Genomic DNA, 135,354 nt, shown 5'->3' on the forward strand with positions numbered 1-135,354 from the left:
ATATTTTCTCATCACCTTTTCAAGGGTGCTACAACTAATAGTGACTGGAGATATTAAATGAGATAGTGTATCCTGTTGTATTTTTTGTAATCTGCCATCAGCACAAAGCATGCAAATTAGTAAAATTTAGTAAGTGTGTCTTTTATCACACAAAAGTTCTTAATTTAGGTCATAACTCCTAGCATGGAATTTATTTCATATTTTCTGTTTGGTCCTAACACAACACATAATCCAAAGGCAACATAAAAACCTCTGTACCTATTCTCTCAATATACAGTTTTTAATACCAGCATGTAAGTAAAGGCTTCCTGGCATATTTTTAGTAATATGTGGTTGGGTTGTTTTAGTATACTTATAAAGGGAGACCTATATTCCCAGATTATGGCACAAATCTGCATGATATCTCTGCCATCCATTAGAAAGTTTTTATTACAATTTGCAGCCAAGTTGATATGAATAATTAAATGCTTCTACTGTCTACCATACAATGTTATTTCCAAGAGGTTGCTCAAAATCTTCTTCCTCATCTTCCTCCTCCTCCCATTTCAACTGTGAGGGATTTTTCCCCCCTACTCATGAACAAACTTCACAATTCTGGTTTTATTTACCATATTTTTCAGACTATAAGAGGCTCTGGACAATAAGACACACCTATCCCTGCCTCCTGGAACAGGCCAAAAACCAGATGTGCAGAGGTTGAAAATGGGATGCACAGAGGCCAAAAACAGGGCGCATGGAGGCCAAAAAATGGGGCAGCAGTGATGGGCGATGATGGCGGTGATATTGGCAGTGATTCCCGCAGCCTGGAACAGCTGATAGGCGGTATTCTGGGAGGGTGATCCAACCGCAAATCAGCTGCTCCTGCTAAATCGGGCTCTGTTGAAGCTGACCAGGCTGTTTGCTGCAAGGAGGCAAATTGCTGGGAGGCAGGGGCTGAAAGGTGGGGGCCGGTAAGTGCCCGGGGCTTTGGCAACATTCGCTCTATAAGACATACAGACATTTTCACCAACTTTTTGGGGTGTTTGCGTGTCTTATAGTTGGAAAAATATGGTAATCTCTTCCTAAGCTATTTTGAGCTAATCAGTTAACAACCACCTCCTACATGTTCTTCCCCTTTTCTTGATGCCCAGCATAGGTTTACAGAGAATTAATTTACCAACTACAGAAGAATATTTTCTAGAGAGTTAAAAAAAAAGATGAAGAATCCATGGCATGGTTTCACTTGTAGAACACAGAATCCAGTAATGTAATACCTCCATTCCAGAAGTTTCCCTAGCCGGAGGGCAGCCAGTTTGAAGTAGGCCAATGCTCAGTCGTTTCATTCCTAGGAGCTGGATCCAGAAATATTTGGCAGAGCTGCAAGATCTGCTTTCCTTTAGTAGGAAAGCTCTCAGGTTGGATGTAGGAGCTGAGATCTAAATTTTCTACTTTGACATAGATGGCAAAAAAGGGCATGGAATACAGCTAGTGCTCGAATTACAACAGTTTGTTTAATCAAACTTTGTGATCAAACAGCAGTGAAAAATGTTTTTCACAGATTTTCCCACTTACAATCTTTGCAGCAACCCCATGGTCATGTGGTCATAATTCAGATGCTTGTTGGCAACTGTCCGATATTTATGACCGTTGCTATGTCCCAGGGTCATGTGATCACGTTTTGCGACTTTCTGACAAGCAAAGTCAATGGGGAAGCCAGATTCACTTAAGGACTGGATTACTAACTTATCAACTGAGTCACTTAACAATTGTGGCAAGAAAGGTCATAAAATGAGGCAAAGCTCACTTAGCCCAAATGTCTACTTAACAACATAAATGTGGGGTTCAGTTGTGGTCATGTTGAGGACTACCTGTATTACAGTGGCCACAGAATAGGTAACCTGGCGTCTTCCATGTGATTTGAATTGCAACTCTCATAATCCATAATTCATTGGAAATATTAGCTAAGGCCCTATTGCAAAAATACCTGGTTTACTAATCTGGTTTTAAGTATACTAGTACTGTAGTAAACATGATCATGCTAAGTCTGCAGCTAATATAAGTTAGAGGCATGACAAAAGAGCTGAAACAGCTGTGCATTCATTTTCAGTTTTTTTTAAAATGTTATGTTTTATAAAATTATATATAATTGCTGTCCACCAAATTATTTCCTTCACGGTGTAGAATAGAGGAAGGATCCTCTGATATTCTAGTTTCCATCTCTTTTCTACTGCCCTTATGTAGGGTGGAAAAGGTTAAAGATGGAATTAACCTTTGGGACTTTCCATATTAATTATAACATAGGATTGCTTTGGATGGTTCTGAAAAGTTCTCTGCTCTTTTGAATTAGCTATATAGTTAATTTAAAGTCTTGCTTGTTGCTCATGTTTCTCTCTCCCCTTGCCTTTTCTGCTCTATATTATCAGTTAACTGTTTTGTTTTTTCCTGATATTTAATATGTAAATATTATACTTTATTTTTGCTCACTGTATGAGTAGCATATGTGTATGCTCCAATTTAAAAATAAATTTAGAATTTAAATTTAGAAATTATCCAGAACAATTTTCCAATAATCCCACCAGCTGATCACTTGGTGCTGACGGTTGAATCAGAATTCCTATGCTGAGTATGCCTACTCTGTTACATGCTATTACTATAGAGTTACACATTGTGTAATGTTAAAATATTCATGACTTGGAGAGACATGGGAACAAGGTCAGCCAATGAATAGGCATAGCAATGAAGTCAGCCAATAGGAGCGTAAACAGATCTGAATCTGTGCAGAGAATTGAAGCAGAAACTTAAAAAGAAAGCAGTCCGCTGCTCTGAGAAGTAAACAAGCAGTCTATCTGTGCTGGTCTGCTAAAATGAAACTAACTGCTTGTGTTTGCCAGTAACTCTCCTGCCTTATGTTTACTTGGAAGAACCATCTGTTGGTATTGTACATTTATTCATCTATTATTTTGTATATAAAGAAGTTAATGAATCCTACTGCATCAGTTATCTGTGTGTGCTCCTGGATTTGAATTTATTCAACAAACTCTGACATGTAAGACACCACATTAAAAAAAAATGAAATAAACTGTATGGCTTAGTGCAATCTGCCAATTCAGCCCATTGTGGTTTATTCAGCAAATAATACCAGAGAAGGCATAAGTTGGAGTGATGTTTAACATGGATCATATGTTATATAAGTCACTGTTATTCATGAGGTTGAATTAAAGTGTTTTTACATCAACTGTTTATAGTCTGATCGCTGGAATATTACTATTTTCAATTTTTTGTCCCCATTTATATATCGCTATAGTCTTCTCCGTAATTGCTTTCAATTTATTTTGAAAACAACTTGAGAGAATGAACTTTTTTGTGACTTTATGTGACTGAGCACTGAAACTCAGATCCACCCAATTCCATGTTAGCTTTAGAAAAAGAAGCTTCAGCATAAAAAGACAACAAACGTAAAATTTGCATTAGGGAAAAGAAATGACATAATTTAGCCAAACAGACAATTTATTATATTCTGTCTGAGTTTAGATAATGTGGATCAGACCTCAACCTCTCTGAAATAAAGACAAGAAAACATATTGGTGTGTGTGTGTGTGGAGGAAAACATAGTTACCAGATGAGGAATCTGAGGCAGGGCTTGCTATTTTTAGAGTGCTGCACACTTGAAATGAAATTATAGCAATTAAAATCACAATTTCCTATTTCCAACTTGCAGTCATGCATGATGACAGGTATAGCAGGTACATGAGACAGGAAGGGGGGTGCATATGCACATCCCCCCCTCCCCAACTTTTCTCCTTGCCCCATAATTGTGAAACCTCCTCTACGATGATTGGCCTGTTCTAAAAAAGAAGGTTAAAATAAGGAATGACTATTGTAATTAACATTTTTCTTTTCCTTTTTTTTTTTAAAAAAAGGAGATAATTTCTGTTTGTGGAAATAATCAACTTCTTTGCAATATGTATGTATGTATGTATGTATGTATGTATGTATGTATGTATGTATGTATGTATACACATACAACATATTTGGGCATACCGGGGTTTGCCAAGGTGGCGCAGTGGTTAAATGCAGCACTGCAGGCTACTGCTAGATCAGCAGGTCAGTGGTTCAAATCTCACCGGCTCAGGGTTGACTCAGCCTTCCATCCTTCCGAGGTGGGTAAAATGAGGACCCAGATTGTTGGGGGCAATATGCTGACTGTCTGTAAACCGCTTAGAGAGGCCTGAAAGGCCTATGAAGCGGTATATAAGTCTACTGCTATTGCTATTGCTATTGCTATTTGTAAAAATCTAATAGATACCTTTCACCCTGGCCTCGCTGATAACGGATAAGAGCCTGTGGCCTAATGGCTAAGATGTCTGCCTAGTATGTAATATAGCCCAGGTTCAAATCCCAGTAAGGGTATGGCTAGCTGATGAGAGCTAAATAGCTTGAAATAGATCTATACTAGTCCCCCTTTATTTATTTATCAGCACAAATACAACAAAATGTAACAAAAAGGCAACAGTAAAAAATATTGGGTTTCTGCCTGGATGGTCTCTTGTGATGAGCCGAAGGACAGAGAATGGAAGTAGTGATCTTCCTCCCATATTTGGGCATACCAGGGGTTGTACAAATCTCATATGGTCTCTTGTGATGAGCCGAAGGACAGAGAATGGAAGTAGTGATCTTCCTCCCATATTTGGGCATACCAGGGGTTGTACAAATCTCATATATATATATATATATATATATGTGTGTGTGTGTGTGTGTGTGTGTGTGTGTGTGTGTGTGTGTGTGTGTGTGTGTGTGTGTGTGTGTGTGTGTGTGTGTGTAAAATCAGAGGTGGGTTCCTACCAGTTCGCATCTATTCGGTAGAACCGGTTCGTGAAATCTACTGAACCGGTTAGAAGAGGTTCCACCAGTGGACCCGGAAAGCAGGCCACACCTACAGAAGAGGTTCCAAAATTTTTTGAAACCCACCACTGGTCCTTGGATATAATTATTCTACACTATCATGCTCATATTTATAAAACTCAGTGCCTCTGTGAAAGGTAAGGATGACTACTGCGTTTGTGGTGCAATCAGAACATTGCGTGTGTTGAAGTTGCTTTAACGCAAACCAAAGATGAGGAAGAAGAAGGAGGAGGAAGAAGGAGGAGGAGGAGGAGGAAGGAGGAGGAAGAAGGAAGAGGAGGAGGAGGAGGAGCTGCCACTGGCATCTCTATTTTAAAAAGCATCTTTGGGGCCTTGAAAGATGCTACCATTACGTCCAGCAATCTGGGCCCAAGTAAGAACAAGAACAAAGTAATTGAACAGGAACATACACATATACTGTAGCCAATGTTAAAATAGTCTGTTTTACCCACTCCTTCCTTTACTGTTCTTCAAAATCACCTGGTGGCTCTGAAGCTCATACTCTCAAATTGGTTGTGGAGTTTTGAAATCCATATCCATGATGACACAGCAGGTTCATCTGCGATAAACTGGGTGAATTGTGGTAAGGACTTAGCAAAGAAGAGTAGGGGCATTGCAGAGCTTTCTCTCTGCAGACCCTGGGTCAAAAGTGGGCTAGTCAGACACAACTATTTCAATGATTTCTTGTATCAAGAAGAACAGAAAACTTACTTATTAGTGTTCTGTGCCACCAAAATAGTTGGTCCACAATGAGGCAACATTAAGGCTACAGTTAGAGTACTTCAACAAAACTATAGATAAAGGTAAAGGTTCCCCTCGCACATATGTGCTAGTTGTTCCTGACTCTAGGGGAAGGTGCTCATCTTGGTTTCAAAGCCGAAGAGTCAGCGCTGTCTGAAGACAGTCTCTGTGGCCATGTGACCAGCATGACTAAATGCCAAAGGTGCAAGGAACACTGTTATCTTCCAGCAAAGGTCGTCCCTATTTTTTCTACTTGCATTTTTACATGCTTTCAAACTGCTAGGTTGGCAAAACTAGAGATAAGTACAAATGGAATATGGCACCTTATCTTGCATTTCCCTAGTTAATGGCCATGGCCCATCAAAAACGAAAATTTACCTTAAACTTGGACATGGTACAAAAAAATTCCTGCACTTCATCTTTATGAGGCAGCTAAAATAATTCATTAATAATAGCTTCTTTTATATCAACAGTGCCCCTACACCCATCACCATGGAAGTCGAGAACATATTTAAAAAAGCTTCAAGTAATGAACCCAATCCTTTATGTTCTTCATGGGTAACCATCATATCTTCTGATTTCACACAAAGTTTTTCCTCCAGTAACAGTGTAAAGAATGGTTCATTATCCAACTCTCCCCTGCCCCAAAGATATATTCTTTCTTAGATTATTATCACAGATAATAACAACACAATTCCATTGGTGTAACTTTGCTTGGCCTAATTTAAAATTTCCTAGAGGTTAAATGTAATAAATTATACTTACTAGAATGATGGACAAAATCTAGATATTCTCAATTGTACCATTGTATAAGTGGTATTACACAAGCAAGTATTTTAAGGGAGGAAGGTTTAGGGTTAGCTTCAGGGATCACTTTTACGCCATACCACAAACTACAAGTACTTCAGATCAATCTTTGTAAGCTTGAGAATGAAAGAATTACTGTTTCTTAGTTGAACTTCAAAGGCAACAACTCAACTCTACTTATCTAAGAGTAAGCTTTGCTGAGCTTAATAGGGCTTAGTTCTCAATAGATATGTACAGGAGAATGCTGCGTGTTATCGGGTTTTTTCCTCAGAGTCCTGCAAGATCTCTCTCTCTCTCTCTCTCTCTCTCTCTCTCTCTCTCTCTCTCTCTCTCTCTCTCTCTCTCTCTCTCTCTCTCTCTCTCTCTCTCTCTCTCTCTCTCGTTTAACGACAAGAATCAGAAAGCAAGAAACAGACTGCATTTTTCTCAAAGCCCTGTCCCTTTGCTTTTTTATATAATAAGGATTGCATGTAGGTTGCCTGTTGCTCAGGAGAAGGAGGAAGGGGAACAGGTTATTTTTTTAGAGGGTTTCTGCATACTTTTTCTGCATAGAATGCCATAAAATTGTTCTGAATGTCAGGATGTTTATTGATCTGGCATATCGATGGAACTGGCCTTTAATTCTTCTGCAGGCAGGGTTATCTGTAGCATGTGGTAAAGAAACGGCAAAGTGCAGATTACATCATTGTCAATGCCATTTTGACTTTTTTGAACATACCCTGCTAATGCCGTGTTTAAACTGTGCATCTCATGAACATTTCTGAATTTAGTTCCACCATCCTACAATACATTCACTGATGAATGGGGGACCAAGAAGTGATTAAAAGCAAAATTATTTTTACACAATAAACCTGAGGCTCTGAGAGGAGTTCATTTATTAGCTCACTGCCCCACTCTGTTAATGCAGGGAAAGATTCACGTGACTGCAGATAATTTAGTAGGTACGTGCAGAATGGGGCTGTTGGTAACAGGTATAATTGGATTTCATGTTCTGATGTGTTTTAGTAATTTAGTAAGCCACTTTACACCAATTTGTAAAGAAAAATAAGAGCACTATTCTACTCATTCTATTAGATTTGCTGCCAGGTTGCTGATTAGTTAGGCTCTCCAGGTTGTTTTGAATATAGATACCACTAATATTCTCATGATTGTTTATAACTTGGGAGAAATGTTGCATCATTGGTCAACAATTTTTCAATCAACATACTTCAATCAATCATACTTCAGTTTAAAACCTGGGACCCATCACTTCCATAAGATTGAAATTGGTTAAAATTGTTGCCAACATACTGTTGCTGCACTGCGGAAATAAACCGCAGAGGGGTTGGCCACTTGGCAACATTTAAGATTTATGGACTTCAACTCCAGAATTCCTCAACCAGCCATGTTGACTGAGGAATTCTGGGAACTAAAGTACTCAACTGTGGAGACATCTGACACGCTATCTTCATATTATAGCCCAGACAATGATGAAAAAAGTGGCAAAACATGTATTTATCTATGGAGATTCTCAGTCATTCAGGTCATGATTGACTCTTATTTTAATGTTAGTGCTTGCAATATGTACTGTATGTTCGGAATCATGGAAGAATGCACTAAATCATTCAAACCATGCACTGTAGCCAATAAAAGAGCAAATGAAGATGGTGGAAATGTTTTTAGTAACTGTAAGATGATGGTGATGATCAGTGGTGGGTTTCAAAAATTTTTAGAACCTCTTCTGTAGGTACAGCCTGCTTTGTGGGATGGCTTGCTGGCCATGTGACTGGATGGGAGTGGCTTGCCACCCATGTGACTGGGTGGGCATGGACAGCTTCTAAAATGTGGTGAAACTTACTTGACAACGCTCTTGCTTAGCAACCAAAATGTTGGCTCAGAAACTCTTGCATTTCAAGCACGCAAGTCTTAAAGCTGTCAAGTTACAAGACCCTTGCACCCTTTAGGAAAAAAACCCCCAGGGGTGTTCAAACTTGACAGCTTTAAGACTTGTGGACTTCAACTCACAGAATTTCTCCTTCAGTCATGTTAGCTCAGGAACTCTGGCATTGAAGTGTGCAAGTCTTAAAGCTGTCAAGTTACAAGACTTTTGCATCCTTAACCCTTTAGAAAATAAACCCAGGAGTGTTCAAACTTGACAGCTTTAAGACTTGCGGACTTCAACTCCCAGAATTCCTCCTCTCGTTCTTCATCTTGATGATGTGCAGACAGGCTGGGGGAGGGAGCTGGAACTGATTCTAAACGGCACTGTAGATTTGTGGAACCTCTTCTATAGAAGAAGTTAGAACTGGCAGGAACCCATCCCTGGTGATGATGATAGAGATAGATAGATGATAGATAGATAGATAGATAGATAGATAGATAGATAGATAGATAGATAGATAGATAGATAGACAGACAGACAGACAGACAGACAGACAGACAGACAGACAGACAGACATAGATAGATAGAAGATGCATATTCTTACATGTCCATACTTATACATACCAAATGCTAAACAGAAAATGAATCCTATATTTTGAATACTTGACTGTAACATTATTGACTAAGATAGACAAAATAATTTTATAGCCTAATATTAATGAATGTGAATTTGAAATTTATTTTTCCTGTTTTATATTTTGTCTTGTTTTAGTTTATGCACTGAAGTTAATCTTGAGAATTTTTAGCTGTTTGTATGTTATAAAATGTCTACTGTTCACCAAAAAAAGAGAAAAAATTGCAGTGTTGTGATTATTGCTTTATTTAGATTTTCCAAGCAGACTGTTTGATCTGCGATGGCATTTTCACGAATGCAGTGCCACCCACAAGCCTCTCACATCTGTAACAACCTTGCCCATATTTTGTGAGGATGTGGGAAGAAAAGAAAATGTAATTTCAGTGCCCTTGCCTGAATGCTCTTGATTTCTCCCACTCCCCAAAGATATGTAAATTTATTTAGTTATTTAGTTCAACAACATAAGTACTCAAGATTAAAGATGGTATATTTTTTTGAAAAAAGAAACCATTTTTATTTATTTATTCAATTTCTACCACTGCCCATTTCAGACAAGTGACTCTGGGTGACATAAAACAATAATTTTAAAATGAAACCGATCTAATTCACCCTTCCCAGCCGACTATGTGGAACAGAATACAGTTATTCTTCTAGCAGTGCTCTGAATTGTATGTTGCAATTCTCTCTTCCAAAAGTGCACACCAATATATGTTGATTTTGAAAAGGGACATATGGAAATAAATGGAAATATGCTTTTTCCACTTTGAAAATGATACCCTATTTCCCTGAAAATAAGACCTCCTTGGATAATAAGCCTAATCAGGCTTTTGAGCGCATGCGCTAACCCCCCCAAATAACCCCTGCCCCAAAATATTGCAACACAGCAGCAGCCATGAGGTGACCGTGCTCACTGCCTCTGGCACCTCAAAAATAATACCCCCCTCCCAAAAATAAGGCCAAGGGCTTATTTGGGGGAGTCAAAAGAAAATAAGACCCTGTCTTATTTTTGCGGAAATATAGTACAAAATGTGAGACATATAAATACTGATTCATTGATTGTTGATAAATAGGGGTAAATGTTTCTTGAGTGGCATGATATAATAACTGCTATATATAGACTTGCAACTAAAACAATCTAATAATGTTTGTAAAAATAAATAAATAAATAAATAAATAAATAAACAGATGTTAATTAATTAATCACTTTTACTTTTTTAAAATATCCATCCACCTCTCTCTCTCTCTCTCTCTCTCTCTCTCTCTCTCTCTCTCTCACACACACACACACACACACACACACACACACACACTTCATCTAAAATATAACAGTGTGCTTTTCACTTGAAAAACCATGAGGCAATCAAAATGCTGCAGATACGATGGAATGTACCAGCCTACAATATTGTGCTACTCCAAAGTATTTAAGAGTATTTCTGGATCTCACACTTAGCTTTAGGAATAACTGTTTTAACCCCAAACAAAAAATATTTGCTAGGAACAACATTCTGAGAAAAATAACTGAGCACAAGATGGGGCACCCAACCGCACACATTAAGAACTTCCATATTAGCCCTATGTTACATTGTGGGTGAATATGCTAGCTCTATTTGGTACAGATCAAAACATGTAGGGCCAAAATGAAACAGTGAGACTGGTCAAGGAGGTGTCTAAAACCAGCCCAAATACAAAAGGCATATTACCAACTGCTGCCTCCCTCCAAAATTCTGCCACGGAAGGGCTACGTAGAAAGAGTGGGTTAAAACAATGTCTGCAGAAACACACATACAGCTATCAACTTCCAAGACCAAGACTAAGATTGTAGATCAGTTTTTTCAAAACTCCCACCCTTCCTAACAACCAGATGCTGCAGACTGCCCAGGAACAATGGAAGGTGAGTAAGAAGCTACCAGGCAATTGTCGCCTGGTCAAGAATAACCTTGGCTTGAATGAAGGTGACTAAATAGACTGCACTTTGGGTAGGAAAACCAAATGACAATCTAAGAAAATGGAGCTTCCAATGCAAGTTATTTTGGGACTGTGGAGAAGAACAATTCATCTCACATATGTTGCGGTGCATACAATGTCTACATGAATGGAGGAAGACCTCATGCCAAGGAGAGATAATGCAGTAAATGTGCAAATACTGGTCAATTTAATTTTAATCACATTTTTAAAATACTTTTCACATGGGCTGTATTTTTATTTTATATTTATATCTTTCTTATTTGGTCAGTGTTGAATGGTGTGTGTTTACAATTTGAAGGTTCTTCTGACATGAATAAAAAAAGATTATTTACCAAGCCAAAACAGCTCAGTTTGCAGCCCTACCTTAAGAGATTGTCCCTAAGTAAAGTTTATGCTATGAAAGACATGGCATAGGAAAAAAAAAGGGAATAAAGAGAGATAGGAAAAAAGGAAAGTGTAAAGTAATGATAGCTAGATTATTCTAGAAGCAATAAGATAAGACAAATCAGAATTTGCAGCATCCTGGTGAGCGCTCCATTAGCCTTGGAGTAGGCAACAGTATAGGGATGTGGTGGTTCAGTGGCTAAGACGATGAGCTTCTTGATCAGAAAGATTGGCAGTTTGGCGGTTCGAATCCCTAGTGCCACGTAATGGAGTAAGTTCCCGTTACTTACCCCAGCTTCTGTGAACGTAGCAGTTTGAAAGCATGTAAAAATGCAAGTAGAAAAATAGGAACCACCTTTGGTGGGAGGTAACAGCATTCTGTGTACCTTCAGTGTTTAGTCATGCCGGCCACATGACCACAGAGATGATTTCGGACAGTGCTGGCCACATATGTGCTAGGGGAACTTTTACTTTTACCTATAGGCAATACTATACCTGCCACCAGAGCCACTTCCTCCAAGAAGTGGCAATATTTCCTAGTAAAAGGGAAAGCCTTAATGGTGGACAGCAGTTATGCTGCTTGTGTGTAGTGCAAAAGATTAAGTAGACAGTACAATCCTAGGAGAACTGGAATGATCTGGCCTATTGCCATATTTCAGCCTGCAACTTCATAATTGCATTCGAACCAAATGAAGCCTTCATCATGTCTTCAAGGACATTAAACTAATTGTTGCTGGGGGTTAATGATGCATGTTGAATAGTGTGAAGAGAAGAAGACAGGTCACAGCTGGTTTACCCAGTGAAGTTGGCAAAAAAATGTTCCTGACCGTTGGCATCAGTAGAGAACAAAGCATTAAATCCAGATCAGAAGCAACTCTGCATTACATTCTTGATCAGCAGAAATAATGGTCCCTTCTCTTCTACTGCAAGTATTCTCAGTTCTATTGCCAGATTTGCTAATTGTCAGAAGTTCTGAGCAAAACCAAATATGACATTAAAATACAATGGGCGGAATGAAAATGAAATGGAAAGCCTTAATGATGGACAGCAGTTGTGCTGCTTGTGCGTAGTGCAAAAGATTTAAGTAGACATTTGATTTCCCCCCCATTTAAATAACCATTTGAAAAGAGCCTGATCAGAATTGTGTCATGTGCAAAGGGGGTGTTCACAGTTTCTGTTTCTTCCTAGGTCAGATGAAAAATACCCCAAAGCTGCAATTAGCCCCTATAGGACTATGCTAGTATCATGAGTAGTCAGAATATCCAGGAGCAATTTTCATCAGAACCATACTGGGATAGAATCAACCCCCCACCTCTGCATCATTGTCTCAGTCCTTTCTTTATGGTGATTATTTTAAAAAAAGGTATCAGGATTTCTTGTTAACTTCTGGGATCTCACTCTGCATATTAAATCATGCACAGAGGTATTAAAGTTCCTATTCTGAATTGAATGCAAGCTGAATTAGCAAACTGAAGATAAATTGATTGCTTTGATAATATGTGAGAGGCTAAATCAAGTATAAAATGAAAAATGTAAAACTGACAGATTATACTGTAACCTTCCTCAAAGAAGCTCACATGTTTTTGCTGCTTTAAGATGTTATTTATGATGATTAACAATAGTAACTGTGGCCCCATCACTTCCCAAATAGCCTTCAATAATGCAGCAGGCATTCAGGAACAGATAAGAGAACAAATCTGGCAATCAATCAATCTTTCTAACAGTATTTCATTACCCTATGACTTTGGTAAACATAGGGAGTTAATTAACAATGGTAACACTGAATGAATAAGCGCAAATGCACCAGATTCCAAATCACTTTGGATTTTATGACAGTGACATCAGGTAATCATCATGTGACAAGTTTCTGTCACAGAAATGCTGTGTAGATGTACCCTATGGCATGCAGCTGTCTTCTTTTCCTGCCCCATCTAGCCAGCCTGAGGCATCTGGCTAATTCTGCCTAATGATAAGGTTGGTTCTGCTGAAGCGTTGGCTGGGAAAAAAATTTCATCGATTTACAGAAAAAGTTGTCTTTTAAGGAACAGCTTGTCCTTCCTATTTTTAATTTGTGGGTTTGCCAAACTCACAATACAGAGTGTGATTTATCACAGAAAGATTAAAGTGCTTCAGTTTTTATTATTTGTTTCATATTTAATCTGTTTTTTTTAAAAAAAATGGTTTTTGTTGTTGTTGTTGAAGAAACTGTAGTGTGATAGCTTTGAAATCAATCTCAATGTTTTTGTTGCTCAATACAGTTGGGTGGACATCTTGATTTAATGTGGAAAAGAAAAATTCTGGGTTGAAGGGTTGACAGTAATTATTCTGTCACTATTTTCACTCACTTTGCGTGCACACATGCACACAGGGCAAAACTATCCTCTATTCAGAAAGCAAACATTTAGCTGAATAAAGGTTCTTTTAAAAACACATATATAATAGAAAAGGAAATGATGAAAAAAGTATACTGATCAAATTCTAAGATTTTTAGACCAAATTAGACAATTAGATGCTCTGTTGGGTCACTGTTTCGGAAATATTTTCCTACCAAACAGAGACACAGAATGATCAAAGGTAGTGGGAGAGGAAAGGGCCAAATTCCTGCTGGTCATTGAATTTCCTTGTGGAAGCATTGGCAGCGTTGGAAATCCCCTTTCGTTTCCTTCCCTTCCCTTCCCTTCCCTTGCAAGTTAAAGGTCAGGACAATGAAAACGTTAACAGTATATAGATATATAATGCAACCTTTTGAATATGGAGAATTTGGGAGCTGAAGATCAGTCCACATAGCAAGGTTATGATTGTGAAAAACTGAAATAATATCAATTTTTGTAAATAAAAAAATTATGAAAAAGTGAAGAAAAAAACCAGCAAAATGCACTGGATTCTTCAATCACCTTTTCTTCTCCTGTTTTTGATGAGAATGCCCTACACTTTGAAAAAAGTGTACTGTTCTTTCACTCCATAAGATAAAACTGATTTTTCAAAACATCTTTGTCCTACACTCTTAACGTGAGAGGCCTCTCAACTCGCACACTTTGAAAGTGACAGTGCTTTTCAGCTAATCCAAAGTGTAGGAAGGAGGAATGTTTGGGTGGGAAGATCATTAGTTTCAAGCTCAGCTAGAAACAACACATGACAGGTCCTCCCTGAAGAGATGTCGAAAACTGAGAGTCAATTGTGAAAGTAGTCATTTGGCAAGCAAGCAGGTCCACAGATTTGACGTATTTAAGGTTCCAAGAACAGCCACAAACAAAGATGACATATGCGTGCTTAGAAAGTCGCCCACAGTGCAGTAGGCAGCCAAATTAAACATGAAGAAGATATCAAAAGTCTTTTTAACCCCACCCCCCACCTCCATCTGTTGAGCCGACAATGCTATTTCTGCAAATAGATTAAAGTTGGGGAGTGAATATTTTAATGTTTATAGAACACTTGAGTTATTCTGGGCTGATTTCAGTTCTGTCACTTGAAGACTATCATTCTTTCAAGTTGCAATCCTCTAGAAGTCAGTCTTTGAGGACTGAATGGAACCTATTGCAAAGTGGAAATGGAGAGGAATGCTCTAGGATCTCAAAATGCTTTGCAGGCTGGTTGTGTGTTTAACAAGCCAACCAGATAAGTTGCAAATCAATCCATGTTGTCTATAATATAATTTTCTCAAAATTTTGAGAACAGGAGGAGAATGAGGGTGACATTTAGTCTTGGATCAATAAATTACTTACACACCTACATATTATAGACTGTATCATTGCTATTGACTCTTTTCTTTTCATATTATGCTTTCCATTGCTAGCTCCATACAAGTGTGTGAATTATTGTGATGGTGGGAAATTGATCAAAAAGTTTAAAAGAAGAGTGGGAGGAACTAATGTACCAAGTTAGGAACTCTGGCAGAAGATCAATGGTGAATCAACCCAAAGAAAGGTCACATAGAAAAGGTCAGTTGTATAAATATTTCCCAATTTCTAGAAATAGACTGATTCCCAGGTTCTTCAAGAAGAATGACACCGATGCAAGGAAGAGAGAAAAAAAAGAGCACCCGTGTAAGTCAGGGGTACTTTGCTACCAGCATTACTGCCAGTTCGGCGCACAAAAGCTTCTGCACATGCGTGCTTGCTTCAATCGCACACACACCAAATTACATTTCCACAATGAGAATGTTCTGCACATGCACAGAAGAAAAAATATAGAAGGAGCCACCGACAATAGAACTGGTTCGCGTGTGTGGCTGGCCGAGTTACTACCTACTCGGCCAAACCGGGCCAAACCGGTAAGAGCCCATCTCTGATGTAAGTATATTGTACCTGAAAGTGGGATGCTTTTTCAGATTTAGGAAAAGAGGAAGCTCAATACTGCAAAAGTGATGAAACAGAGGGGGGAGATCTGTTTACAACATGCATTCAAGCTAGATTGCCAATTTCTAATCTTCCAGCCTGAGAACCCAAGGATGCTTCCAAGCTTCCTGGGTCACCCTTATCAGATGTCTCAAGAGCAATAGGAATCACAAATAGTGCAATAATACAATATCTTACCATACAATTGCACTTGTTTCACATACCCGCAAGGTGACACTCAAAATCCTACAAGCTAGACTTTAGCAATATGTGAATAAAGAATTACCAGTTTTTGAAGACACAGAGGAACTAAAGATCAAATTGCCAACATTTGCTGGATTATAGAGAAAACAAGGGAGTTCCTGAAAAACATCTGCCTCGTTGACTACACAAAAGCCTATGATTGTGTAGATCCCAACAAACTGTGGCAAGTTCTTTAAGAGGTGGGAGTACCAGATCATCTTACCTGTCTCCTAAAAAAACCTGTATGTAGGCCAAGAACCAGACATGAAACAACTGATTCAGTGGTAGAATGGTGTGGCTTGGTGGGCATGGCAGGGGAAGGATACTGCAAAATCCCCATTCCCTCCCTACCACACCAACCTGCTTTCCAGCTCCATTCTCCTGTGTAGAGCAACAAAAGAAGACCCACCCAATCATCTGGGACTCAGGAGGCAGCAAATAGATGGGGGCAGGGCCACCCAAAGGTGGTATTTGCTGGTTCTCTGAACTACTCAAAATTTCCGCTACTGGTTCTCCGGTACCTGTCAGAACTGGCTGAATACTTCCTCTGAACTGATGGGTTCAAAATAGAGAAAGCAACAGGACAAGGATGTGCATTGTCATCCTGCTTATTTATCTTATATGCAGAATATATCATATAAAATGCCAGGCAGGATGAATCACAAGCTGGAATTAAGATTGCCAGGAGAAATATCAACAATTGGAGATATGGAAACGGTATCACTCCAATGGCTGAAAGTGAAGAGGAACTAAGGATCCTCTTGATAATACTGAAAGAGGAGAGAACAAAAGTTGGTTTGAAAATCAAAATTTTTAAAAAAATCCTAAGATCATGGCATCACTTCCTGGCAAATAAAAGGGGAAGAAATGAAAGCAGATTTTATTTCATTCATTTTCATGACTGCAACTGCAGTCTTTGCTATTAATTTTTTTCTTTTCTTTCTTTTCTGTTATTAGCTGACAGTTAAGAAAATATATAATTTGCCTTATCAAAGCATTTCACATTGTCTTGCAAACTTGATCTGTACACTTAGTTGTCCACAGATGCTTTAGTTTAGTACATGGGCTAGGCTCTTCTGTAATCTCCAAAGTTATTGGAAATATTGGTTGATTGGCAACAGGGAAGGCAACATGATTCAACATGTCTGCTTTGTATCACTTTTAGAAGTAGAGCAGATCATCTAAAACTTTGGTGAAAGAGATAGGCCTTTCAAGAGGTCTGTTTGTGACACTGTGTGCCTCTGTCCCTAAAATGATTCTTATACAGCCAGACAGAAAGCCTGGGTAGAGACAAGGGTTCCTGAAGCAGGGGATTCAGAGTGGGTGTCTACTCTTATTTCCCGCCCCCAATTATCTGGAAGAACGATGTCGCTAATTGAAGCCTAATTACATTCCTCCTGTTCTATGAGCTGTCTCATCCCATTAGATCTGCCATTTTAGACTTAGGGTGATGGGTACATAGCCATCAAAGAACTTGTCCAAAAGGGAAAGACTCTTATGCTACCCACTTCCCCCTAAGAAAAATCTGGATTAAACTCCACGGTTCCTAGAGTCCTTCTGGTTTAACTGAAAGCTGACATGTTAGACTTCTGCAGTTTCTAATATTGCCTTGGAGGCTATATTTCTACACCACATATAGAATGTGGCGAGACAAAGCTATAGGCTGTCAATCCCACAAGATTCTAAACCCAGCCCCCTTTTGACTCAATTCCACCACATCATCTGCTATCTGTGCCTCAACAGGGAGTTGGCTACCCTAAACAAGGCTGCTTGCCTATTGCAGTAAGAGAGATGTAATTGTGTTTCACCATTCTTATCCTTATAGTATACACTTGAACCTGAGCTTGGCTCTCTTTTTGTCAACTTTCTCTGGTGCTCTAGTGTTGCTTCTTTAAGAGTCCTTTGACAGATCAAATTACCACCTGGGAGCAACATACAGAAAGAAGCGACACAGAAGCAGTCTTATACAGGGCCCATGTGTTCTCCTGTTAACAGTAGGCAACCAAACACTCAAATGAACTGCCCATAAGATTATAGATAATCAAACTGATGCCATAAATCTCTTTAGCCAAACTATTGCACTTTGTCCAATTACTCCATATAAGTAGTCATAGTAGCAAAGAGTCAGAACTGGATTTCATTGAAGTTGAGCAGTCAATAAATTCAAACCAAAAAAGCAAACAAACAAATAAGGAACAGAAATTGATTGGACTAAGACAATGCCAGCAATACAATTGCTGCAAGGCAACAAAGAGGTCTAATCTGTTTGACTGCCTATATGAATTGAGTTTGAAATTACTTAAGACATGCCCACAGTTACCACAAAGGCTTTGAATTTCTGAGAATTTTTAACCAGGCTCCCAAGGCATGGAGATTAAAATTATTCATTAAGACCATAAATTGAGGCACCTCAGAACTATCCCAGATTAGATCAGGCAGGTTGGGAGGTATTCTGCCAGGCAATGGGGAAACTGGTACACTAGAAGATTCCAAAGCAGCGGTGGGATTCCAATTTTTTTTACTACTGGTTCTATTTGCGTGGCTTGGTGTGGCTTGATGGGCATGGCTTGGTGGGCATGGCAGGGGAAGGTTACTGCAAAATCCCCATTCCCTCCCCACCCCACTAATCTGCTTTCCAGCTCGGTTCTCCTGTTCAGGGCAACAAAAGAAGATCAGCGGGGAGACTGGGAGGCAGGGGCAGGGGAAGCCTATTTGCTGTTTTTCCAAACTACTTAAAATTTCCACTACCTGTTCTCCAGAACCTGTCAGAACTGGCTAAATATCACCCCTGCTCCAAAGACCATCCATCTGGCCTTAACTACAGACATTCACACCCTTAGAAGTGGAGACCCTGGCCACTAATAGAGAATATTTAAAGATCAGTGCCACCACTCTGCTACTGAAGGCTAAAGACCTAAAATGCAGAACAGCAGTTCTCTGAGAGAGGGAGGTTACCATCTTTGACCAAATGGATCACAGTAACACACTCCAAATTTGTACATTCATTTACCACCAAATTATAAATGGATGAAATATTGTTACTTATAGACATGGTATTGGCCATTAACATCTTGAGGTCCAATGTGCCAGCAATGTGACCATTGAAGCATAAGGTATGAGTAAATTAATCCAGTTAGGGGACATCAGAATGAGATTGCCAGTCTCTCTTGCAGTGAAAGAGTGATTATTATGCCCTCCACTATACTTCCAATTTATCTCCTGATGCAATATTGAAGTTTTCAGCCAGACTTACATTCGCATAATTGCAATCTCACAATCACCACAAAACACAAGCCAGGTGTCAGAGTTTTGGCAATGCTACTCATACCTCAGTCGACACATGAATCCAGAGTGACTAAGACCCAAAACACCATGTAACTTGAAAAAAATCCCACCACTTCTTTTGCCACTTGGGAAGCTTCATCACTTCATGAAAGTCTAACTTCATTGCAGGTTGCAGACTTCTGTATCCAAGAAGTCATAATTATTGTAAGAAAGAGAAAGGTTCTACATTTAGGTAAGAAAAATGAAATGCACAGGTAATACTGCATTCAGTTTTGGTCGCCACGATGTAGAAAAGATGCGGAGACTCTAGAAAGAGTGCAGAGAAGACAACAAAGATGATTAGGGGACTGGAGGCTAAAATATACGAGGAACGGTTGCAGGAACTGGGTATGTCTGGCTTAATGAAAAGAAGGGCTAGGGAAGACATGATAGCAGTGTTCCAATATCTCAGGGGTTGCCACAAAGAAGGGGGAGTCAAACTATTCTCCAAGGCAACTGAGGGTAGAACAAGAAGCAATGGGTGGAAACTAATCAAGGAGAGAAGCAACTTAGAACTGAGGATAAATTTCCTGACAGTTAGAACAATTAATCAGTGGAATAGCTTGCCTCCATAAGTTGTGAATGCCCCAACACTGGAAGTCTTTAAGAAGATGCTGGATAGCCATTTGTCTGGAATGGTATAGGGGTTGGACTAGAAAATCTCCAAGGTCCCTTCCAACTCTGCTATTGTATTGTATTGTATCCAGATGTTGATCCATATTGATAAGAAAACAAAAGGAAGTTATGGGCACTTTAAAAAGAAGTAAATGTTCCACTGTATTGAACAATGAATATATTCTGGTAAATCTAGGGAGGTTTGGATAGATTCTTGGCAGTAGTAAAGGAACAGCATCCATTATCCCCAATGAGGAAGTTTGCTTTATTTTCCAGTCTAGTTTATAGCACAGCTGTTCCCTAATGTATTCCATCCAAGTATTAGCTAGATCTGATCCTGCTTTGAAAACTGCTTAGGTTTCAAACCTAAAAAGGAATCATAGAAGTGGTGCAATTCAGCCGGTTCTATCCGGTTTGGGCAAATCAGTAGCGGTGGCGGCAGGAGGCTCTGCCCATCCACCTGGACATCATCACGTCCCATTTTTTTACATTCTGCGCATGCGCACGATCACATTTGCAAACCAGTAGCAAAGGTAAGTTGATTTCACCCCTGAATGATAAGTGTGTTTAGGTATATTTCCCATATATAATTAATGGGAAGCAGAGACATCTCCACAAGGAAGGGGACACACTAATAGGTTGGTCCAAAGTGCAAGGTGGGACTATTTCAAGAGCTGAACACCCAGTGAGAGACTAAGATTGGTCCTATAAATCAGTTCTACAAATTCTGGAAAGGTCTCTCTTGTGTTGGAGAGTCTATGGAATAGAATTTTTTTTAAAAAAAATCTCGCTATCACATGGAAATTTGCTGAGCTTTTTTTTTTTTTTTAAACTTGATTCTGGGACAAGTCATTTTGTAACATCTTGATGTAACAGGTCAAACTGTTCTAGGTAATTATGCTTGAAACATTCAACCCTCTGAAGGCCATGACACTTGAGAACTGATTATGAAACTTTAATATATTAAAATATAGTAATTCGCCGTTAGATGAAATTTACAGCTGGGTTGCTGCATTTGTATCCTTAAACAACATTCTATGAATTATAATTGCTATGGTAATTATGAGCCAAACTGGATTACCATGGTAACTGGCTTTTAAACATTTGCACCTGAATAATAATAAAAAAAATACATTTTATCCTTTTTATTCCGTCTTCAGCCATTTTGTAACTATTTCTCCTTAGGGCCTAGAATTGTACAGCAGAGACGGGCAGATTTCCATGTGAGATAAAAAGCCTGTGGGAATTGGTGAACAGAATTGAATGACACAACTTTTACACTCCTATAGTAAATATAAAGATGCTTAACAATGTATATTCTAATCCACAGGGTAATGTAATTCACAACACAAACAGTTTCTTCTCATTCCTCTTCAAAATGATAGCTCAACAGCATTATTGAAGTTCCTAAGATTGCTTACTGAAATAATGGCAGAAACCATATATGAAGTAGTATTATGCTGGGTCTCATAGGTTACATTTCTGTAACATTCTCCAAATGAAGCTCCCTTTGGAGACCATCTGGAATCTGCAGTTGGTCCAGAATGCAGCAGCATATGCATTCTGATCACCCCATGGTCTGCCTTAGTTGTACCGCTGTTACATGAATTGCACTGGCTCCTAGTTGTTTTCTGGGTGCTGGTTATTATTGTTAAACCTTGACATGGACAGGACAGGTTATTTGTGGGAACACTTCAGGGGTGGGTTCCGGCCAGTTCTCACCTCTTCTATAGAAGAGGTTCCACAAATCTACAGTGCCATTTAGAACCGGTTCCAGCTCTCTCCCCCTGCCCGTCCACATATCATCAAGATGAAGAGTGAGAGGAGGAATTCTGGGAGTTGAAATCCACAAGTCTTAAAGCTGTCAAGTTTGAACACCCCTGGGTTTTTTTTCTAAAGGGTTAGGGGTGCAAGGGTCTTGTAACTTGACAGCTTTAAGACTTGCATGCTTCAAATGCCAGAGTTTCTAAGCCAACATTTTGGTTGCTAAGCAAGAGCGTGGTTAAGTGAGTTAAGAAATTATAGGACTGCTCATGTAACTGATTTGGTGAATGACCACAATCAGGCATTGCCAATTGGGATTGTTAAGCAGTTGTGCAGGTAGTAAAGCTCCGGGCTGTGGACCTGTCTGGTTTGTGGCCCATTAGAAATTGAGCTGCACAAGCAGTGGGTGAGCGTATGAAGGGTCATTTGTGCTTGAGCAGGAACTTGGTTGCATGCACAAATACATCCCTCTCCCCTCACTGCTGCTACTGATCCATGAAGCCAGAAAGGTTTGGGACCCTCTAGTATAGTGGAGAAAGTTGTAGGTAAGGAGTATAATCCTCCCTGCTGAAATCCAAGTAGGATTTCTAACCTCTGAGGAAGAAATAATCAGGTGTGGTCTGCACTGGGCCTCCCAAGGCCTTCCATACCTGTCTAACTCACCCACACACACACCTTTACTTACCATGTTGCTCTCTGCTTGGATTTTGCCTCCCCTCATCTCCAGAATTGACAGAAAGAGCTGCCTGCTAAAGGAATCCAGCTCCCCTCTGTGTGCAGAAGGAAATGGCTTTGGGGGGGGTGCAGGAATAGGGCTCAGATATTTAGGATTCAGCTTGATTTCTCCTCCTCCCCTCCCATGCATGGAAGAGAACCCCTTTGACAAGGTGTGGGGACATCTCTACAACCCTCCAGTTGCCCTTAGCTGCCCTTGGCAAGCAGCTCCTTCAGCCAGTCCCCAGAGACAACACAGAGAGAGCCTTCTTGGCAAATAACAGCCGTTTGCAACCTTCCCTACTGCCTTCCCCATTGACTTTTTTGGGAGAATCCAGCAGAAAAAAATGCAAACGGCGATCACATATTCCCAAAGCATTTACCAAATGATCATAAATATAAATTTATCACCAAACCCACAGATTATGATCATATTACTTGGGGGGAAAGGGGAACAGAATGTTACCTATGGCCAGAAATGCTTTACAAGCCATAAAGTGCTCTTTACGAGATCATCATAATTCTGAGAGGTTCTTGAACAACTGGTCATAAGCCGAAGTCTACCTGTAGAGAGCTTTCTTCTTTCTGAGGAGAAGGCACAGGAGAGGGCACCTGATTTTCGAATGAAAACAATTCATTATCTATGCTAGTCTTCTTTGCTGCCAACTCTCCTGGTTTAACTCTACAATCTAAACTATTTCTGGCAAGCTTTGATTTCTTTGCCCTGGGTAGATCTTTGCAGTTCTTCTAATTCTACTGCTCTGAATACTTCTTTATAAAATAACATTGAGCTGCTAGCCTCTGTTCTGTTGTTTCTGATTGTGGGTGTTCTTGTTCCCAAAACTGGTATATTTTATTTTCAGAAATTCTCATTTTATTGCATTGGACTTGATTTTTAAGAACAGGATCATTATTTGAAGGGTCCTTGTTGCTCTCTGAGCACTACCATTCCTGGATATCCTGATCAGCAGAGACTACCATGGCAAACTTGAAACACAAATGCACCAAAAAGTCACCCACACCAATCAGGTGCTCTACTACCAAAGCAACAATCCAACCTTCCACATGGAAAGCTGTGTAAGAACGCTATTTAGATGATCACCAACACACTGCAGCAACCCTGAACAACAGAAAAAGGAAACATCATCTGTACAATCAAAGGGATATCCATGCGATTTCATCAAAAAATGTCTGACCGCTCAACCCAATGTTGTATAATCAGCACAATTTGCAAAAAGAATAAGAATGCCGTACATAAAAAAAAACATATCAGAAACACATGGAATCAGTGTAGCCCACAAGCCAACTAAAATATCCAAGACATTCTAAGCAATCCAAAAGACCCAATAGCTCCAGAAGAAACAGCATGACTCATCTGCAACATACAGTATAATGACTGCAACAGTTCCTACATAGGACAAATAGGACAGAAGATTAGCAAAATGCATTTCATGAACACCAAAAATCAATCAGAATATGTGATGGAAACTCTAATTTCACCAGATATGGACAGACAAAACCATAGTTTCAGCAGGGAAATGGTGATCAGCCTAAGCCAGGCTAAGTCCAAAAATGCTAACTGATTTCTAGAACCTAGGCACGCTGACAAATTAGCCATCAGTAAGCACATAGGCATAAACATATCTATATACTAATAAAATAACCAAGTTGGAAGGGACCTTGGCAGTCTTCTAGTCCAACCCCCTGGTCAAGCAGGAAATCCTATATCATTTCAGAAAAAAGTTACCCAATCTCTTCTTAAAACCTCCAGTATGCAAGAGACACAATCAATCAGCCAAAAAGGAAACAAAACACCAAAATCAATATTCAGATGAGCATAGATTATCTCCAAGATTAAGAGATAATCAATCAAAAAGTAAACAATACCCCAATTAAGAAAACAATCTAACAGTAAATGACCAACTGTCATTGAGGCGCCTAGAACAACACTTCCATTAACACTGATAAGGCAAGCCAGAGAATATAAACCAGGGGTGGGTTTCAACTGGTTCGCGGCGGTCCCTGCGAACCGGTTGGTCGGCGAACCCGGAAGTAAGTAACTTCCGGGAACGGCGAAGGGCCCACCCGCCCGCCAGCGCTCCTTACCCAGTTTTGACAAGTTCTGCGCTTCCACGCATGCGCAGGACGCATACAGCACCTGCGCGATCCTCCAGGAGCAGCTGGAGCATCGCACAGACACTAGTACGCATGCGTGCGCCACGCGCGTGCACGAGGACACCGCCGGCCCCATTCCAACCGAACCGGTTGGAACGGGGCGAGAAACCCACCCCTGATATAAACTAAGAGCAAACCCCACTCCTTACCAGTTTATGATGTTACTTAGTTTGGATAATGAAATAACTACATAAGAACAACCAAGTTCAGAATGCTCCAAGAACCCCTCGTTTCAACCTGAGCTGCAAATATTCTCCCCAATAAAGAAATATATTGGTGTCAGTCTTGGTATATTTGCAACTTTTCTTCCAGTAGTCCTACGGCTGATCAGTCCTGTATCTTGGAGCCCATTTTTCACTGTATGTACAGGAAATTCAACACTTAGCATGGTCCTTGTTGACCAAGGCAACGGGTGTCAAACTCACAGCGTCACGTTGCCATCACATGACTTTTTGCCATGTTTTTTTCGTTCATGGAGTGGGGGTGGGCGCGACATGCCCATGACGCATCCGGCCCGTCGGGTGCCAGTTGACATTCCTGATCCAGGCAATGACTGATCCAGTATGGGTTTCCATAAATTAAGTCTCACTACGTTGTTTATGAGAGAGAGACTTTTCATTCCTCTGTTGAGACCTGTCCATTATGACTGAACCTCTGGCAGAGCTCTCATCTTCCTCAAGCCATGCAGGTTGTGATTACTGTTACATCTACCAATTTATCATATGGGTGCTCCCAAAAGTCGACATGGAGGAGTTGCTCCCTGATGATTCATTATAACTCTTCCTAGAAAACAAAACATAAAGCGAAATGTGCATACCCTATTCCACATATTTTGCAAAAACAAGTTCTTCTTGCCTTTTTAGTGTTTTAGCCGGAGAATAAACAGTGTCGGCAAAGATTGTTAAAAAACAAATTCTCTGGATGCAAATAAAACCTTCCCTATAAAAATAGTTCAGTAGCCTGTATAGCTGTGACTACGGCCTTTCTGGTTTTTGCTTTGTTTTGAGTGTAGATATCAATCTTAAAAATCGGTGAATTTGATGAGGTTGAGAGACAATGTGATGGACAGAACCATATGATCAAAGCCTCCCATGGTTATTTCTACCACTTAGTTTTAATTGAGGCCCTTCCTACAAGCCCCATCAGCCTGGATTAGATTTTGGTGTGTGGGTTTCAACACTCTATATGTAGCTTAATAGTTATGACAGCCTGCAAGGCAGAATCATAGAATTATAGGGCTGAAAGGGACTTTGGAGGTCTTTTAGTCCAACTCCATGCTCAAGGCAGGAACCTTATACCATCCCAGCCAAATAATTGTCCAGTCTATTTTTGAAAACCTCCAGTGGTGGAGCATCCATAACAGGAGGCAAACTATTTCATTGATCATTGTTCTCACTATCGGAAATTCCCTCCTTACTTCTAGGTTGGGTTTCTCTTTAATAAGCTCCCACCCATGACTTCTTGTCCTGCCCTCTTTGTGACAGCCTCTCAAGTACTGGAAGACAGTTATCATGTTACCCCTAATCCTTCTCTTTGGTAGGCTAGACATACTTAGCTCCCTCAACTGTTTACCATACAAAGGGCCCTTTATCATCTTTGTTGCTCTTCTCTGCCTTTTCTTTCTCACATTTTTTGTATTGGCTGACAGGAACTGGAGACCAGAACTGGGGTTTCACCAGAATAGTGTAAAGCGGCACTTCTTGTTGTCTTGACACTATCCCTCTGTTGATACAGCCTATGACTGCATTGGGTTTTTTGGCAGTTGCAGAACACTAGGACATCTAAATCTCTCTCACAGTTACTGCTGTTGAGCCAGGTGTCACCTATGCTATGTTTGCTGTCATTTGCAAATTTGACGAGTTCTCCTTCTATCCCCTCATTTAGATCATTTATAAAAAAGTTGAAGAGTCCTAGGCCCAAGACTGAACCTTGAAGTATCCCTTGCATACAGGACTAGTTTCATTGACAACTACACATTGAAGGGTGGGATTCTACCGGTTCGTACTGGTTCGGGTGAAATGGTGGCTCTGACGATCAGCTGGGAGTGAACCGATTCACTCCGATAAGGTGGGCCAGCCTGCCTGCCCGCCTGCCCCTGTACTTCATTGACCTATATCTTCTCAGCTGAATCACACTGCAGAGTGGATTGTCGCGCCTCAGCTGTGTTACTTTCCAGCAGTAACATGAAAGGTAAATTTTCTTAAAACTGAACACACATGTGAAACACGTGATCACCGAACTGGTTGTTAAACTGGCAGGATCCCACCACTGCACACATTATATGTGATTGGGCAGCCAACTGCGAATCCATCTAGTTAACTGATGATTTCTAAAATCACTGATAGGGGAAAGAGGCAGGGGTGGGTTCCAGCTGCTGCTACTGCTGGTTTGTTCAGGGACACGCTTCACATGCACACACACTACACACACTTGTGTAGTACAAAGAAAAAGCTTCTGCGCATGCACAGAAGCAAAAAACAAGATGGCTGTGCCTATGGCGCAGCTGAGAGAACCAGTTCAGGGGGTGGCAGGCCAAGTTACTACCTATTCCGCTGAACCAATCTGAATCGGTAGGAACCCACCTTTGGAAAGAGGTATATGACAACCCAGCAGGGTAGTGTTATGTTGTTATCTAGTTTCCTGGTATGTTGTGTTTTCTGGATAATAGGCGAGGAGGAGTTGAGGTGATTGTAATAGCAATTACAGGAAGAATATATATGCATGACAGTTTGTTAAGGGTGCATATTTGCCTTGGTTTATTTCCAGGATGAAGCTTCTTCCTCTCTTAAAGCCATCCTTGTGCTGAGATAATTTAACATATGACTCTTCCAAAATTAGTATCTTCTTATATATTATTTAAAAACTTTTATTGTGAATACATCTGAGCCTCTCTGTGCAATCTAGAGAGCAGAGCACAGCAAAATGCTGCCAGCTTGACAAGTAGCATTACGTAGCCAAAGGAAGCCAAGAAAAGTATGTATTTATTAAATTTCTCTCACACATTTTCCCCACAAGTTCGCTGTTGCTGGATCTGCCTTTTCATCAACCAATAATTGTTTTTCTAATCAGCATGTTTTTCTTCATCCAACCTCTAATGATATTATTTCAGAAGAAACCCAACAAGATTTCAAGAATTCAATTGTTTCCTTGGATTTCAGCTCTTGAGAATTTTAGCCACACATGGTTTATCTTGGTGAACCTCAAAAAGCTTAATGGGATCAGACCTATAAGGGAGACCACCAGGAAATCCCAAAAACACAGTCAAGACTGGGAAGTTAAAAAAACAAAAAACAGAAGATGGCAAACCATGTCCATAGTGTTGACAAGACAATGAATTGAATAGTTGCTCTTCTTTGCACTTTTTCCAACGTGTCAACATCATTGAACTCAGGGGAATGTTCCTCTTTTTAAAAAAATAAGAAATGTTGAAGTAAACTGCATTCTTCGGAAATACCTAGCAATGTTAAAAAAAATAGTATGTAGAGACCATGTAGAAATGCAACTTTGAAATACAAGTCTGTTTGTTATATAACCCTGTAAAGTATTTATTTATTTGTATCCCATCTTCATTATTATTTACTCAAGGTGAACATATACAACACTCTTTCCTCCTCTTATTTTCCCACAATAACAATATATAAGGTGAGTTGGGCTAAGAGAGAGAGACTGACCCAAAGACGCCCAGCTGGCTTTCATGGCTAAGGTGGGATTTGAACTCATGGGAAGACCTTAACCACCAGACCAAACTGGCTCTTAGTCTGAGTGTATTGTTATTCAAAAATAATTATAAACTTATTATTTGAATTAATTTTAAAATGTTCTAATTGTTTATTACAAATCTAAGCTTAATCTACAGGTGATGTACATCTGTTCAATTTTGCCTATTTAGGAGAATTTGGTGTACAAAAAGTTAAAACAAACCCAGAAAACATTTAATTTTCCGAAAAAGCTAAGAAAAGGTGGGAGGTGGGAAAGAAGGCTTAAAATAATCTTATTGACAAGTGTTGCTTAATCGGTTTCATTTTCTGAATCTGAAATAATGTTAGAGTGCTATCAGTAATTTCAATTACTTCTGTGTCTGTATTTTTTTATCACTTATTATTTTCATGGACTTGAAATCCATGAAAATATAATGAAAATAATATTTTCTGTTCTTTCATGTGTTTCTGGATTTGGTTTTCTTTCATTTCTAATTCCAACTAGTTCTTTCACAGTTTTTATGTATCATTTTAGAATAAAAATTGGAAAATATTTCATTTTCTTTTTAAAAAACAGAATTCCCTCTTCACAAGGCTTTGAAAAAAGGAAACCAACTTGTATTATCTGTGCTAGTCTCACTCACACACATATAAAGAAAGACCCAAAGCACACCTTTTTTTACATGAACAGCTATAGAAGGAAGTTAGATTTGTCTAGATTTTTCTTTTACCCACTGAAAAATAGAATTGGCATACTAATTTCACAAAATATCTGATGACTTCGGAAAACTTGCTGTCAGGTGGCTAAGTCATCAAAATTCTAGAAATAATAAGCCTATTTTCAGGCCTTTCTTAATTAAATAACCAGTCTACATAACTAAGAGTGGGTAGAAAGAGCTATGGTCTTTCACTTTTCATTTTCTTATTTTAGGCCATAGTATACTTTTTGTCACATGCAAATCGTGCAAAGCAAGTTGTGAAATTTGTGAAAGCGGTAGTGTTGCCAGCTCCTTCTTTTTAATCTAGTTGCGCTGGGTGATAAAATACAAATTTAAGGAAACTCTGCATTTTGTGGGTCACTCCTAAGCCATCCTACAGATAATCCAACTTTGCTCCCACATAATATTTAATTTAGGAAGGAGATAGTGTGGAAAATGTGTCTGTTTATTCCAGCAAGCAAACTTCAAGAGGTTAGTGATAGCTTTAAAGAAACCCAGTCTTATACAGCCCACTGAGAACTTGAGACAAAATCCCAGAGGGTCTTATAAAAAATAGGGACTCTCTAGCATTCTCTCAATGCCCGTTTTGGTTTTCACTGCTCTTTCAGCCACATAGGAAAGAGATGAAAATGATCAGTGGTGGATGAGCCTCTCAATCCATATGGTTTGATATTTACCCAAATTGCACCAGTGTGATTTTTTTTAAAAATTTACTTTGGTTTGAAAGAAGAAAGAAAAAGGCAATGTGAAAGAATGTGGCAGCTTCAGTTTTGGGGAAGCTGTGAAAAAAAATCCCTTCAATACAGACCTGGTGGTATGTAACTGCGTAGAGTCAGCACATGATGTTGAGTATGTTGACTGAGAAAAAGGAACGACTGGACTTTTTATAGCTATAAGTCCACATACACCTTTATCGTTTATTTTTTGCAGTTAAAGTAATCACATCTTGATCTCATCTCTTCCCCTTTGCCAGCTGATCGCTCTCTAGGCAGCTTTCTTCAGACTTGTTTACTGAAAATAACTCTTCTCCGAAGGAGCTAATTAATCACTCATTAGCTCTCATCAGGGTTTGCCTATATTCTTGCCTTAATTCTACAAACATGGCACCCAGTGGATTTTTCATGCAATGAGAAAGGGACAGTAAGAACAGGAAGTGGGGGAGGATAGGATTTATCTTTGCAAGACTTTTTCTTTGCAATATAATTCAAAGTAACTGATTTTTACCAATATGAAAATAAACGAAGGTACATGATTGATTGATTGATCATTTCCATCAAGTTGTTGTTGAATTTTAGCAACCAGATACTAGATGAGCTATGCCTAACCCGATTTTTCAAGTCTTCCAATGTATCTCTAGTGCCAGCCATCTTGTTCTGGTCATCCTCTTCTCTTTTCTTTCCCAGCATTAGAGTCTTCTCCAGAGGGGAGAAGATCCTTGCACTATGTGTCCAAAGTATGACAATTTGAGCCTTGTTGTTTGTTCCTCCAAGGAGAACTTTAGTTTGATTCGTTTGATGGTCCATTTATTTGCAGCTATATTAACAATAATTATATATATGTGTGTGTGTGTGTGTGTGTGTGTGTGTGATTGTGTGTGTGTGTGTGTGTGTGTGTGTGTGTGTGTGTATGTATATGTATATAATGGAAGCAGTTAGCTTCCTCCCATAATTGGGGCATACCAGGGGTTGTGACACTAAATATATACCTTCTTCCCTGGCTTCAGCTGATAAGGAGGAGGGCCTGTGGCTTAATGGCTAAGACGTCTGCCTAAGATGTAATACAGCACAGGTTCGAATCCCAGTAAGGGTATGGCTAGCTGATGAGAGCTAAATAGCTTGAAATAGATCTATACTAGTCTCCCTTTATTTATTTATCAGCACAAATAAAACACATATGTGTATGTATGTATGTATGTGTGTGTGTGTGTATGTATGTGTGTGTGTATGTATGTATATATATATAGCAGGATTGCAGTCCAAAAACAAATAGCTACTTTTATTTTATTATATCTGTATTGGCATTCCTACACCAATGCCTGTTTAATGGCAATAGCAATAGCAATAGCAGTAGACTTATATACCGCTTCATAGGGCTTTCAGCCCTCTCTAAGCGGTTTACAGAGAGTCAGCATATTGCCCCCAACAATCTGGGTCCTCATTTTACCCACCTCGGAAGGATGGAAGGCTGAGTCAACCCTGAGCCGGTGAGATTTGAACCGCTGAACTGCTGATCTAGCAGTAGCCTGCAGTGCTGCATTTAACCACTGCGCCACCTCGGCTCTATGAAGCATATGAAGAGAAGAAGCAGGAATGCCTTCTTTTCTTATTGGAAGTACTGCATGGTGGGTTTTTTTTAATGATAAAATATTGTATTGTTTTCTCAAAGGTCATTAATAGTGTGCTTTTAAAATTACTTCCAGGAAAGCTTCCTGCTTCTGCTCATTATCAAAGTCTATTATCCACTATATGCAGTGGTGGGTTGCTGACTGGTTTACTACCGGTTCGCTTGTGCATGTGCGCACACTAGCGCATGCATGCAATGTTTCTGCTCAAAAGCATGTGGGTGGATGGGCGGAGCCTCCCTCCGTTGCCACTACCAGTTCAGCCAAATCGGCCACAACCCACCTCTGTCTATATGATGCCTTCCCTATGGTTTAGAATATAGATTCCATCATCTTAGTTAGCACAGCCAACAGACATAACAGCTCTGAAGAAAAGAGAATTGGAATCCAGGACTTCTAGTGAGCAAACGTTTCTGAGTTTCTACTACTCAAGTGATAACCTAAAATTTCTAATCCTCTTCTCAGGTCTTCAAGAAAAGAAAAGAAACCTTGAATTTCAAAATCAGGGGAAAGAAACAGAAGGTAAGGTAAGACAACTCTATTTTCTGCCTAACCTGGGAGGCCTGACCATTTAATATGCAAATGCAGAGAGTTGTGCATGAAATCATCAGTCCAGCTAGCTGGGGCAGCCTGACTGAAAATGGCTATCCACGGTTTCAGGCAGGAAGATGCAAGGAATTGAACTTAGAGTCTTCTGCATGTGAAGCTGGTACTGTACTACTGACCACAACCATGAGTGTAACAGACTATATTCCCGAGGCACCAGAAAATAATCAGGCTGGCCAGAATATTTTCATACTTGGCATCATTAGCTTCTGCCTTAAAGATCCCCCAAAAATCTGTTCCTTGCTACCAACTTTAAGTTCCTAAGACTGGAAGACTCTAGGGGTGTGTGTGTGTGTGTGTGTGTGTGTGTGTGTGTGTGTGTGTCTGTGTGTGTGTGTGTGTGTCTGTGTGTGTGTGTCAGTCTGTCTGTCTATTGTGTGTATGTATGTATGTATGTATGTATGTATGTATGTATGTATGTATGTATGTATGTATATCCATGACCTCATGGACAACGTTCCTCTAGGCCTTCCTGTCCTGTACCATACTCTGGAGTCCATTTAAGCTCAAGCCTACTGCTTCGGAGACTTCATCCAGCCACCTCATTCTTTGTCATTCATATCTTGGTTTTGTTATGGAATTTGATGTCTTGCCTTATTTAATAAAATAGATTTAGATATATATGCCCATGCTATGGCTTCCTGTGACTGCATTTTCATTGTGCGACAGCTGCAATTTTGCCTGCATCTCTGCTAATGCTGCAATAATGGTGATTTTTCCAACCATTTTGTAGGTGTAAAACAGTTTTGCAACATAGGTTATTCTGATGCCTCTGAAATTCTTTAGTCTTTGTTGATTTGTAACCTGCTTGGCCAAAGCTAACCCTTCATTAAAGAATCTAGGTTCAATTTGTATGCCTGTTTTTGACTGACCCTGAAAATCTCTTTCTCATTGTTTTGAGGGCTCTGTGGGAGATGGGAGCCAATTAGACTGAGAATCTCCATAGACATATACCAATCTATCTTTGCTGATAAATATAAGAGGCTTGTTCCTCTCTTCTATATGTTTCCAATTTTATTTTACGAACTGTCAGGAATTTACCACCAGGTGTCCACAAGTTGCTATTTTGTTTGCATGACTTGCTCATTCTTTTATTTTTTATTTTATTTTTTTGCTTCAGGGAGTTTTTGGTCCTTTCTATTCTATCTCATGGAACAGCAATCAGTTCTGAAAGTATTGCATTTGGTTTGAAGACTCTTGTCTTCTGCACGTCCGCCAGGGCCAAAATAATCATGTAATGAGAGAGATGACAGTTTCCTGGTGCTTTTAGATTTTGTCCAAATGAAAAAAAAATGTTCTAAGGTTTTTTGAAAAGGAAAGCTAGAGTTGAGTGGAATGGAGTGGAGTGGAGTGGGGAGGCGAGGAAAGGCAAGGCAAGCAAGGCAATGCAAGGGAAGGGAAGGGAAGGGAAAGAAAAGAAGAGAAATTCTTTTGTACATGAAGTCATGGACTCCTCTGACTATAAATCCTGCTCAGACACAAAATTTGTTCTTGTTCTTGTTCTTTTTCTGTCTACCTCTCTTTCTTCTCTCTCCTCACTTCACCCTATTGCTATCTGGGGTATGGTAACAGAAGGAAAAGGAAGTTGAGCTATGCTTTTCCCCCCAAGGAGAAGCAAAAGGCAAATCAGTGCTTTGGCAATGCTGCAAGATTATATTCAACAAGGTTGGCAATCCATTTCTTTCTTAAAGCTGGGCATTGGGAAAAAAGAGTTGGCCTCAGAGGAGAGAAGTTGGATAGGCAAAGGTTTCCCATTCAGTCCCATAAAATCATGGGATTTTGCTCTCTATTCTCCATGTAGGATACTTTCTTGGAATATTGAAGGCTGCAGCTTAAAGAGAAAGAACATGCTTCTTACTATAGTGAAGAAAATTGTAGCCAGATAACCTATGTGCTTACACAATCCACTGTTCAGATGGAAACTGTAGATGAAAAATTTTCAGGTCCTGCACTCCCTTCTTAGGGTTGATGATCTTTGAATCAGAAGAGGTAATCTTGATGGGCAGACTTCTTTGAAACTGAGAAATTGCACATTTATACGAAATGATTGTAGTGCTGATAGAACATTATTCAGAAGTTTTGCCCTCCAATGAACCTAACTATCTCACCCAGGAATTCCATCAGTGCTTGTTTCTCTCTGGAAGTCTAAATGCAATGAACAGTGAAGGTGTAGCTTTGATAGGGACGTGGATTGGCTGGTTCCTGGTAACATTTGAGAGGAATACAGTGGACCAATGGTTCGCAACCTGTGGTCTGTGGACCCTTCAGGGGCTGCAATGTCATCATAGGGGGTCTGTGAAGGCTTGAAGAAATTGTACGGTTTAAATCTTGTATTAGGTTTTGGGGGAGTATGTGGCCATGGTCCATTGCCAAAAAAGGTATTTAAAGAGATCAGTGGTAAAAAAAAAAAAGGTTGAGATTGAGAATCATTGCAGTAGACAATTTAATGATTTTAAAAAACCATGTTGCTGGTCAGGAAAAAGTGTTGAAAGGAAACAAAATATTTAGAACTTTTGCTTTGACTGGTATTCCAACTAGAATCAAATGACATGTTCCATGCAGAAGTTGACAATGACCACTCATAGGGAACTGAGGAATCACCATACTATTTTTATAAGATTGTACAGCTACAAAACAATTTAAAAGCAGCTGAAACCATAGCAAAACAAACAGATCTTTGACAGTTAAAGGATACAATCAAATGCGAAGGTTTGTGGGTCAACAACGGAATGAACACAGAAAGTAGTGTTTAGCAAAACAATTCAGCTTTTGTTGTCTACAGCATTATAATTAAAATGTTCAAATGAGCGATGAGAACCTTTAGGGAAACACAAAATACATAAATACAAATATTTTTCACAAATTCTTGAAAACATACATATATCGTCTAGTTATCGCTAGGTATCATCTCTAGGTAACCTCTACACTGATTCTGCCGGCTATAGATGATTTTTTAAAAGCCCCCCCCCACCATTATTTTAAAGAATTTTGTTTGTTTAGTTATTCACCATTTTAAATGTTTGCTAAAGAAAGAATTATGTGGAAAAATAGAAACAAACCACAGATTCTAATTGTGAACTGCTTGTCTGTTTTAACAAGTCCTTCCCAGCATCTCTCTCTTCCTCTTCCACCATCTCCCCCTTCCTCCCCCTCTCCCCCTCTCTGGAGAAACATTGCAAAGTGGGAGAAAATGCAATATAATGTAAAATAAATGATCAGACATGTTGGAGATACATTATTTATATATCCAAATTTAACTTTTCTGAACATGAAATTCAGATTACTACAAACTACTGTAGTATAAACTACTATAAGTGAATGACACTAATGTGAAAAGCCTCATGTGTTTTATGGAATGATTGTCAATTTGGCTACTGTTTTTTCTCTGGTGCCTCTTTCCTTTGTTTTCAAACTATAAATGCAACATGACAAGCCTGAATTTATAATCCCTGCTGTTAACTAGCTAAGAATTACAGATGTCCTCTTGCATTTATTACCCTGTCATCTATTTGCTCCAGTCCAGTTTGATAGTAATATCTTTTTCTGGTTTAATAAAAAGAGACCCTAAGTACAAAAAAAAGCTCCTCTTATTAGTTGAATATTGTCCTTTCTTGTTTTTGAAATTAGCCTCCTGACAATATATTTCTAATCACTTTTTTCTTTGTATAAGATTTACATATAAGATATCTTGCAATATAATATCATAGTTTGCTATGAGTGTAAAAGAAACCCTAGAGTTTCATTAGAAGTAAGCACTTTTTTTTCCATGGCAGAAGAATCTTGGATACATTGGCTTTTTTGGGTTCTCCCTTATTAAAGCCATCTATTCTATCCCAAATATCTGATATTGGAAGCAAAATTAGATATTACATTAAGCTACACTGATTCCATGTGTATTAAAATAGCCACTTATGGGGGAAAGGCAACCTTGTCTAATTCTCAGTCATAGCTTTATTCCTAATATATATTATGGCTTTGAACAGATTTCTCACTGTACCCTCTCTAAGTGGGGCTCTAGACCCCTATTTTGGTAAGGGTTTTGGAGTTATAAAATACCTGGGAGAATATGTTCCCTGGAAAAGTGATCTGAATGAGAACCCAAACTAGAGCCGGCTCTGTGTGATTATGGTGGGTTGTTTTTTTCCCCATACAATGTGATCTCAAAAGCATCTTTTTTCTTTTTTTTTAACAATTGCTTTGCTTGTAGTTCTGATATAGCCAGAACTACATATAGTCTGCAGAGGTGCCACAAAATTGGCTACAATTATGCAATTAAAGCACAATTCATTTTTATGTGTGTAACAACATACACAGACACACACAAAAAGGGAGGGGACTTTAGTTACATGGTTAGGGCTGTCATCTTGGGTTTTTTTTAACCCCTTCCTGTGGATACATCTGGATGGCATTATACCTTCTAATGGCTGAATGTGATCACACAGTTATGAGCACAATACTATAAGAAGCATCAGTTTCTAATATGTGATCTAATATAGATCACAGGAGAAACTTCTGACTTTTAATCAATTAAATAACTTGACTGAGTTCTATGGAAACTTCATTCTCTAACTGGGTAGTTCTTCATAGCCTGGACTGTGCAGAGATTGCCATCAGTTGTAATCATTTAGGCAACAGGATAAAGATGTTATTAAATTCTGGAAACAGTTAAGTGTGGTTTGGTTTTCAACTGGATTGGAAGCTATCAGGAAAATACCTGGCTAAACACTTGTGTAGGAAATGGAAAAATGTCCCTGAAGAAGAAAATGATAAATCTTTCTATATTGTTACCAAGAATGTTACATGGATCTGTTCATAAAATCATTAAGAATCAAGCTTGTCTCAAGGAAGTCATACAAAATATTTCAATTTGTTAACATTCAATTTTGATCCAATATTAATTTCAATTATATCAATTTAGTTTTTCTACTGTCATCAAATTTCTGGCCAATAACACATCACTTGAGACAAGTGCAGATCTCAGTTATCTAAATTGTTGGCCAGCATTTTATCTTATGCTCTTGATTCCTCAGTTTATTCATATGTTAAATGAAGAAGGATGCCACACTAATTCTTTAGGGAAAAGTTTAGATCTAGTACTCCAAAATTCTACCTGAGGAAACTTTGGTTCCTCAGCCCAAAATGAAAATATCTGAGATTAAATTAGTAAAATTGCATGATAGGTTGGAGTGGTGTTCACCTTACACATTTACTCTTTGGGTTCACAAAATAGACAGTAGACCTGGGATCTGAGCAATGCTGATAATGAGCAGGTGTTGTCTGAGGTAAGTCTAGCTCTAAAGAGTAGATGAGAATTGACACAATTTAAATTTAATACAAACTGTTAATATGACTGCTTCTTATGAATAGCTTCTACCTTTGAATAATACTTGCCTTCTGAAATTTTAGTTCAGTATCAACCTTTGATGAAGCTCCTGGGGTAGAATAAATATTTTAGATCTCCTAGAAGTTCAGTTTTTCACCTTGGTTAGAAATTAGAAGTGTAGCATGCAGTTCAGAAGAGCCTTGATAGAGAAAATAGGACTTGGGAATAGTTTAATTAGTGAGCTTGGGATAATGTTAATATTAATATCTCAATAACCAGAGTTCTGGCCACTTACCCTGATGATTTCAAGAATGAATTTAACAATTCTAGTGAGGCCATGAGACTTGTGCAATCATACTTGAGGTGGATAACATGGAAGGAAATTGTATAATCAGAAGATATGGTCAAGTAGGGTGGTGTGTATGTGACACGTTAATAATACTGGGAAATAAAATTATTTTCTTCAAATAAAAGACAATTCAATTCAATTTCATCAAATGGTTATATACCCATTACTTTTCTTCCTAAGAGCAGTACTGAGGTTTCACAGTCAATTTGTCAGATAGTTGAACTGAGATTTGCCTTACAACACAATACTATACATGTCTCCTTAGAGATAAGTCTCATGGACCATAATTTATGTGTTTAGGAATTCAGAGTAAAAGTGAGAAGTTATAAGACTGTTCAATTCATTGTGAATGTATAAAAAATAAAGGGAAATGAAATAAAATCTGTCTTAAAACAATGTTGGGTCAGAAATGTCAGACAATACTGTAAAATAAAATAAATACAAGACAATGTAGGGTCCAGCTGATTGTATACTAAAATGGATTTATATTTTTTTTTCCAAAAATGAGATATAAATATGCAAATTTCTGCTTAAGAAGGGATGTCTAAAGAGATGAGTTTGCTCATCATAGCTGAATGAAGTTTTCAAACTGACTTTTAAGGAGTAAATCTTCACTTTAAGTTCACAAAGTGAGTTTAGTTAAATTGTTTTTCCTTTGTGAATCCTTTACAAGAGTTTTAAGGCTACGGTGAATATGTTCTTTCAAGCTTCTTGGACAAAGGGCAATATGCAAGTACTTTAAAAAATGTAAATGTGATAATTCCTCATTTTAAGGAGTTTTATTGGGAATGACTAGCATATATGTGTGAGGGCAACCTTTACCTTTACCTTAGGAAAAAGAAAATTCCAAAAGTGTAATATATGCATCAATAGGCTCTCTTTCTTCAAATTAGGTGCCATTTTTTTTAATGTAGTGAGATGTAAACATATATCTAATTGTAAGTACATTTTGGGTATATCTCACAATTCTGCAGCACTCTATTTCTGTTTGGCAAAGGCTTAGTTCCTTCACTCCTTTTCCCCCTTCTATCCCCACAATTATGTAACAGAAGAGCCAAAACCTATGATTTTTCCCCATCCAACAACAAGTAGATGGCAATATAAAAAGAGACTAAGATGGCTTAATTTGTTATATTCAGTCATAGCCTAAAACAGTGTTTTAAATCTGCAGAAAATTAAGTTGAGTCTTTCTTTATCTCTTTTCTTTGAGATACTTTTTGCATTTCTGATTATTAGCCTGTTAACTGAGCTATCTGGTGTTTCATTTTAAAAAGCAGAGGAAAACCTTTCTTAAAAGTTCATTAGGGCAATAAATAATAAAATGTTTAAAGAGTGAAATACCAAAAAAAAACCAGCTGCTTTTAAAAACACATATTGTTTTATACTAAATATCCTCACAACCACCTTTGCCTTATTGCAAGGAACTAACATCACATTGTATCTGAAAAAGATCTTGTACCATAATGTTTTTTAAAACACATGCTTTTTAACTATGGATGCTACCAAACATGCAGTTCCTAGCATTATCGATCAAAGGCAATAATGTCCCTTGTAGATTTCTGAGATAAGAAAAATGAAGGTAGAGGTGAATTACATTTAAAAGGAAACAATATTTGAATCCTCCTATGATTTCCATAAATGAGAAATGTATGTTGGTTCAGTAAAAGCTTTCCATGAAAGCACCAACTGAGCAGACAAAACAAAACATCACATTACTTATCACTTTGAGGAACTTAGAGTGTCTTTGTCTTGAATGGTCTTGACTTTAAATTTTGTATTTAGATAAGAATGTCCAGCTCATAAAACAAAAGCTTATGTCCCGTCATTTATGTCCTTATAAGCTGATGTCCAAGGGAAACAATGTAAAAGACTTGGACATCTTCACTTACTTATCTTTATACATAGACTAGTCATGCAAACAATATGACATTTCTACAGGCAGAAATTTAAAATTTGCAGAAAACTCGCTATAAGAATATTTCTTTCTTCTCCTCTCTTACATCTGTAATATACATAGATTTTTTTTACTTTCTCTCCTCCCTTCTCTTTCCCTCCCTCCTTTCCCCCCACCCCCTTTCTTTTTTGTAACTCCATCTAATAACATGCCACCCCAGGTTCCCTTTCCTCTAGCCACAACAATATTCACATCCTATACTTGCAGTGAGAAAGCTATTACTTGAATCACCCACTGAGACATGCTCCACAATCTTTGCTCAGTAGAGTCCCATGATTGCAATGCCAACATCTTTGGATGGCCGGCGGTCTTTGACCAAAAAGTTGATCATGCTCTCTGATTTGATGAGCAGGTTGCAGCCTAAAAAGAACACCCCAAAGATGACAGTCAATGAGAGGACACAAAGAACAGCAATCTGGACCACTCGGGTGATGAAGAGGCTCCTTTCATCTGGGAGCAGGATGGACGCTCCTCCATCGCTGGCCACCACCGTTCCTGTCCCATTGCAGCAGCCAATCAGAATCCCCAGATCTTGGGATCGATTGGAAAACATACCTTCTTCCAACAGTGTTTGGTTAAATAAGCTCCCATTCATTCTGTATTTCAATCCAGTGGAAGTTCCAGAAAAATGAGAACAGTGAGCTTTCTTTTGCTGAGTGACCCTAAATGATATAAGGACTCCTCAGTAGTCAGCAAGGCTGTCTCCTGCTTCTTGATCTTCTTGCACAAAGGCACTGTCAGCACAAGAAGGTAGACAGCTGAAAAAGGACAAGGAAGCAGTTCCACCAACACCATGCCATCCAATCTTTAAGAGAAGCAGGACAATTCCAAACGTCAGATTTCCAAGCAGCTGGGAGCATGTGCTGTCAAACAGGCTGGAATCTCTGGAGATGCATGTTGCATTGTACAGTAAAGTCTCTAAGCAGCATGATAAAAACAACTTGCAGGAAAAAAAAACTCCACCCCGAACTGATCCTAAGCACCACCTTCATCCACCACTACAGGCAGAGAGCTGCCAGTCTGCTAACAGTCCTCCTCTATCCAGAAGAAAACCACTTCACTACAAAGAGTTCATGTGCTGATAGGATGCACTAGCATTACCAAACACATATAAATCTTTTCTCCAAAGAGCTCCTGAGGTGCTGTGTGTAAATCCATTCTTTCGCTGTATCTAATCACTAAGCTTATCAGCTGCATCTCCAGTTGACAACTGTTCTCCCTGAGATTAGCAAAGAATACCTCTCCTCTCCTTACAGTTTTAAAGGGAAAGACCCTGTATGGGCTTCGAACCTAAGAAGTTTCTTTCTCAGACTGTGCGTTGAGAGGGATCAAAGATCACCTGATCAGCCTTTTTCCAGTCTTTAAAAAAAAATCTTTTTCCATAGCCTGGTCTAGTTTCAGAATACATTATTACTATAATCTCTAATGGGTAGTTGCAAGTATTTTTTCTTGCTGTAAAGCTGGAAAGGGTGGGAAGCTAATTTGAGAATTCTTGCATCCAAATTCACCGTAGATTATAAATACATTATGCAAAGAGTTTACCCTCATTTCTTATGCGTCATAAAATGTGTTTTCCCCAAATAGTGCTTCTGATTAGAATGAGGTTCAGGCACTTTTCCTAAACTAGCACTATCTTTTTAGGTGATCATTTTTGTTTTATTTATCTATTATGCTTATAGAATGCTACCTAAGAAAATTATTTCTTGGACTATATTTACCCTAGAGCATACAACAGTTGCACTATAATAGCACAACTGATTAATATGAGTAAATCAGAGTAGTATTCGGGTAGACCAGTGGTTCCCAAAGTAGGCAGTACTGCCCCTTGGGGGAGGTGGGATGACTTAGGGGGGTGCTAAGAGGCAAGGGGACGGCAGGGGGGTGCTAAGAGGCAAGGAAGGTGGCAGAGGAGTGCTGGAGGTGGCCCCCTTGCAGGGCGCAAGACTCTACTTGGAATGACAGGGCCACAGAAGGGGATATAGTGTGTTGTGTGTAAATAACAAGCCCCAGAAAGGCTATCCAGCCTCCAGCAAAAGTCTCATACCAGCGATAGGGAAGGAAACAGAGAAACGCACACCTATGGGTGCATTTAAAAGCAAAGCAGAGAAGCCAACTTGTTTCTTTCCCAAGGCTCCTTCTCCCTGCTTGGGAGCTCCTCTCGAAATCCTTACCCACAAAGCAAGGGCTTTGCCTGGCTATTCCGTTTTGTGCCCCTCTTCCCTGATTTATTTATTTTTTAAAAACCTGGATTGAAAAAAGCGATCCAGGGTTGCCATAGGAGTCAAGCTTCCTTCGGCGAGTTGAGGCACCAAAGCCCGAGTGTATGGGCCTCCTGTCTGCTTTGCAGCCCGGAAGTGGGAGAGCAGAGAGGTGGGTTCCTAAGCCCAGGGTGTGTGTGTGTGTGTGTGTGTGTGTGTGTGTGTGTGTGAGAGAGAGAGAGAGAGAGAGAGAGAGAGAGAGAGGGAGTGAGAGTGAGAGTGAGAGTGAGAGTGAGAGTGAGTGAGAGAGAGAGAGAGAGAGAGAGAGAGAGAGAGAGAGAGAGAGAGAGAGGAGGGTCCTGGAGAGTCTCTTTGCAAGAGGAGGCAGAGGATGGGCTGCCTCTCTTTCTCTGCCGGCCTGTGCCAGTGCTCGGGCTGCTCCCTGGCCCCAGAGAGAAGAGCGCCGTGCCAATCATAAATACAGCAGGGAAGCTGAGGAGGCGGGTGGGAAATACATGGGGGGAAGGAATCCGTCATACCCACAAGGGAGATTTGCATGACAGTAAATGGAATGGTTTCATTGGAAGTTGGGAAGAAATGGGCCATTTCAATATTTAAGGTTTAAATCTAGAAATCAGGGGTTCTAGTTTTGGGTACCACAAGTTCCCCCTGTGGCTTGGATCAGAGTCTTGAGCTCTTCCTCTGCCTGTAACCAGGTTTTTAAAAACGAGGATCCTCCAGGTCCCACATCCTGTAGTTTTGCCTACAGTTTGGGAAATAGCTGATTGCCACTTCCTTTGAAAATACATTTTTTTCTGGTATCACTTCATCAAGCCCATCCATCACATTAAGAATTTACTGAACAGTGAAGTAGTTACTAAATTTTACTGAGTTTACTAAGTTACTAGTTACTTAGGTTCTTGATAAATGACTATCAGACTTTGAAAACCTGGTATCACTGGATCATGTTCAACAATTCTGTTGAATTAACATTAACTAAAAAGGTTTTTAAATTGGATTTTGAATAAATGTGCAATTAATTGTTACAGTTTTGAATTTTACTGTTACTATCTCCCTTCCTTCATGCAAACCACCAAGTCACATGACCCCCCGCCACGCCCACAGAACCAGTAGTAAAAAAAATTGAATTCCACCACTGGATGGGAGGGCACTGAGGATCAGTTTGTAGCACCAAAGGGGCGGTGGACTGAAAAAGTTTGGGAACCACTGCGGTAGATCAATAGTTGCCGAAGAGGAACCAGACTGTGTGCTGTCATATCTACATGTTGCTCTTGAGCTTCCCAGAAACAAAAGTGACCATTATAGAAACAGAATAGATTGTTTGTAATCTGATCCAGGATCCACAGAGTTCTTCTTATAGTCTTACAATATAAAATTCTTAATACCATAAAATTATATGGGACATAAATGGTTTTTTTTTTTGCATAAGTAGTTCTTAGTAAATGGAAACAGTGACCAAGTATGCAGATAATGTTCAGAAGAGTATATATTGATATTTTTAAAACATTAAACTGTTTTAAAATAACATTTTAGTGCCAAAGTGCCTAGCATGAATACTGCAGGAAGGCATCTTCTAGGAAAGGAATACTACAACGATTATGTCACCGCTAACACGACTTTGCCTCTAATAATTGTGTCCCCACCCTTCACATCTGCAACAGCTCCTCTGAAGAGGACCTCATAATTCAATATTGAAAGTGGGAGAAAGTGATCCTTCAGAGCTTCTGGGATTAGTTGAAATGATCCTGAAATCTTTTTTTTTTTTTAAAGCTAAAGATCATCCTTTTCTCACCTGGTGAATCTCCTATGCATTGGACTAAAACTCATTCAAACCTCATTCTGCATGGAAAAATTGTTATACTGGGTAATTATATTGCAAAGTGTACTCCAATGTATCTAATACTGGTGTGGACACATTTAGAATGTATAGTTGAAAATTATGCTAAATAATGGAGAGGCGAGAATCCTGTTGGGCCAGCAGGCAATAGTCTTAGTTTCACTTTTAACAGGATGCTGAGGTAGAAAAGAAGTTCTGAAGAAACAAATGCCCTCAAGGAAGGAGTCATATCCAAAATTTATAGTTCTCCAATAAATCTATTTATTTAGCTTCTCCCTGAGTCCGTAATAGAAATTCTGATGCATGCCTCCATAGCCAGAGTCCATTTAAGGCTCAACTGTAATTAATCCACTGTATTCCAAATGGTCCTGCTCACAAGGAACATTGAAACTCTCAAGTAGCCCTTCCACTCCCAAGGGGACTCCTATTTTGAAGCCCTTAGATCAGAGGTGAGATTCAATTATTTTTACTACCGTTTCTGTGGGCATGGCTTGGTGGGCATGGCAGGGGAAGGATACTGCAAAATCTCTGTGCCCACCCCACTCTGGGGCCAGCCAGAGGTGGTATTTGCCAGTTCTCCGAACTACTCAAAATTTCTGCTACTGGTTCTCCAGAACCTGTCAGAACCTGTTGAGTTTCACCCCTGCCTTAGATGGATCTTGTTGCCAAAGATACAGTATAGAAGAGTATATTAGTAGTGTATAGAGATACTTATAAAAGTGTAAACAGGTTGAATAAAAAAAACTTTTATTGCTTGGAACTTGGTCCACTATAAGCAATCAAGTGATATGATTTTGGAATACCTGCCAACATGTTCAGGTTGGGAATTAGAATTGGAAGTGTTAGAACACCCACATCCAATTCAATTTTCCTCAGTATCAGTTGTGTGTTTAAAAAGAAGCTAGGAAAAGGTCTTTGCCTGACTATGAGGATTTTATTTTTGCACGCAAGAGGGCAGCAAGACAAAAGAGACCAAATGAGATCAAGGCAGGCTACATGTGACTGAGAAACTTATCCGCATGTACATTAAAGAAGCTCAAGAGCTTTCAGTCTGTTTTGAAGTCCTTTACCAAAAGATTCCAGACTTGCCATTTTCCCATCTCATTATTCCTTCTTTTGATAGTGCATTGAGTGTATCTTATTTAATTAAGTAGGTAGCAAGCAATCAGGGATTTTTACTTGCATTCTGTTTTCTAGAGATAAGGCATTCAGATGAACATTTTGTAGGCTAAAAATATTCAGGCGGACATCATCCAGAAAATAATGAAATATTAGTCCCCTCTCACACACCCTTGTCTAAGTTCCAAGTTAAATTTCTTCAGTCTTGGTTAACGTCTAGTCCCTTTGCCTTGACTTGGAAAGTTGTGAGGAATGTCTGCTGAAATATCAGAAGGAGGGGATAAAGTTGTTTCCCATGTTTAACACAACCAGAAGAAGCCAATAAAATTGTATAATTGGTTTATATTTGATTTAGTTTATATGATTATATTGATAATAGAATTCAGTTTTTCTAAATTAGAACTGCAGAATGCAATCTTTAAAGCATGTTGTAATGTTATACATACCACCTTACTTATTCTATGCTTTGTAAAAAAAAGTAAACCTTATTCAATCATCTCAAATCTGAATTTGTATGATACTTCTTGTTCTGTAATTATCTCTAGAGCAATGATTGCTATACAAATTCTTTGATAAATCAAAATTTTGAGAAGGCTATGCAAAACTCTAGGTGGATATACAAAATAACCCATCTAAAATCAGTTTAAGAGAAGAGCATTTAAATAACTATTTCTCAAAGGATTATACACTTCTATGAGATTTTTTGCATTTGTAAATTTGTAGGGGATGATGGGAGATGATGCCGAGGTGGACAAGTCCAAGGTATAACTTGCTTGACTAAGGTATACTCTGCTTTCTCCAGGTAGGTAGCTGGATGGAGGGGTTGGATTGGGAGGAAAATGCCCTAGCCTCTCTCAACTTCTTCCTCGACCCCCCCCCCCCCAAGGACTACAGTTCCCATTTCCGAATCAATTGTGACAATGGTCAAGGAACCGATCCTCAAAAAAAGAAGAAGGAAGTAAAGAAATAGTTTGCGGTTAGGAATTGGCGCCAGTTTGAATGGGACGATTGCTGCTGTTTCTTTAAATTTGTCATTAAACTCAGAGGGTCAAGTAGGTTAAAAGGAGGGGGGTGTTTTTCTCACGTTTGATTCACGTAGTTTTCTTATAGTAGCTCCACTACTGTAAGAGAATTATACGCAGGAGGAATAGAGAGGTTCAGGGTTCATTCCGCCACAAAAAAAAGGGGGGGGGGAGGTGGCCAATGAATTTAGGCACTGGGGGAGGAAATCTTTGCCAGGGATAAAGGGTGTACAGCAGTGGCTGGCAGAGGTCGTCTCCTCCCCTGCCAAGCCCCCCTCCCCCGTCTTTCTGGGAGGGGTGGAGAAAAGGATCCTACGAAGCTGCGACCTCGGCGACCGGCGGGAGCATTCCGTGACTCCCATCTGACAGTTGTTTCCTCTCTGTGGCCGCATCTGCCCGATCTTCGGATCCCTCGGCGATACAGCTTGCTTACAACTTGGCTGATCTTCGGGGCGGACCTTTCGGGAACAGACTGCTCCGCTCCGCTTGGCAGATTTGTTAAGTTGAGACCAGGATGGGCAAGTTTGCCTCCCCTGCACTTCTGGTCTTTAGTCTGCTTCTGGTCGCCGCCGGAGTCTGTGGTAAGTTGGGAAGACCCGCCGCCTCCCCTCCACGATTCCAGCTGCCGAGCGCTTTCCCACCCCTCACCCGGTTGAAAGAAAACGGGGAAGGTCTCTTTCCTACGCGTTTGCTGGCTGCGAAAGGGAAGTTCAAAACTTAATGAAAACCCGCTCAGGCGTTACTCCCCCCCCCCCGGCTTTCCAGGACAGCTTGAGGCGCGGTGCAATTTTATGCTTTCATACACTACAGTACTCAAAAGGAAGCTTGTTTTGAGGTCAGTGGCCTTAACGTTCTGGTCGGTGTGTGCCGACGATTGCTTTCTTATATTGAAGGAGGGGAGGTGAGGTTAGGTTATTTTTAACCTTTGGAAACAAAGCCTGACTTTCAAACATGGATTTGAAAATATAGCAGGACAAGTTTGTTTCCAAGTAAATTCTATACCTGGTTCTTCCTATCCCAAATTTGATAATATACAATAATAACCAACTCAAACCCCGAGGCTTGGAAAAGTCTCTCTTCCCTTGCTCCATCATTCAAACTAGAATGCTGCCCCACCCAAAGATAGGCATAGATGGCAGGGTGGGAAACTCCCATCCTCTAAAGGAGGTTGCTAGCTTTTTTCTACATTATTCTGATCCTAGTTTTTTTAACTATTGGAGCAGCTCTGGATAAGTTTCCATTTTCCAGACTGACTCCCCCTCCCACTTAGCCATGAAGGTTTTTTTTTAAAAAAAATACAGGATTGGCCTGTCCAGACTTGGGCTTGGTGGAGGACAGTAATTAATAGAGTTATTGTGTCTATTCTTGCAGACAGACAGATACAAAAATAGTACATTCTACTCTACAAGTATGGACATAATGTGACTTTTAAGTTCCCTTAGTTTTATTCAAACCATATTAGGGTTTAATCTCCAGAGTAACCACAATTGGTTAGGTTCACACAACAATTAAGTCCAAAACCATGCAATCCACACCATCAAGTTTTTGGGACTGGAAACAGAAATCCCAATGGTTTATGTTGCTTGCAGAAATGCACTTGATGTCATGGCCTTCCAAATTCTTCTTGTATTCAGATTTCAATCCAAAATATCCATTTCATCTACCTATTCACTTCCCTTCTACTTCACTTTCCTAGTTGGTGCTACATCAAGTCATGGAAATGAACAAACGGGAAGGGACATAATGCCTTCAGGAAAATTAAATAAATGTGTGTGTATAAAAAGTCACAGAGAGGAGCCACAGGAAGGAGAGATTTATATTTCTCCCCTAGTCCACAGTCAGAGTCAGTGGTCATATATAATAAAACCAGGAGCATTATAGGAAGAAAAAAGTGACAACATAATAGATTAAATCTCTCTCAAACACACACACACACACACACACACACACGCAAAACAAAAGTCACTATTTCTAAAAGTCACCTTAGGCATGGACTCATACTCAGTCCATGCCTAAACAAAGTTGTTTTTAGCTCTTCTGATTTTCAAGTCATGTTTTACTTCTTATTCTACAGATACATTCTGGCATATTTTACATCATTTGGTATATGGTACTGTTAAAGTTTGGAACCTATCTGCTATACCTTCAGGCATGACCCCCTATGTCTGGTTGCTTAGCACAATTCTCTCTGGCCTCTCATGTGAAGCTGCAGATGTCAGTCCTTTGAGGTAGTCCAGACAAGAAGTACCAGTATTAACACTACCTTCTTTGTAAAGTTACCTTGATGGAATCTTGCAAACCTGAAAGCACACAAACACCCCTCACTTATTTTTACTGTCCAGAAAACTAGGGAGGGTACAATCTGAGATGATGTTTTCATACCCATCCCTCTTTTGGATTCAGATTTCTGTTCTCAGACTGTTCTCTAAACCAGGGCTCTCCAACCTTGGCAACTTTAAGCCTGGAGGACTTCAACTCCCAGAATTCCCCAGCCAGCTCCAGGCTCAGAAATCCTCAAGGCTTAAAATTGCCAGGGTTGGAGACCCCTGCTCTAGGCTGCGGCTCTTCCTCCTGTTTACCCAAGGCTATTTTCACACAGCCCATTACTGTACAGCAAGACAGGCCAACAGTTGGATTCCACATAGGCCTTTGCCCATGTCATGCCTGTTCATTACTTTCCATATCCCTTGTCAGGGTTTATGTTAACCCTTTATAAACAAATCTTTACTGCTTTGGACCGGTTTTTTAAAACACAGGGTTATTGTTGCTTTGAAAGAATGCAAGACTTGTACTACCAGAATATCACTTGAAATTAAGAAAGAAAGTTGGATGGTGCCCATTGTTATGCTACTAGCTCTGTCATCATTGGATTCATTTCAGGTTTTCTGTTGCTTCTGCCAACAAAGGGATTTTTATGGCTGCTCTTTTTAATCCTTGTATTATTGTTAATTATCTCTGAGGAGGCAGTTAGAGTGCTGAAAATTGTTAGGATTGCTGTCTAAGAATCAGCAAAATGCAGATTCTCTCTCTCTCTCCCTCCCTCCCTCTCTCTCCATCTCTCTCCCTAGTGAGGGGGAAGTGGACATCATTCCTAGTCACTTGTTGGCAGCACCGCCCTTCCCTTGGCGATAGATGACTAGCTTTTCATTGATTGTTCCTCCTGCTGCATCCTACGCACTCTGTACACCTGTTATTTGTGGGTCAGGCTATTTAACATTCTTTCAGAAAATTGCTATACCCATCTTCAGAAATAGCCTAATAGGTAAGAGACATGGGAGAAAAGTTGCACCATCTCAAAATACTATTATGATTCCTTTCTGCTTCATCCTCTCTTCTCTGTCCTTGTTAATCAAATGACTAAAGTTATCACTTGATGAATTTTTCCAAATTTGCCCAATCTATGTTAGATATTGGTGTTCCTGCAGATGGAATGTTTGGTGGGAGGAAAAATGAGTCCAGTGGAATCTATTAATCCTTTGCAATAGTTAGAACTGTTTATTGACCTTGTTAATGTTATCTGGCAACAGGGATGGGAAGTAAGGGTAATACGATTCATGCCAGCATATTTTTCTCTTGGCTCAAGGAGATCAATATTACACTGATTTGGTCATGTGGAAGAGACCAATGAGTGCATTAAGTTTGACTGGCAAGGAATGGGGGAAATCATTTGGGAACTAGTAGCTTGGTCTATATGAGCTGAAGAAAGCTTACCTATAAGTTTAGTAAGTTTTCAGGCCAGAACATAGTATACAGACAGCACTGATGGTGCTTATGGACAATTTCTAAGGACATTGGGATGTAGGGATTGATGCGACCTGGATTTCCTTGATATCTCAGCTGCTTTCAGTACCATTGACTGGGGATAAGGAGTTGGAACCAGGAGTAGGGTTGGATGGCTTTCCTTTCTCTTAAGTAAATTCCAGTTGGTATCAGTGGTTTGGGGAGTGGGAGATGTCAAGCCTTTGGACTTTACTCATGGGTTGTACTAGGTAAGGGAAACTCTTACCTCTGTTTTAACATCTATATAAAACTGTTAAATGAGATCAATAGCCAGCACAATGTCTGTTTGTGTTGGTATGCTGATGATACTCAGCCATACATCTCAACCCTGAGCTGATCAAGTAAAATTGGTAATACCATGTCCCACTGCTTTGAGACTTTGAAGATCTAGGCAGAGAGGGACAGGCTTTAATTTGATTTTACACAATGGAGAAGCTATGAATTTTTAGCTCTCCCAAGATCTGGTGTTGCACAGAACTGATATACAATTTTAGAGTTCTCCTTGATTACCTGCTCCTGTTTAAAGAGGCTGTGACTCCTTAGTCCAGATTCACCTATTGTACCAGTTTTGTTCCTCCTGGACTGGGAATCCCTTCTCTCAGACACTCATACCTTAAACACTTCACATTTAGAATTTTTCAATGCATCTACAAAGGGTTGCCTTTGAAAACCATTTGGAATCTGTGATTGGTTCAGAATGAGCCTTATGCGACACTTATACTTCCTGAGCTGTAATGGTTACTTGTGAGTTTCTGTGTGCAATTTGAGATGCTGGTGGTGACCTATAAAACCCTTCGTGTGTAGGATGTGGTTACTCAAGGAATCCACTTTCTCCCATTATCGTTGTCCACTGGCAGATCCAGCAAAGGGAGCATGTTCCTTGAAACAATATCTAAAGGATCCCAGGAAGCACACCTTCTCTGGAGAAGCATCTGCCTTCTACAATTGCATAACCCCGGGAATTTGTGTGGCCCTGACCCTGTCATCTTTTAAGAAAATTTGAAGTTCTGGCTCTCTTCCCCAGGCCATAGGATAAAATATTCTTCTAATTGGTGCTTTTTCAAGAGGCAAATGGACTTTTTGGTTTTTCTTTGAAGCTTCAAGAAGCTTCTTCATCCATGATCCAGATGATTGAGAATCTCTATAGACATTCTCACTAGGTGATGTTTTTTTGCAGAATCAGGCTTGCCTTTGGTTCTTTTTATCTGGTTTGGCCCTCTCATTTTTTTAAAAGAAGCTTTTATTATAAGCTGCCCAGAGTTGGATGCATTAGGCAGTTTTATAAAGTTGTTTAAATAAGCATTCCATGTCCCTTGATCTGGCTCTCCCCAGAGTAATGTTTTCAAATACAAAATAAACATATTTTCACTACACTGATCACATCCCTGTTCTGTTTAAGTGACTTCTGCTGGACAAGGGGCTGCTCACAGGGGGGTTAATTTTCTCTCTGTGTTCTGTATATTTGCTGTAAATGCCTCATTAGGATTTCTGGTTATTTTTGGTAGGAAGCTCCAATTCTCTGCCTAGTTGCATTTTCACTCACAGACTAGCAGAATGAGAATTGCACAAAAATATGTAAATAGATTCAAATGGCCTTTTTTCAGATAATGGAGAAACTGTTTGCAGCAACCACTTCCAAATGCGTTGGGCTATAAATTCCAGAATGCCCACTGGATATACTGAATCTACTTGCATTTGGATGCTTTTGAACTGCTAAGTTGGCAGGAGCTGAGGCAAATAACAAGAGCTCACCCCATCACACGGCGCTCACGTCTTGAACCCAGGCTGTCAAGTTTTCCAACTTTAACCTCTGAGCCATCGAACTCCTTTAAATTGCCATTTTATCTCTATGTTGTGATACATGTCCCATAATGGTCACAAATCCCTATAACATGCCTTCCAAAGAGATATTGGATCTGTCTGTCCTGCATTCTTTTCAGTATACTCAATTCAATGGGCTCGAAACACTAGTCAATAACACAGTTCCCTCAACATCACATACACACAAGCATCTTCAGTCTATTGTGCACTACTCACCCCTACTCCATTCTTGCCCACTGCTACTATTGCTACTCCAACTAGTCCTTGTGAGTCCTACTTCTCCTACTCCTTGTGAATGCTGCTAGAAAAAAAGGATCTTTTTCTAGCTGCTTCAGCCTGCTTGCCTTCCTTTCCTATATATCTCTTCTAACTCTTACACACCAACTCCATTGCACCAGTTGCCTCTCAGCACAGATTTATAGTCACAGAATCTGTGCTGGCTGGAGAGAGAGCTTAAAGAGACAGGACAACAGCAGCCCATATTCATTTTTTTTCTTTTTATGAGACTAATGCCATTTCTGTGTCTTTCTCATACTGCAGTAGGGAATCGGCAATAACATTTTGCTGTTCCACTCTATCTAAAATATTGAAAAGACACAGTTGCAATGTTAAATAAATGGCACAGTTGTAGTGTTAACTAACTGGTACATGAATTTGTATCTTTCATTTGTTCCAGCCAGATGAGCAGTTGTTGTTTGGTTATTCCAGTGAATCCCAGAACCCACAAATCTACAGGCAAAGCATTGATTGCCCATTTTAGTACATAGGCTTCTTATTCAATGGTGCTGTCCTTTTGTAGGAGTATCTTTGAGAGGTAGATCACAGGATAGTCCACCCCTTCATGGTTTTGGATAAGTACTGGGCTTGAGCCTATGTAAGATCAAGTGAGGTACTAATACCACTCTATAAAGCCCTAGTAAGACCACACCTAGAATATTGCATCCAGTTTTGGTCCCCACACTATAAAAAAAAACATGTTGAGACTCTAGAAAGAGTGCAGAGAAGAGCAACGAAGATGATTAGGGGACTGGAGACTAAAACATATGAACAACAGTTACAGGAACTGGGTACGGCTTGTCTAGTGAAGAAAAGGACCAGGGGAGACATGATAGCAGTGTTCCAATATTTGAGGGGCTGACACAGAGAGGAAGGGGTCAAGTTATTTTCCAAAACACCTGAAGGTCAGACAAGGAATAATGGATGGAAACTGACCAAGGAGAGATTCAACCTAGAAATAATGAGGAACTTTCTGACAGTGAGAACAATCAACCAATGGAACAGCTTGCCCTTGGAAGTTGTGGGAACTTCATCACTTGAGACTTTCAAGAAGAGATTGGACTGCCATTTGTCAGAAATGGTGTAGGGTCTCCTGCTTGAGCAAGGGGTTGAACTAGATCACCTATAAGGTCCGTTCCAACTCTGATAATCTGTTATCTGCTAAACAAACAAACAAACAAACAAAAAGAGTTGGGGGAAAATCCAGCCCTTTCAATATCGATTTCCTACATAATGGCTCCTGGCATAATTTAGACCACTTTATCTTGGAGGGTTCTATCTTTCTTGTTAGTCTATGGGGGCTTCAGCTACAGTAAAGAAGTGAGTATGAACCTTTGAAAATATCCTACTAATCTACAGCTTTTAGGGTCTGGTTCATCCTTTCTGTAACAATCTGTAGATGATAAAGACTACAATGCACCCTTTTTATTTCTAGGTCTGAATATAAATATTTAAGCAGCATTAATTGGAAATCGGATCCATGAGAATTTCATTTGTTATTCTACCCTACTAAAGATCTTTACTAGCACTTCTGATATTCTTTTGGGTGCCACATTCCTTAATTGAACCCATTCAGGATACCAAGTTGCATAATCACAGACAACTAGGATATATTCTTCACTTTAATAGATCATGGCAAAGGGTCTACGATGTCCACATCTATTTTAGAAAAAGGACCTTTCTATTCAAAGGAACTTTATTGTGTTCCTTTTGGTTTTAGCAATTGACACAAGGAGCAGAATCTGCAGTAATGGACCATTTCATTACAGATCCCTGGCCAGCAGCCAATTAAATCTGGCCAAGATTGTTCAGTGGTGGGATTCAAATAATTTAACAACTGGTTCTCTGCCCTAATGATTTCTTCCAATAACCAGTTCACCAAACTGCTCAGAAACTTAACAACCAGTTCTCCCGAAGTGGGGCAAACTGGCTGAACCTCACTACTGATGTTGTCCCATCTCTACCAATACATCCAGACTATGGATTTCCATGGGCTAATTCCAATATGAGTCGCAGTGGTGTATTGGTTACAGTGCAGGACTGCAGGCTACTTCTGCTGACTGTTGGCTGCCTGCAATTTGGCAGTTCAAATCCCAACAGGCTCAAGGTTGACTCAGCCTTTCATCCTTCCAAGGTGGGTAAAATGAAGACCCAAATTGTTGGGGGCAATATACTGACTCGGTAAAACGCTTAGAAAGGGTTTACAGTTTTACCACTGCAAAGTGGTATATAAGTCTAAGTGCTATTGCTATCACTATGAGTTTCTGACTTCCCAATGTTTTCTTTTCATTTGGGCAGGAACAAAAGGCTTCTTTACTCTCTTCACCTTTACGCTTCTATCTCCTTAGAGTTCCTAACTCTTTGGACAGGCTTTCTTATTATCCTTTCTCCTTCTCTATCTTCCTTTCTAACATCCTCTGACCTTTTTACTGACATGTAGTCCTCAGCCAATCCTTTGACCCATTTTGGGTTGTGATCTTATACTCCAAATGCCACTTTAGCAGAAAGAAGAAATTGTTCTAAAATTACTTCCTCTATCACAGGCCTCAATCATTTCCCTCCTAAGTCTACCAGTCTTGTCCCCAGTTCATAAATTCCTTCATGTTTGTTGTAGGTGTAGCTCCTAAACCTCTCTCTGTATAAGGGGTTACATCAAACCTCTACATGGGAGTAATCCATTACTTTTCTTGCTGGAAGGTGACTGTAAGCACTCAAAGCCTTTTCCATTAAACATGAGGCTAATCTGGCTACCCATTCACTCTCACTATCTCTTACAAGAGATAGCAAATCTTTCGAACATGGTACAATAAGCTTCTATGTCTTCTTTCTCAGACAATTTAGGGATTTTTAAAAAATCTTTGGGACCACTTCCCCTCACTAGACATTCTGAAAAACTTTAGAGATGACTGGATCCCATTAAGGCTACCAGTCCCCAATCAACTTTTGTTCTTGTCTATCTTTCCTTTCTGTCTCCCTCCAAAGCTATCCTTTTCCTTTTTTAAAAAATAGTCAAACTTTCTTCTTGCTCTTGTTTTAACATTTCTGTGCTATTGGCCAATACCTGAGCCTAGTCCCGTTTTTAGGCAGGCTATCTTTTTCTTTGGCTTAATTACAGGTGTAGCATGGATACCCATATCTAACCAAAGTAGTGGTCTCATCTAAGGAATAATGTCTTTTCTAACTTTTCCATGTCTGTTTGGTTAGGCCAGGGGCAACCTGTGGCTCTGGAGCTGCATGTAGCTCTTTCATCCCTCTGCAGCTCCCTGTTGCCAGTCAGCTCCACAATTGATAGGGCTTTCAGTTAGGACAGGTAGAGGAAAAAGGACACCATGCTGGGGGGGCTCTATGGTGGGAGAACTGGACTTCTGGTCAGCTCCAGAATTGAATGGGGGGCTTCCAGTTAGGACCTTTGTGGCGCTTTGAGTGTTTAAAGTTGCTGACTCCTGGTTTAGGCTTTGATTTTTGCAGGATGTTAGCCAGGGGTGGGTTTCAACCGGTTCGCGGCGGTCCCTGCGAACCGGTTGGTCGGTGAACCCGGAAGTAAGTAACTTCCGGGAACAGAGACTGGCCCACCCGCCCGCCCGCGCTCCTTACCCGGTTTTGACGAGTTCTGCGCTTCCAAGCATGCGCAGGACGCATACAGAGCCTGCGCGATCCTCCAGGAGCACCTGGAGCATCACACAGACGCTAGTACGCATGCGTGCACCGCGCGTGTGCACGAGGACGCCGCCGGCCCCGTTCCAACCGAACTGGTTGGAACGGGGCGAGAAACCCACCCCTGATGTTAGCTATGGTATTTCCTGCAAAGTCTGGCCCTGTGAGGGCCAAACTCCTTTCTTTTTGCAGCTAGCTCTTGTTTTCTGTTCATGGAACAGAACATTCATTTGTGTGGTAGTTTACCCTGTGTTGTTATCCCACCCAATTTTCAATACCTCACCTGGTTTTGGATATCCTACCACTACCACCACTTTATCACAGATCCTTTTCAGTGTACCCAATTCAGTGGGCTCCAAACACAAACAACAACATCCCGTTGCTCCTCCTCTTCCTTGGGAGTCCTACTACACTTATTCTTCGTGAGTTCTATACAAAATTATCTTGCCAGCAGTTTTACTTGCACACATGAACACAATACCTCCTTCCCTCTTCTTTTTCCTCCACACACCACCACAACATCCTGCTGTCTCTCAGCACAGCTTTTATAGCCATAGTTGCTATGTCGGCTGGGTAGAAGGTTTAAAGAGACAGGACAACAGCATACAGATGTTGGCCATTTTTTGGGCAGCCTGCTCTTTCACAGTGTCAGGTAGGTGTTCATCTGATTTATCGCTCTTACAAAAAAATGTCTGTTGACAGCATTTCTGAGAAAGATTAATTTAAACCAGAGTCATAGTCTGGTTCACATATCATGCTTATTGACTAAGCCACCACTGGCTAAATTCACATACCACACCAAGTTATAACCAAGATTTTGCAAATCACTGTGGCTACAGTCACACAATGTAGTAAGCCAATACTAAATAAATTATATAACAGCCCAATGCGGACATAAGCACTTTCTGTCATCTTGAGGACTACCTAAAATTCCTAGCACATTGAGCCCACATTCCAAATACAGTTTCATTTTTTTCTAGAGATTTGGGATTTGAAATGTCTATTTTATTTCTTGCCAATACCCATTATTTTTCCTTTTTGGGAAGTTTTGGCCCTATCATCCTTGTACCAAGAAAAGGATGCTGCTGCCCTCCCCCTCACTTTGGCCTAATATGATGTGTGAATTGAATCACAATTTTTAGTAGGGATTTAATCCTTCTCCTTAAAATTACTTGAATTGGTCAACCCAAATGTCAAATTACATATTATGCCAAAATTGCACAATGTCAATAGCACTTAGACGTATGTACTGCTTATAGAGAAGGATATGAACTGACCATAAATAGTCATACGTGTTATATTGACCTTTTTCTTTTTTTAATAATTCACATGGCATTTGTCTTATTTCACGTATGTCACTTGTTTTATTTCATTTTCACAGTCGTGTTTGCATGATTGCAATATATGCCCAGTTTGAACATGTCTAAGTGCTATTGACATTGTGCAATTTTGGCATAACATGTAATTACCATTAAGTATATTTATATTGTACAAATGTTTATATTTGTGTCTAGCAATGAACAAAGCGTAAATAAGTTTAATTTCATGCCCTCAGAGAATTTACATCCTAAGAAAGGAACTAAATGTTAGAAGGTGATACAACTGCATCAAGATATTGCATCCTACAATGTATTACAGCAGCAGGAAACAAAAGGCCATGATAGCTCACAAGCTAACTACAAGAATATTGCTTTTTGGTGACAATTCCTGGGGAACAGTGGTCTCCAACCTTGGCAACTTTAAGACCTGTGGACTTCAATTCCCAGAGTTCTTCAGCCAGCAAAGCTGGCTGAGGAACTTTGGGAGTTGAAGTCCACAAGTCTTAAAGTTGCCGAGGTTGGAGACCACTGCTTGGGAAGATGGATATAGATGAATAGATTTCTAATAATCTCCCCTGTAGTAAAATTAGGATATCTAACTTAGTCAGGTTTAAATAACTACAGAACCCTGGGATAAACTACCTAGTCTACATCTGAGTAATGCTGTTCCAGAGAGCGAGGTCCATGGCATAGAAAACATATTTGCTCAGTCCTGTAAGACATTTAATAGAAGGAACACACTACCTGCCTGCATATACCAGGCAAGCAGCAACAATGAGAGTAAGATTGTCTTTCAGATAACCAGGTTCTTAAGTCACAAATGGCTTTAATAACAGAGGGAAAAAGTAACAACCAGCATCTTGAGTTGCACCTGGAAGCTAACTGGCAACCATTGTGGTTCAAGTAGCAATAGTGACACTGAGCAAAACAAGAAGTGCCAATTACCATTTATTTTGAACCAGCTGTAGCTTCCAGATGGTCTTCAAGGACATTCCCATGTAGAATGCATTGCAGTAATCTAATCATGAGGTGCCCATGCTGTGAATGACTATCAAATATGTCCTCATTCCTATGTATAAATGGCTTCCTGTTAGCAAACTTGTTCTGTGAAGTATAAAAAGAAGCTTGCTCCTTATCTTCTGATAAGATATAAAGCCCCTCAACCATTTGTCATCTCCCAAGCTATGAGCAAAAAGATACTCCCTGGGGGCAGGGAGAGGACTTTGCCGAAACTGATGACCAACTTTTTTGCCAGCCCACAAAGACAAAAACATTCCAGCGAGAACAGGGAAGGCAGCTCCTATACACAAGCCACCATCGAGTTAATAATAACCCAGGAAGGTTAATCAACAGTTTCTCAGAGCTTTTAGGAGCTACAAAAGCCGCAGCCTGTGAATCAGCAAACCAATGTGGTTATTAGAGGGGGTGCACTAGGAGGAGAACAAATTATAGAGCTGCAGAAGGGGCTACAGCAATTCTAAATGGAAGGCTACCTTCCTCCCACATTAAAGTTGACTGAAACTTGTGTTGCTCATCATTGTAGGTAGTGTCCACTGGTGACAATAATGTGTTATGCAAAGTTCCTGAAATAATTCACATAAAACCACTAATGGGAGCAAAGAGGTGTAGAAAGCTACCATCTGAATTTTTTGCAGGGCTGACCTCTCAGGCCTTTAAATTTGATTCCTGTTCGAAGAAATTTTTTCTCTCTCTCTGTAAGGTGATGGTGCACTAGTTTTTCATCTAACCTCGGAACTAATGCTGCAGAGGTTGCTGGAGTCACACAGCTTGGCATGCTTTTATGGAGAACTGCTGCTACTTTTTTTAAAAAAACTTTTTTTTAAAAAAAATTACAGAATAAAAATGTAAGGAAAAAGAATAAAATAAAAGCGACAAGAATAAATAAATGAAAGGGAAAAGAAAAAAGAGAAAATACAAAAGGCACTCCAAACGGAGCTACCCGTGAAAAGTACCTGGAAGCTACTGCAGATTACAGCTACGCAAGCAATCCGAGGCACCCAAAAGACAGCACATGTAGCACCTCTGTTGCACAAGCTGCATTATGTGCCGGTTTGCTTCTGTGTCCAATGCAAAGTGTTGGTTGTGATCTTTAAAGCACTACATTGCACGGAGCCAATTTACCCGTGGAGCCATGTTCACTCCATTACATCAGCCCATCCCACTCAGTCAGGCAGGTATGTTGCAGACCTGGTCAGTTGAACAATTCTGACTGGCCGAGTGTAGGAAGAGAGTCTTTCCTGCCATTGCCCCCACCTTTGGAACATTCTGCCCCCAGTGGTGAGGCAGGCCCCCATTTTCCTGGCCTCTTACAAATGCCTAAAGACCTGATTATGTCAACTTGCTTGGGCTTTCAGGGGATGCATGCAGCCATGGGGCTGGTTAGCGCCCTGAAACCCCTTCCCCACCTTTAAATTTTTATTCTTATTTTTAACTTTATTTTTATATTGTAATATAAAAATATAATATTGTTGCCTCCGGGGATGTGGACAAGGCTATGCGAGCTGTGAGCGCCTCCACCTGTATACTGGACCCGTGTCCCTCCTGGCTGGTTGCCAACAGCAGTGAGGTGACACGAGGCTGGATCCAGGCGGTTGTTACCGCCTCTCTTCGGGAGGGGTACTTCCCCACCGCGCTTAAGGCGGCGGTGGTGAGGCCCCTCCTGAAGAAACCATCCTTGGATCCAGCAGTTCTTAATAACTACCGTCCAGTCTCCAACCTCCCCTTGTGGGGAAGGTTGTTGAGAAGGTGGTGGCCTTCCAGCTTCAGCGTACCTTGGAGGAAGCTAACTATCTTGACCCCTTCCAGTCCGGCTTCAGGCCCAGTTACAGCACAGAAACCGCTTTGGTCGCATTGACCGATGATCTCTGGAGAGCCAGAGATGGAGGCTATGCGTCCATCCTGGTTCTCCTTGACCTCTCAGCGGCTTTCGATACCATCAACCATGGTATCCTTCTGCGACGACTGCGGGAGGTGGGGGTGGGCAGCACTGTTTTGCAGTGGTTCTCCTCCTACCTCTCGGACAGGTCGCAGTCGGTGTTGGTGGGGGGGCAGAGATCGTCCCCGAGGCCCCTAACTTATGGGGTGCCGCAGGGCTCGGTCTTATCCCCCCTACTATTCAACATATACATGAAACCGCTGGGCGAGATCATTCGGAGGCACGGGATAAAATACCATCAATACGCGGATGATACACAGTTGTATCTGTCTGCCCCGTGCCAACTCAATGAAGCGGTGGACGTGATGAACCGGGGCCTTGAGGCTGTTAAAGACTGGATGAGAGCTAACAAACTGGTACTCAACCCGGAAAAGACCGAGTGGCTGTTGTGTTTTCCTCCCAACAATTTGGCTAATGTTCCATCAATCAGGCTGGGGGGGCAAAATTTATACCCCTCAGACAGGGTCCGCAACTTGGGAGTCCTCCTGGACCCACAGCTGAATTTCGACCATCACTTGTCAGCTGTGACCAGGGGGGCATTTGCCCAGGTTCGCCTGGTGCGCCAGTTGCGGCCCTACCTGAACCGGGAGGCCCTCACAACAGTCACTCGAGCCCTTGTGCTCTCTAGGCTGGAATACTGCAATGTGCTCTACATGGGGCTGCCCTTGAAGAGCATCCGGCGACTTCAGCTAGTCCAGAATGCGGCCGCGCGAGTGATCGTGGGCACACCGCGGTTCGCCCACATAACACCGATCCTCCGTGAGCTGCGCTGGCTACCTGTTGATCTCCGGGTGCACTTCAAGGTCCTACTTACCATCCACAAAGCGCTCCATGGTAGTGGGTCTGGCTATTTGAGAGACCGCCTTCTGCCAATTACCTCCCTGTGTCCCATCAGATCGCACAGGGTAGGCCTCCTCTGAATTCCATCCGCCAGTCAGTGCTGACTGGCGACTACGCGGAGGAGAGCCTTCTCAGTTGCAGCTCCGACGCTATGGAACAATCTCCCCGTGGAGATCCGCACCCTCACCACCGTCCAGGCCTTCCGCACGGCCCTTAAGATCTGGCTATCCCGTCAGGCCTGGGGATAGGACTTTACTCTCTCCCTGCCCGAATGCCGAGTGAATGTTGTGCTTTTATTGTTAATTATTTTTACTCACATTTTCTTTTATGTCTTGTCTTGCACTCCCCTCCCTCATTATTGTAAGCCGCCCTGAGTCCCCTTATAGGGTGGCCTATAAGTGTTCAATAAACCAATAAACCAATAAACCAATATTTAAACATGCCCAGAATCACTCTATAGGGGTGTATAAATAAATAAATAGAACATTTGATCGCCTTTGCAGCAGTTATAAATATATTCAGAATGTATTTAATGATGCTTCTTTGTAAAGCACTCTGGAGCTGACCAGAGTGACTTCAAAGGATTTTCAAAACAATTTAGTCTGCTCTTGTGAATGTTATTTTTCTCTATCAAAAATAACATATGAGGACCCGAACTCAAATGTGACAGTGTAAATACTTTTTGCAAGAAGTGGGATTTATCTACCGTACATAGACTTCTTGCTATGTGAAAGAAGGCTGATTAGAGGGTTTGGTCATGTCTTGTCTTGCTATTTTTATAGTAAGCTCTTTGGGGTGAGGACAGTCTGCTTCTAGCTTTGCAAATTTTTCACTGTATTAGATGAAGAACAGCCTGATGGGTATGAGAGAATCATATCAGCTTTTTCGAACATTACGTTATAGCGGCAGATAGAAGGTTGTATGTGCAGATTTTATTAGATTCAGGTTGTATTTGTCTCTTGGGCAATACAGATAGAAGAGCATTGATACCTGGAGTTCCTGAAAAAGGAAGTGATTTTGTTTTAGCTGTTGTCAGGCCACCAACACATTTCAAGCAGCACTTGTTTTTTACTGCCATGCACTGTGCAAAAGCTGGTTGCACCACCTACCTACCTACCTACCTACCTACCTACCTACCTACCTACCTATCCATCCATCCATCATCTATGCAGTTCAGCCTTCACAATGGCAAAGTACAGAAGGAACTAGAGAGCAGTAGGCTAGTTACAATGCAGAGACCAGCTCTATTTAAAACAGAAGCTGAATAACCTCCAAGTTCTTTTTGCACAAATAGAAATCAGGTGGTGAGGGCAACATTGCACACTAGGCTTTGTTTAGTTTTAATACTACCACACATTTAAAATTAAAGCTACAAAAAGAGGAACCAGGAAATGCAGATTCCACTCACAGTCCAAAATAGGATCTGTTCGGTCTTCTGCTCCTAGCCAATGTACACAGTTCTGTATCCTATCACCTGTCTGCCATAACATCCTGGACAGCTTCCAATTATTTGAGGCAGCACATTTGGTCTACTTTTATTTTCTTTGAGAGTGTGGCAACTTCCAGAGTGACATCATCATTTCCTTGATTTGGTATTCATACAAAGAAGAAACCCACTCTTCCATTCATTCTTGTTAGCAGAGAATTATACAAGCACAGTTCATTTGCGATTTGGCAATGTCGCTGCTGATAGCAAGTTTGGTACTGTGGTTAAAGACAAGGACTGAAAACTAGGAGATATGAAAGCCAACTGAGTGACAGCCAATCACTCTTCTCAGTCCAACGAAAAAATGCAACAATAAACCACTTTTGAAAATGCTGCCTAGAAAATTGGATAGACTTTTCCAAATAGTTGTCAGGAGTCATAACTGACTCGAAGGCATATGTTCCCTGTATAATTATGTGTGTGTGTGTGTGTGTGTGTGTGTGTGTGTGTGTGTGTATGTATGTGTATATGTAAATGTATATGTCATTTTAATTACATATTATAATTGTGTACTTAGGGTAAACATAGATTTCAACCCATTTAGTATATAAAACCATTTCTCTTTATATTTAACTATGTTCTTTAACTAAGAGAGGTTAACAATGTTAATACATTTCATTTCTTTTGCATTGCTTTAAAGATATTGCTGATAATTCCTTAAGGAATGCAGGCATTAGCTATTCTGAAGTTCTGTGTAAATCTTCCAAAAGCAGTATTTAGCATTTTTGCCTTTAACCCTTTCATATTTTTCCTATATCAGTCTTGTAAAATGGAGGAGTGGAGCAGTGGAAAACAGTGTCTGATTTAAGCATATTATATAGATTCAACTGGATATTTTTGTATTGGATCAAAAATTAATATTTGGGGCACATTTTTCTATTTAGTATTTGGCAATTGGAGATTTTGACCAATTACTCACCAATATCTAACAAAAATTATTCTAGCAGTGCATTCTATATTGCTTATTTTATGCCTAGACTGATGTCACTGAGCAAAATAGCACTGGGCTTCTTTTCTCCTGCTATCATACATCCACTTGTTTAAAAATAATTATATTAAATAGCACCCTCTTTCAGAAAAACTTGTACACATTTTGATACAGATACAAAGCTGCGTTTGTTGAATTTAAGAGATTCATTCCACTTTCCAAAGAAGAAATCTGCTCAGAAATAGAATTAGATATTAGCTTTTTGAATTTGTCATTTTTTTTTCCAATTGAGCTGTATAAATAGACTCTTCCCCTTACTTTAAAAACAAGCACTGCAAAATTTTCCAGGTTTGTCTCTCTGGATTCTGTCCGCTTACTCAGAGCACAGATTGCATAATGGTCTGCATATTTCCTGTTTATGTTCGTTTAAATGTGCAAAAGTATTTAGAACCAACAGCAAGCAGAGTTAATAAATCTCCACTGGTCACATGGAAAGAACAGCTGTGAAGTACAAACACTGTATATTACACTATATAGTATATTGGCTGTGTAGGTATCAGAATTTTTTTTAAAAAAAACAGCCTTTGAAAATCAAATGGCAAATGGTTGAAGGTGTAATTAGGGCAGACAATAAAAAAGATGTCAGTAAATTTCAAAGAATGCCAAAACCAATGAAGAGCTGTTTATGTCAGCTGCTTTGTTGTTACTAAGGAAATGCTTTTAAGGTCTATGGAACAATTTTTGTCTGTTGTATTTCAGGTAACAATATCTGTACCACAAGAGGAGCAAATTCATGTCAACAGTGCCTGACTGTAAATCCACATTGTGGTTGGTGCTCCCAGGTGGTGAGTCAAAACTAAGTCTATACTATAGCATAATAATCGTGACCCGTCAAAACCACGCTCGACTAAGCCGCGCCCGATTAAACCGCGTCGCTGACGTCATCAACAGGGCGACAACAGCCAGCGCGGAGAAAGAAGGGCGCTTTAAATAGCGCTTTGAAAGCAAGACGATTCAACTTAAGGTAAGGGTTAGGTTTAGGGTTAGCTTTAGGGTTAGCTTTAGGGTTAGGTTAAGGGTTAGGGTTAGGTTTAGGGTTAGGTTAAGGGTTAGGGTTAGGGTTAGGGTTAGGTTAAGGGTTAGGATTAGGTTTAGGGTTAGGTTTAGGGTTAGGTTAAGGGTTAGGTTTAGGGTTAGGTTTAGGGTTAGGTTAAGGGTTAGGTTTAGGATTAGGATTAGGTTTAGGGGGGTTAGGTTTAGGGGTTAATTTTAGGTTTAGGGTTTACAGCGTGCTTCTGTCTCCACGCTGTTGTCGCCCTGTTGATGACGTCAGCTACGCGGTTTAGTCAGACGCGGTTTAGTCGAGCACGGTTTTGTGGTGGAACCCATAATAATCACTTGTCATGAAATACTTAAAGGACACTTCAAATGCAAGTTTGCTTGTTGTTGTTTTTTGTAAACAGAGGAAAACAGACACAAGGGCTTTGAATTCTACCCTAGATGTTCTGATGCTACCAGTAACAAAGTAGAGTGTAGCCAAGTTTGAAAAATGCTGTCTTATTGCCTTTGCCTTAGATTCTTTTATGGGGAAAAAAAGCCAAAGAAAGAGTGGGGAAATATGAGAGAGTTACTGGTGAAATATTGCACCATCTAGACCTCTGATAAAAGTATGAGTTTCAGGCAGGTTGTTGCACAATAAAAACCTTATATGGAAGCATGCCCAGATTCAACCACCTGTAGCTCAATCTGCTGACCAACTGTGTAGCTAATTGTATATTTAAGAAACAGAGGAACAGATAAACGCACAGGAAAGAGAAGCCAGATAAAAACATTGGGCAGATTAAAATATTCAAATGCTGTTGGAGAGTTACCATATAAGGCCTTTGGCAGTATTTCTAAGGACAAGAAACTGACATCTCAGAAAGCTTTTATTTCATATGCTTGGAAGAGCCGAGGTGGCGCAGTGGTTAAATGCAGCACTGCAGGCTACTTCAGCTGACTGCAGTTCAGCAGTTTGGCTGTTCAAATCCCACCAGGCTCAAGGTTGACTCAGCCTTCCATCCTTCCGAGGTGGGTAAAATGAGGACACAGATTGTTGTTGGGGCCAATATGCTGACTCTGTAAACCGCTTAGAGAGGGCTGAAAGCCCTATGAAGCGGTATATAAGCCTAACTATTGCTATTGCTATTGTAGAGTTTGTGGAAGAATGTATTTCATCAATATTGGTTCTGAATCAACCATAATTAGTAGTCTTTGCTAATACTTATTCATGCCCAGGTCACTACTTGGATGGACTATTGTAATGCACTCTAAATGGGGTTGCCCTTGAAGAGTATCCGTAAGGTTCAACTGGTACAAAATGCAGCAGAGCAGACCGTTATGGGTGCCCCTAAAGTGGCATATATCTGTGAACTGCATTGGTTGCCAGTTTGCTGTTGAGTGCAATTCAAGATGCTGTTTTTGACATTTAAAGCTCTACATCACCCCAGAGCCAACATATTTGAGGGACAGCTTCTTCCTGATTATATATACTAATCCTATCAGGTGGAAAGAGGATGTTACATGTCCTATCTGCTAAGGAATTCCATTTGATGGGACTTGGGATGCATGCCTTTTCTGACAAGGCACTCATAGTTTGGGCCATCACTCACCCTCAAGATCAAATTAGATTTGTATTAAGATGTCATTTTTCCAGGAGACTTGAGGATCCTTTTGGGAAAAGGGCCCCCATGAAATGGTTTTATTATATTTGAATTTTTAATGCATGCATTAAAATAACATATTGTATGCATGTTTCTTGTTTTTTTGCTGATTTCAAGATGAATTCTAATTGTTTTGATTAATGTGGATCACTTAGACTATATTTGTGAGATGGATAGCTACATAAATTTGATAAATAAATAAATTTACGTGTAGAGCCTAGTCATTTTCCTTTCCATTAATAAGCTCAGTTGTTATATATAGTGACCTTCCACCACCGGTCATTAGCTAATATTTCTATATTGTACCATTTTACCAGCATCTGTCCTTATTTTTCAGTTAAAGCAGTAGAATATTATTTCAGCCATGCTTACTGTACGTACATTCATATATTTGTGTGCTTGTGTACAGACATTCCTGGTCTTTGTTCCACTTACCAATCTTCTTGCTCTTTTGATTAAAGTATTTCACAAACAAAATGTTCAAATCACCCAAGCATCCAGATTTTTCCTTCCTTTTCCTTACATCGTGTCAATTTAACAAGCTGCAGTATTGACAGAATATTACAGAAAGTCTACACTGGAAAAAATGTATAACAAATTAGTTGCAACTGTCTTGTAGTTTGCAGTAAAAGGATTATGGTTGAGTAACTTTTAGAAATACATGGTAAAGGAGTGTGAAAGGTTACATGTAAAACATAATCTGAAGAATTCATTTTAAATCATGAAAATCCAATTAACAATGGAGTCCTCTTGAAGTATTTAAAGAATGCTTTTCCATAGCTGTTAAATCCCAAGAAGCAAGGCCTTTTGGCTCCAATCCACCAGGAATAGGAGAAGATTTTAAAAGAGAAGCAAATACCATTTTTCTAGAGCCTTTTCATTCTGTTTAAAAAAACATGTCTTCTCACTTAAAGTTTCTTTATTGCTTGGATAATTGTAAGTTGCTTCACCAAGTAGCTTTATTTTTGTTTTTGACCCAAGATTAAACACCATGGAATAAAATCACAATGATATTGTACAGAACACAGAGTTGGAAGAGCACTTGGCAAGCATATCCCACTAGTGAGATATTAAAAGAATCGTACACAATGACCCCTACAATGCATTCATTCTTTATGAGCAGGCCAGAAACATGGGCAATTTTAGATGCCACTAGTGAACCCCAAGGAGCTGTTTGGTATCATTTGGGAGGCAAAAATTGCATTTCTTAGTGTTTGCTCATCACTGAGAAGTAATCAGGCAACCTTGGTATTTACCATATAATTTTCCTTTCTGTGAATATGTGCATTTTCTGGTTCTATCTCCTGGTGTAAGGCTTGATAAGTTACTAAATGATAATCCAAATAAATAAAGTCTATGGTCCCATAACTCTAGAAAATCTTCAAAACTCCTTGAAGACAAGGAGAGTGCAAGTAGTAATTTATAAAAATAAATATTCAGAAGCAGAATATTATTCAAAAGCATGCCCCTGGAAGTTCTTTGCAATCAGAGGAGTGTGAGTGTATATCAATAGTCCACAAACACTGTTATGGTATTGAACTTGATGTTTTCTGGAAATCAATGAAATTGGTTCATGATGATCCAGATCTATTGTTCCATATGAAAAGGTCAGACCATGTCTGAAATACCGTAACAATTCAGAGGATTAGTTTTTGAATAATCTCTGGATTAACCCCAGGAACAGTCAGCTCAGTGTGATCCAGAGGAAAGAAAAGAACATGTTAGGATTTTCCAGAATATTCTGTTTCTAAATTGTTGCGTTTTCTACATAATCATAACATATTATTTTACCACAGCCACCTATTTTATAATAGCCTACCTTGAGGATCCTTCAGTTTTTAGACATCCTATAATTTCTAGAAAGTTATCCATCCAATGTCTCCTCAAAGTGAGGATGAGGATTGGTACTACTCATGTTGAAGTGGTCAACCATCTTCAAATTATATACTAATATCACCATTCCAAGTGCTGCTTGACTGCTTGAAGAAGAGAATCTGTTTAATTCCAGGGATGCAACCTTGAGGTGATTCTCCACCTGTGTGAGAAGCAGTCTTGTGAAATCCTAATCCATAGACACATTTTTCACAAGTCAAGAATTCTTTCTATAGTCAGGGATTGGTAAAGTGAAGGGAAGATATATACAAGGGATTAACTAAAAAGTGTAGAGGGAAGGTTCCTCTGTAATATTAGTCTGAAGTAAACTGAGAAGTTTACCTCAGTTTTATATTTCATGGATTGGGTATGAAATAAAAAATATTGTTGCTAAAACCAGGCTGGATTCATTTTTGGGTTCTTTACCAACTGGCAAAAAGGTATTCTGCGCCCCATCAAGGCACCCTTGTTGATTTTAAATCAGCTTTAGATTTAATACTAAAGAAGAGACTTGGGGACAGTCTGAAAAGTGAAAAGCTGTTTGTGTTTATCTAGTCAATTTCAAGACTCTGGAAATTAGATGTGTCCCTGGAGGATATCTATATAAGGAGTTTCAATATGTATTAAACAAAGTTGTATATTAATCCTATTACTCTTCAATTTATGTCTAAATCAAAGAATTCAAGCACACACTGTTCCAGCCCGCCATCCTACAACTATTGTATACCAATAATGCTCTTATTATGTCTACTTCATAGGTGGAAGTAAGAAAAGCAATTAGAGCATTAGCTTTATTCTACAGAGTACAAAAAGTATTAACAAATTATTAAAAAACCAGTCATCATTTTTGCCTGACTTTATCATAAACTCTTTGAATGCTAAATAAATGGAATTCCAATGGAACAGATGCATATCTTTAAGTACCTTGGTGTGTAATTTCATACTTCCTTACATTGGAATGCTCTTTTTTAAAAAACTGTACAGTTATTGTAAAATTTTACAGTTCAAAAGATATTATGTTCCTGCAGCCTGCAAGGTCTTCCAAGAGAATCCCACAGTTTCTCAACAGCTCCCAAATTTGTTACCCTGCAAAGCTCAGTATTATCAAAACAACTCAAAATATGTTTATTGGACCCATTTTGATGGTTTCAAATATTATTCAAATAATTAGAAACAGGCATAGTGTCTATGGTACCAGGGCATGCTTTTTTCTTCTTAACTTCTAACTAAAGTAAATTTTATTCTGTATAAGTTTGGCCCCTTTAATATTTAGTGATCATTTTAAACATTTATGGCTTTAAAAGCCCTAGGTAAAATTTGGTTGCTGAACTTCTTTATGGAAAGTCTATGTACATTAGAGTTTAATAATGCTAGGACTGCCCTTAGGCAACAAATCTGAGATACAGATCTCCAAACAGGCCTAAGTAAATTATCATACCACAATATTTATTATTTGCTTCCAAAGGGTCCTTTCCAGCCTCTTGTTCATCATCCTTTCCAATTTTAAAATTTTATAAGGCTAGCATTTTAGCAAGGTATAATGCTTTTAGAAGTCCTTGGATGTTTTAATGTGCATCTTTGATTATGTTCATGTGGTAATAGTTCAATAGAATCTTTAGACCATCTCTAGACTGTTACCTATATAACTATTACCTATATAACTCTACCCAGGTCCTTATGTATTCTATTTCAAAGAGATTTCCAGGTAGGGAGTGTGATTTAACGCTCTTACTCTCAGACGATTCGAAAATATCCCCTGACATCGCCCAGTTCTATTTGTATGATATGCCATAATATTATTTAGGATTAGAACTTCTTATAATAGTATTTTATTTGGATTTATTTTAGTTTCTGTATTTTCAATTATTATTAGACTCTATAATGAATATTGTTTTTCTCATAAACACATACATATATATAGAAGGATATGGTATTTTTTAAATTCAATATCCTGAATAATTTCAAGTTTATTTATTACAGTCCTAAATAATTTATTATTTATTGTTCAGGGCTGTTATAAATCAATTTGAATTTGAGCAACTCATGGGTTTAATAGAGCTTGTGAGACATCCTGGCTGTTGTTCCCATGAGGAGATATTTGTGGGTTTGTGATGGCTGGACCACATGGCTTAATGCCAGAATTACTTGCCAGTTTTCTATATAACACGTTGGAGAAGTTCTTTTTTTAAAACAAAAGTTGACTAGCTCAGGCCAATACATCAACAGTTCTGCCTACTCTGCCAACGGTTTCAGTTTCTCATCTTCCAACACAGCAGCTATGGCTACAGAATTGTTTTACCTCTGAGAAAGCTTCCAAACATGGCAATATTCTTCTGGCTGTGCCCCGAGACATAGTTCACTGAAGAGATGTAATAATCAACAGAGGCATCTCCTGCTTCTTGCCAAAAACCAGGCCCTTCGAGTGCAAAACCTATTAGCCAAGCAGTTTCCTAACATGTTGCTTTAATTTAACAAATGAGATTTTCCCCTTCATTGTGTCCTCTATCCTCCTGACTTATTTCAGACTTGGACTCTTCCTTGTTTCCATATTTTTTCCTAACAGAATCACTCCAATGAAAAATACTATTGCCAACATTTGAAAGGAAGAATGAGCAGATGAACAGGGCTTTCTGCTCTCTTTTTCATTTTACAATGCACATTTTAGGTATTTAGGTATTTATTGGGATTTATATGCCACCCTTTTCCCTGAGGGGACTCAGGGCGGCTTACAACCACATTTTCTCAAATGTTATTAAAAACAACAAAAACAATAAATATGGGAATAACAATGGGATAATTTAATTTACAAGATCCCAGTCTAAATTTTGAATTCTGGGAACAAATCTGGTTTCTGAGGAAGGCCTATTAAAATGATAAACAATGGGGAATTACCTCTTTTTCCAAAGGCCATGCTCATACTAGGACAGAGACCACAGAAAAATAAATTCTCTCCTGGAGAACTTTCCAACTACAATTGATCTGAGCAAACTAAGTCATAAGAATGTGACAATGAATTCTGGATTTCATGAGATATCTGGGAACACTCAATTTCCTTGCAAGCATGTTCCTTCGTGGCAGAAAAGAAATGGGCTATTTAGCTCTGAATAGCTTTGTTTGCAATGTTCAGTTGCACAAAAGTGTTTCCAGATGATAATTTTCCTGTGTAATTGTCTGCTCTTGCTCACAGGGTTTTACAGAGGAAGTTGACCATGTTGTTTTTCCATTTGTAATTCTCCTGTAGTTCCCTGAGACGCCTTTCATTTTCTTTTACCATTAAAAAATAACCATTAAAAAGGAAATAATGTAATGATATTAGAAATCTTTTGTCTGGAAGTACCCAAAGCATGTTCTGTTGCATTTTCAATTTATGCAGAGCCGTAGTCAAGTCCCACAATGCACTTTGTGGCTAATCTATGCAGAAACTCATCTGATATGCTAAGGCATTTTTGCAATTGAGACCTAAAAATGTATAGGAAACAGCAGTCTATTGTTTGAAAATCTATGCTTTACAAAATAATGAGATAGCAATTGTAGAAGTGCTTGAACCACTAATGTCAGAAGACTTCCCAGAGGTTCTCTTGGTGTGTTTCTCTATAGGATATTCTAGCATTTATGATTTTATTTTTCTTGTCAATCAATCAATATGTTTAGTGTTTTGACCACCTCCCCTATGTAAAAGCAACATATTTATAGTTGGAATTAAGTGTCCTGAAAAACATATTTGTAAATAATTCTGCAGAAACACTCTTGATGGTTGGATTCACAGATCATGCTAAACGAAATGTGGTTTGCTTGATTTGGGATTAAGGTGCTATGTGAATCAAATTACTAAGATTCATATTAAAAAGGTCTATTGGCATATGAAGTTTAGATTCATATACAGTAATTGTGGTTTTGTTAAATATATGTACAAACTATGGCAATATTTTTATTAAAGTTTAAAATAGAAAATTAAAATGTGTGGAGAGGGGAAAAAGGAAAGGGAAAATTATAAAGAAAACAGATATTTAAGAAACGACTTCTCCCTTCAGTCATTCACAAACAATTTCAGTAACTTATTACCTTTCAGCCAAAGTAGTCTTCATACCATATCTTGTCTTTTATCTATTAACAAATAAGCCCTCATCAATCAATCTTAATCACTAAAAGTCCATTGAAAGACACACACACACACAAACAAACACACATATACATGCACACAAACATACATATAAAGATCTCTAAATCAATTTCATATTCCTTTATTTTACACAGTAACTTATCATTTTCTCTAGAACAAGAGAAAACCCATTCTTTCTATATCTTATCTCATATCTATAAATAAGTCTTTAAAACTTCATTCAAACTTAAAGAAAAATTGCATTAGAGCTAGGTATTAGAAACAACATATTGAAAATCTCAATCTTCAATAGCCCTTCTCACAAGTTAACTTCTTATCATGTTCTCTTCATCTCTTCTCAGAAACTCCTTTGCATGATTAACCCTTTCTTTTAGTTTCAACACCAGTTTATCATTTTCTGTAAAAATACAACAAGAAAAAATCTCTTCTTCTCATATCTTGTCTATAAAAATTTTTTTAAAGCCTTGTCATTCAGTTACTGTTAAGACCAGCTCATTAAATGCTACTAGGGAAAAAATAATAGTGATTGAATAAGACTACTTTATATTCTTTCTTTTTGCCTTTGATGTTTATTCCTTTTAAGCAATGTCCCAAAAGTTATCTATTCCCAGGAATCCCGTCATTAAGTATAATGCATCACTTTTGTAAGTGCAAAATAAAAAAAAATGTGCAAGTAAATCTTCTGTGTTGAAATCTACATACTCATTTTAAAATCCATATCCAAAACAGTCTGATTCTCAGTTGTATCCTCATATATCTCCTTTTAAAACCCATTTTACAGGAGCAGATGATCAAACTCAATTTCATTGAGGGCTGCATTTCGATTGTGTTTGACTTTGGGGGGCCAGGGTGGGTATGGCCAGCGGGACATCCCTTGTGTCGGGGGCAACCGTGGTGGTCCAAGTGCTCTGCTAGTGAAAATGGGTTCCTGAGCTCCATTTTTGGCTGCAACGGCTTCCTGCAACTCTTTGCCAGTGAAAAAGGAACTTGGGAGGGCCACAGCCGCCTCAAGCTTCCTTTTTGGCTGAAACTGCCCCCTACAATCTTCTGCCAGAGGCACTATGGGCAGGTCCTTTGCTGTTTCCAGGGTGGCCCTGCGGGCCACTTCTAAGCACTCCATGGGCCAAAACTGCCCCCCCAGGCCTTGAGTTTGACACCTCTCTCTTAAAAGAAAGTTCTGAGTACAGTGTTCTCAAGTATCTTTTAATCTTTCCAGAGTTAAAATATTTTTTTCCATTTTGTATTAATAGTTCTCTTCTCCTTTATTACACTCTTTAGTTCTTTCTTGTTGTCTCTAGTGATTAGCCTTCAAATCTCCACATTTTCCAATGGAAAGATATTCTTATTCTTAGATTTAAATAGTTTCAAAATCTTATCTTCAGTCCATATGACTCATTGGTCTATTTGTAACTTTCCAAAATCAATGTTCTAACCAACTTTTTGCTGCTTATTACTGAGTACCGGGTATTTTTTCTTTAAGTTCTTAAACTTACATAGAGCTTCTTTCACTGAAGCTTGAAGGAAAATAACCCAGTATAATGAAATTTGTCCTTCTGCGGGTTCTTAATGTCTGTAAACCAGTTAACAAGCCATTTCCAGAAGTGATTAAGAGAGGAAATGAGTGAACCCAGTGTCTATTTGAAGGTTCCAAACTGCCACTCAGGTGAGATGACTTTCTCTCAGTTCCTGGAGCTCTGAAATTTTGTGAGAAACCAGAGAAGCAATTACAGATTGAAGACAGCAGAGCCAACAGCCATGACAAAAAATTTTTTTTTGATACATTGAATCAATTTTACAACCCCTCTCCAGATCAAGGTGAGAACTAAGATTGTTCACAAGTTCTCCTTACAGCATTTTCCCACAAAAAGATTATAAAACAGTGATATGAATAGATGCGAGAACTCAGAAATTGGAAAAATTGCTTTAGTAGTATTTGGTTTACTATTTGCCAGGATAAACAGTCTAGAATAAAACACAGTAATCCAGTTAAAACTTTTGTGTATGGAATCACCCAAACGTATTTTTATTTATCAAATTTAGAGACCATCCATCTCACTCATAAACTTCAAATGCCAAAATACGTTTATACAAAAAAATAAAATTTTATATCTTGTGTGGGAAGAGAAGCTGATACAGTAGAGTTACAGTTAGCAGAAATTTGGCTATACATTAAAAGGGTTCTGGGTTAAATCTTACTTCATCCATCACATTTCCAGGATTGTATCCAGAAGTCCAGTTCTGACAGCAATCAGTCAGGGAAGCACTGTAGCGCTATTTCATCTTTTCCGCTTTAATGGAGTTCTTTTCATGGGGAAAAAAAAGACTGAAGAATTGCTGGGGAAAAAACAGAAAGATTTCAAGGGCAAGGCAAGATCATTCTTATGATCTACCGTATATAATTCTGTATATGAGATATTATGATTACAGATAATCCTCAATTTACAACTATTCATTCAATGACTGAAATTACAGTGGTGCTAAAAATGGACATGAACAATGTCCAAAGTTGCAGCCATTGCAGCACCCCATGGTCACATGGTCAACTGTTTATATTGATGTAATGAAGAAGTCATTTTATGCATTTCCTTTTTTTCTTTACTATTTTCTTTTTTCTTTTCTATTTTTATTTTGTGCAGTTTTTTTCTTTTCATTCTTTTAGTTTGAATTCATTGTTATGCTTTCAATCATAATGTTTAATAAAATTTCTATTTTAAAAAAAAGAAACAAAACACTAGGTTGCAACCACTCCTTGCCATAGCAAATGTCATTTTTCCAGTCAGGAGACCATAAACACTCTCAAAATGAAGGATCTTTGTAAATATGTCCATAATTTATGTAAAATGTGTATTTAATATATTCCTTAATAGAATTCTTCAGGAGCAATATTTGGCCCATGTTCCAGAATTCTCGTTCTTTATCCTAAAGTTATTTTCAATTTAAACTTGGCTCCTAATGCTTTATGGACATGGAAATATAGTTTTCTTGACAATAATAGACTTGAATTCCCACTGCTCTCTTCTGAGATCTATTGCAATTCCCTGGCCCAGTGATGGTTAACCCTTTCAGCACTGATTGCCAAAACTGGAGTGCACGTTTGTGCATATGTGAGCACTCATGTGCTGGAGCACCAAACCCCAGAAAACAGCTGCTGGTGCACATGCACGCAGTGGCCAGCTGCTCTTTCATGTTCCGGCGTGCGCATGCACACTGGACAGCTGGTCTTCACATGAAGATCACCTGGCCAGCGCACATGCATGGGATAGAATCTGAAAGAGAGCAGCTGGTCCGGCGGGCATGCGCACAATGGAACCCAGAAGAGCAGTTGGCAATGGCACGCATACCCACAGAGAGCATGCCATAGGTTTGCTATTATGGCCCTAGCCTATGGGCTAACAATTCTTGGAGGCCACTCATAAAATACCCAAGCTCTGCCCTTTAAGAAGGGACAGGCAGTCAATATCCCAATACAGGTCATCCTCAACTTACGACCACAATTGAGCCCAAATTTTCTGATGCTAAGTGAGACAATTATTAAGTGAATTTTGCTGCATTTTATGGCCTTTCTCACCATAATTGTTGAGTGAATCACTGCAGCTGTTAAGTTATTGACATGCTTCCCCATTGACTTTGCTTGTCAGAGGTTTGCAAAAGGTGATCATGTGAAACTGCAACCGTCATAAATGTGAGTCAGCTGCCCAAGCACCTGAATTTTGATGAAGAGGATGCTATAATGGTCAAAATGTTGGAAAATGGTCATGTTACTTTTTTTTAGTGCTGTTGTAAATTGAAACGGTCACTAAATGAACTGTTGTAAGTCAAGGACTACCTATCCTCAGGTAGAGTAAAAGAATAATCTTTTCTGAGTGAAGGAATGCCAAGTGGTTGCCCAACCTTTGCTGAACAGTCACAAATATGGCTAGGATAGATTTCACACTCGGTTCACACCCACAACCATTGTCTACATGAATTTATGAGGAAAGATAAGAGTAAACTTTGCTTCCTCCCATACCCTAACAGAAATCTTGATCAAGATGCTGCAATTTTGCCTGGAGGGATCAGAGTGTGGAAAGAAGGAACGTCCCCACCTCAATTCAGTCTGGCTCATTTTCCATGCTTTGAGCTCCCTCAGTTCCTAGAACTCAAGTGAATCTATGAAATATACCAAGATGTTTCTTTCTTTAAAAACTAAATATGGTGATTCAAAACCTATTTTAGTGTAAGTCTATTTTTTTAAAAAATACCATTCAAAACCTGAATGATCTTCTCTTTTTTTCCTATAGACCCACACCAATATCTCTAAGTCTCAGGATGATTCTGTATTTCCTTTCCATCTCCTCTGCTTTTCTGCTTTCCTTTCCATAGTATCTGCCTTGCTACATTCTGATGCTTATTCCTTTTTTGGTCTTGTGTTCTCTCTCTCGTGTGCTGGAGGAAATGATAAGTCTTTGGGAGAGACATTTTTTGTTTCCAGCCAGCTTTTTGGAATGGTGACTAAGCACTGCCATATACAGGTTTAGGGAATTTTGCCTCTAAAAAAAAAGCAAAATTTCCTGGCAGTTTTTCAGAGGTTAATAGGATGCAGCAAGTCAGTACAGTTTATTAATGGCTGCCAAAAAAGGGTGGGAATGGGGGAGGGAGTTACAACATGCTTATGATCCCTTTTTGGAGAGTTTTGCCTTTATAACTAGAGCACAGAGACACATGTGATGATGCAGACAGAATTTTGCATTTGAATACCTTTCAACCAATCCTAAATTTCACCTTTTTATGATTTTACACCTGCAGAAATGGCCATTTTTAATCTCAAAATCAAATTTGATTTTAATCAAATTAATGTGTGAATTATTTTCTAATACTGGCTTTTCCATTCATGCTATCGTAAGAAACCTGGAAAGAAGAATTTTAAATCATTCCAAAGGAATCTATACTCATGAACTCAATATTGATAATAGTTGGAAATTCCTCCTACAAAGATTATTTATTTCAAAACGTGCTATGAAGATACACAAAGACTGCTTAGTTCTCATTTCCCTGAATTTGCTTTACAGTGTGGATTGGACAATGGTATTTTCCAGATATGTTGGACCATAGTGATGAGATTCAAATAATTTAACAACCAGTTCTCTGCCCTAGTGATTTCTTCCAACAACCAGTTCACCAAACTTCACAGAAGGTTAATAACCAGTTCTCCCGAAGTGGTGCAAACTGTCTGTATCCCACCATTAACTACAACCCTTATTATTTTATATCCTACATTCAGAATGGATAAAGTTGTGAAACACATTTGGAAGATATGGAAAGTCCTTGACTTACATCTGTCAGTGGTGGGATTCAAAAAAATGTAGCAATCATAAGTTAAGGATTATCTGGTTATACCCATTTGTATCAGAAGTACCATTTAAGGTTAGCTAAAAGATTAGCCGGTGACATCACCATTACCTGTGGAATGCCCGTGGAATGCCTTTTATGTCCCTATCAAGGAGCCGAAACTAGTGACAGGAGTTCTCTCTGCCACGTAACAGCACTTGGGTCTCAAATGTGGGCTTGCTAATCTCCAACCCAGCAGCCTAACCACATGAACCACTGTGCCAGAGGTGGGATTCAATTTTTTTTACTACCGGTTCTGTGGGGATGGCTTTGTGGGTGTGGTGTGGCTTTGTGGGCATGGCAGGGGAAGGATACTGCAAAATCCCCATTCCCTCCCTACCCCACTAACCTGCTTTCCAGTTCTGTTCTCCTGTTCAGGACAACAAAAGATCAGATGAGAGGCTGGGAGGCAGCAAGGGCGGGGCCAGCCTATTCATCAGTTCTCTGAACTACTCAAAATTTCTGCTATAGGTTCTCCAGAACCTGTCAGAACTGGCTGAATAACAACTTTGCACTGTGCTGCATATCAAGTGTGAGAAGGTGTTTTAGAACCACATTAAATGCACAAATGAATATAATTATTATGTTACAAGTATTCTCAAGTCTCTCTCAATTTCTATTCCAAATGTTCTCCTTAATTAAAGAAAATTCTCTTAATTAAGGTTGAAATTAAGTTGGTTGCCTTTTCATCCCAGTGTAAATTATTGGGACTGAATGTCTAGTACAGAAAATGATCCTTTGAAAATTAGAACAGCATTCACTTAGCAATAACATATTCATCATTTATAGACAATTCAGTTTCAAATACATTGTTATAATATTCAAAACCAAAAGTTCTTTTTATCTTCTTTAAATCTTTCTCATAATAGTACCTAAGAAAAGTATTCACATGTATATTCTTCTTATCGTCAGATCTTTTCCTGATTTTATTTGATATCTCCTTATGAAAATATTAATATGTTATCATAAAATAACTATATTTAATTTTAATTTTTCTCTTCTATAATATGCTTCCTGTAATGAAACCACTTTTTGGATTTATATCTGTTCCATTTTCTCAATATGGCATGTCTAACAAAGTGATCTTTAGAAACTACATTAACTTTAGCATAACACAAATAATTCTGCCATTCAAACACCAAATTGTCTCTTTCTAACTCCAATAATCTTCTATTTCTCAGCATCACCTTGTATAGATTAAACAACAAATCAGATATCACTAAATTTCCTGTTTCATTAGCATGTTGTAACACCTTAAGTCTAAATCACTCTTTTTACCTACCTACCTACCTACCTACCTACCTACATACATACATACATACATACATACATATCTATATATATTTCTGCCATTATTTAAATGGTACAATAATTGTCAAAACAAATGTTGTCTAAAACAAAAATAACGTTCTAGAGAAGTTTTTAATCATAGAAATTCTTCCCAATAATGACAGTTCTAATTTTTCCTTTCTTAATATAACTTTTTAAATTTCATTTCATATTTTAACATATTTTGGAACAACATATAATTTATATTTGTCAAATTAATAACCAAATATTTTACATTTTCTCAGTCTTAAAATCTGTTTCGTTCACCAGTTCTGCTAGATCTTACGACTTCATATTTTTGTTACCATCTTCTGTTTAAAACCAGCTAATGCAAGAAATTATTTTAATTTTCTCATTAATAATTCAATCCCTTTAAAGTATTTTCCAAAACCAGCATTACATCTATAAAACTTTTCAAGTTTTTTTTTTACATCCATTTTCTTATGTGCTTTCATTGTGCCTTATTGTCAGCCCTGGAAGTCATCTTTTCTGTTGGACATTCAGGGCTGCCACATTTAGTGCCTGAGAAAATGGGAGGGGGGATTACAAGGAGTGGTGGAGGATTAGGCATAACAACATTGCTTTCACTGGGAGTCAGGGGCATTCACCTGGATCGGAGTGATAGGGGGTCAATGTTCCCTCTATTTATTTATTTTTAGTGTGTGTGGAAAAGTATAGTGTTTGAGTGGCACATTTTTATGCCTGAGCACCTGAATTTTTTTCGTAACGTTTATTCCAGTCTTATCATTAGCTTTACATTCTGACATCTGTCCATATCCTGGACACCAATTAAGCAAAAGTGTTGTTATATTACTTATTTACAGCTATCTGTAGATCTTATCAAATTTATCTCTCAGCCTATGATATAAACCTAACTACAAAATTATAAATGTCTACATTACTAATATAATTATTCTCCACCCTGATTAAACAGATGGTATATATTATAATGTGCTGTATGTGGACTGCTTGGTTCAAATTCCACTTTTATTTTATATTTCTGGAAGAACTCATGCTAAGCTAAATGCTTGTCATAATCAGCCTGGGTAACTAGGGTTCATAAAGTTCATTGTAAGGCAGATGCCTCTTTTTTTTTTTTTTTTTTTTTTGTTAAAAAGTCCCCAATGGAAAGTCAACCAAAAATCTGTACCTCCGTAGGGGAGAGAAATTCCAGAATTGGGGCAGGACAAGGAAGACTAATGGATGAGACAGCAGAAGGAACTGGACATTTAGAGGGAAGGAGGGAGAATAGATACCATCCTGAAGATGATATCAATAGATGAAAGATAGTTGAGACACAGACCGACCAACCGACATAGTTAATAGATATGAGATGAGATAGATAGATAAATAGACAGACAGACAGACAGATTGATCATAGGTAGTTAATAAAGGTGAGAGATGGATGGATGGACAAATAGCAAGGAGAATAAAACCATTGAAGCAACTGGCAGAGGTTCCCAAAGGCAGAAGGTGAGCACTGTGTCTGGAACCACATAGTTTCCCAAGCAAAGGATAGCGGGGCGCCGGATTGGAGGCTGCGGGTGTCCTGCACTCGGCGGTGCCTTAATAAGTACTCGGCCATTGGCTTGGAGGGAGGCGCCGGGGTGTGCGGGTGGCAGGTGGTGGGGGTAGGCGGGAGCCCCGATCTTACAAGGCAGGAACCAGACAACTTGCTAGGGGCAACTGGTAGTGGGACACATTTAATGCTTTTATTTCATGGTTTAACCAAAATAAAACTTGTTTTCCCTTTTGCCCTTCCTTTCCCTTTCCTTCTGTCCCTCCTTTTCCCTCCTTCCTTTCATTTCACCATTTCTTTGATATTGCCCCTCTTGTCCCGCCTGTGCGGCAGTTGGAAACTGCTGTGCAGTGATTTCTTGTGACGTGTGCGGCTGTGCAGCCGCGCAGCTTAGAGAGAACATTGCAGGAGGTTGTCTCCAGTTGGCACGGGGAATTGATTGGACCATGTGATGGAGTTGTGAGTGCAGGGGATGGATCTTTGACTTTTTGGGGGGTGAGGAAAACCCGGAACTTTCAGATTCGGGTTTTCCCAGATGTGCCAATATGACATCTGTAATAAAATGGAACTTTGAGGAACTTCATACCTCGGGGTCTTCTTTCATTGGGGGTGTTACTTGGAACTTTGACACTTATATTTCCATTTAAAACTTCAAAAATCAAAATAAACAAATTTAAAAAATTTGAAGCTCACCACTGCCTCAGCTCTAGTATGTGTCCGCTACTGAAGCAGGAAAATAAAAAATGGTCTCAGTTCAACCAACTTCAGGGTTGATATACACATTGATCTTCATTAATACATTCTTCAGAATGATTTGCAATCTGTTTGCTTAAGACATTATAAACAATTTATAATTCACCATTCAATAGGGATATTGGTCTATAATTTCTTGTTGAAGTTAAATATTGCCCCTTTTTAGATTTCTTTCTTTCTTTCTTTCTTTCTTTCTTTCTTTCATTCATTCATTCATTCATTCATTCATTCATTCATTCATTCAGTCAGTCAGTCAGTCAGTCAGTGTGTCTGTGTGCTCCTTACTCACAGTTTGAAACAGCTCTCAGCAGTTAAGAGCAATCTAAAAAATCATGGGTTTGGAATGGAGCAGTGGTGATGTCTTTATTGTTACTGCATCAACTACCTCTAGTCAAAAGCTATTCCTTTAGGGTCCCATGGCAGGTGGTATAGCCAGGTTTTAAGGCTTTTCCTGAAGGCCAGAAGAAAAGGGGCAACTCTCACTTCCAGTGGCAAGATATTCCAAAGGTCAGAGGTCAAGGCAGAAAAGGCTCTTCTCCTAGGCTCCAGCAGTCAAAATTCCTTGGCTTATGGGACCTCCAGTAGACCTCTTCTGCCAGAGTGAATGGGGCAGACCGATCCCATTGGGAGAAGATGGTTCCTCAGATATCCTGGACCCTTGCTATAAAGGGCTTTAAATTCAACACTTTGAATTGGACCTTAGAAGCTGACAGGTTTAATTTAATTTAATTTTAGCAACAACATAATTAGATTGGAGTTTGAGAATTCCCCATTCCAAAAACTTATTGTTCTTTCTGTTCTTCCTCCAACAGAATATGCCAAAAGCTTTCTCTCGCTGTGACTTGATAGAAAATCTATATCAGAATGGCTGCACACAAGATTTTATAGAGTATCCACGCAGCGAGACCTCCATACTGGAGGCTAGACCTCTCAGTGCCAAAGGATCAGGAAGTGACATCACTCAAATGACTCCACAGAAGATTGAACTCTTCCTGCGTCCAGGTAAAACCAGATATACTACTTGATTTACCCACAGAAAGCCTTGGGTTCATTCCTCACCATTTATAGAGAAACAGTAAGAAATAAAGAAGAAAGCATCTACATAAAAGGTTGAAGGACTGCTTCAATTGAACTGGTAATGCTGCAAACGCGGTCCACTAGTCTGAGACAATATGATGATAGCTTGATAGTTTTAGAGCTAGCCTATGATAGCTTCAGAGCCACGTTGACTTGACTATTAGCTACCTATTCAGAATGGACATACTGTATTACCTTCCGGCAATGGTAGTCAACTTTTGAGATTTATTTATTTATTTGTGGGTATACTGAGAATCTGAGGACAAACAGCAGCTACAGTTCACAAAATGGTCACCATTTTGAGCATATCCAATCTTTCAAATTTCATTTACTAGAAAGGCCTACTACCCTTTAGATTTTGGGATAAAAAGCAGGTTTAAAAAAGCTTGTTGTTGTTGTTGTTGTTGTTGTTAAGAATGTGGGTATATTTCCTGGCAAAGCATTTGGCAGCAGCCACCCATTATTTTTATTTTTCATGAATATAAGACCTATTTGGTGTTTAGAACCATTCTTGGAAATAAATATTGCTGCCTTTTTGTTATATATATATTATTTGTAATTATATATTTGAATATTGTAAGCTGTTTAAATCATCTGGAGTTGATGGCTGTAATAAGAAATAATAATGTGAATTTGTACTGTTTCATATCAACTTATCACTTATTGGTTTTTATTAAAAAGTAAAGATAGCAGCAGTCTAGCAGTGACCAAAAGAGATGTCTACAGATGTGCTTGTGCTTAATGATCACATTGCTTTGCTGTTATTTGGAATATTGATCTCGTATGTCTACAAATATCAATCAGGGGAAAAAGAATGGTGTATGTTAGGTTACAATACAATACAATAGCAGAGTTGTAAGGGACCTTGGAGGTCTTCTAGGCCAACCCCCTGCCTAGGCAGGAAACCCTATACCATTTCAGACAAATGGCTATCCAACATCTTCTTAAAGACTTCCAGTGTTGGGGCATTCACAACTTCTTGAGGCAAGCTGTTCCACTGATTAATTGTTCTAACTGTCAGGAAATTTCTCCTCATTTGTAAGTTGTTTCTCTCCTTGATCAGTTTCCACCCATTGCTTCTTGTTCTACCCTTAGGTGCCTTGGAGAATAGTTTGATTCCCACTTCTTTATGGCAACCCCTGAGATATTGGAACACTGCTATCATGACTCCCCTAGTCCTTCTTTTCATTAAACTAGACATATCCAGTTCCTGCAACCATTCTTCATATGTTTTAGTCTCCAGTCCCCTAATCATTTTTGTTGCTCTTCTCTGCACTCTTTCTAGAGTCTCCCACATCTTTTCTACATCATGGCGACCAAAACTGAATGCAGTATTCCAAGTGTGGCCTTACCAAGGCATTATAAAGTGGTATTAACACTTCACGTGATCTTGATTCTATTCCTCTGTTTATGTAGCCTAGAACTGTGTTGGCTTTTTTGACAGCTGCTGCACACTGCTGGCTCATATTTAAATGGTTGTCCACTAGGACTCCAAGATTTCTCTAATAGTTACTACTATTGAGCAAGGTACCATCTATATTATACCTGTGCATTTCATTTTTCTTGCCTAAATGTAGAACCTTACTCTTTTCACCATTGAATTTCATTTTATTAGATAGTGCCTGATGTTCAGGTTTGTCAAGATCCTTCTATATCTTAAGCCTATCTTTTGAAGTGTTGGCTATTCCTGCCAGCTTGGTGTCATCTGCAAATCTGATGAGTTCCCCATTTATTCGCTCATCCAAATCATTGATGAAGATGTTGAAGAGTACTGGGCCTAAAACAGGACATTGGGGTACTCCACTGCATACTTCCCTCCATATAGATGCAGTACCATTGAGGACTACATGTTGGGTGCGGTTGGTCAGCCAGTTACGAATCCATCTGGCAGTGATGCTGTCCAACCCACCTTCTTCTACTTTATCTAGTAGTAGGTTATGGTCTACCTTATCAAATGCCTTACTGAACTCCAAGTAAACTATATCAACGGCATTCCTCTGGTCCACTAATTTTGTCACTTTGTCAAAGAATGCAATAAGATTAGTCTGGCATGATCTGTTTTTGACAAGCCCATGTTGGCTTTTGGCTATTACTTTGCTTCTAGGTGTTCGCTGATTCGTTGCTTGATTATCTTTTCCAGAATCTTTCCTGGTATTGAGGTCAGACTGATATGTCTGTAGTTTATGATAGCATGCGTCTGTAACAATGTAACTTAGTAAATCAAACATTTGGAAAGAATAGGCTAGTTTGGAATTTTTGGAAAAACACCCCTCATCTTTAGTCCTTCACTCCTTATCCAATTTTGCTATTTCAGATGACCCCCAAACTTTCTCAATACAAGTGCGCCAGGTGGAAGATTATCCTGTGGACATCTACTATCTAATGGATTTGTCTAACTCCATGAAGGATGACCTCCGTAATATCCAGAACTTAGGTACCAAGCTTGCCCTGGAAATGCGCAAAGTGACCAGCAACCTGAGGATTGGCTTTGGAGCTTTTGTGGACAAACCCCTGTCCCCTTACATGTACATTTCTCCTCCAGAGGCCATCAAAAACCCATGCTATGAGTAAGTTCTCTAGTCAGAAGAAACTCTGATGATTCTATCTTTGTTAAACAAGCCTGATTTCCCCAACTGCAATTGAAGTTAGCTCCCGTCACCTTTGGCCAACTTGGCCAAAAATCAGAGATGAAGGGTGTTGTAACCTAGAAGCATCTCAAACACCTCTCATCCTCTATCTCTAAAGCTAAAATTTATAATCTGTAGGTCTGAAGATTGCTAAATGTGTATTCCTATTTCCTCTTTATCTTAAATATGTGCAGGCAGAATGAAATATTTCTTTCTTAATATCAGGTAAAACCTAGGGAATTTTATGAGTATTATTTTATTTCATTTCATCCATTTGTGTAACTGCCCATCTTAACAAGTAACAATTACAACAACAAATCCAAAATTAAAAAGGCATAGCAGCCAAGGAAAACCTCATAGTCTATGCAGCTAGGAGATGGATTCCTTCATATGCTCAGGAATCTAGATCCAGGCAGAAAACCCGATATTCAGAGCCTTATGAAAAGCCAGGAGAGTTTGGGGCCTTCTTGTCTCCAGTCGGAGAAGTTTTCATAAAGTGGGCACTATAACAGAAAGGGACATCTTCTGGATTCTATCAACCAACATTCCTTAGCCAATGTCATCCAAAGCATGCCCATTCTGCCAGACTGGATCAGACAGACAGAAACAACAAGGATGAGATGATCCTTCAAGTAACCCAGTCTCAAACATTGAAGGGCTGTAAAGGTGTCAACCAGGCCTTTTAGTTATACCTGGAACAACATTGGCTCACCAAGTAGTGGTGTTATATAAGCAAAATAACTCTAGTAGTAAGTAGTAGCTGGGTTCTTCCTTAGCTATTTCAACTTATTTTTGGGGATTTTTGGGAATAAACAACTAATGTGTCTGATGTGGGCACTACCATGTGCTTTTGGGAACTACTGTGAGAGAGGGGAAGAGCTGGGTTAAGGACCCTTTAATTGAGCTCATGACAAATTGATTAGGTTGTTTAACTGGGAGGTGTGTAATGTGAGGTCAATGGCTGTGCTAAATTTTGTGGATTTCCTTGGGTTTTCAGTTTCTTGTTCCCTTTTCTAAGCTTAATATACTTAATATATTTTAGCTTGAAACCACCGAATGATCACTGCCTACCAATGTTTGGTTACAAGCATGTCCTAGCTCTCACAGATGAGGTCAAGCGTTTCAATGAGGAGGTGAAGAAACAAAACGTGTCTAAGAATCGAGATGCACCTGAAGGAGGATTTGATGCCATCATCCAAGCAGTTGTCTGTGATGTAAGAAGAAATCTCTATTATGGGGGAATTCAGAGTTTCTTCAAGAATCATTTCTCTGATGCCAATTAAGTGGGCAAAGATGTATGGGCTGGATTCCCCTTTGGAGATGAGAAACATTTTGTCTCCTAGATTTTGGTCAACTCTATGTTTTTAGAAGTCAACCATATTTAGGTTGTCATATATAGTCATTGAAGGGATAGAAGGAACATCCCCAACCCCAAGAGTCAATTAGCCTTCCTTGTCTTTAAATACTTGGAGATTTTTCCCCTCTCTCAAATATGGGAGTGGGTGATCTGTTGGATGAGTCTCTTCTTCTTCTTTTCTCCCACTATTTATATAGAATAGGAATAGGAACAGAAATAGAACAGAAACAGGACAGAACCAGAACCAGAACCAGAACCAGAACCAGAACCAGAACCAGAACAGAAACAGAAACAGAAACCTTAGAGGTCTTCTAGTCCAGGCTCCTGCTCAAGCAGGAGAGCCTTTACTATTTCAGATAAGTGGCTGTCTCCACTATTTCTGAAGGCAAGCTTTTCCACTGGTTAATTGTCCTCACTGTTAGGAAGTGTCTCTTTAATTCCAGGTTCCTTCTCTCTTTGGTTAGTTTCCAACTATTTTTTGTTGTCCTGCCCTCTGGTGCTTTGTAAAATAATTTGACCCCCTCTTTATGGCAGCCCTTCAAATACTGGAATACTGCTATCATGTCACCTCTATTATTATTATTTTTAGACTAGTCAAACACAAATCCCGCAGACGTTCTTCATATGTTTTAGTCTTCAGGCCTTTGATCATCTTAGTTGCTCCTCTCAGTACTTTTTCCTAGGTCTCAACATCTTTTTGGTAGTATGGTGACCAACATTGGTTGTAGCATTCCAGGTGTGATCTTACTAGGGTTTTATAAAGTAGTATTAGTAATATGTATCTATGTTGCTATTTTGCATTGTAGCCTTTTACATTTTGTTTCATTATATGATCTGTACTGATTTTTACTATTGAGCCTAATAATGATTTTTTTTTCAAAAAAGGCATTAGTCAGCCCTATACACCACTTCTTTTCCACCATTTATATTTCAGTCTTAAAGAATTAACTAATTTCCTCGGATTGGTGCTGTGAATATCTTTGTGACTTCTTTATGAAGTTTTGTTTTTGTTTTGAACATATCATGGAGGTTATTTTCTTACAGGACAAAATTGGCTGGAGACCTGATGCTTCCCACTTGTTGGTCTTCACTACAGATGCCAAGACACACATTGCTTTAGATGGGAGATTGGCTGGAATTGTAATACCCAATGATGGGAAATGTCACATGAACAGCAATAACTATTATGAAGCTTCTACCACACTGGTGAGGGTATTTCATTTCATAGCCACGAGATTGGAATTAATATAGCTACAAAAAATGTCCCATTATAGCAGATGATACATTTGGCTGGAATTCCATAAACTTTAGGTTTACTATAAATGTCTTGAAGATTTGGAAGAAAGCTGAGATACCAATATTAGGGTACATAATACATAAAATACAGTACATAAAATAGCTAGTAAGTGGCATATTTCTGTATTCAACCAATTCCAAGCTATTATTTTTTTCCTATGCAATGATATGCAAGCAGATTACTCATTTGATTCTCTTGATTTTTCTTCCCAAGGATTACCCATCCCTTGGTCTGTTGACAGATAAACTCTCACAGAAAAACATTAACTTGATTTTTGCAGTGACTCAGAACATAGTTGGCCTTTACCAGGTAAGAAGAAACATTGATCCCACATTATGGGATATTGTGGGACTGGAAAGTCAAGGAAACAAGGAAAAGTTTGTTTGAGTTGCTGTTTCCCTTTTGGCTGTTCTTTATTAGAAAAAAGAAATCAAAGGACAAGAGATAAGAAGAGGGTAGTGTTGGCTCCCTTTTAACCCCCTTTTAAAAAAATCAGTCTGACATAGAAAAACTGTATCCCAATTTTCTTAGCTTGTATTTGTCCATTTAAGGGAAATATCTGTTTTCTTTTCAGAACTACAGTGAGCTGCTTCCAGGCACTACTGTAGGGACCTTGACAAAGGACTCAAGCAATGTTTTACAGCTTATTTTAGATTCCTATGGGGTGAGTCTATGAATAAGAATGTCTAAATCTTTCACTGAGTTATTGTCAGGATTTGCCTGACACTAGACGCAAAAGGTAACTTCTGTAGATGTTAAAATAGCAAACTGGGGGGGGGGTGTAAAAAATGCCTATGGGGTAGGAGCATAACTATATATTTGAAACCCTGCTTATTTAATGAATGTTGTAATTGTGACATACACGGGAAAGAACGTAACTTTGATCACACGTTCATAGATTCCATTTTGACTTTTTTGACTTCATCCAAATATGTTCTTATCCATAACTAGATAATTAAAGCAACAGCTTGTACTTCCCAGCCCTCTGCTTGACTAACATTTGTCACGTACCAGAGATATAACACAAAGCCTTCTAATTTAGGGAATGAATGGAGATACAAATAGGGAGTTAATTTCTAAAGAACTCTAGTAATTTTATTTGTAATGCAGGCATTTTTTAAAAGAAAAGCCAGATAAAGTAATTTATAAATCATTACACTTGAGGGGTTTTATTTTGCGTTGCCCCCCTCCCCTGCCAATGCATATTCTCTTCCTGTATTGTGGCTTTCTTAAATTTATTTGCTAAAATAAAATTATGTTACCAATATCTGATATGGATAATGAAGTCCTCTTGGACTGTTTTTCTTCCATTTAAAACCTCTGGCACTGCCTTCCTTTGAGTATGGCAGTAGGATGGATATACATTTAGGTAGGAAGATCTGATTCTAAATACATAAATGCAGATAGTATAAAATCCCAGTTTCACATTAAAACTTTCATAGGAAAGTTATCCTTAGTATTTCTTATCTTTTCTACTAGCATTGAATCCATCTTCTGTTTTGGAGGGTGCCTTTGAATCCATTTGGACCCCCGACAATGGCGTGGCATGTCTATGCAGGTTTTTTTGGCAAGATTTCTGAAGTGGTTTGCCATTGCCTTCTTCCTAGGTTGTGTGTGTGTGTGTGTGTGTGTGTGTGTGTGTGTGTGTGTGTGCGCACGCGCGTGCGTGTGTTTGTGCATGTGCGTGTGTGTGATTGGTACAAGATCACCCAGCTGGCTTTCTGCCTATAGCAGGACTAGAACTCACAGTTTCACGATGCCTTAACACTACATGAAACTGGTTTTTTTTTTTTTATGCTGACTGAATCACTGAACAGTTTCTTTTAATAGCTAAGATTCCTATTTCTGGTGGTCAGTTGATAGATACTTACAGAAATCTACATTAGGAACTTTATGGCTGAGCAATCTGATCCTTGATTTCATAAGAACATAGAACTGAAAGGAGCCATTTAGGTAATAAATCCAGTTCCTACTTAGTACAGGAATTCAAAGCATCCTAAGCAGATAACTAGCAATCTATTTCAACATATCTAGCAAAGAGCAATCCAGCACATCTTTGGATCATTGGTCCATGCTGAACTATTTTTATTAGTAGAAAGGTTTTCCTTACATTCAGATATAATCTGCATCCCCGGTAATATAAATCTATTATTCATTGTTCTATGCTCTGAGCAGACTTTTCAATGTTCTTCATTGAAATCCTTTAAGGCCTTTGAAGAATTTTATCATATATCTCCTCAGCCTTCTTGTTTCAAGGTTATCCACACGGGTGGGCTTCAAAAATTTTAGCAAGGGGTTCTCTGCCCGGTTGCTGGGTGGTTGTGGCCTAGTCAGCCTCCTGCACCACAGTGGGGGAGGATTTTTGCCCTCCCCTGGCTCTGGAGGTTTTCCTCAAGCCTCTGAGAGGGTGAAAATGAGCTTCCCAGGCTCCAGAGGCCCACTGGAGGCCTGAAACAGGCCAGTTTCCAGCCATCCCAAACTTCCGGTAGGCCCATTTTTCACCCTTCCTGAACCTCCGTGCGTTCCCTGCACTTACCTGCATCCAAAATGGGCTCTACGTGGGGACTCTTGGGAGGGGCATGGCGGAGTGGGCAGGGCCATCCAGGAGTGGGATTTGGGGGTTCTCTGCACAGAATCTTAGCTACAGGTTCTCCCGAACCCCTGCAAGCTCCCAGCAGCCCACCCCTGGTTATACATCCCCATTTATTTCCATCTCTTTTCATGAGACTTAGTTCTTAGACCCCTGACAATCCCTTAGTGCTTTTCACTTCATCCACTCTAGTTTGTCTGAATCATAAGGCTCTGCTATTAGCCACGATGGGCAAAAAATGAGAATAATGTGATTGTGTCAGTCGTGTTATTCTCTCTGACTGCAAGTAGGTGTCATGTCATTTGTATTAAAAAGATGGTACACATGACATTTGGCTTTCCTTGCCACATATGCTACCTATTCATTCCCCTGGTCTTAATCCCTCTTCATCTATTCAGAATGGAACACTGTATTGAGAATCTGATTGCCATAGATTAAGGGAAAGCTATTGTCTCCTGTAATTTGGAAATACTCCTTCTGTTAATGCAGCCTTAAACTGCAGTTGCCTTTTTTGTTTCAGCAACGTTACATTGCTGACACATTTTCAGTGTGTAAACAACTTCTATTCCAAGATGTTTTTCACTGAACCAAAATAGTAGTTGAGTAGCTCTGCCTTTTCTTCGCTCTTTGTTAGCATTTTGCCATCTTTACAGAGCAGCTGTTGCACTAATTCTTTTCTTGTGAGTATATCGAAGAAGCTCTTTTTATTATTCTTAGCCTCCTTTGCCAACATCCTGCTGAGCTTTAATTTCCCCAAGTCCATGTCTAAAGGTCTGAGCTACTTAGATGCCCCTCTTGTTTTCTATTATTTACCATACCAGGCTTTTTCTACTGCCCCTAATATTTTTCTAACTGGACTTGTTATACTGCCTTATTTTAGAAACTCCCATCCATATTTAATTGCTTTTCCCATTAGCTCCCTCTGCCATGGAATGCTATTAAATCTCCCCCCCCCCACCCGCTTAAGCTCAATTGAACCACTCTTACCAACTTATCTACATCAACTAACTAATTTAAGTATATTGAAGGAGATACTGGAACCATGATTATTAAAAAAAAAGAGTTGGAGACTGTCAAATTTAAATTGGGAAGATTAGTTGGGTTTTTAGATGAGGTCTGCAACTGGATAGAGGCTGATTGTATCTTTATGTCCTTCCTCAGAAAATCCGTTCCAAGGTTGAACTAGAAGTCCGTAATCTCCCAGAGGAATTGTCTCTCTCATTTAACGCCACCTGCCTTAATAATGAAGTCATTCCTGGAGTTAAGTCTTGTGTTGGACTCAAGATCGGCGATACAGTGAGTTATGGGTGCACTATATTAAGGCAAAAATAATTGTATAGAGTTACAATTAAAGCTACAATTAAGATGGTGATTTCCATCACTTTTAAGAGGAATGTCATACTCTACTACTGGTATAGCACGTAAACATGCTATAGGGTTAAATATTAACCCCACAAGAGCTCTGAGAAACATTTATTGTAAGTTTTGCTCCAAGGTATTTAAAGGAACATTTCCTGAATAGAATATACATCTTTCCATTATCAAGCTGGGTTTTTGTCTCTGTTTCCTGAGTTAACAATCTGGAAATGACCACTTGATATCAGTCCTATTTTAGCAAATGTCTTCTTGAAAAAGGGGCCATCATTGTTTTAAAAAGCTCAGCTATGATTAACCTTAATAAATTTTAATTAAATTTAGAAACCTAAATTTCTGCAATGGATAGGTAGATTTTCTGGTCAAAAAGCTGTCCCTTTTTAAAGTTGCTCTCTGCATTGTAGCAAAAAAAAAAATCAACACAAAATTTGTATTTTTTTAGTATCTGCATTCGGGCAGCAAATGTGTCTCTCTAATGTATTGCTATAACAAGAAACACCACTTCAGCCCCCGCAGTCACACAAAATAGCCAACCACAAGGAAGAAGCAAAAAATAGAGATAAGTGCCAAGGAATCATGGGTCAAAACGACTTCAATTATAGGACAGTACATTTTTTTATTGTAACAATTGCAATAAACCTGCTTCCTTCCTTCTTTATGAACAACCTGTTTATAAAGAATCAATAACACTTTGACATTTCTGAAGTTTTGCAAGAAGACACACAAAGCAACTTTTTAAACTCAGAGATTTGAGAGTAGCACAATTGGACCCACAATATATTTCTGGAAAGGTTGTACACAAAATGGACCTTGAATCTGGGCAGTTCAAAACATTCTTTGAATATCTGTTTGTGAGAGCTCATCCTCACATGTTCCTAGCTGCAGTACAAAATTCAGGCTTAGGAACCATTTTTATGTAATGCTTTTTCAAGACATTGCCTTCAACTCCTCTCCCTCACACTCAAAGCAGCTTAAAGTAATATGCTGCTATTTTAGCTTTAAAGCAATTTCTCTCTTCTCCTGACACAATTGTTATTGGAGAGAGAATGTAAGGTGTTTTGTTGACAATGAGGTTGGGAATGCACCAATGGCCACCTGTAATTTGCCTAACTCCTGTTGGCTACTTTAAGCTGCCTTCTATGCATGGTATTGCCCACCATGGCCATTTTGACATGGGCAGCCAAATAATCTATTTTCACAAATACTCTTGTCTGTATAATGGTCAAAGCTAAAATTAATAAGCATTTGTTGTTTGAATGAGCTATATGAACCTTAAATTCCTAGACACGTTCTCTCTTCTTCCCAGTGTGAATGCACATTTTAAGAATTCAACCTCTTCCTGTTGGGGAGGTTGAATTATATTACATAAAAGGCATCCACCTGTGTCAGTAGCATCTTAGTCACGCCTTTGGTATGGGGCTTTTGCCTTAGTAGACCTGTGAAACACAAAGTGAGAGAAAAAGATTGCTTGGGTAGATAGTGAGAAGAAAATGTCTTTCTGCAAATTCAGAAATTTTGTACATTGTCTCTGCAGTAGCAGAAAGTAGCCATAACAGAAGAAAAGCAACAATTTCATATTAGCCAGCACACATAATATAACAATCATGTGACAATCATGGCTAGAAGGTCCTTCTCTCAGTCATTCATATCCTGGTCATTTCCCACATGGACTACTGCAAGGCATTCTACATGGAACCAATCTGGAAGCTGCAGCTAGTTCAGAATATGGGCACACTACCAATTTTGCACATTCTGAAGATTGTACCTATAATGACGCGGTGGCTCAGTCACTAAGGCACTGAGCTTGTTGATCAGAAAGGTCGGCAGTTTGGCAGTTTGAATCCCTAGTGCCACATAATGGAGTGAGCTCCCATTACTTGTCTCGGCTTCTGCCAACCTAGCAGTTTGAAAGCATGTAAAAATGCAAGTAGAAAAATAGGGTCCACTTTTGGTGGGAAGGTAACAGTGTTTTGTGCACCTTTGGTGTTTAGTCATGCCAGTCACATGACCACAAAGATGTCTTCAGACAGTGCTGGCTCTTCAGCTTTGAAACGGAGATGAGCACCACCCCCTAGAATCAGGAATGACTAGCACATATGTGCAAGGGGAACCTTTATCTTTACCTTATGTGCTACATTGATTACCAGTTTGGTTCCAGGTCCTATTAAAAATATTGAATTTAAACCCCTTCATGGCATGGGACCAAATTACTTGAGAAACTGGGTTGTCCCAATTACATTGATCCATCCCGCCCAGTAGGCAGATGAGATATGTAAAGGCAGTGGTGACTGAAGAATTTTGGAAGAACATGATGACTTTGGCTCTCTCAATTGATGCAAGAACTAAAGGATAGCAGGCTAACTGGGGCTTGGTTGCTGACCTGAGGATGCTCCCTCCACCTTTTAACGATGTTAAACTTAACCTTTTTAACTCTGTTTTTACTTTTTTCTTTACTCAATTTTAATTTTGCTTTTAATTAAGTCACTTTTAATTGGTTTTATTGTTTGTATTTGTAAGCAACCCAGAGCCACTTGGATAGTGAGATGGATGGTGTCTAAATTTGATAATGAAATTACAAAATAAAATAAATCAATGGTTACTATATGTTTAGAAATATTTAATGTAAGTAAGTAATACTTACTTTTTTTGTTTTAGTTTTTTGCTGTCCACTACACAGCCTTACACTTAAGATAGTTTCCTCATTATCTCAGGCCAGCTTATTTTGGATCTTGGAGACCAACTTTGGGGGGGGGTGTAAAAAAGAAGTTGAAATTGATTTGAGGAAGGGATGTGAAGATGAACAACAGTTGAACACTTTTCTTCCATCCACAAATTTTCCTCCTGAAATTAATGAATATATCTTCCTCTTTTTATTAGTAATAGGTTAATTAAAGACAAACCTAAAGACAAGATATCCATATAGTTTTGTTTGCAATTATGTGCAATTGGTTTCTCAAGGTTTCGTTGTTATTTTTGACCTTTTCTGCACAGCCTGCAGCCCTGGATTTTTTGTGAGTGGTCTCTCATTAAATTACTTTGTAGCTACAGATCATCCAAGCTGATATATTCTATTGCCTGCTGCAGGTACATTAGCCTTACAAGGAAATTATTCCCATGCTGATTTTGCAACCAGTAACTCCATCCAAAAAATTATACATTATTCTGATTGGTTTTTCTATCTCTTTCTCTGTGTATAGATCTAAACTGAATGTGACATATTTAAGGATATTTCCTTAACCTGAGTAATTCTTTCTCTTAAACCTCTTCCCAGGTGAGCTTCAGCGTTGAAGCGAAGATCCGTGGCTGCCCAAAGGACCGACAGACCTCTTTCACCATTAAGCCAGTGGGCTTTGAAGACAGCCTGACGGTTCTGTTGAACTTTAACTGTGACTGTGCTTGCCAGAAGTTTGCCAAACCTTATAGTAAGATCTGTAGCAATGGGAATGGCACCTTTGAATGTGGGATGTGCCGTTGCTACCCAGGCCGGCTGGGTTCCCTCTGTGAGTGCTCAGAGGAAGACTATGGCCCATCCCAGCAAGACAATTGCAGCCCCAGTCAGGGGCAACCGCTTTGCAACCAGCGTGGAGAATGCATCTGTGGCCAATGTGTTTGCTACAGCAGTGACTTTGGCAGGATATCGGGCAAATATTGTGAATGTGATGACTTTTCCTGTGTTCGCTTCAAAGGGGAACTATGCTCAGGTGAGTGGCATGAGGGAGTGGGATGGGCTTCTAAGAGCTGTACATACCTGCAAAGAAGAATGATTTTTCCCAGAGAGTCCTCTTTCTGTCTTAAAAAAATAACACTAGAATGTTTAAATACAATACTTGTGAGGGTTCCAAATAGCATCCAAAATTAAATCAGAGTCCAAGGTGTGGCAGGCCAAAGATCCAAAAGAAAAGGTGGTTGCAAGCCGGACAATACTAGTATAACAATACAGGTAGTCCTCAAGCCCAAAATTTCTGCTGTTAAGTAAGACATTTGTTAAGTGAATTTTGCCTCATTTTATGATCTTCCTTGCTATACTTGTTAAGTGAATCACTGCAGTTGATAAGTTAGCAACCTGGTTGTTAAGTAAATCTGGCTTTCCCTCAGTGGGAAAGTCGCATGACATTGTGATACAGCAGTGGTCATAAATATGAACCAGTTGCCAAGCTTCTGAATTTTGATCACATGATCATGGGAATGCTGCAATGGTCATAACTGTGAAAAACAATCATAAGTCATTTTTTTCAACGATATTGTAACTCCGAATGATCACTAAACAAAGTCAAGCACTACCTGTATAATATTTAAATATAACAATTTATATTTAAAGGTGAGATAAGATAAATGAAAAAAGGCAAAGAGTAAAGAAAGAAAATATCATGATTTCCATCCTTCCTTCTATTGTTCCATCATTCCTCTTTATAATTCTCTTCCCCTACAAGAAGGGAAGGGAGGGAGAGAGGGAAGGAAGGAGCCCTTGTAAAGTTCTTTTGATTAGAACTGACACTGAAAAAATGATGCATGTGCTTATACTGTGGGAAACTGCAGTGTTCTCAAAACATATCTGCAAAAATGTAAATTCTTTAGAAAACACTTCATAATTAATAATCATAAATAGGATCAAAAACATCTTCAAGGAGTTTGAAAGGAGGCAAATAACAAAAAACATGTTGCTCTATTACAATGCATTCTTTTTGCATGTATATCATGCCATTGCACATATGTATGTAGGGATAAGGAATATTCAGTATTTGGTACACCTTTCCAATACCTAGGCTTTTACATTTTTATTAAGGAATAGCAGTCTCTCACAGCATCCTCAGCAGCTCACATAACCAATTCATAACAATGGCTGAGAGGGATAATTCAACAACATTTGGAGATCTAAAGGGCCTCATTCTTGGGTATATTTCAAGTGTTTTATGACATAATCTTATGTGGTTTGAAAAATAATAGAAGGTGTTATCTTTTTATTTCTCTATTTTTGTCTAGGCTGTGAGCAAGTGCAGGAGTGTAAATATATCACAGATTATTCATTCTCCTTCTGGCTAAAGGATAACTCAGATATTTAATTATCATTGGGATTATAAACATACAGATGCGAAGTTATTTATGTTTGCCAAAGCAAGTTGGAATAACTAAACACATATAATTTGTCAAACTTGTGCTTTACCAAATTGTTTGGAAAAGAACTGAAAAATCTGTTCCTTAGGAACTAATTAAATCACAACCTTAGTATAGTAGGAGTTAGCAAAAAGCATTTGTGTTTGTATGCCTCCAAAAGCAACTTGCTGCTTAAGAAAAAAAAATCAGTTAAACACTGTTTCCTACAATATAACCATTAACTTGGTGATCCAGAGAGGACTCAATTTGCTTTCATGAAAGAGGAGGAAAGTGTTAGAAGCAGCTATCTGTTTGGAACTCATGACTGCTTTGTTTGTGTGACTCAGTGTTAAAGGAAACAATTGCTGTGATTTGATTATAGGAAGTGGGTACATGCTTGTGTCTAGAACAACAACTCCTTCTATTTCATGGAAGTTTCTGTACGTGCTATAAAATACAACTATTGTGCAATGTGAGATGTCAGGATGTTCCTCAAACATTGCTAAAATAGGCTAGCCAGGTGCACATCACACAACTTAATCATTGTGGGTTATTTTCCCAGAAACTTATTATACTGGGCTTTTTTTCTGTTAAGTCTGTTCAGTGGCTACTGGAACAGTTAGAATTGATCTGGGCTGCAAAGTCATTTGGGCCTAATTTTTCACTTGAAGAACACACCCATGGCTTCTTCTGCTTAATAATAAACAGCCAGGACACAGCTGGAGGGCACAGTTTTATACATAGTAATCTCAGGATTGCAGCTTGGTACTACAAAAAGAAGGAAGGTGCTTACTTTCCTCAAGAATCCTTTATGCAACTATTTCTAACTTGTTCTGAGAAAAATGCTAAGGGGCAATAGCTGTCTTAGAAATATGACCAAAAATGAATGTGGGGTTCTTAATGTTCTCAGATCTTGGTTATTTTCCTGCAGATGTTTCATTATCAAACTACACAACATCAGAAAACTAGTGGAGTTTGCTCAAATCTGAATGTGAATTCTGAATGGTTTTGCCATATCCCTTAGTGGCCCTGGTGTTACTCTATACTTTAAGAGCAATCTGTCGTCCAGATAAAGATGCTCCCCAACTGGGAAATATTTCCCTACTACATTACATTTCTTTGTGACATGGGGCTATAATTAATCTTGTGTATAAGGGCAAGTCAGGTGAAATGGCTTGCAAATCTGATTCTGAGATGTGGAGTTTAGCAGGAAAATCCAAAATCTAATTGGATATCTGTAACTGTTCCGAGAACCTTTTCTATTGTTGCTATTCTACTTTCCAACCCTCCAATATCTTTTGATGAAGCTGTTGTGTCTTGGTTTATTCCAGACAAGTAATTATTTCTTAGCTATGTGACAAACTCACAAAATTTCCTCATATTGTATACATTTTCCTGGTATTGCTAGAGATTTTGTTCTAGCCAACTGCTCATTCAGCTCATTTTCCCCATGATTCACTGGAATTTCTCATTAACTAATCTTCATGATCATTCGTCCTCTTCAGAGGAAGCTGCTGTCTGTGTGGCTATTTGCCTGCCTATCTGCCTGCCTCTTCCTCCCTTCCTCTCGCCGTTCATGAATTTGTATTACTAGTTAGATCAATAACACTATAGAAAAAATACTTCCGCTGGTTATTTTCATGGCAACTTTTTGTAGAGGCCTCTAAGCATTCCTCTCCTAATGCAATAATGTTCCTATTCTAATGACTTCACTGCTTCAGTAGTTTCAAAGGGTCAGTGCACAGCTGAACAAAGTGTATGCAAGGGCAAGTCCTAGCTATTTGGCTACTATTAAACACAGACACTTCATTGCCTTCCCCTATCCTAGAGCTGGCTGATGAATTCTGGGATTTGAAGTCCCCACATTTTAAAATTGCTGAGGAGATTGAGAAACACTCTTCTAGAGACACAATTTTGCACTATCTACAATGGTTAAATTGACAATTATATCTCAACTTTTTTTGGGATGATATCAGAACTGTTAAAATAAGTGATTCTGTTGTACCATTACAGACGTTTTGGTGGGTAGAAGCTGGTGAGTCAAAAATGAGATAGGCAAGACGGCCTCCCTTACATACTTGAGAATCTGACTTTTCAGCCTTGTTGTGTTTTTAATTAATTGTGTGTGTGTGTACATACATATACACACACACCAACATGCAGTACTGCAACTTGAGATATGATTCAGCTCTAACTGCATAAAATGAAGAGGAGTTGGTGAAATGTCTTTCTCCAGAGCCCTGGGAAACTTGGTCAGCCCTGCTTGGAATGTCTGAAAGGAATCCTGAAAGACTTTGAAGCCAACCTTTGGCAGAATCCTTTGGAGTTTTTTGGAGAAAATAGGGAGAAATTGTCTATAATAAAGTAATAAAAATAAGAAACTTTTCTGGTTACTAACATTTGTATGAGAAAAAAAAGGATCAGTAAATAATAACCACTTCCCTAAAATCAGTCAATGATCTCCAGTATGTTATCCTGTTTAACTTTTATATATTTTTTCCATGTGATTGAGGAGAAAGATTGGGAAGTAGAAGGGAATTGACTCCTTTAATGCTAAAAAATTGAGATCTTGGCATTAAAAAAATAAAGCTTTCTGAGAAGTATCCCGTCCCATCCATGGCCTACAATACAGACCCATTTTCATATGATTGTTTGCCTGTAGGACATGGGAAATGCGTCTGTGGAGACTGTGCCTGCAACCCTGACTGGACAGGAACGTATTGCAACTGTACAACTCGGACAGACACCTGCATGTCCAGCAATGGGATGATATGCAGTGGACAAGGCCGTGGATATTGCTCCTGTGGGAAATGTGTCTGTACTCAGCCTGGCTCTTACGGAGATACCTGTGAGAAGTGCCCAACCTGTCCTGATGCCTGCACCATCAAAAAGTGAGTGCCAAATTTTGATTTAGTTTCATGAGAAAGAAACCAGTTATTAGGGTTTGAGCCTTAGGACTTACCAATTACTCATAATCCTAGGTAATGGTATCAGGTATAATCCTAGGTAATAGAATAGAATTCTTTATTGGCCAAGTGGGATTGGACACACAAGGAATTTGTCTTCGGTGCATATGCTCTCAGTATACATAAAAAGACAAGATGCATTCATCAAGAATCATAAGGTACAACACTTAATGATAGTCATAAATAAGCAATCAGGAAACAATCAATATCAATATAAATCATAAGGATACAAGCAACAAAGTTACAGTCCTGCGGTTATAACTGGAAGGAGATGGGTGATAGGAATGATGAGAAGACTAATAGTAATAGTAATGCAGCCTTAGTGAATAGTTTGACAGTGGTGAGGGAATTATTTGTTTAGCAGAGTGATGGCGTTTGAGGAAAAAAGTGTTCTTGTGTTGTTGTCTTGGTGTGTAGTACTCTATAGCGTCGCTTTGAGGGTAGAAGTTGAAACAATTTATGTCCATGATGCGAGGGGTCTGTAAGAGCCGAGGTGGCGCAGTGGTTAGGGTGCAGTACTGCAGGCACTTCAGCTGACTGTTATCTGCAGTTCAGCGGTTCTAATCTCACCGGCTCAAGGTTGACTCAGCCTTCCATCCTTCCGAGGTGGGTGAAATGAGGACCCAGACTGTGGGGGGCGATATGCTGACTCTGTAAACCGCTTAGAGAGGGCTGAAAGCCCTATGAAGCGGTATATAAGTCTAACTGCTATAACTGCTATTGTAACTATTTTCATGGCCCTCTTTTTGACTCATGCAGTGTACAGATCCTCAATAGAAGGTAGGTATTAATTGGTAGTAATTGTTTTTTCTGCAGTTCTAATTATCCTCTGAAGTCTGTGTCCGTCTTGTTGGGTTGCAGAACCAGACAGTTATAGAGGTGCAGATGACAGAATGCATTCCTCAGGAAAGAAATTGATTTTTATTCAGGCCCAAAAGGTGACTATTCCTGACCTAATTTTAAAATTAGTTATCTTAACTAAATTTCGAAAACGCTTTGAAACTTTGGAATTCTGACCAAATTACCTTGGTCCTCTCAATAGCAAAGAACACTAAGAAGGCTGCCTGTGATATTGCCTATAACCCTTAGAAAATGGCCCCAAGGATTACCATACATGAAACAAAGATTAAGTTCGGCACAAGTTTGTTCTCAAATAGTCCCAAGCTTTCAGATGCATTATATATTTAGTTATGCCCTGTTTCTCTAACATAGGGTCTGAAATTCAGGATATTAAAAGAGCCGTGGTGGCGCAGTGGGTAGAGTGCAGTACTGCAGGCCACTTCAGCTGACTGCTAGATCAGCAGTTCAGCGGTTCAAATCTCACCGGCTCAGGGTTGACTCAGCCTTCCATCCTTCCGAGGTGGGTAAAATGAGGACCCAGATTGTTGTTGGGGGCAATATGCTGACTCTGTAAACCGCTTAGAGAGGCCTGAAAGGCCTATGAAGCGGTATATAAAAATCTGCTATTGCTATTGCTATATTTAGAAGTACTAATGGTTTGGGTTTTCGAACTCAATGAGCGCACAATATAGTCAAACCTTCCTCACTTTCTCCCCCCGCCCCTTTCTACTGACAATTCAAATTCAGGAAGGGAGAGATCCAATGGCAGTGATATAAGGGATGATGATACATAGCCAGCAAAATTCCTTGAAATTCAAATTATCACATCAGCTGTAGCTACAAACGTACAAGTCTGATGAGATGTGTATTTCTTATTTTAGTGTATGTGCTGCTGAAATGAGCACAGAAAACCTCTTTCTGATCATTTGGCAATTTTCAGAATCAGGGACACTGAGGTACTCTCCCATTGGTAATATCAGCATTTAATAAGATCAGGTACCTTCCTAGGATAACTATTATAAGTTAAAATGGCAGTCGATAAATGTCTTTGAAGATTGCGCCTCATTTTCAAGAATATACTGTATTGACACATGGAATCTGTAGGATCTTGCTGCTTTTGTCAAAATGAGGAAAGGAATGTTGCACAATCAGGCTGCAAGTCAAACCTTTTCATACATAGGCACAACCATGTGTGCGAAAAAAGCAGGCTTTGCATTGCAATGACACAACACTTCCTTCATTCTATACCTCTTGCTCTTCCTGTAAATGTGGCAATAGTGAGCTGTGGGTTAAATGCATAATAAGTGATGATCAGTTGCAGAGACTTAAAACTTTTAAAACTGTCCTGCTGAAAGATTATGTTCACGCCTCTCCCTAAATTGATAGTATGAGGGCCTGGAGTGACACACTCTGTCTATACTTGAAAAGGCCAATGGGAATAAAGTCTGTAGAGTCATCCCTCAGATCTTTTTAAAACAATGGCTCCTATTTCCAAATCATTGGGGATCTGGCCATGCTTGTGAATGTCAATATTTGTGAAGAGCAAGAACAAATTGGAATGCACGCTCTGAATTGTTTTTTATCTGCTCAAATCGGGTTAGATCATATCCCAGGAGCCTTCCAAAGTCTTAACAATCTTAATCAAATTCCTAGCCTGTGATGACATTATTAATGACCACTCAGGTAAATTGTCTAAATCCCATTCATAACATTCACAAGTCAGTATCTCCTCTTTGTAGAATTAAGTGAAATGTCTTTCTCAGGTTTCTGGTAAAATATTTTAATTGTTTGTTAATTTGATATTACATTTTTTTTGCTGTCCATCTCACTGCAAAATGACTATATAACAGTAAAACTGCCTGTATCATCCATAACTCATTTTCTATAGTGAGGTACTAAAATAGGGCTGGGAATTTTTTCTGACTTGTCTGAAAAAGTTCTGTGCCAATTGTTTTTTACAGTGGTTTTTTCCTAGCAGTGAATCAATTTCTTAAATAGTTTTTTGTTTTACTTAAGAAGATTCTGAGTAGGTAGTACATTATTTTTGTGTTCTTTCCACATGCATAACATCCATGGTGACCGTGTTTTCTTGGCAAAAAATAAAGGGGGAAAAACCCCAAAAGAGGGCAAATCTGAAAGAATCAAAATTTTAAACTGTTTATAATTGTGCTTGATGAAGGAAAATTCTGGAACCAAAGCAAGAAAAAATAAAACAAAATGCATATTCTAATAAAAATATCTAAACTCAGACAATATAAGTAAATTCATTTTTAAAAGACAATTCTATTTCCATATTTTTCACATGAATATGAAAGAATGTGCATTGTGGTAATAATGCTACAGTACAGGTTAAATGATCAAAATAAAGGACAAACATAAGGGTTTTTTGGGAGTGTGATGTAAGGTCACTATAATTACAGCTGACAAAAAGATTTTTTTTCTATCTTTGCTTCAACACATTTAGTGTTGGTTAAATAGGTTAAACGGTTGTTTTTTGTAATCCTTACACTGTCTTGCTACATATGGAAATAAGAAGTTCTGCTGAAAGCAAAGAAAGATATGAAGTGCTGGAACTGTCCTACAATAATACAATCTGCAATTACTTTGTCCACATGGAGGACAGCCCCCCCCCCTCTCTCTCACACACACATACACACATTTTCTATTTGTGCTCCATCAGTCTCTTTATTGTTTGGGTCATTTTTTTTTCTATTTACTTATTGCTGGGATAGTTTACTTTTATTCCTGGGCTTTTTGGTTTCTGTTTATTCTGTTTAAACAATCTGTTTATTCTGCCTGCTCATTCTGTGGCTGGGGCCATCAAGCTCTAAAATAGAAAACTTTTGTCCCCTCCCCTCTCGGGTCTCTGCTGCTTGATAGGCAGCTGGGCTGTCCTGGTACTAATGAAGGGGCTGGGAAGAGGCGAGCAGTGGCAGCCTATATCTCTCCTCAATTAATCATTTTGTTACTTTTATTGACCAAAGTGTGTGTGGGGGGGAGGGGATTGTTTGAATAAATGAAATCATTATCAGGAATAAAAATCTCTCGCTGTAATGCTGCTCGTTGTATGATACAGAACCTTTCCTGGTGGTAACAATAGGATCTTCAAGATTGGATGTTTAAATTAAGAAAGTTTAAATCTGTAACTGTAACTTAAACAGCTGTAACTTAAACAGAAATCGACTTGATTGCTGGTCATGTGGCTGCAGCAGTGCTTCAGTAGGCACACTAGTAACCTGCAGCTCTTGTTATCTTGGTTAGGATTGCCTCCTAGCCTTTATTGTCCCTTGCATGCAGATCTGTTCTTCAAGTAATCCATTGGTGCCTCCAGTGCTTTACTACCACGTCTACTGCCCTCTCATAAGACTTGAGCTAACAGTCAGATTGTATGAGAAATGGAGTCTGATCACATCACCTGATTCTTACTGTGGGTTTTCCCATCCCTTAATTATGCCTTCTGAATCAGAATCATTATCTTGTGAGCACTTGTAGGCATGTATTCATTTTTTTTTTTTATGTCTGCTTATCCTCTGGATGAATCTGAATGCTCATTATTTTCTGTTCTGTTTCCTGTTCCATGATTATCTGCCCTATGTTACGTTCCCCACTGCTCTATTCGGAGAACCAGGCAGGTAGGAACTGAGGTGAGACAGGTTATGAAACAACAACCATTTATTGTCTAGCAGAAACGCACTAACAGCAAGGCAACTCTGGAACCGGCAACAAAGAATTCCCATCTGACAGTTCTTTATATAGCAGCTGTCAGTTGGGGCAACCAATGGCAATACAGCATTCTCCCGCCAAGCGGTTTGTGCGGCTTAGCCAATCAGCATCATCTCCTGGCCGGCACGCTCTTGGGCAGTGTCGTAACTCCGAGTACATAACACCCACTGGATTGCACTGGGCTATTATCTGCTCTTTTTAATTGATAGGAAACCTTATCCTGCATGCTGATTCACAGCGTTAATAATCATTTGTTGCTGAATGTTGCCAATTGTTTATTTCTTGTTGGTACAACATTTTTAGAATGATTTTGTTGCAATTACAACTGGAGTCAGCATAGTTTTTAGTGCCTCTACTCATAAAGATTTTGTATTATTGTTCCTGTTCAAAGTTGGAAATAATTTTAAGAGTCAATCAGAGCTTCTTCATCATCTGTTTCTTCTGCTTCTTCTTTCCCCTTCCTTTTCTGCTCAGGTTTCTATTTATATGACCTTGAGTCTGACTGTAGCCCATGTCTTAACCAAATCTGATAACATATCACTTCCTGTTCCATATGTCATCTGCATGCTTCAATAAAAGAAAGTATATAGTCGTTTATTTCCTCAGGAAACAAACAATTTCAATGGTAGAGCAGGACATTTAAAAGTCATACGGTTTTTTTTTTAATAGACTCTATGGGAAGCCAAGTCATTTCTCTCAGATTACTATGGTGAATTTGGCATCATAGAAGATAGGCAAGTGCATACATGTAGTCTCCAAACACGATCATAAAGGACTTATGACCTCACTTCTGCCACAATGATTAAGCAAATCACTCACAGTTATTAAGTGAGACATCCCATGAACATGGCTTATGCTTCTCCATTGACTCTGCTGGTCAGAAGCCATCTGTGAAGAGCACAAACAGTATTCATAGCTCCATAGAGATGCTGCAGTTGTCCAATGACCAGCTGTAAAATTACTTTTTAAGCAGCATCTTAACTTTGCAGGATCACTAAAGATGGCTTCTGATGTAGTTGCTGCAGGATGGTAGTCCTCAGTGAGGCCGGCACCACTACTCGGTGGCCCCAGAGCAGGCAGCCGCGCTCAACAGACAGCTCTGCCAGGCGGGACTTGAAGGGCAAGAAAACAGGCTCCACGGGGTCTTTTGGCCACCCTCGCCTAACCCAGTCTAGCACCCAGGAAATTACCTGATCCCTTGCGGACAACCGGGCGATGTCGGCGGCAGAAGTTGGCAAGTTGAGGTCGTCAATCAGGAATACTGGGGCGACAGCAGCAGGGTCTTCAGGGGCCTCTGGCAGGGGGCAACAGCTGAGTGCGTCGGCATGGGCGATCTGCTTCCCCGGGCGATGGTGCAGCTGGTACTCATAGGAGGCAAGGAAGACAAACCAGCGTGTCATCCGCAGAGAGAGAACTTGGGGGCAGGGCGGTCGCCTGCCAGCAAACCGAGCAGCGGCTTGTGGTCGGTGACAATCATAAATGGCCGGCCGTATAAGTAATGGTGAAAACGCCGTACCCCGGCTACAATAACAAGAGCCTCCTTATCGATTTGGGCGTAATTGCGTTTGGAGGCAGATAGGGTACGGGAGAAAAAGGCTACGGGCACCTCTGCCCCACTGGGTAGCTGGTGGCAGAGGACAGCGCCTACCCCGTAGGGTGAAGCATCGCAAGCGAGCACGAGGGGCAAGTGCTCACTATATTGGACAAGGACGTCATTGGAGACGAGGAGGTGTTTAACCGCCAGGAATGCGGAGGCTTCCCGGCGGCCCCAAATCCAGGCCGCGCCTGAGTCAAGGAGGCGGTGAAGTGGCTCAGCTACAGACGCCTTATGCGGCAGGAACACAGCATAAAAGTTTAGTAGGCCTAAAAAGGCCTGTAATTCAGCTCTATTGGTAGGTTCAGGGGCTTCCACAATGGCTTTGGTCTTGGCAGCCGTGGGGTGAATGCCACTACCATCAATGAGGAACCCTAGGAATTCTATCTGGGGCACCGCGATCTGGCACTTGTCTCTTTTGACCTTGCGTCCCACTTGTTGGAATTTTCTGAGAACCTCCCGCAGGCGTGCCATGAGTTCGTCGAGGGAGGCTGCGGATACGAGGACGTCGTCAAAATAAGGGATGACACCACGGAGTCCTTGCAGCAGCCGCTCCATCAAACTCTGGAAAAGTCCTGGGGCGATGCTGACTCCAAACTGTAATCTGCGGCATCGGAATGCGCCCCGGTGCATGACGATCGTTTGCACCTCAGCTGCCTCATCGTCCACCACTAGCTGTTGGTAGGCTTGGGCGAGGTCTAGCTTTGCGAAGATAGATCCTTCGCCCAAGGTGTGGAGAAAATGCTGAACCACTGGCACCGGGTACGCGTTGGAGGGCAGAGCGCGGTTGATAGAGCAGTGGTAGTCTGCACAAATCCTCACGCTGCGGTCTGGTTTGATTGGCAACACGATGGGTGTTTCCCATCGTGCATGGTCCACTGGCTCCAGGACGCCCTGAGCCACGAGCTTATCTAGCTCGGCGTCCACTTTTGGCTTGAGCACGATGGGTACTCGGCGTGGCTTCATTCGCACCGGTTGCACGGATGGGTCGAGGTTGAACGACACGGGCGTGCCAGTGTATTTGCCAAGGGTGCCATCAAACACGGCAGGGAACTCATTGACTAGGCAGTCTAGGGCCGACGTGCTTAGGTGGTTGATGCCGCTGATCTGAAGGCCGAGGGACTGGAACCAGTCGAGGCCGAGAAGGCTGGGCAACCGGCTCTCGACTATGATGAGGGGTAACCGGCCATCGAACCCCTTAAACTGCACTCTGACTCTGCAGGTGCCAATCACTGGAACCAGGTTGCCCTGATAGTCCTGTAATGTAAGGTTACAGTCTTGTAGTTGGCACTTTGACAGCTGGGGCAAAAGGCCTTTAATCATGCTCCAGGACACAATGGATGTAGCGGAGCCGGTGTCCAGCTCCATTTTGCAGGGCCTCCCTTCAATGTTGACAGTCAGCTGAATCTTTTTCTGCAGATTGTGGCATGAGAGGCCCTGATTGGCGTTCCGGAGGATGGCATGGCAGTCCATCCTAGGTTTCTTCGGGCCCTCCGTCCGGTTCCACGGTTGTCGGGACCGATCGGCCTGAAACTCTGAGGAGGACATGGGCTGCGCGGCTCGGCACACCCAAGCGATGTGGCCCTTTCTGCCACACCGCTGGCAGAGGGCTTGCCTAAATCTGCACTCAGCTCTCTCGTGGTTGCCTCCGCACCCACTACATGCAGATCTAGGGTCGCCCTTCCGCCATGGTAAGCTCTTTCTGTTCGCCTCATAAAGGCGGTTGATGTCCTCCTCTTGCCCTTTGGCGTCCGATTCATCGCTCTCCATATCCGGTAGGCCGGCAGCTGTATTGAATGTATTGGTGGGCTGTGCGATTGGAGTAGACCGGCTCTTCGTAATGGTAGCTAGGGATGCCATGGCCATTTCGGAAGCCCGAATCTCGTCGAATGCGGATTGGAAGGAGAGGTCTGCCTTCGTCAACAACCACTTTTGCAGTTTGAGGTCTCTGAGGCCACACACCAGGCGGTCGAGGAGGGCCTCGTCGAGATCACAGAATTCGCAGTGGAGGGCGGCCGATCTCAGGACGGCAACATAGGCGCTGACTGACTCTCCCTCGGCTTGGCTGCGTTGATGGAATGCGTGTCGGCGGGCTATCTTGGATGGGGATGGGGCGTAATGGCTCGTCAGCTTTGCCATCAGGACAGGCCATGGCACGGCCTTGAGAGGTTCAGGGGCTGTGAGAGCCCTGGCGGTGTGGAACACGTCCGTGCCACATACTGACAGGAAAAATGCGCATTTCCTTTCATCTGTCAGCTCGGTGAGGTCGTGGGCGACCAGGAACCATTCAAAATGGGCGGTATATGACTCCCACGTTTCGGAGCCATAGTTGAATGGCGCAAAGTTTAACGTGGCCATTCCTGTCAGTGAATTCAGCGACGTCTCATCGCGGCAGGGTTATAAGGGAAGCGCGGTTCTAGTGACTCAGCGAGTGACTTCAGCTACTCACACCTCAGTTGGCAAATCCCACCTTCGTCACCAGTGGTGTATACCAAAGGACCGTGGGTAGCCAGAAGAACTGAGGCGGAGACGGGAATAAAAGGCTAACAAATTTTATTCCCTAACAAATACAGGCTAACTTCAGAACCGGCTCTTAGACAGGAATGCGCACTGCTCGTTTGGACAGCTCCCTTTTTATACAGGAGCTGTCAAACGACCAGCCAATCAGGTGTCGAGTGCTTCCCGCTTGAATTCTTTATTTCAGCGCTTGCTCAGAACGTGACACCCGGACCCAGATCTTTTCATTATATTTGCTATAATTCTCATTCTCCTATAATTTATCCTATTTTTTTTCCATAAGCTCATTTATTTTGTCACTGGTGTTTATGAATTGGGGGCAGAAATGATATTCTGCTGGTTCACCCTAGTTCAGGCGAACAGGTAGCGGCGACGGTGGGAGGCTCTAGTCACCCGCCCAGATGTCATCATGGACATTCTGCGGGTGCCCAGAAGGTTCCGAACTGGTAGCAAAGATAAGAGGATTTCATGCCTGGTTCAGGGGAAAGTGAGATAACAATGTCAGTATACAGTATTAAGTAAAAAAAAATCTGAGCTTAACCAATGGATATTGTTTTCCTTTGTTGTTCTTCATTCTTCAGGAATGATGGCATTTCACCATCCCAGTCCAATAGTGCAAATTGTTCAAGAATTTTAAAAAGTTGCAACTCACTTGTCAATCTAAATGGAACAGTTCCTCTCTTTGAAGTGGTTCAGAGCTTCTAGTTCTGAGTGTCCTGTGCTGTAATTCTTTTTTGAACTTGGTAGCCATTCTCTATGTGGTTATTGTATTTTGCATCTTCATTTCAATGCACTGCTTCTCTCCTAGGTTTTTCAATGATAAAACTAAATAGATGCTATCTCATTTAAAAAAAGCACTAACATGAGGCAAGTAAGTCAAGTATGGCAGGAACTCTACTGTATTTTAATTGCTGTAACTATTGCATTAGATATCACAACTTTTTCAGTTGGGTTACTTTCAATGATTCTAACCAAGAGCCTAGGACTCATGGAACAACAGCAGCAACAATTTGAAATAATATATATGGTGCACATTTAGAAGTAATAACTTAACTGTACTGTAGCTACATCTAACTAAAACTGAGAAAGAGGGAAATTGTGGTTACTGCTGTGCAAATGCTATTGAGATGTAATACACAGATTTCTTATGTTCTTTTGAAATGTTCTTTAACCAAGTTTGATTAGGTAGCAAGTCTTTCAAATAAAAAGTGCATCCTCAATAAAATAAAATGCATGCCTCATCTAGTCATATGCAACCAGGAAACTAACAGGTAGCAGAGCAAGACATCATAGAGTTGTGAGAGCAGAAGAAGACCTAGACTAGAGAGAAGACATCAAATTCCTGGTTTTATAGGGACGGGACATGGCAACAATAATCACTATTGCTTCCCGTTCTCCTTGCTCATAACTCTTTCTTCTGCACAGGGAATGTGTGGAATGCAAGAAGTTTGAGAGAGGGATCCTGATAGAACAAGACACCTGCAACCACAATTGCCGTGATGAGATTGAGTTGGTGCAGGAACTTGGTATGTAAAAACTATGGCAGGGGTTTTTTTTTGTGGAAAAACTATTGTTGTTTTCTTCTAAATTCCTTTCCTCTTCCTCCCACCCTCCTCCTCCCACCCTCCTCCTCCTCCTCCTCCTCCTCCCTTTTCTGACTTTCCAGATGATTCAGTTGCTAAGTTAAAGGAAGGCACTTGTATCATGGAGAGCATTTAGATCTCCAATGACAAAGCCAAGGTTAAGCTGTGAATATTGCCTGCTTGAGATATAGAAAGTCCTTGACTTACAATCATTTGTTTAGCGACTGTGCAAAGTTACAATGAGGCCGAAAAAAGTGAGTTACGACCTGCCTTTGGACTTACAACTGACACAGCGTCCCCATGGCCACATGATCATAATTCAGGTGCTTGGCAAGTGGCATGTATTTATGGAGTCACGATATCCCAAGATCCCATGATTGCTATTTTTTATTTTCCCAGCTACAAGCAAAGTCAATATGGGGAGGGGAGCCAGACTTTCTTAACAACCAAATTATTAGTTTAACCACCATGGCAAAAAAGGTTTGTAAAATCAGGCATGGTCACAGGAGGACTCACTTAAAAATCACATTGCTTAATAATGGAAGTTTTGCCTCAGTTGTGATTGTATGCTGAGGACTTCCTGTGGTGTTGAACAGAGTTTCAGCACCATTTACCCAAACTATTCAGGGCTTTATGAAGATTATATCTATATCTATCTCTATATCTACACACACACACACACACACACACACACACACACACACACACACACACGGAATTAGACATCTCTCTCTCTCTCTCTCTCTCTCTCTCTCTCTCTCTCTCTCTCTCTGTGTGTGTGTGTGTGTGTGTGTGTCTGTCTGTCTGTCTGTCTGTCTGTCTGTCTGTCTGTCTGTTTAATTCCATTTCCAAATTATAGGATATTAGACTTCTGGTCCTTGCAATCTGGACTGGAAGCAGTCAATGTCAGAGTATTTATCATTATAGACAATTAAGGTTTTAACACAAGAATTCAAGCAAGAACTCTATTTTGAAGGAGACACCTATAAATAGACAAACTATCTCAGCAGAGCTCTTTCCCGTTGCTTTTTTACGTAATAGGGAAGGAGGTTTGTATTTTTCGTGAAGGAGGGGCATTTTGCATATGTAGCTTGTTTTTGGCAACTACTATTTCTTTTTTTTAATATTGGAAAACTTTCACCAGCATATCTTCCTTTCTTGTTCATAATTAAGGGGAAAAAATAGAACAGTGATGTCACATCAATTTACCCCTATAGATGTTAAATTGCATCAGAAATAAGGATTTTTTAAAAATTAAATAAAGGATCTTGTAGTCTTTTATCTTCGGACTTCATAGTTAGTTTAAGAGTCACTATTCCATCAGTTCCCACTTCCAGAACCTAGCCAGAAAGATAACATAATATATAGTACCAGTGATTACTGTAAACCGAGCAAATGTCACAGGAGTTATTTTTTATTTTTTTTAAAGAATCAAAAGATTTATAAAGCTGCCTTTCTCATAATTTGCGGCTCTGGGTGACATACAAAAGATACTTCTTTTTTTAAAGAAAGAATAACTACAGTGATAACCTATCCCAAACCAGAAAAGTGAAAAACATAAGCCCCTAATTGAGGCCAACAATAAAAATATGAACACATGTTGCAGAACAGTTTCATCTAGCATCCTGGCCCAAATACACAGGAAACCCAGGTCCTTATAGTAATTCTGAAGGCCAAAAGATTCAGGACTATTAGAACCCTGGGTGAAGCTCATGCCAAAATTCAGATGCCACAGCAAAGTAGGCATGCTTCCTAGGTCAGAGGGGGAACCAGATCATGCCAACTCTGTGCAACCTCATGAGATGGACAGAGTTGCCTGGGAGAGATGGCTTCCCAATTTATTTATTTATTTAATTGATTAGTAGGCTCCCTAACTCTCAGAGAAACTTTATCTGGATAATGCCTGGAATAGGCATTCATAATAGCTTTGTAGGTGCTTCCTGCTCCCTCCCTCCCTATTGATAAGTTGGTCACTTAAATGAGGTCACCAGCCAGTAATATGTGAAAACAATAAGGGTGAAGAAATATTTAGTTTCACTGCCATTGCCATGAAACAATCAATAAAGGCTTTTCTCCGTGCTCAGTTAAATTCACATTCCGTGGGCATGGAGGGGGGGGGGGATGTACTTTCAGTCTTGCAAGATTTTGTTAATATAGCTTTACAATAAAATATAATAAGCTCATCTGACTGTGTTTCCTGTCTGGTCTGCCCCTCAAGTTGACAATGGCTGATGCCAGGGGTAGGCTGCTGTGGGTCCGCAGTGGTTTGGGAGAACCTCTATCTAAGATTCTGTGCAGTTCGGAGAACCCCTAAATCCCAATCCTGACTGGCCCCACCCACTCCTCCCCTCCCAGGAATCCCCACATGGCCCATTTTGGATGCAGGTAAGTGCAGGGTGTGCACAAAGGCTCGGGGAAGGTGAAAAACGGGCCTACCAGAAGGTTGGGAAGGCTGGAAACAGGCCTGTTTCTGGCCTCCAGAGGGCCTCCAGAGCCCGGGAGGCTGTTTTTGCCCTCGAGGCTCGAGGAAAGCCTCTGGAGCCGAGGGAGGGGAATCCCTCCCCTCTGTGGTGCAGGAAGCCAACTAGGCCACACCCATCATGGCCACGCCCACCCAGCAACTGAGCAGAGAACCTCTTGCTAAAATTTTTGAAGCCCACCGGTGACTGATGCCATACCCAAAACTAGGTGGGCACATTTCAGAGAAGAATATCCCAACTCCCCATGCCCAACAAACAAATCTTGGTGGAACATATCAAAGTTGCTCTCTTCCATAATTAAGTTGTGAATAGGGTTTATTACAGGCTGTCTTGGCATTAAAGAGCAGCAGCCAGAAACCAGAACCACCTAAAATCCAGTGACTAGATACCAGGGAAGTACGTAGGAGGCTGGAAATGAAACTGGCACCCATCCAAATACATTTGTTGTTATCTTCCAACAAAAGGTTATTCATTAAGACAACACCAGCAATTTCCATACTAGAATCCAGCCTGAAACCAACTGGTAATGGTCTAGTCTACAAGAAAATGCCCGAGAAGCCTACTAAAATAAAATAATACAAATTAGCTTATAAAGATTAAAAGAAAAGGAGGCTGTTTCAAGAAGTAAATTTACAGGCATTTTAACTGCCTGTTGGAAGGAGTCAATTAGTTGCCTTCAGCTACATGTAATTAGTCAAGAAAGGCTTTAAAAGGTCATGAATTAGGCCACAGTGCTGCAGCAATCAAGAATAAAATAACCCCACAAAGGGTGAAATGTTTATGTTCTGAACATATTCCTGGATTGAGTAAATAATGGTGTAACATTTTGCTTGTGGCAGATTTGCATGATTTTCTTCTTCTTCAGATATATCACTGCTCACATACTGAAAGTTTCTTAATAATGTCTTACTCTATCTACCCAGAGTAAGGCCAGAATTATTGAGAAAACAGAAAATATTACTGTATAAGGATGAAAGGATGTTGGTGAAGTATCCACAATTATTGGTGCTGGGAAGTAGACTATATAATGAATATAATTTCCTGAGAATTTTGCTCTACTCTTAACTTCTTTCATTTTTAATCTGCTTATTGGAAAACCAGAAAGCTATCCTGGGTTTGCAGAACAGAAGAAAATTCAGGCTGATTCTATTAAGTCAGCTGCATATTTTGCAGCAAAACTGGAACTTTGATGTTAGTACCAATCATGTCGACTATTCCAATAGCACCCAGGAATATATTTGGATTTAATTGGCCTACAGGTGAAGCATCCTAATGGGCCCATCGCTTTGGGAGAAGTGAATGATGGCTGAAGATCTGCAACTCGAGAATGGGTTTAAAAGAAATGCTTCTATATTTTCACACTTCTTTTGAGAATAGCAGATACAAAATGTGATGTGCCACATGGATCAATGATAATGGACACCTGTCTGGCAAGACAGTCTTTACATAGATTCTGAGATGTGTCAGAGTCACCCTGTTTCTTTAACACCCCTACTGACATTTCTAGATCTAAATGTTAACAATTTCTTGAATAGTGTCAGGGAACTAAATGTTCTTTACTTTGTCTTCTTCTGCAGGAGACAAGGGGAAAGATGCTGTGAATTGTACATACAAGGATGAGAATGATTGTGTAGTGTACTTCCAATATTACGAGGACTCCAGTGGCAAATCTATCCTCTATGTTATTGAGGAACCAGGTGAGAGGGCTAAGGGCCACTAAAATAAATCTTCACTTTGGATGACCGGTTGATACTTTCCAGGATGAAAAGTGCCAGAACTGATCTTGGTATCCCATATTAATTTGAAATGTATGAGAGAGATGATTATAGTGACAAGTAAGGTTCTTAAATTCATGCTTAGAGGTACTTTATTTGAGAATAATATATGTTATAACAATATAACAATAACAATTTGGAAAAATGTAGATTAAAACTGAGACATGGTATGAAGTATCTTGGTTTTCATTATATTAAACATCTTTAAAACTAATTATGGACATAATTGTACAAGCTCAACATGAATACAAAAACTGAAAATGGTTCATATTATAATAAGATAAGAGCTAGTTGACATCCTGCCTTCCTTTTTCCAGTCCCAACTTTCACCAGATGCATCCCCATTTTCACTGGAGCAGGGACTTCAGAGATTTTTAGAGGTGAAAAAGATAGTCATCTAAAAATGGGCAGTTATTTCTTTATAAAATGAGTTTTTTCCCACCTTTTTCTTTCAAAAGGCAGGGAGGAAAGATCCTTGCTACCTCAGTAGAAATTAGTAAACTCGCAATTTTCCATTCAGATTACTTCTTTTTTTTTTGACACGGTACATAATCATGTGAAAGCAATATAGGAATGGTTCATGGATTAGCATATACAGAACAAAAGGATTAGGATGAGACAGATCTAATCATCATAAATTGTGCCCAATCAATCATTGCTAGAAATTTTCTGGAAGATTCTATTTCCCCCTAGCCTAGAACAGCAAGGTAGATCAAAGACAGTAAGGCAAACTCATTCCCCAACCTGAACTCATATTGGAAAAAAAAATTGGAATTATCAGATGCTTTAAACAAAATTCACCTACGCATATGTCTGATTTCAATAATTCATAATGATGGCAGGATTCTGTATTTCTTATTGCAACATTATTTTAGTTCAACATGAATATAATTCTGACTAAAGAGCAGTGATTCAATCTGGCAACTTTCAGTTCAGAACTAAAAAACATCATCCGTCATTCATAGATGGAAATATTTTTTTAAGCCAGCTGCTGGATTTCTCTGCTTTGATATTTGACTTAAGTGACTAAATGCGAACCCTGTCTCTGCTTGCTGCGAGATGAGCAAACAGGACCACAGACACTGACTCTGCCATAAACTCTAATAAGACAATATCTCTTTCTGCGTGCTTGTGAGCATGAAGGGAACACTAGAAACCTTCAAAGAGTGTGTTCTAAACCCAAAGAGGGTGATAAAGCTCTCATTAGTTGCCAAAAGCATGCAATAAATGATATACCCTCACCACAGGGTATTAGCTTGGCCGATGACTCACACTGCACTTAGAAGATTGACAACGATGGAGTCTCGGGCAGATTTTGAAGGAGCTTAGCCAGAACTCCTCGGACAGCAATTTGAATCCAGCTAATACCACATGGGGAAACCACAAAAGCTGCCACACATCTCTTCCCCTTGAGTCAATATTAAAAAGAATAATGTAGTCAGGAGGGTTGGAGGTATTTCAGAAACTAGAAAAATTTCTGGAAATGAAATGATGGAAGAAATTGATTTCTCAAAACTTGTTTGATAGGATGTAAGCTGTAACCTTCCTGGGTCATTAAAAGTAATTGCTTTCCCTAATTCCGCTTTAAATTCTCGCAGGAAGTATGTGCTGCTCTCATCTTGGACATATATTTTTTTCTATTGTTGTATTGACTTTGGTGTCAGAAAAAGTTTGCTAATATCAAAATTAGATATTTTCTCCAACTATGTTTAGAGGATCAGATCAAAGATATGCTTTCTTTTTGTCAAACTATAATGGTCCCTTTAGGCTGAAGAGCAGATGGCTCTAGAATAACATTTTGTAAAAAAAAGAACTGAAATATTTAAATCATACATCAGACTAATTCCTGAATAATTGTGCAGTCATTTGAAAGCCACTGATGAGTTATTTATGCCTATTAGCCACCACTTAGCATGAAGGAAGGTCTGACATGGAAGCTGAACATAAAAGAGTTTTTATAAATGGTTCATTTTTGCTACAGAACATCCGTCTTTCCCTCTATAACAATTATGTGTTCAGGCTTTCATGGCACAGAATTAGAGAACATGTGCTCCAAAAGATGCTTGCAGAATAAGTCTTCTGGTAGTTTCTCATGGGTCCCCAAACTTGGAAACTTTAAGACTTGTGGACTTCAACTCCCAGAATTCTCCAGCCAGCAGAGCTCTGGAGTTGAAGTCCACAAGTCTTAAAGTAGTCAAGTTTGAAGACCTTTGAGTTATATGCTCATAAAGTTCAAGAGTAATATTTGATAGCTACTCCTTAGTCAGGATTTCCTTTGGCATAGCAGCTTGATCAAATGCATGGATTTATGCCTTTAGGTGAAGTCAAGTTAAGAATTTAACAATCAGAGGGGTAATTCATGGCTTGCAATTCTGTTTTATGATACAAATGTTTTCTACAGATTGTCCCAAGGGACCTGATGTCTTAGTAGTTCTCCTTTCTGTAACTGGAGCCATCTTACTTATTGGCTTGGCTGCTTTGCTCATCTGGAAACTGCTTATTACCATCCACGACAGGCGAGAATTTGCCAAATTCGAAGAAGAGCGTGCCAGGGCTAGATGGGACACGGTAAGAAATACCAGAAGAGTGTAAGGGGACAAAAAGTAACTATTTTGCTTCATCCTAAGAGGAGGGGAGGTTGCAATGACTTATTGTTTTATTTCCCTGACATAGCAGCCTATTGCTCATTCTGAATCATCCATACTGCAATATATATCAGTTTTATTGTACCTTAAGGGTGTGTTGTTAGCATTCTCTCAATAGTATGTTGTTGGGGGGGAAAAACTGTTGCCTGAATATCATTGCATCAGCATTTCCTGTCATTTCCTTTGCTTTATTGGTTAATGGTTGCACAGAAGTGATTATGAAAACACACACACACACACACACACACACACACACACACGATGGAGCAATAACTTTTCTTTTACATCTTTCTAGGAGATATACAATTTCACCATAGGCCTATATGCCTGTTGCAACCTCTTAAATAATTCTGGAGTTATGGCTTTGGAGAGCACCAGGAATCGCCTCACCGTGTTAAAGAATCCTATTTTAAGTTACTAGGATGACTTTGCAACTGTTAAATCAGTTGCCAAGTATATATTTTCCAACTTGTATCTGTTTTGTCTTTTAGGCCAACAATCCCCTGTACAAAGGAGCTACCTCCACCTTTACCAACATTACATACCGTGGGAATTCATGAGATTATAGTCTTCCAAGGTCTTCTCCACTCATGTTTACAGAACTGCCTCTGTTATGGGTGTGAGAGAGTTTTTTTTTTAAACAAACAAACAAAAACAGCCATTGCTCAAGAGCCTTCACTGTTCTGCTGTCACAAGAAAGTATCTGCACTGTGATTCTTCAAAGACTCTCTTTTTTTTTTACCTCAGCTTGCCCAAGGTTACAGCCTGGACTCATATACTGAAGAAGAAAGCAGGACTTGCTCTTCAGTATGAGCAGCACTGCATAAATCCAGGGTTAAGATAAGATTCTATCTGAACAAAATCAGGGGTCATGATTATTGAGCTTTATAATCTAACTTACACATGGACTAGTGAAATTTGGGGTAGAGGAGCTTCATGATATCTAAGTCCATTGCAAGTTGAACCCAAAGTCCTTCATCCAAGCAAAGTTTCCAGGGGTTCAGCTGGTTGCTTGTGCTGTTGCTACTGCCCCTTTCCTTTACCTTTCCAAACATACCAAGGGAGGGTTGGCCAAGGGAGAAGTGTGCTGAAAATCCTTCATTACATTTTGCACACTGCTGTCTAACACAGAACATGCAAGGAAGCAGGATTTCCTTCAAAAATCCCTGCTCCTAATAAACAGTTTAGGGGAAGGGAGTACAGCAGGGGTGTCAAACTGGATTTCTTCGAGGGCCGGATCAGCATTGTAGTTCTCTTCCATGGACCGGCAAGGGGAGGGGGAAGATAGGACAGATGCCTCCTGCAGCACTCTGCCAGCCAAAAAAGGCAGCAGGGGGCAAAGGACCGGCCCACAGTGCCAAATTTTGACACCCCTGGAGTACAGGAAAGGGAGTTCCTTGTGAGGCTTAGGAACCTGTCCAGTTCTATTTTTCTGTCAATGCAATTGCAAACCTGAACTTCCAAATGAATTCAGTAATAAGGCATGTTCTACTGGAGGCTTAGAGAAAAATACATTTTCAAATCCAATGTTTTACATATTACATCAGAGTTCCAATATTGTTAAGACTATTCTTTTTGTTACACTTATCCCAAGATTATGATATAATAAATTCCTTGCTTTTAATTTTTAGAAGGAAAGAGTTCCTAGTGTTTATAGATGATTTGCTTTCTCTAATGAAAAAAAAAAAGAACTTGGCATTAATCCCTTTGCATGCTGACCACATATTTTTAAGTTTCTGGCTCAGATTATAGATAATATAATAATAACCTCCTAGATAATATTTCACATAACATTAGTATCTTGGTAGGGTTCACACATGGTAAGTTCCAAAGTGGAATTTTTGTTATTGGTTTAGCATCATGTACAAATTAATTCACTGTATTGATATTGTATATAAACTGGGCTACTGTAATTTAGTCTTTTCTATAGAAATAGCACTGGATAAGGAGTTGCACTAGATGATGCCCAAAGGGCCTTTCACACCTTACAGCCTATCATTCTAGTCAACAAACTGTAATTTTAAAATCCTTACTGCAATGTGTGGACATGAACACCTAAGTGCATGAGCACATAACTACTTGATCTTCATGGGGGAAGTTTGGGAAGAAAATGTAGCTCAGGCATAGAGCACATGCTTTACATACCAGAGGTCCCATATTTAATCACCAGCATGCCAGTCTAAAAGTCTGTTATCCAACAAGAGTGAGCCCTTTGAACATTGCTGCCTAACAGTACAACGCAAGGTAGCTACATAGGTTCATATCATGCATCATGTAAAGTCAGAAATCTCCTCATCAGTAAATGACATTTTAGGTAGGATTTGCCACTTGCTTAACAATGCTTCACCCAAAGCATTGGGATATGTTCTCCTCAGGTCCTGCTGTTCACTCAGGGAATCAATGCTCACCTAGATGAGGGTCTTAGATGACCAGAAAATTCTCCCTCAAGTTTTCTGAAGCGGGGGTGACTTGCTGAAACAACCTGGCTAAATTCTTGGGGTCTTTTATATCATAGAGTCTCTAACACAGGTAAAGCATGGAAGATATTTGATAGGATGAAGTATTGTCATGCCTGACTTTCAACAGCTCTTTTCATCTTGCAGCTCTTTCCATCTAGAGCAGGGGTAGCCAACCTTTTTATACCTACCGCCCACTTTTGTATCTCTTTTAGTAGTAAAAAAATTTAACTGCCCACTGGTTCCACAGTAATGGAGATTTATAAAGTAGGGAAGTAACTTTACTTTATAAAATTTATAAAGCAGAGTTACAGCAAATCCCTACCACCCACCATGGAAGCTGGAACGCCCACTAGTGGGCAATAGGGACCAGGTTGACTACCACTGATCTAGAGACTCATTGCCATATTGAAACTCGGGAGCAGAATAATATAAATGTGCTTTTCCTTTCTCTTTTGTTTTCTGCAACTGCATTAGCACTTTGCTGCTCTAACACTTTCTATAAATATACGTAGCACCTATGGATCTCTCTGGCTGAAGAGTAGCACCTTTCCATGAGAAATAGCTGCTTCTGTAATTTAAAAAAAATGAGATTTCATTCTCCTATTAATAAGTGTTGAAAACAAATTTGTTCCTAGAAATACTAAAATATTTTTGTAAAAAGATTTTCTCTGGAATAGTGATTTGCACTGAACCAACTTTGAGGTATATCTTTTATGGTTTCCCACAGTCATTCTTCTAGTTCCATTATTCCAAAGTCAATGTATTCTCATTTTCAAATTTGTGGAATCCTAACAAAAAGGAAAAGGAAATGGAAAGCAGCCAAGAAGTGAGGCTGCTTTTTCCTGAACTGAGATCAAAATGAAGGGCAGAATTATTTTGAGTAGTGTTGGTTTAAAAGTGAGGCCAATGTGGTCATTTGTATAAGTAAAAGAGTGCCTGTGGCATACATAAATAAAGAATTTCAATTCACTAATCTTTCTCAATATTATTTTTATTCTATTTGCTTTATTGTAAAATGTTAAAATGTAAAATGTTTTAGTTCAGTTAAAATATAAAAACTATATAAATCATAGCAGGAAATTATTTAAATAATACAAACAGCACTTTCAATATGAAATCATCATTAGTAACAGCAATCATTTACTTCTAAGCAGTGGTGAAATTCATTTTTTTTACTACCAATTCTGTGGGTGTGGCTTGGTGGGCGTGGCAGGGGGAGGATACTGCAAAATCTCCATTCCCACCCCACTCCTGGGGAAAAGATATTGCAAAATCTCCATTCCTACCCCAGCCTGGGGCCAGCCAGAGGTGGTATTTGCCAGTTCTCCAAACTACTCAAAATTTCCTCTACCGGTTCTCCAGAACCTGCTGAATTTCACCCCTGCTTCTAAGGTTCCTAGTGGTGTCATCACCCAAAAACCCTCCTTTTTTGGGGGTAACCATTCGATAATAAATGATTGATTGCCACTGCTGAACATTTCAGAGTCAAAAGTAGGATAATATCTGAGGAGATGTTCCTTTGAGTGATCTGTGCCCAGGTTATTTGTATATCATAGACTAAACATATATTTTAAATTGGGTCTAGAACTGGTCCATGCAGATGCCAAAGAATTAGCCTAATACTATTGGATTGATGAAACCCAATGGTCTATCTGTCTATTGTGAACTGCTAAACTTTTTAAATCATTTTCCAAAGGAGCTACCTGTCTAATTCATTACAGTAATCCAGCTGCGAGATTATCAATAAAGGAACATAGGGTTGACCTTGGGGATGGAGTGAGAATCAGGGGTGGTGCAGTAGGGATTGAGCTGTTAAGGAGGGACTGGACAAAGCAGACAAACTCTAAAAATGCCTTGATTTTGTTTACTATAAAATGTGACAGAGAAAAAATTGAGCAGCTTTCAAGATTCTCTCATATTCCACAACAACAAGGCAGCATTTCTGGAATCCCTGTGATCTGGTCTACTAAGTGCAGACATCAATCTGGGGAGAGGAGAGGGGACTTTTCATGTTTCTATATATTCCATCTTGTACTAAGAACAACAAGAAATCAGAATGGGATTAGTTTGTCTCTCAGGCTTCCTTCTACCTCTGGATTTGTTCAAGCGTATGTTAACATCTTACATCTCCCTCTCTCCGTGCCCTCTCCAACTCCAAATAGCACTCAGATTTTTCCCAAGATGAGTTCTTAATTTCTTTACCAGAGCATGAATAATGGTTATAGAGCTACGTTTGTCCAGGTATGGTCACCTTATGCATTCAGCAACGCCTCTTAATTTTCTGGTTCTAAATTTGGGTTAGCATCCTGTTTGTACCCCCTTCCACAACAGAATGGATACTACTGAGTTGGACAGATGAGCCACACATATCTCTGCCTTGTCTGGATTGAGCCTCGATTTAGCCTTCTTCCCATCTATTATCCCTCTAAAACAAGGGACTCCAAACGTGGCAACTTTAAGACTTGTAGACTTCAACTCACAGAATTCTCAGGCCAAGTGGCTGGCTAAGGAATTCTGGGACTTGAAGTCCACAAGTCTTAAAGTTGCCAGGTTTGGAGACCTCTACACTAGAAGATTAACTGCTTTGCCTGTATTAGATGAAAAGGAGAAATAAAGCCTGAATCCGTAAGTGTGTGTGTGTGTGTGTGTGTGTGTGTGTGTGTGTGTGTGTGTGTGTGTGTTTGTACGTACAGTATGTATGTATATATGTATGTATGTATGTATGTATGCATGCATGCATGCATATGTATGCACGCACACACATACACTGAAAAATTTATTTATGGCATATATTTATAAAAATATTTTAGATGAAATAGAGAGACCCCTAGCTGAAATCAGAAAATAATCACATATTATTGCTTAGATGGAAGAGTCAGCCAGCTACAGAAAGAGAGCGGAATCCTTTGCATGTTACAGCTGTCTAGGAAAAGATGTTTTATGAAATACAGTTTATTTTTTCCTTCTCTCCTTGCTCTATGGCACTCCAGCCAAATCATTTCTTTCAGCGTGATGATTAAAGGTGACAGGAATGTATCGTGTATGTATATGTACTGGTTTGCCTTTCCTATGACTTCCCTGTACTATAATATAAAACTAGAAAGAAAACTGAACTGCTTCCACAGAAAGCACAACCCATGTTCTCCAGGGCAGTCATAAAGTGAGTGAAGTTCAACATGAAACTTAGTTTATTTCCTACATGCTGCCCTTTTTTCATTAGCATTTCAGACGTCTTCTTTTAGCAAGCCACTTATTAGCTTGAGGCCCTTAACTGAAGCCAGATACCGTAGATTTTTAAACATCTAGTGTTGGGTGGACAGTGACATCTAGAGGCCCTTTGCGGGACTGCATCAGAAATATAGGCAGCTAACACAGTACATGGGAAAACGTCAAAGGTAGAGCAGTGTCTTCAACACCATACTTGTAGAATACCAGCAATAACCAGGGTTTATAAAATGGAAAACCTAAGAACATTGGAACTGCAGCAGTCTGTGTAACATGAAAATGCAATACAAAGGTGAGTGGTAAAGAACTCATTGAAAGATCAGATTCAGGATATAGAAGGTACCTTGCATGTTCAATATTAAACAAGTGGTGGGGCATGCTATACACATGCATGGCAATAAATGGGCCCAAAATATAACATTCTGGTTTGGATGCCCAGTTCAATGCCCTTTCGGCTGGAGATGAATAAAGGAAACCTAGGCTGATTGGATATTACAGAAATGAACCATGTAGTTTTGTTTTGGGCACTTAAACAAATATAATAATTAAAGAACTGACATACATAAAGCATCTGACTATATATGCAGAGTTTTCCCAACCTACTGACCTCATGTAAGTTGGAACCTATATCCTTCCTAGGTTTGTTAGTTGAGATTGATGTGTGTTGTAGTCTTAGCACATGACAGGTAAAGGTTCCCCTTGCACATATGTGTTAGTTGTTCCTGACTCTAATGGGCAGTGCTCATCTCAGTTTCAAAGCCGAAGAGTCAGCGCTGTCCGAAGACATCTCCGTGGTCATATGGCCGGCATGACTAAATGCCGAAGATGCATGGAACGCTGTTACCTTTCCACCAAAGGTGGTTCCTGTTTTTTTTTTCTACTTGCATTTTTACATGCTTTCAAGTTGCTAGGTTGGCAGAAGCTGGGACAAGTAATGGGAGCTCACTCCGTTATGTGGCGCTAAGGATTCGAACTGCTGAACTTCCAACCTTTCTGATCGACAAGCTCAGTGTCTTAGCCACTGAGCTACCACATCCCTATTAGTCGTAGTATATATGTAAGTCCTAAACTAGAGAAAGCTAAACTGCTGTTGTCTGCTGTATAATTTCATGACAGATGGGGGAGGGGAGCTTGTAGGAGGAGATTCAAATCACAGTTGCAGAGATATTTTGTTTTCTGGCCCAAGTCTCTTAAATGCCATGTTGCCGTTATTCATACATCCATATGACATGTATATTACTCTGTTTATCCTTTACTGAACTTTAGTCACAGTTACGATAATGATAATTGCCAGAAGCCTATCCAGGCAAAAGTTCCACGGGTTGCACCCTTCAAAGTCATCCAGTATGACATTCTTTGTTAATTAAATGCTAGGAGTTATTCTGCCACTGCTACTACAAAGATCCTGAAAGATGTTGAGAATGAGAACAATTAATTAAATTACAATTTCATTGCTAGCTGTTTTGTTTCCATTGGTGCCAAGCCTTTTCATGTGTTTTAAGACCCACTAATGTCTTTGGCTGGAATAGGCACATGTGTTAATGTGTGGGATCGAGCAACAATGCTGGCCTTGTCAGCCAGCGGAGGGGGCCCTATTTGGTTCCTCTGTGCTGCTTTGTTCCCTAGGATGACAATCGGCATCTTGGCAGAAACCTGCACCTTTGGGGTGGGGATGAGTTGTTTTCTACAGTGTAATCTTTGTTTGGATCACCAGCTGCTCTGTGACATCATCAGGCTGGAACTTCTCCTACAACAACTGCTATCCAGGCAGAGGTGGAAGACCCTGGCAAAGGGAAGAGATGATTCTTTAATTCACCTGAGAATCATTTCCCCCTCTCCAAACAACTGAAGCCCTCCCCTCCGCAGATCTAAAACCTCAGCTGTTCCTGTGGTTCAGCTGAAAAAATGGAAGTTCTGAATTATTGTCCTTCTTTATGTTTGTGATTCTAGCTGCCACTTCTCCCAGCCTGGCTATTTCATCCCAGGTCCTCTGGCATTGCCAACTGTACTGCTGGTCCCTACAGCATCATAAGTGAGTCATTCATACAGGGAAGGGGTTAGGAAAAGAGCAAGGCACTCTTTGGCATCTTTTCATGCTCTTTTTTTCCTCAACTGGGAGGGCATGGTTCTGTGTAATTGGTTATTAGCATTATTATTTTTTCCTCTTCCAGCAAGGATCTTTATGCAATCTTCTTGACATTTGCACCTGTGCTCTTATGGAAAGAGTGAACCTCACTTACAATTCCTGAAAAATGGAGCACGAACTTGGCAGGTAATGTGGATTTTGCCCAGATGATTAAGAAGTTTCTCCAAAGCACAGACTCTTAATTAGGTTTGCCAAATGAAGTCCAAGATTCAAGTCACTTTATAGCTGATCTGAATAAATCAACACAGATGGTTGTACTCTACATTGCTTGCCACTATCTGTATCATTTTTTTTTCATTGACTGAAAGTTGCTGACTAACTAGAAGTTATTCTTCATGGGAACAGTTGCTAGGAAGGTGTTGCAGGAAAGATGTCCATCCTTCCTTGTATTTAAAGATTGGAGCCAGATGAAGCAAGTTCTTCTGCCCATATGAAGAGAACCCTAGGAGAAAGTTATGTGAGAGAAACACTGGGATTACTTCTTGCCCTGCCCTCAGATGATTTGGAGAGTCTGTGACAGCCCCCTAATATGGAAAACTTCTATTTATGTCACTCCTAATCCTTCTCTTCATTAGGCTTAGACATACCTGCACTCTTGCCACCATTTATCATGCACTTTAGCCTCCAGTTCCCTAAAACATCGTTGTTGCTCTTCTCTGCAATCTTTCTAGAGTCCCAACATCTGTTTAGCATTGTAGTAACCAGAACTGGACAGAGTATTCCAAGTGTGGTCTTATCAGTGAATTATAAAGTAGTACTAACATTTCACATGATCTTGATACTATTCCCTTGGCTGAGTAAGGGTATTTAAGTGGTTGTCCACTAGGACATCCAGATCCCTCTCACACTTACTGCTATTGAGTCATATTTGACATCTATTTTATATCTACATAGTTACATATCTACTATGTGTGATGGATGGATGGATGGATGGATGGATGGATGGATGGATGGATGGAGAGAGAGAGAGAGAGAGAGAGAGAGAGAGAGAGAGAGAGAGAGAGAGAGAATATCTGCAATTAATTCTGCCTTCTCAGTTCAAGACCCATAATCTGGAACAAACGATTTGTAGAAAATGTTCAAATTGTTCTTTCTAAAAACCCAGGTCTTAAATTTCAGTATATCTGTCTTTGTATTTAACATTTTAAATTGCAAAGGTATTGTACTCTAGCTTTGTTAATATTTATGTCTTGTTTTGATTGTTTCCTTCCTTTTCTTAATTGTATAAGCCACCTTGAGTTGTTAAAACTGTTGAGCTGTTATTCTAAATGAATGAATAAATAATCTAATAATTAATTAAAAAGATAACTGAAGCATCCTATGCATTTCTAAAATGTTTTTTAGCAATTCATTTATTTGTACCTACTTATTTATTTGCATTTCCTATAAGAGGATTTGTTGTTATCTATTTATTATGTTTTCTTCTGTACCTGTGCTGTGCTTATTTGCTCATAGAGAATCCAAAAATGAGATTGTGCAGGCTGAAAACATAACGGCCAAGGGCCCAGATGAACAACCTGATGACAACACAGTCGAAGACATAAATGAGCAGGCTGAAGAGATCATCGGTCTCCAAGGCCCAAAAGAACAAACTGAGGAAAACCAAGGCCCCAATGAGTCACTCAGAGGTAGCACAACTCAACAGCTAACAGAGCAAGAGGAAGAGAGGCAACCTCAAGACCTACGCCAACTGAGTGAAGAGAACCAACTTCAAAAACTGAGTGAGGCTGAAGAAAAAGAACTTCAAGAACTGAGCAAGCTGGACAAAGAACTTCAAGAACTGAGCGAGCCGGGAGAAGAAATCCAACTTCAAGAACTGAGCGAGCCAGGAGAAGAAATCCAACTTCAAGAACTGAGTGATCAGGGTGAAGAAATCCAACTTCAAGAACTGAGCGACCAGGGTGAAGAAAGCCAACTTCAAGAACTGAGCGACCAGGGTGAAGAAAGCCAACTTCAAGAACTGAGCGACCAGGGTGAAGAGACACAGCTTGAGGAATTGAGTGAAAAAACTGACGAGGACAAATTCCAAGAACTGAGTGAACCAGATGAAGAGAGGAAGCCCTCAGATATAAGTGATCTACATGGAGGTAGCAAACTACAATATCTCACTGAACAACTCAAGGACATTGAGCCTCACGATTTCACATATTTTGCTGATGAACAAATAAGGAAAAAAGAACACCCATCTACACCCTCTTTTATTGATTACATGCCTATTTCTATTCCTGAAAAGCAGGATGAATCAACTGTCCTAGAATCCAAATTTGATATGTAAGTAATCTTCTGGCATTGCAGAATTAAGATTTTAGCCTTAATATCTGGTTGCTAAGAAAAAAAAAAGGCATTTGTGGATGCATATGAGCAATCCTGGAGGGAAAATCTAACTGACCGTTACGGTAATAAAAGAGATTTTATAAGAAAGGGGATAAAATTAAGAAAATACTTGATAGGAAAAAACAAAGCCTTTTTGACTATACCCTGTCAGAAAGAGAATCAGAAAGTAAAAACTTTGCATGTGTGCTTGAGAACGAGAACAGAAACAAACGGAAGTAGCCTGAGATTAGCAATGTGGTATACAAGCAGAGGAACAAGCAAAAAGCAAAATTAAAAGATTTTTTAAATTCTCTGCTGCTGTCTCATGGACTTAGGATAGTCAGGTTCAATAATCAAATGTCTTCCCACTTGCCACGCTGGTTGATGATATATTGAAAAGCGATTACCTACTTATATTTTCAGGGTTTTTCCCATGATGGATGGATGGATGAGAGGGGGGGAGAGAGGGAAGAGAGAGATAGGTAATATGATTTATATCCCATCTCTTCTCCAGAAAAGTGTTTATCAATCTCATAAATATATGGACTAAGATGTATTAACTCCAACTCCCAGAATTGCCCAGCCAACCATGCTCTAGAACAGGGGTGTCAAGCTGGTGGCCCGCAGGCCAGATACATCACGTGCAGGCCACGCCTACCCTAGCTCCATGAAGGGAAGGAATGTCGCAAAATGTCACATGACTGTACGCTGCGTAACTCTGTGAGTTTGACCCGTGCTCTAGAAGCTATGTGGAATACAACAGATTGGCTGAGAGAAAGTTGCTGAATTAATTTCTACAGTTGAGGGAGAACTTGAACTCAAGTTTTCAGTGCAACCTCCTATTTTAATGTATTCATCCAAACTTTCTTAACTTTGTTTCAAAATATTTCATTAAGTATTCATCTTCGTGTTTTCTGGTAAAGATTTAGTAAAGATTGAATTTTTTTTAAAGAATATATTTAACTTGGTTCCTGAATCATTTGTCTAATATACTGAAGCAATTCAGCTGAAGTCCAGGATTGTATTCACACGACACACTAAACCACCAAAAGAAAACCACCTGACTTAAGTTTAATACTAGCCTGGTTTAGCACATAGAAATGCAGGGAGTAGGTTTGGAACTGTCTACATGAAGTATGTTTTGTAGGACATACGGTTGAAGTTCAGTCATACTGTTTTAGCCAAGATAGCCAGCGTGGAGGGAATCTGAGAGATACAATTCAACAAAATTTGTAGAACAACATGCTGCCCACTTCTGGCTTAGGAAAATTTATTGAAGTAAATTTTTGTGTTTCTCCTCCCTTCAGGAATCAGATAGAATATTGCTCTTTGTTTACTATTTTTTTAAAGCTCAGTCCTAGAATACAGTTAAATTTGAAAGCCTGAAGTAAATGAATAGATGGATGCATATATCATATTTAAACTCTTTCTCAGATAATTACTCCTGGATGGAGTGAAAAATTCATCTTCAATATTGAATGATATTAAATCACTTTCATGTTAATCACATCAAACATCATTTTCAACATTTTGAAAAGAATAGCAAAACAACTTGAGAAGGAACATTTTAAAGCATAAGATACTTATTTAATATTTATTTATATTTCTCTTTATGTATTTTCTATTATTGCCCCTTCTGAAAAATGATTTGTTCCTCTCTTAATATTAGCTCTCAGTTTGAGAAAAGAGACAGCAAAATCCAAGATATAAAGAAGATTGAAAGAAGTAAGATTTTCTCAGAAATAACTAAGGAGAAAGAGTCTTATCTATCTGCCACTGAAACTTCATCACTGAAACCCAGAAGGAAATCTGTTAGTACTAAAAATGACAGCGCTACTCCTATTCCCAGAACTTATTATCAACAAACCAAGTAAGCAAGCAAACAAATGAGTTTTGAGTTAAATTGGCTTCACAGTGAAGCCCAGAAATCAGAAGGAATCTAGTAGCACATTTTCAAACGAATTAATTTTATTATAAGATACATACTTTCAAGAGCAGCAACTAATTTCATTAAACGCAATGGAAAGATTTGGATTTCAATTGGGACAAGAAAGGAAGGGAAGGTACTTATGCAGAGGTGGATTATATGTGAGACAGCATACAAGCATCTTGTCAATTAAGATGATAATATTTCAAAGGGTTGGTTGAAGATGCTGGTTCTTTGTTAGCATCCTTAGTATGTAGTTGCTTGTTCATTATGAAAATCGGTTTCAGGTTAGATAGTTTACATATAAATATATATTATTCCTTGCTTGATTCATAAGTCTTTATTGTCTTCTTCTTTTCTTGTTTTATTTGTTGATTTATCTGTTCTGTCTTTTCCTCTGGTCTTTCTATTATCTCTTCTATTTCATGTGTTTGATGCTCTTTATTCCTTGTCCCTTGTTGAGCATTTTCTAATTTCCCCCACAATGTCGTACATTGTCTTTTATCTCCCTGTGGTTCTTTATCAACATATCATAAGTACTTTAGAGCATCAACACAATCTCTTTTTGAAATCCATTCAACTCCCCTGATGCAAAATCTTCTCTTATTTTGATAGGTCCAAATATTGCTTAATTGCCTGTCAGTAATTTGTCACCACCCCAAAGTCTCAATTGTCTATGACCTCAGAAAGCCAGCTTAGAAACCGTTTGTTCAATCCTAGCGTTGCTCCTTATGGGAATGCAATAGTTAAAGTTCTTTGTGTCCCACAGTTAGTGAATTAGTTCCATTTAGGTAATCCAGGAAAATTTCCAAATGTCTGCTTAAGTCCACTCTGTAAGTTCAGTCATTTTCAACTGGTGTTTAAAAGTCGCTTTCTTTATATGTTTTCCATAATCTCACAGTTAAACCTCTAATATAGTATATAGATATAGATATAGTAGATAGCACAGCAGTCCTCCAGTTGTTATTTATTTCTACCTTTTTCCATTCTCTTATCAGTACTTCCCAAGGTTGTAGGAGTTTAGTATATATTCCATTCACCGGTAGATGTCGCCTTCAGTTTAAATTTCAACTTGCACAAAATCTGACATATTTATTTCAGTTTTTTGCAAATATCCAGACAAATAATTCCAGCATCTTAAAATGCCTTACCAAAATATTGCTACTAAAGTTTAAAAATCCAATTTTTCTATTTTAAAAATATTTTGTGCTCTCCCTTTAGTTTCTTTTGGTGGGGGGGATCTATAATTTTCTCTCTGTAATTATTCACTGCTTTGACAATCATTTTAAAGAGTCTTTTTTCAGTGTTTATTTTCTTTGGTATTAGGTTCTAGATTTTTAAAAAAATCACCCCACCCTCAATCACTGTTCATCTACACTGCTCCAGCACATTCTTTGTTTCTTTGGCTGTCCCAGCTTCACGGCAGTCATAATGGCTGCCTCTCCTTTTCATCATTGGCTGGGAGGGAATCCCTGGGTCCAGCTGGAGAGCTGCCACTCTTCAGGACCTGCAGGATGCCAGGAGGATTCAGCATGAGTTCACAGAGTTCCACTCCATCCAATCCTATCTTGCCGCAACATCAAACCAGAAGCACTTCTGGATTCTCTTCAATGGCAGCCCATATAGAACACATTGCAATAATTCACTTTGGGGAGAGGGGGGTAATTAAGACATGTTTGACCATGAGCAGAGCTTCCCAGTCCAGGAAAAAAGCAATAGGCACACAAGATGAAGTGCAAAAGTTTTTTTCTGGTCATGTCACCAACTCTTCAAAGAGGAGTCACAAGTCTAGGAGGAACCCAAAATTGTTTACCTCTCCAGAAAAGATGGACCTAGGATTCCCTAAAATCCAAATCCTTGCTGAAGTTAAAGCTGCTTCTTTTCTATTCAGACCCCTGTAGACATTGAGAAAAAGACCTACAATGCTTCACATGATGCTTGATGATCTTATCCAGTGGCTTCAAGTAAATGCTAGAAATGGGGAGAGCTCTAGGGCCCCATCAAAGCAGGGCTTTGGACTAGGTATCTCCCCTGTCATCAACACCTAGTGGCAGATGGGGTATTCAGGTTCAAATCCACTCTCAAGTATGGAAACTCAATTGGCTAGCCATACTATTTCAACCCATCATATCTCATGGATCTGATGCTGTTCCATCCTCCCAACATGTAGCTCTGCTTTTATGTCCACAGTGTCTCTGTTTTTTGAGTGAATGTGGGGAAAGAAAGACATTGGGAATGGAGGATTGCCTATTTATTACAAGCCTGCTGGAGATTAAATTGTGACTAGGTCCAGTTGCCCAGCATTCTTAATTAGGAATGCCTCAAAAGGGTATTCTGAGTCTTGGAAATCTGAAACATCTATTGATTTTCTCAGCAAGCTATTTACTTACTTTATTGGAGTTATTCTTGAAAGAGTTCAATTTATTGTACAAAAAGTGGACAGAAGTCATGATCTCATGGACTGCCTTCTTTTAATTCCCATAGGCCAGTGCTTCCCAGAATTAGTCTGCCTCAAACATCTGATAAAGCAGTTCAGGTGAGAATCATGATCTCTGCAATAAGGTTAAAGGTAAAGATTTCCCCAGTCCAGTCATGTCAAACTCCAAGGGGCAGTGCTCACCACCATTTCTTAGCTGAAGGAGCCAGTGTTGTCTGAAGACATTTTCATGGTCATGCGGCCAGCAGGTTTATACACCAAGGTCCATGGAACATTGTTATCTTCCCTCTGAAGTGGTACCTATTTATCTACTCACATCTGCATGTTTTCGAACCAGGCAGGAACTGGGGTAACAACAGGAGCTCACCCTCTTCCACAGTTCTTGGATCAGGAACTTGAGTGTCAGCTTTCTGCTGACAAGTTCATTGTCTTTAACTGCTGTACATAGGTTCATACATCATCAATACATATGCTTTAAGGGTTGCTATTCTCTACCAATGAATGGCATCATAGTGTCCTTACAATTAATCAAACCAGAAGATCAGTGCAGTCAACAAAGGGGAAAAAAGCATGATTCTGAAATATGACTGAATGCTCAAAGAACACCAACTGCAATGAACAATACTGAACTTTAGGGCAAATTTAGGTAAACGTGAAAAGAACCTTAAATTAAATGCTGTTTTCATTTAATCCTTATCTGGATAGGCTTGCAAAAACATTCAGGTTTACATAAACATATCCGGTTGGTTGTAGTGAGAAGGTCATTGGAGACTAAATTTAGGATGACTCTTTCAAAATTCAGAATTTTGAAAGAGTCATCCTAAATTTAGTCTCCAATGACCTTCTCACCATAACCAACTGGATGCCTCCAGAAAGCATCCCATCTTTTGCTTGTGTTCTCTGCGAGCAATATTGGAAGTATTTTGCATAAAGGATTTAGATGTTTGAATATGTTTAAGCATAAACAAATACAGGAACAAGTTTGTTGAGATGTACCAAAACATGTACCATGTTTTCTCACATGTTACTATGAAAAGGTTTATAGGAAGGCATCAGTTTATTAGTAATATTTCTGTGACATTGGCCGATTTCAAACCTGCCTGAGGAACTCTGGGAGTTGACGTCCACAGGTCTTAAAGTTGCCAAGGTTGGAGACCACTGCTTTAGGTAATATCCCAGTTTAAGTCCTGAATGCTTACTGGGTGACTTTGGGCAGAATTCTTTATCAGCCCAATTGACTTTGCAGAATTGCTCTGAGAAAACGGGCAACGGGGGAGTGGGGGGTGGATGGGTTGAATGTATGTTGTTTTGAGCTCCTGAACAAAAGGAAGGATAATACATTTAAGAAATAATTAATGCAATGTTGCCTTTACCCTCAGTACACATTAACCATCATGGGAAAGGTAGAGACAGAGAGTGTCATAGAAACTGAAATCAAGTACTGTAGCAGACTTCTTCCTATGTTAAACAATGGAATACATTTTGATATCATTTTTCACTTTGGAACTGACATTTATTTTGAATTGGACAGTGTAATAAGATGCTCATGCGACGCCTGACACCACTTAGGAAGCCGGCCCCTCCAAAAGTCGTCATCCCCAAAACAATCACACAAACCAAAGATAAAGATACTCAGGTGAGACTTTCTCATCCATGCGTAAAGTGATTCTCTTCCTAAAAAGATTCCTTGGATAAATTATCTTCAAAGAGCTTTTCACTGTCTGGTTTTCTAACTCCAATAACTGCTTTTTTATAACAAGTGAACAAAAACTTAAAACTGATTCTGCTGTCCTGAAAAGTAAGTTTCCCCCATTAGGTTTTCATGCATATTTTTAATCACAGGAATTCTTGAAGTCTCCAGCTGTTTACCCTTGTCTGATTTGTTCTGAGTCTTCCTTTCAACCTCCTCTCATAAGGATGAGTAGAATGAGGTTCAGCCTTCCATTACTTGAGGGGGGCCAAAAGATTGGTGTGCTGATACAGCCTTGGAAAAGCGGGAGGAATATTCCCAATTTAAAGAACTATTTTATCTAGTGTATATAAAAATGTACCATCTCAAAACTGCTATAAGAAGGAACATGAAGTTCCGATGCACTGTATATATGTAGTTTCCTTTCAAACCTGCAGTAAAACTGGCATTCAGATCATCTGCCAGTTGTTGTTTTCCTTCAGCCTGGGAAGGAATCACATCGGGGATATTTTTAAGAGTTTTCCACATGTTTGCTGAGAACTTATTCCTTAGCTTTTCAGAGTAGCTTATTTTTTCTGCTCTGATCCCCACTTGTTAATATGTTTCTGGCCTGATTGTACAGCATTCCATCACCTGCATGCAAAGATGAAGCAAACCATAGCTTACACGGATGTGAATCCAGCCAATTGTGTGTATGCATGCATCAACCTTTTGAAGATTTAACTCCAAGCTTTGGATGCCATGCTTTAACTGGAATTTAACTTTTATTGGCCAAGTGCCAATGAGAGTTTTCCTTTGTACTACTATACTATGTGTTGACTTTGTATAAAGAAACATGCATTATCTCAATCCTCCTGTCTTCACCATCAGATTACCACTTCCTTTGAAACATTCATGAGGAAACCACTAACTGCAGTGGAGAAGAAGAAAAAAGAGGCGAAGAGTAGGGCCGTCTCCAAGATCCCTACAACCAAAGCTCCCAGAAAGGCTCGCCGGTCCTCTTCACGCAGAAAAAGTACCAGCTCTTCTGGCAGGTAAAAATCCTTGTAATGGGCCAACTTATCCATTCTTTCCTCCTTCCACTGCCTGATGCTTTTTCTGCTCCAGATTTTTCCTTGACAAAAGGAGAAACAGTTGAATACTTAAATATGGGGAGTAAATGTAACGTGTGTGGGGGATGGAGGGTTGTTTGCTTTTTACATTTCCATCCGTGTAAAATCTTCCTTTAAAGGTATTTTACAATTTCATTAATGGATTTTATGTACATCTATTTTTTTCCTTTTTCTTTCAAGACATTCTAGTTGGTAATTCCCTTCCCTTCGTTAATGTTTTCTCCATAACTGATTTTGCACAATATTTTGCAAGATTAGTGGTGTAAGCAGAAAAAAAGGAGGAAATCAAATCACTGTCCTACTTCTTGATATTGTAATTTTTCCTAAGCCATTTCTGTAATTCTAAATAGTTTTTTATCTGCATAATTAAAGTGATTTGCAGGATTACTCATTCTCTTAGTCAGACATCTTTAGGCACATAACAAAATCTATAATCATACAAGGCACATATCTCAAGTATTGGTTGGAGTTTCACATCAAGCTATGCCATGATTTGCTCAACCAACAAATGCTGGGGAGAAAAACAGTCCAAATTAGTTGAATTCCCAGAATATACTAAGGCAAAAGACACATTAACATTTGACTTACTAGCAAGTTTAAAGCCAGCCTGTAATAGTTGTGGTACACTAATTATTCTGGGCCTGTTGTTCCATGTTTACATAAAAGTACTTGAATGATGAATTGTGAGGGGCAGCTCAATAATCATTTTTATTCTCTCTACAGCCAAGTCTCACGATCCACATCAGCGAAAAAGAGCAAGTGAGTGGCACCCTGCCTACGCTCCATTCTACCTCCTTTTATTTTCTTCCTCTGTGATGTTCTTTCTGCTCTTCCTGCTTTGGCTTTCCCAGTTTTGAGGCTCTATGATCCCTCATTTCCATTCCTGGAATTTTTCTGTAATTAATTGTGCATGCATGTATCAATAGCTCTCAGGAATCAAAACTATAAAGGTGTGAATGGACAGGTAAGAAATAGTAAGAAATACCTAGTAGGTAAGGAAGGAGAGAAAACGTCATGGTATCTGCATATAATGCCAATAAGGATGATTTGCAAGAGTGAAACAGTACTGAGGTGTAATAAATGAATATACCGTAGATATGTTTCTTTTCCTTATGTCATGCATTCATTATTTTTGTGAGGATTGTTATTTCTTCTTTTCAGCACTCTGCACAATGTTTCTTATTCCAAAATCTGACAGGTACCTATATCTGAGCATAGTGGAAGGACATGAAAGCTGAAGTATTGAGCATACAAATCAAAAGGGGCAAGGGACAAGTGTTAAGGCATTGTAATGCAAACTCTATCCCTTATTTATTTGTGTGCAATGTTGCAATGCAAGTAAAAAGGGCAGAGTTCAGATTGTGGCTTAATGACCTACATTTATTACTTTGGGTCTTTAAAGTTAGGAACAAATGGTTCAAAAAGTGATGTACTGCAGAAAATCTCTTGGTGATCCCTCACCTCTACATATTATGGAAGTCAAGTCCAGAAGACCTTATTCATGGCCCCAGTTCTATATCCTTCATCCAGAAGTTAGACCGGTCCTACTGCTGATTGCTTTCCAGAAACGTTTAAAAAACAAACTCATCCAGAGAGAGTATCTTGCTTTGAGCTCTGGTTATAATGGAAGTAATTTGTTACTTATTATTTATTTCGTTATTAAATTTCAATGCTGGTGTTTATTTTTATTGTGTACATTTTAATTTATTTAATTCACGTATTCATTATTCAGTTGTGGTGTGTATTTCTTCATACTTTGTAACCTGTCAGGAATTTTTGTGAAAAACAGTAGGGTGAAGAGAAAAAGAGAGAAAAGGGCAGCAATGGATGGGTTTCTTAATGCCAAGTATGAGAACAATCAAAGCTGTTAGAGATGAGGACATTTATACAATCACAAGTTCATCTACTATGATGCTACAGATACATTCAATATATTTTCATTCAACAACTGTTCAAATGTACAACAGTACTGAATGACTGGTATTTATACCCAGTCACCTGCACAGCCATTGTACTATCTGCAGAATCATGGGATCAAAATTCAAGAGCTTGGCAGCCTGTAGAAACTCATGCCCACTTCAAGTACTCTCACCTGCCTATCTCCTGGGAGTGGGAGAGGAGGGGAGATAGGCAAATGGAGAGAAATAATGGGAAGGAA

At 39.5% G+C, this 135,354-nt stretch overlaps 3 protein-coding genes across 3 annotated transcripts in view; 2 read left to right on the forward strand and 1 right to left on the reverse strand.

Annotated features, from left to right (window-relative positions):
• Positions 1 to 35,616: 35,616 nt before the first annotated feature.
• Positions 35,617 to 40,308, reverse strand: RPRML (reprimo like). Its single transcript, XM_087713391.1, has one exon. It carries the CDS (start codon positions 40,025 to 40,027, stop codon positions 39,692 to 39,694), a length of 336 nt encoding a protein of 111 aa, XP_087569517.1. The 5' UTR covers positions 40,028 to 40,308; the 3' UTR covers positions 35,617 to 39,691.
• A 5,514-nt stretch (positions 40,309 to 45,822) lies between these two features.
• Positions 45,823 to 116,952, forward strand: ITGB3 (integrin subunit beta 3). The gene is made up of 15 exons (XM_014065436.2): positions 45,823 to 46,210; positions 63,449 to 63,534; positions 81,164 to 81,353; positions 83,743 to 83,995; positions 85,098 to 85,269; positions 86,457 to 86,618; positions 86,923 to 87,018; positions 87,284 to 87,373; positions 90,461 to 90,595; positions 93,945 to 94,374; positions 98,427 to 98,655; positions 108,830 to 108,930; positions 113,045 to 113,164; positions 115,644 to 115,810; positions 116,379 to 116,952. Exons 1-15 carry the CDS (start codon positions 46,144 to 46,146, stop codon positions 116,445 to 116,447), a joined length of 2,367 nt encoding a protein of 788 aa, XP_013920911.1. The 5' UTR covers positions 45,823 to 46,143; the 3' UTR covers positions 116,448 to 116,952.
• A 6,327-nt stretch (positions 116,953 to 123,279) lies between these two features.
• LOC148045981 (uncharacterized) overlaps positions 123,280 to 135,354 on the forward strand; it is a 26,231-nt gene continuing 14,156 nt past the window's right edge. Inside the window, exons 1-8 of the mRNA XM_087711864.1 lie at positions 123,280 to 123,603; positions 123,743 to 123,843; positions 125,173 to 125,988; positions 127,700 to 127,900; positions 130,442 to 130,493; positions 131,926 to 132,030; positions 132,955 to 133,118; positions 133,920 to 133,955. Coding sequence (XP_087567990.1) covers positions 123,824 to 123,843; positions 125,173 to 125,988; positions 127,700 to 127,900; positions 130,442 to 130,493; positions 131,926 to 132,030; positions 132,955 to 133,118; positions 133,920 to 133,955 — 1,394 coding nt within the window. The 5' untranslated portion in view covers positions 123,280 to 123,603; positions 123,743 to 123,823. The remainder of the gene's footprint in view (positions 123,604 to 123,742; positions 123,844 to 125,172; positions 125,989 to 127,699; positions 127,901 to 130,441; positions 130,494 to 131,925; positions 132,031 to 132,954; positions 133,119 to 133,919; positions 133,956 to 135,354) is intronic.

Source organism: Thamnophis sirtalis, unplaced genomic scaffold (assembly GCF_051295495.1).
Source record: "Thamnophis sirtalis isolate CommonGarterSnake01/CBP01778 unplaced genomic scaffold, rThaSir2_p1.2 scaffold_4, whole genome shotgun sequence".
Lineage (NCBI taxonomy): Eukaryota > Metazoa > Chordata > Lepidosauria > Squamata > Natricidae > Thamnophis > Thamnophis sirtalis.

Coding starts and splice junctions, on each gene's coding strand:
- RPRML (XM_087713391.1), bottom strand. CDS start 40,027: ATGAATGGGAGCTTATTTAACCAAACACTGTTGGAAGAAGGTATGTTT.
- ITGB3 (XM_014065436.2), top strand. CDS start 46,144: ATGGGCAAGTTTGCCTCCCCTGCACTTCTGGTCTTTAGTCTGCTTCTG. Junction 46,211..63,448: donor GGTCGCCGCCGGAGTCTGTG/GTAAGTTGGGAA, acceptor GTTGTATTTCAG/GTAACAATATCTGTACCACA. Junction 108,931..113,044: donor TGAGTTGGTGCAGGAACTTG/GTATGTAAAAAC, acceptor CTTCTTCTGCAG/GAGACAAGGGGAAAGATGCT.